Raw genomic sequence first — 132,690 nt, 5'->3', positions numbered from 1 at the left:
TGATATCGTCTTTCAACTCACTGAATTTGTTGGAGTTGTTTTCAGCCTCAGCAGGAAGCTGTTTTCAGGGAAATAATTACAATAAGCCACCACGCTACCTGCTCAGCACCAAACAGCAGACAGACAAGTTAGCAACCAGCCGCTGAATATAGCCAAAGAGTTGGTGGAGACCAAACACAGAGCTAAGAGAGTGACATTCTCCAGGTGGCTAGACGCTCAGGTCCAAATGGATGATCAAGTTGGATGCGCAAGATTTGTAACTAAGCAGCTGTTTGCTAAGGTTGTTTCTGCTGCCCCCAGGTGGCAAAAATGAGTCACTACAGGTTTAAAGGGTTCGTCATCGTTGAACACAGAGCAGAAAGCTGCTGCTGAACTGCTGTCTGTGGGTTGAACCTCTTGACTCAGCCATCAAATGAAAAAAACTGATCTTAAAGAATGTGTGATCACATGTGCAACAAGTTTCGTCTCATCGAGAACAGTGCAGCAGAAGTTTTCTTCATCCTCTCTAGCCAGAATCATTTGGCAGTTCCATTAAATTAAGTAGCTTGAAAAACATCAACACTCATTTTGACCCTGAAGTTACTGACTGTCATATTTTATCAGCTCCTCCTGTTCGCCCTCAGACTGTGCTGATATTTATTTTGCACAGGACTCGTTCTTACGGTAGAGCGGTGTCTGTGCTCCTCTTCTGCCCTCCAACATGTCACTCTGTCTCCAGCAGCTGTCTCTTCCTAATGGCCCGACCTTTCTGCTTCTCCACTCTCCTTCTAGCCCTGCCATCATTATCACAGCTCACTGTCACACCCTGTGCTGCGCACTCTGTGCCTTGGTGGGGTAATTGACATAATTGGACTGTATGACATTGGTGGACATGAGGGGGAAATGGAGTGAAATGGTGACTCGGCATAGAAAGATAATAATAATAATAATGATGATGGTTGATGTAATTGTCTGTCATGAGAATCCTGGTGAAGCTTTTACAGCAGTGTGATTGTGATACAATTGTGAGGATGATCTTGAGTGTTCAAAGCTGATTGTAGAGATAATGATGATGGAAGTTGTGGTGAATTAGTTTAATTTGGAGTAATGAACAATAAGTCTTTTGTAGGCTATCAATTTGTTGTATAAATTAAAGCAAATTGTAATTGTTACTGTGCATAGATTATGCACAGTAATAATATCCATTCTGATGCTAAAATTGACAGTAATTACAATAAAAGCAGTTTCTTTGGGTTGCTCATTGTTAAAGAAATAGTTTGAAATTATTCACTTTCATGTGAGAGTTAGCTGCTTATCAGACCTCTGTGGCCTGCTCCTCATCTCTGCTGGAGGCTTGCAGTTCACTGGTCGAGCAATGTAGAAGCCAGGTTTTGACAAGGAAGAAGAATGAGAGGAATAAAGAAGAATAAGATCTCTGGTTCCTTTTTTCAGCTGTCCATTGTGTGTTTTTAGGAGTGCAGTGCTAACCTGGTGGATTACTTTCAAGTGTTAACATTGGACTATTTGATTGAATGATGAAAGGGAAGGAAGAAATAATCAGATTTCCTAATTAATAAATACTCACTGAGCTTTCTCTGCTTTGGCAACTCACGCACACTTTGAAGCAGCATATTTGCGAGTTTTCCACAAGCATTTGATGCTGTCAGGAGTGAAATATGACGAACAATTTGTAAAACTTCCTGTTAAAAAAAAAGTCTTTTTAAAAAACACTAAAACTCCATTTTCACATCATGAGTTTCCTCACCACAACTGAAGACACATAGCCTCACCGCACATGTCTCCTTTTTGCTGCACTGGCAAACTGAACCATGATTTTAAAAAAAAAGATGATATGATACGAAGGAGGATGGGGAGGGTGACGCTGATAATTAAGATGATGAAGGGCAGGTGTGGGTCGTGCGCTGGACCTTCACAGCTTAAGTGCAAACACGGCCAGTTGCTAGGCAACAGTGTCCACCGGGGGTCCTTGTAAGGCCTGGAGCTGGGGTGAGACAAGGGGTCGACACAACTCTACCTTCAAACCCCACAGCATGCTAAAAATAGACAAAGGGTGTGTGTGTGTGTGTGTGTGTGTGTGTAAAAAGGACTGTGGAGAAAATGACAGACAAAAACAGAGATACATGGAATAAGTGACATCAAGTGTACGGAGAAGGATGGAGAAGATTTGGGGAGGGTGGCACAAGCCAATGGGTGAAGGCAAAGTCTGATGCATTAGCCGAGCGGTGCGTAAGTCTGCTGTAACACGAGCTTTTTTCTATCTGTCTTCTCTGAGAAAGCTTCATCCCCTTCTGCCTTACTTCCCTCATGCACACACTCACACACACCCATCTCCTTTTATAAAAATACCCAAGGACAATCCTCACTATAAATAGGAAGTGCTGTCAACTGGCTCTGGAGAAATGGGACCTTCTGTTCAGCTAACTATTTTTGCGGCCCTTTGTAGCTGTGACCCCTCACACTGTCAATTACATCCATTTTCCACACTATTAAAGACCAGAAAATCATCTAATTGTAAATGTTGTGTCAAAAACTCTCAAGGCCTAACCATGATATGACATGTTTTCCTTACTTTTAAGATGTATTGTAGCATTAAAATACGAAATCTCCTCACATGTAGTGTGTTTTATTTTTCCTAAAAGGCCACAGGCATTGTTTTCTTCTCCCACAGAGACTTGTTCCAGAGCAGCAGTGATGGACTCAGTGTTATATTATTTACTTGGCTCCTCTTTCAGCACTGGGCTCTTTTGGTTCCAGCTCTGGAGCGGTAATCGAGCTCCACACATACTGCAGGTGATTTATAGGCCCCGGGGTCGCCATCCAGTAGCCCTGTCCTCAGCTATTCTACCGACAGCTACAACCTGCCTGCATATACTGTACGCACACTGTGACACAAGGTGGTTGTTTCCTACTTTTTAGTTGGCATACACCTCGAGCCATTTGTCATCGGTTTATGAGATTTGTTAAAAGTGCTTATATATGACAGAATGAACATTAAACATGCACAATATTTGTCTTCATTCTTATTTGTTTTTGTGTTTTACATTTGTGCTCACAATTTTCAAAAAGGCTTCACACACATTTTCACGCACTGTGCAGTTCATCAGTTCATTCAGTTCAAGACAGGTTAGCTTAGACATGTTAGCATCTTATGTTATTTTCACTTTTTATCCTGTGTTTTTCGTTTTGAAGTGGGTAAAAAAAAAGTTAGCAAACATGGTATCTGTCTTAGTATACAGCCCCTTAAGCACTGCTTTGGTATGTGGAGAAATCCAAACACAGACCTGCCATGTGCGGTTGCTCAGCTACGATTGGACAATCACTGTTGGAGGGAGGGGTTTATTGAACTATCAGCTGTATCCCAAATAATGAAGGAGAAACAAAACGTGGTTACACAGGTGTGTGTGTGTGTGTGTGTGTGTGTGTGTGTGTGTGTGTATATATATATATATATATTATTTTGTATTGTCACTTTTGTAATTGATAATATTAATTGTAAAACAAATGAGACTCTAAATGTTGATTACTACTATTAATAGTTACTCATCTTCTCTACAGTGTGTGTGTGTGTGTGTGTGTGTGTGTGTGTGTGCGTGCGTGTGTGTACCCTAGGAACAGGGCTTGGTTTGGGACAGCACTTAAAGCTTAGCACCATTCCAACTAAACACCTGTCACACACACACACACACACACACACACACAGAGTTGCATGCTCTCACACTTGGATGCCCACACACACACACACCTGTCCGTTGCATACCATACACTCTGTCTGTCTGTTCCTCTGTCTGTCTGTCTGCCTGTCTGTCTCACACTCACAGTTGAACATACTGTGACATGCTCAGAGATGTTGTCTGCAAGGTCACATTTCTATATTCTCTCACATGGCCGCTGTTACACTTGTGTTTTTCTGATTACAGCCTGCATCCATGCTGTAAACACCTTCTCACAGACATTTGTTTAGGGCTGCAGTTGTGTGTGCCATAGAGTACATTTACTCAAGTTCTGCACTTATGTACAGATTTGAGGTACTTTACTTGAGAATTTCTAGTTTCTTCAACCTTACACTTTCTACACTTCAGAGGGAAATATAATATTTTTTACATTGCTACATTTGTCTGACAGCTAAATAAACTAAAAACCATTTGAATTTGTCTAAAAATGCAAAGCGCATTATGATGCACTGCTGTAGATTTAATAATGCAACAGTATATAAAGTACGTAAAATAAGATCAATCTTAAATGTCTACAGCAGTAAAATGCAACAGCAATATTATTTTCATACTTTAAGTAAATGTTGCTGATAAGGTCTTGAATGCAGGACTTTGAGTATTTTTTAATTGCGATATTAGTATTTTTGCTTAAGTAAAGAATCTGAATACTTCTTCCACTACTGACCACAGAAATATCAGCTGATAAATGCCACCAGTTAAAGTGCATTGAATCTGCAGCTGGAGCATCTTTCAGTACTCCTCAGTCTGTCACAGCTGGTCAATAAACACCAAGCAAAGAGGGTGCAAACACTGAGCTCTCTCGTCCTCCACAACCTCCACGTCTCTCTCTTCTCCATAGTGGACTCCCTGATCTTGCTCAACACTCATCCATCATCCCGTCATCACTGCTGTTCCTCCAGCCCTGTGCACCCAGTCATTCCCAGCCTGCCCGCTCTCAGGCCCGTATATGGCGGGGCCATCCGGCAGGGAGCCACAGGGTTAAATATACTCTGAAGCTCCAAGAATGCCAAACTCCTCCAACTAACCTGCCAGAGAGAGATGCACCACGGAGCAGAGGGGGTCTAACACATACAACAATGGGCTTATTGTCTCATTAGCATAAGCATTTTCTCCAGCAGTCCCACCTATGAGGTGCATCCAGGAATGTTAAAACTCTCCATTCACTGCAGCAGAGCAATGCTCAGAAATCTGAACACATAGTATGAAATAATAATACATTTTAAACATAATACACTGATCCAGTAAATCAAAATAAAAGCCAAAATGATTGTTGGATTGTCCATATTAAATCAACAGCAGCCACACAGCAAGAGGCACAGACAGAAGCACATTTCAATGAACTAGGCAAAGTCCTATCACAATAATCAAAAAGAAAGAAACACATGACACAGGGGTAATCAGAACAAACAAAGAAAGTCAGGCTTATATACCGCTGGTCTGATGAGCCTGATGTGAAGCAGGTGCACAGGTGATTAGGCAGGAGACCACGCCCAGCCTCAGACAGACAAGGGAACAGACAGACAGACAAATAACACAAAGGGAAAGCACAAGGGACAGACAGGTGAGCAGATCACAACAGTAACATAATGCCCAACACAGGCCGCTGCAACCCCAGAACAGTTAGAACCTAAATCAAAAAGAAGTCCCCATTTTTTATCATTTTGATTCTTTCCTACCTTATTTATTCATGTAACTTTTTCATTATAGCTTATTTTTTCTTTTTTTTTTTCAACACAAGGTTAAACATATTGGGTCCAAAAAGGAAGGAATAAGGAATAAGCTCACAGCCAAGAGGTCGCTTCCCCCTAAATTGCTAATCCCTTTGAATTTTCAGAAAAAGGTCATGACCTCAGTGTTCTCAGTGGCAGTTGCAGCCGTGTTAGTTGGAAATCTTGGCATCTTCATTACAATTTATAAAAAGGCCCTAAGTGTGAACAGCACTTGTGTGCACATCATAAAAACAAATTGGAGGTCCCATCCAAAGAATCTGTGGGACAGATTAGTTTGGACACTTCTTAAGAAGACATAAATCAAAGATACTTAAGCAGTGCAGCAGCTGGTACAAAGCCATTTATTGATGTCATAAGTCTCATTAAAGACTGGACAGGACTGTAAACAAAACCACATCTTGGAGGCACGGTGCAGAGTGTGTGTTTCTGTGAGTGTGTGTGTGTTTGCCCTGTGTCGTGTTGGCTCTGCTTCACTGCAAAGCCCAAGCAGATCTTCTGAGGAGGAAGTGGCTCTTTATCGGTTTCTAGTCTCTCCGTGGACCAGAGACAGGAGTTGGGGGGGTAGGGGGGTGCACCTCAGTCTGAGATTTGGTGACATAACAGAGCAACACGAGAGCCTGAAGTGTGTCCTCACTTGATGTTCTCAGGGACACACTTACTTAGGAGAGCGCCTGCCCTTGGTTTACTTCCAGGGACAGTTTTCGAGGCACGTGGCAGCAAAGTGATGAAGTGGGTGCAGGAGAGGACAGGAATCATGAGCTGGTGAAACAGAGAAGAGGGAGATTTCAGACAAGAGATGGTTGGGATGGCAGGAGGCGGGAGAATATTCACACATACGTATGAGCTGGATCACAATAATTTGCTATTGTTAAAGCTAAGTTTCGCAATGAGGTAATTATAGTTAGCAAAGGCCTTGAATGACCAAATGATTGGATTTGATCAGCAGAAAAAGCTGCGTCACAGGAATAGTTTGACATTTTGGGAGGAAAAATGACTGAAACCACTCTCATGTCTGTATATGAAGCCACAGCCTGCAGCCACTTAGCATAGCATAAAGACTAAACAGGAGAAAACAGCTAGCCCGACTCTGTGCAAGGTTTAAAAAAGTCTTCCTATGAGCACTTCTACCGCTCACTAATGAGCTCATTTGCTTGTGCAAAAACTGAAGCGTGAAAACAACAAGTTGTGGTTTTAAAGGCATTATGTGACTATTTCTTGGCTCTGAGCACCCAGTGGAGACTCTCGGGAGTTACTGCTCCTGGCCAAGAAACAGCCCAGCAAATAATCCCTGTGAAACAGAAAAATAGCTTTTACATATTAATCAATGAGCTGTGGATGTGCTGCTAGTCAGTTTCTTATGGAGGCAGTGAGGTTAGATCTTTCCCCATTTCCAGTCTTTGTGTTAAACTAAGCTGCTGTCTGTCGCTTCATATTTATCATACAGACATTCAAGTGGTGTCAATCTTCTCAGCAAGGAAGCAAATAAGTTTATTTCCCCAAAATGTTGAACTATTCCGTTAACTGCCTTTCATCAAAAGGAAACAGTTTTCTGTTTGCATGGTGAAACAGGAGAATAATCTGGTTATTGCAGAGCATGTTAGCACTCATCCCCACCTTGATGTAACCTTCAAGCCTCAGTGTAGCATCTAGGGGGGTCTTCGCCTGCAGGGTGTCACATTCTCAAACCTCCCTGAAAGAACACCGAAATTCTGCCAGTGTGTCATAACTGCCTGCCCACATGCCCACTGCACTATTTATACCAGAGGAGCACAACTGCTGCTATAGGTACAGTTACAGTGGGGCACTTCAAACCCCAGCTGCCCCGCCTCAGCTAATAATACAATGCAGTATAAGCACTACCTGCCTACACACAGATACACACACACACACACACATTTGGCTACTTCCTGTATCTATCATGGTGATGAGCAGCCACAGGCGACAGTCCTGCCGTGCCCACCCCCCTACACCAAGCCGCCTGCCAACAAGCGCTCGTTACATCACGGCTGAGCCTGTCCCCGTCCCAGCTCCAAATCATTATGCACATAATCATTTGAGGGGTAAGGAGAATGTGGTCTATAACTGCAGGGTGTTTGTGGCAGGTGCACAGAGTCCACTGTCAACACAAAGAGACAAACAAGGAAACAAAAAAAAGCAAGACGATAATTAAGTCACAGCCGTGAAGCTGAAGTCCTAGAAGTTTGAGTTTACACACTTTCATGAGGTAAAACTTGATGGCCAGCAGGTCCCCCACCCTCCAGAGACACAATTTTGAAAACATATTTCATGTCTTAAAATGGTAGGCCTATAGTCACTTACAATTAGCATTTAGGTTTCATGTTTTACTGTCTTCAACAGATTTAATGTGGCTTTTTTGACACTGATTAACAGGCAAAGACCCTTTCCTGTCAAAGTTACAGTCACAGGTGTATTAATGCCTCCAATCAAGAGCAAGTGCCCCTTAACTGCACACAGGTGATCTCCACTGAACTAATGATGTGACTTCTAAAGCCAACAGGCTGCTCCGGTGCTGATTTATGTGTATCTTATTAATGGAGGGGAAGGCTTATGAAAGTTTCCTGTATATTTGGAATTAATTCAGATCACTTTCTAACAAAGTTTACATGAAATCTACTTTGTTTTAATGTTGTTAGACAGTAAAACATGAAAACTTGAATTATTTCATGGTAGGCTGCTACATACAGTATTTCAAGGTATAAAATCTGTTTTCAAAATGATGTCTTAGGACCTGTGGTGGCCATCAAGGTTTAGCCACATTAAATCTACTTTGTAAAACAATAAAACATGAAAACTTCCGAGGGGGTGAATACTTCTTACAGGCACTGTTGTGCTTTTGTTTGCTTTAATGTTTTCTGTTGGTTTTGAGCGTGTTTCATCAGCAGGTAGATGACAGGTGTGATGAAGTTTTATGATCAAGCCTTTTACAATTTGTTTGTGTTGAACAGTCAATGAGCTGATTGGCAGAGTCCTAATTATCCACCGTTTTGGGGGAGCAGCGAGGGGCCTCGGCTTTACGCTTACGTGCAAAGAAAACATTCATTTGTATCTCCCATATTTGCTGTAATTTAAAATAATATGAATAGTGAGAGAGTTAAACTTTTTCAAGGACAAAGATGTGTCCGTTATGAAAACATATTTACATTTGTAGATCTTGATATGTTTTGGTGTGAGATTGACTGACTGCAGAGCACTGAGGGGTCGACAGTAGAGGACGTCCTGTTTTAGGAGTACTGTGTGCTCTCCCTTGTCCATGATATCCCGGGACTTAAATATCCTTAAGTCAACAGCCACAACAGGAAACATGACATGTTAACCCCCTGCGAGCAATAGCACCTTGAAAACATGAAGTCACAGGTACAACTGCCAAATCTGACCAGCTGGCTTGGCAGCTAACACCAAACAATCACTTCATCAAAGTCAGAGTAAGGTTAAGCAAAGCAAAGCTAATTATTTCAACCAATAAGCACCTGGATAAGCGCAATTCCATTAAGGTTAGGGAAGTAAAATTGTATAAATTGCATTTATATCAATTAGTGATTAAAGCCTCTCATTTTGTTGTAAGTTAGGTTTCAGGAAAATTATGTGTCATTGCAATATTGAGGTGAAGTGTCCTTTTGACGGCTCAAATGATTGAATGAATGTGTGATGCACACCTAATCATTCTTTCCAAGTAATGATCCCAAACCAGTGTTTCAAGAATTGCCTCTTCACTGTGCAAGAACACTAATACGTGTGTGTGTGTGTGTGTGTGTGTGTGTGTGTGTGTGTGTGTGTGTGTGCCTCTGCACGGGTGGTGCAGCATTATCACTGCTGTGTTTTATTAGCATTAGAGCACAGTGCTTAGGATGAGCCGCAGTAACCTGATCCCAAAGGGAGATTGAGCTAAATGTCAGTGAGCCACCTTGAGCTTTGCACTGCTACAGCCAGCCTACAACAGCGCCGCCGGGCAGAGGGGAAACACACAGAGGAGCAGCTTAAATGCAGACACTGGCCTGCAGGGAGACAGAGGCAAGAGGCAAATGTTGGGGAAGACAGAGGGTAGAAAAACCAAAGAAAAAGAGGTGATGAACCTGCAGGGAGTTAAGATGAGGAATGAGAAAAGGCCAGTGATGAAGGATGATACTCTGATGACAGTGGCTGGTCTGCTTCCCATTGTTTCTCGGCTTTTATGGCTATGACAGAGTCCACTTATCATACCACACTGACTGACTGGATAAGTGATGATATGAGTGAGATGCATATATGTTCAGGTTTTTTATTAAATGATAAAAAAAAAAAAAAACAGTGAAAACATCTAGAACTACACTAAGCATCAGTGCTCATTTCATTACATTATATATAGTATAATCTAAAACTTTAACATATGTTTACATAAACTACATTCTATTTGTTTCTTATCTGATTACAGGTCATTAAAATGGAAACATTTCTAATTGTACAGTATTTGGAGAGGGGTCAGTGACAAACCCACTGACAGACAATTATGCATTCCCTTCAGCTCTGCAGAGCATTTTAGTGTCTTTCAGCTTATTGTTGAACTATCCGTCCCCAAATTTTACCTTTTTGGTTTACTCTCACTGCTCTTAAAGAACCCTCTAAAAAGCCACTGCACACAACCTGCTCAGCACTAAACTGTGGTGGTTTGGGAAATTCAGTAATTTTCTTGTGTGCTGTGGAGAAGTGTGGGGCTTTCTTTCCTGTGTTTCTCCTGGTGGCTGGAAGCTGGCTCCAACACAGCTGGGACTCATCACAATCAAGCAACAGCATAAAGACTGTGGACTTCTCCTGCACCGATCTCCAGCGTCTCTGCCACCCACCCCGCCCAGCCAGTCCACAAACATCACCACCTAGTTTCACATGTGCCTCCACCACCATGTGCCCTCTACACAAGTACTCACACCACCTGAGCTCTGTGCACTCCAGTGTCTCTCTGAACAGCTCTTCACCTCAGTACCTCAAGCCTAACCTGCTATTCCCAGGACTTCCCAGCTACTATTTTCCCACATACCTGGAGTCTCCTGTCATTATCCATTCAAAAAAAAATTCCCATTTTACCCTTGCTCCCTGTTTGCATGTCTGCTATTGAGTCCAAATCCTGCCAAAATGTAACACTAAACAGCAGACACAGATCTGTTACTGCTGGTTTTAAATTAAAGCCGATTTGGAAGTGATAACAGGTTCCAGCAGGGTTCCCCTTTGTTTGCATTTGGCCCTGCAAACATACACATCCATTACAGACCATATGTTCTGTCATGTGACATGAGGACAGGACACAAGAGACCAGACAGCCATAATCGTTGCTCTTTTTTACTACATTATCAGCAATCTGCAGTTAACATGCTTTCCACAGCAATAAAAGGGGCTTAAGTGAACTGAACTCACATGCTGTTCATAGATCCTAAAAGCCTCTCTACCTCTCCCCCTCTATGATACTTCACCCAGCACCGCTCTTTTATTTCCTCCTCTCTCTCCTCCTAACCCTAACCCTTTGCTGCATGTATGTTTGTGTACTTATGAGGGCATTTCTCTCTGTATAACACCTTCAGGGCATTGCAAAAGCAGAATTCCTGTCGTCTTCCATGTGCTACAGAGGAGAAATAAAAGTTTTGGACCTCTCAGTTTTCTCTTGATGTATGCATGTGTTGCCACTGTCGGCTGTCCCGCCATTGCTTTATCCTAAAATCCATAAGTGGAAGAAGTATTCAGATCCTTTAACTGAGTAAAAGTACCAGCACAACAATTTAAAAACATGGAATAATGTACTTAAAATATCAAAAGTGAAAGCATTGTTTCTGCAGAAAACTGCTCTTGTGACTGATATACTGTGTGTGTGTGTGTGTGTGTGTGTGTGTGTGTGTGTGTATGTGTGTGTATAATGTAAAATGTTATGTTAATACTACTGAATCAATGCTGAAGCAGTGTGTTACTGGTGTAGTTGTTTTAACTATATACATTTTGAGTTTAATCCAGTGGGGGGGGGGGGGGTCACCCTTTACCACTTGTTGAGTGTCCACAGACATGTGCACACACATAAACAGAGAAGCACTCTGTCATGTGCTCATGAGTGTCCCCCAACTCTCATTCAGAAAGCCTTTATGTTGCCCCTCCTCAATGTCCTGATCATGCATGTTCTCTCATGCACATCTTATTTCCAGCTTGCCGGGCAGCAGACCCCTCTGCAGTTGTTGCCCTCTCTCACCCCCCCCACCCCCCCGCCTATTCTTTACCACAGGGCCATCCCTGCCCACCTATTTGTGACGTTCTCAGCCAATGAGGGGTGAGTGCATGGTGAGCAAGCACCAATGAGGCCACTTTTTCATCTGTATAAAACTTTTCAGGACAGTTTGCCGGGTTGCACTTTCTGTCAGTCCAGGGCTCCGAGAGGAGAGCAACAGCCCAGAGAGAGAGAAGGGGGTAGAGAGAGCAAGTGTGAACGCAGGGGGGTTGCCAGTTTTTAATCCCAATCCCACACTCCAAGAAAGTGGTGGGTGAACATGGCCTCAGGTGTTGTAACTTTCAGTATCGGGCCAACTGGGCCGCTCAGACTGATGTGAATGTTTCTGTGTTTTTCTATCCCTTTGTCCTGAAGCCTCTCCGTTTCAGCAAGGATGGAGAACGCACACACCAAAGAGTCAGGGGAGGTCCTGTCCTACTTTGGCGTGACTGAAGACACCGGCCTCTCACCTGAGCAGGTTAAGAAGAACTTGGACAAGTATGGCTTCAACGGTGAGGGCGAGAAAGAGAAAAAGATGGATGGATGGTTGGATGGATGGAGGAAGCGGTTGGATGGAGCATTGGAGAGTGGAAAGAAAGAGTAGTAATGAATGAAATGGTTGAGGAATCACTGGATGGAAAGGTCTAAGAGGAGGAACATTTGGATTTAGCTTGGAAGACAGAGTGTAAGGCATAGAGGTTGAAAAACAGTATACCTGAGAGGTGTAGCAAAGATAAAATGGCAGAAGCAAACACTGAGGGAAGAAGAAAGAGAAGGTGGAGGAGGAGAAGCAATGGGACGACTGACAGATGAACTGGCACTGTGTATGAGCTTTTCACGATGGTCTAATTAAGGGAAACTATCCGAATGACACAAAGGGGGAGTGATGTTTGTGCAGCAGGTGCTTTAGAGTTTCAGGTTTCTGGCAATCGCTACTGGCTTTAGTTTAGATTGAAGATTCTTAATTTATCTTTTATTTTGAAACTCAAGCATGACAGTTCATTCTTGACTTTGGAAGCAATTCAAGGTCAACATACTTATTTACTTCCAACTGCATCTCATGGCCTCAACTCCATCCATTAAAGAAGGCATGAAATGCAGCTGAAAGCTCCCGAAAAGGCTCGTAAGAGGACCTTGAGTTCAGATTTTTGAATTTTTTATTTTTTGCATTCTTTAGGCCATTTAAAGGACATTTGGTGTAAATAATATCTTCAACAGTGGGTCTGTTCTGCTGAGGTGACCTTATACCTACAGTAAATTGAAGTGAGCCATCATTAATGTTATTGATTACACTTGTGCTTTTTCCTCTGTGACATGTCAAAGAGCATTTGACTCATAGCAAAGTGTGAATTTAAAAGGCATCTCTGTGAGCAAGCTTTTCACTGTTTAAACTTTTACCCTCTTACCGCTGCATTAAATCATGGAGTATCTCAGCTGACAAATGAATGTTGACAGAGTAACAGCAAATGGGAATAGCAGAGTAATTGGGGTCAGCGTAAAGGTCAGTTACTAAAGTCACCATGTTTGTGTCATAAACTGGCAGAGAGTCAAGGAGGCCTGAACAAACCAGCTGCTACTTCACGTTCACAGTTCAGGGATGGATGTTAGATCATAGTTTCTGTAATGTGATGTCCAGTTTATTGTGGTTTGATCCCAAAACGTGTCAAACTGTTTCGTCCTCGTTGACTTTTTACACTGCAAACATTAAAAAATGCAGTAAATGTGACGTACAGCTTCACTTTATTAACATTGTTTGTCTCTCTTCGCCCACAGAGCTGCCAGCAGAGGAGGGTGAGTCCACTTTAAACACCTGCTTTTTAATTACTCATGATGAACTAACCCTGTTCAAGTGCATCTTTTCGCTTTGTCCCACCCGGACACACCTGTTCCTCTCACTTCCTGTGATGACAAGTCATTCATTTAATCCCTGTCATTGACTTCTCGTGCTGTACCAACCAGTGTTAAAACAGAGACCCAAACTGCTAATAATATGTTCACACTGCACACAACTTAAGAAAGCAGTCGATCCAAGGCCACTCAGTTTCTGTGGTTTGGGAGATGTTGGATGTGTGGCTTCAATAATTAGCATTAATATTTAGCATGCCTGTCTGCATCAATGGTCTTACAGCTATGTTAATTTGACTCAAAGACAAGCAGGACAATATGGCAACCAGTGTTGTGCACACAAAGTAAAACAACACCATATAGATAGTAGGGGGACATAGAACAAAATTACCAATCATTTATCCTTTACTTAATGTTTTTCACGACTTAACCCTTGTTGGCTAATCTATCTTGCATGCAAAAGCACATGAATTATCAAAATTATATAGACATTGCATGATATTTTAACCATTGACCAGGTAAATTTATAAACACATGAACATGTAAAGCAAGGAAGCACACAAATGACCACATACGCTTGAATAATGTGTGTGATTTTATGTATTTTCTTGAACAGGAAAGACTATCTGGGAGTTGGTGGTGGAACAGTTTGAGGACCTGTTGGTCAGAATCCTACTGCTGGCCGCCTGCATCTCTTTTGTGAGTTTGCTCACTTTTCCCTTCACATGAACCAGAGCATTTGTATCCACTGAGTCCTATTTTCCACAGTAAGATGCACAGTACAGAATGTACATGCAGGGACTCTGCAGAGGTTTTAGAACATCACGTATTTAAGGATCTTTGTCATGTCCACATTTGGAAGGTGCTACATATTTGTTCTTTTCCAACTTCACTAACATTTGGCCCATATAGAGTTCCAGTAACTGAATCCAAACAATAGAAATCCAGAAATCTTGTTGTTGAACTATTTATAATAGTTGTGCCTCTTTCATGAAATTACTTATTTATATTCGATTAAGCACTTGACATGCACTCTGTAAACTCCTCCTGTATTTTACTCAACATATCTTCCCCTCAAAAGGACTTTTCATAATCTGATTTAATTATTAGATTGCAGATTATATTATCATATAGAGAATAATTAGTAGAAATCCTGGGAACCCTCAAATCGATTTGTTGTGTTGCCTTTTGTTTTGACATTTTAGTACAATTAAAACCCTGCATTTAGCCTAATGACTAGAAGGTGGTATCAGCAATCAAAGCACTGCCATGACCTTGCTGCCACTTGTCCTTAACAGCCCCCACCAATCAAATGGTTGTGTTTAAGTTTAGGTCATAGTAAGGTTGATGTTTGGCTTGTCTGAATACTGGAGGAGCTGCTTGAGAGACAACAAAGTCATAAACTAGCTGCTCACAGTCACAAACAAGGTCACTTCTTGTCTCTGCTTCTACGCGAGGTCCGGTGAAGTGATAGGAGTAAAAGAAACAAGGCTGGCGATAACAAAAGTGCATGTTCAGGCACAATAAAGAACCCGAACCCGATGACGTGCAAACCCTGAGCTGCATCTTCCCTGACCCCTCCCCTGTTTTCTTTGTGACTACACACACCCTCACACATTCAGGCCAATGAACAGAGCGTGTACATCGCTGAGTTATTAAATTACATTTGGATCCATGTCCTCACTCTCATTTACACAAGGAATCCCTCTCTCTCCCTCCCTGCTGCTCTCTCCAAAACAGTTTTGTGGAGGAGAGCAGGCTGGACACATTGTCTTAATCCTCCATCTCTGCCCTCTGGCCTCCCTGCACAGCTGTCACTATGGCCTTAGAAGGCCTGACGGCTCTGTGTGTGTGTGTGTGTGTGTGTGTGTGTGTGTGTGTGTGTATTACTTACATTGTGGAGGTATAAATCAGTTTACGCAGTCACATTATGGGGACTCACCTTCTTTATGGGTACAAAATGCAAAACATAAATCATTACATTTTAAGGTGAAGGCCTGGGTAAATGTTAGGGTTCTGTAAATGGTGGTTATGGTTATGGTTAGGGTAAGCTTCCACGAAATAAATGTAAGTCTATGTAATGTCCTCAAAAGTGATGGAAAAATGACTGTGGGTGTGTGTGTGTTTGCACATACAGTATGCATAGCAGGAGCTTTATTTTAAGAAAGTCTCAAGCCAGGACGAGAAACTGTATCCTTGAACAAAGGTCAGGGATGGAAGGAACGAGGGATGGCTTGCAGCAGCAGGAGAGAGTGAAAGACACAGAGGAGGGTGGAGGTGGGGGGTGTGGGGGTTGGGGATTGGGTTGCACAATGGCATTGTTTCTTACAATGACAAACGAGAGCAATAGATTCAGAGTCGTATACGGTTTCTAAAAGAGAGAACACTAAATACTGCAAATACATGGTCAACCTATTCATACACACAGGAATGTCCTGCCACTGAAATGTGCTGACAGGCTCTGACGCTCATTCTGGAGATCGATTGTGTCTTTGAAGAGAAGCGGGGTGAAGACAGACTGGAGAGAGTGAGCTATAGAGCCTATTTTGGGGAAAGGGTGTGAAAAGATGCGAGATGAAAAGCAGGCAAATGAAAACCACGGCAGACGATGATGATGAGCGAAAAGTGAAACGCTGCAGGAGAAAGATGGAGCCTCCTCTCTCTCTCTCTCTCTCTCTCTCTCTCTCTCTCTCTCTCTCTCTCTCTCTCTCTGTGGTTAGCTCTGTGCTCCGCTGGCCTGCAGCTAATCTGTGTCAATGTCAACACGCAGCCTTTCCGAAACAGACCTGTGTTAGTAACTTGGGACCCCCGCTCACAGGGGTGCACACGTGTTTGACTATAGGTTCGGAAAAGAGTCACATGTAGAGATTTCACACATAGGATGACATAAGAGGCAGCAAAGTGAAATGTCATTCAATCCAGTGATGGCATCATAACAGTCATAAATAGCCGCTCACCAGGACCATTTCATGTTTATGTTTAACCCTGGACACCCTGAACAACAGGTGCACAACAGACTTGAAGACACTTGTACCAAGCAGAGAATCACAGGCTTAATGAGAGTAATAATGTGATACTTAACCTCCAAATGAAAGAATCAGTATCATTAGAACAGAACCATGAGAGGATCCATCATTAGAAATGAAGTAGCTACAATACGTCATGATCACATGGTGCTTCTATTAAAAAAACATGGGGTTCTTAGGATTCAGTGTTGGCACCATATTGAGGCTGCAGCTAGCAGTCTACTAGTTTTTGAACATTTGATGGATAGTGAAAACCGCCAGCAAAACCTGAAATTTAAAAAAAAAAAAAGTGGCATATCCTCAGATTTAAGAGGCATAAACATGGACGTTTGACATTTTTGCTCTCTGTCTCTCTCAGGTGCTGGCTATGTTTGAGGAAGGTGAGGAAACTGTCACTGCCTTTGTGGAGCCCTTCGTCATCCTTCTCATCCTCATTGCAAATGCTGTTGTTGGAGTGTGGCAGGTCAGTGATGCACACACACGCACAAACACACACACAGAAGAACAATTGCACTCACAAGGACACATACCTGCCCCCGAATGCTGTCTTTTACACACACCTAAATAGACTCTTATACTTAGTAACAGTCACACACAATAAATCACACTCAATGGCGGCCTGCTCAGGTCGCAGCCCGTGTCCTTTACAGAGAGCACACGCTCCTACCAGAGCTCAAAGTTCAAGGGAATCTAGAAACAGAGGCCTGACGTCAGCAGGAGGTGAAAAGGTGAAAGGTTAAGCCAACGGGTGTGAGTGAAGGGGAGAGGGGAGGGGTGCGATGGCGGACTGGGACCTGTCCTGCCTTGAAGGCTCAAACGGAGTCTGCTTTGTCACAATCCGCACTGTGCAATCCACAGTAAAAATACAGAGGGATGCTCGGGTTACCACAGGCCTGGGGTGTGGGTGTGTGTCTGTGCGTGTTAGGGCGGTTCATATCAACCCTGCGGCAGTCATTTGGAAACTATGCACAAGGATTCACACATGGGGGGTATGGGGGAGGATGGAGAGAGGGAGGGCGGCTGGCATAAGTTGGGCTTTACACTTTGAGGCGGTCGAGGGCAGCCTTGGAAGAAACCACAGACTGAGCTGAACATCGGCCCGTTTGACTTCCCTGATCAACCTGTTGTTGAAGCTTGAGACAGACACACAGACACCTCACACTGCAAACATGTGTGGTGGTCACTGAAGATTTGTGAAATTAGAACTTTGACTGCCTTTGTGCTCCTATTCTATGATATGTATGTACTTAATTTATGTAAAGATTGACTTCACACTCGATCCTGCTTCAACTGTTAATCGTTTTGACATGTTTATAGGCTGATTGGATGGTTAACCACACCTGTCATAACAGAAACTAATTGGCAGATACTGTACATGTAGAGACCCAACTGGGATCCAAATATTGTCTCTTTATAAACATTTGTGGTTTAAAGTTAGTGTGCAGCCGTCACTCTTTTCATTAATAACTCTTTCATTAAAAGCCTTTTGTTTTTCATTCATCTTCCTCTGGGCTCAGTTGGAAAAATGTGATGTCATATTTCCATGCACCAATCAGGATATGGCAACATTTGACTCAAAATCAGATGATGGTTGTTGAGTTGTTGGCTCATGCCAGCGCTGTCAAACTTAGCTGACCAAACATAAATCCTCACAGCCATGATATGGCACTTTAGCTGAGTTTTGAGTGTTTAACTGAAAATAAATATTATCTAAAGATTTGTTTTTCCTCAAACTTCAACTCTGATTGCAGCCTCTTCAGTCATGAGTATTTAATCTTTAAGAGACATACTTAAAAACCAAGAAATCATTTCAAACCAAGTTTCCAAGGACTTTAAACATTGTAGATAAAATAGAAAAAATAGAATAGCAAGAAATTGTTATACAATATTTGGCTTAAAATGTTATGTAGACTGTAGCAGATGCTCTCACTTTTAATATGAAATATCAGGAAGCAGACAAAACAACAGGGAAATCTGAAATACAGTACAATCAAATGCAACAATATGACAAGAGTTACCAACTCAAGTAATTTTTACCAGTTAAATCAACACCACCTGACTGATAAAAATGGAAAACGGAAACGGAAATGTATTGCAGGAATATTCCATCATGAGAGGGGCTCATTGCATGAGTGTAATAAATGGTTTCAATCAAAGTCTCCTTCAAAAGCAATCCAAGGAACACTGTGTGGTTTATTCACAAGCAATATGGAGTTTCATATTCTAATGCACAAGAGGGAATGATGACACACTGGCAGAGTTTGTCTACAGCTGGCATTATCAGGGAGGTCATGGCACCAAAATGACCATATTTTATGTTGTGTTCTGTGTGTATTTTTTGCCACAGGAGCGCAATGCAGAGAGTGCCATTGAGGCTTTGAAGGAGTATGAGCCTGAGATGGGGAAAGTTTACCGCGCGGACAGGAAGAGCGTGCAGAGAATCAAGGCCAGGGAGATCGTTCCTGGTGATGTGGTGGAGGTTTCCGGTAAGATTCCCAAAACTGAACTCTTTCTTTTAGTCCATCCAGCACCTGAAAACACTGTCAGACTATAATGTGGCTGCAGCAGTGATCGTCACAGAGTGTCTATACTTAGTGTAGGAGACATCATTGTGGTCAACTCCTTAAGAACATAACAGCTCAGCTCCCAGTTAAAAATATCAGAGCAGGTTAAAATAAGGACATCCTGTAATTTGTAGGATTTCTGAGTCTACAAGTATGCTAAGATTAGCCACACAGGGTTAAAGGTCGAAAATTAAATGTCTGTATGTGCTGTGTAATCACTGTGTAATATCGGAGAGGAGAGAGTGTCTGCCCTGTTCTTCACACTACACAACTTTAGCATGCACATTATTGTGCAATTATAAAATAAAGCACAATTCTAGAACACAGAAGTAGCATGTAAAAACTATGATCATAAATGCAACACACATACTTGGAAATGTTTAAAGGCTCCATTTTTAAGGGTCTTAGCGACTTTTCCTTTCAGGAGATGAGTAAGCAAAACAAGCAGCAGAGGACACTGAGAAATTAAATCAATTAATCATCAAGAAAATAACAAAAAGGTTCTGATGTTGCAAAAGATTGTGTGAAAGTCAATGTGTATAATGCATGGTATGGTGGATACTCACTAAAAAAATCAAGCTTCTCAGGGTCCTATAGCTTGGCTCATGCGCTCATATACTTCAAAAGAGTCACATGCACGTGTGTGTGAGAGAGCACATGGCTCCTGATGTCCTTGAGAGTGAACATGGGCCCTTTTAAGGCAGTGACAGAATAAAGGGGTGGAGGGGAACTGAAGGAACTTGCTGCAGGAACAAAAAAAAACAAGCTTGAGTATAAATACACTTAATATCGACGGTCTGACTCGCTCCTCTGTCTCTCCCTCTCCCTCTGTTTGCTGTACACCTGTTCTTTTCATTTCATGATCTCCCCAAGGTCTCCCTCTCCCTCTGTCTCTGACTGTGGTATCAGTTTTCAACAACAACACTGTCCATCCAGAGCACTAAAACCAGTCAATCAACCCTGCACCCCTACCCTCCATCCATTGTGCTGTAATGCTGCAGTCAGTTGATATAAAACTGTACTGCTACTACTCATGCAGATAAATCAATAATTTGAAGTCAACAGGCTGAATTAAACTGTATTGTAATTGCATTTCTGTGTGTGTGTTTCTGTGGACAATAGTCGGTGACAAAGTGCCAGCTGACATCAGGATCATCTCCATCAAATCCACAACGCTGCGCGTGGACCAGTCCATTCTTACTGGTAGGTGACAGGGGACAGACGGACAGGCAAAAAAAAAAAAAAAAAAATGCATATTTGAAGTCTGCTTCCGTCCCTGACCACCCCACTCAAAACCTTTCTCTCATAGGTGAGTCTGTCAGTGTGATCAAGCACACCGATGCTGTCCCAGACCCCAGAGCCGTCAACCAGGACAAGAAGAACATGTTGTTCTCTGTGAGTCTTTTTTCTGCATTCTGCTCAACCCTTTCTTCCAAAGGAACAATGACATCAATTACACCTGTGCTTTCCCTGCTGGGACATGCAAAAATGTTTGCAACAACTTTCTCACAACAATAACGCTAATATGCTAATATGTTTATAAGTAGATATTATGTAATGCATTACAAATCTTTAGAAGTTTTTTCATAGTACCCAAGGATACAGGCCAATTAACGTTACTGAACTAGCATTGTTAGCTGCAGCTATTCAAAAATATGTTGCGCTACGGTAAGTCAGGAGATCACTAAAATCTCAAAGATTCATTATCTTTGAACCATGAATTTCTGTTCAAAGTTTTGTGCCAATCGATTTCATAAAGATATTTCAGTCTGGTGCAGGCTGACCAGCTAACTTCCCAATGGTTTTCCCCTGTCTTAAAACTCAGGGCACCAATATCGCCGCTGGGAAAGCCACTGGTATTGCTGTCGCAACTGGTGTCTCCACTGAGATCGGTAAGATTCGTGACCAGATGGCTGCCACTGAGCAGGAGAAGACCCCTCTGCAGCAGAAACTGGACGAGTTTGGAGAGCAGCTGTCTAAGGTTGGTGAGAAAGAAAAGGCCTTCTGAAACTATACCATCACAGCAACAGTTTTCATCTATTTATTCATTTTGTAAAAATCACAAAATGTAATACTGTTTTAAATGAGTTAAGATAGACGATTTGTAAATAGTACAAACTACGACTAATGTCTCACACACCCCTCTGACTGCCTGTCCTCCAGGTCATCTCCCTCATTTGTGTGGCTGTGTGGATAATCAACATCGGCCATTTCAATGACCCCGTCCATGGAGGCTCCTGGATCCGCGGTGCTATCTACTATTTCAAGATTGCTGTGGCTCTGGCTGTGGCTGCCATCCCTGAAGGTAAACCCCTGGGATTAACTTCCATTTGGTTGCCCAAGAAGGTTATCATATCTGAGATTCATCTTGTGTGGCTCATCCATATGATACAGCAGCTACCAGTCCATTTAAAATTCAACTGTGGCTTATGCTTGAGCTTCACAATATCATACAGCACTGTACAGTTTTTTTAAAGGGAACACCACCAATTTTACTTTGTTTACAGAGTACTGTTCAAGTCTGTTTACAGATCATGGGTACTAGTACTACATCTAGTATGTTTATGTTTTGAATTCTCAAAGAAGAATACAAATCTTTCTTTATTTTGGCAGATGAGGCAAACATAACAGATTTTTTTTTTTTTTCCAAGCCTTTCAGAGTGCTTTCAGTTGAGCTGCGCTTCTGCGGGTCATTGTCTGGCCAGGGATCTCTGCCCAGTCTTTTGGTCATGACCCAACTGCATGAGCAGATGAAAGTTGGATAGACATTTGGTCAATAAATCAAGAGCATGCCTAGTTAGTCAGCTCTGTCTTTTTATCTAACTGCTTTGTCCTCAGTTGTGATTTGGACCCTAAAAATCATCAAACTCCTATAATTGAAACAGCCTCTTTTTTGCCGCCTGTTCTGGGACAGAAACTGTCTGGCATTTGGAGGTGCCCTCACAAAACAGTCAGCTACAAACTGTGCCAATACTCATCAGAGACCACAGTCCAATGATGTCGAAAGGACAACATCATCTGCAAACACAGATGCCATCATAATGTCACTAAACTGGACATGCTCCAGACTTTCTCCACACCATTGTCAGAGCTGATTTTTGCCAGGAGTCTGAACACAGATCTGATTGAATAGCTTGCAGCAGCCCCCTCCCACAGGAATGCCTTGGAGAACTCAGTAGTTTGGGTGTGCTCCAGCTGATGTGTTAGAGGCTGTCACCACTATTGTCAGCCTGCCCAGCAGCAGAGTCCCTAAAGTCCAGGTGGTTTTGAACAGACATGTCAGATTATTCGTCCTTTTCACCTGGGGCTCTTTGGCTTAAGAAGTTCCTCTTAATGTTTTCTTCACCTTTCAACTCATCCTTCCTGTTTTAAAGCAATGATTTTGTATTTCATTCAGTACCTCTCTGCTGAATATCTCCCTCCGTTCATCGCAGGTCTGCCAGCTGTCATCACCACCTGCCTGGCTCTGGGAACTCGCCGTATGGCCAAGAAGAACGCCATCGTCAGAAGCCTGCCCTCTGTGGAGACCCTGGGCTGCACCTCAGTCATCTGCTCCGACAAGACCGGTACCCTCACCACCAACCAGATGTGTGTAACTAAGGTAGGTTCATAGTCATCGGTATGAGGTAAATATACTCACATTCATTTTCAATTCAGAGAGTCTGCTTGTGACTGAAAAGAGCAGATCTAATGCAGAACTGCACTTTTTTTTTTGTCATGTTTTCATGCAGATGTTCATCATTGATAAAGTCGATGGTGACAGTGTCTCCCTTGGTCAGTTTGACATCTCTGGCTCAAAGTACACCCCTGAGGGTGAAGTGTAAGTGTCAAAAGAATTAAAAGTTGATGTTACAAGACTGTGCAGACACAGAAATACCGTAACCATTCTTGAACAACAATGCATTGACTAAATATTTTTGCCAATCATATTCTACCAGTACAAGGAACGGCATGTCTGTGAAGTGCGGACAGTACGACGGACTGGTTGAGCTGGCTACCATCTGCGCTCTGTGCAATGACTCTTCTCTGGACTACAATGAGGTCTGCAGAGCATTCAGGAAACATTTATGTTAGCATGTAACCCACCACCAACTTTTATATGTACTTTGTCTTTCATATTTCTCCATGATGCAGTCCAAGGGTATTTATGAGAAAGTGGGTGAGGCCACTGAAACCGCCCTGTGCTGTTTGGTGGAGAAGATGAACGTGTTCAACACTGAAGTGCGCGGCCTGTCCAAGGTGGAGAGGGCAAACACTTGCTGTGCTGTAAGTCCACAAAAGATTCAATATATGAAGTGTGTTATCATATACACAAATACATTTTAGTGTAACATAGAGGACAGCTGCATTATCTATAAATTGAAGTGTTACCTAAGATTTTACAGGTAAATTCATGGCAGCTATATCCACTTATGAATGACAAACTATAATCACTGTAATCTCTAATCAAAATTTCGTAAACAATGGCTCAAATGATTACTTGCATGTGACAGGGGTTGCTCACATACTTAGTTAGTTAGTAGCTGGTGAACATAGTGGTGCATTTAGCAGGTAAACAGTCAGATATCTCCCTCAGGAGTTGGTGGAGACCAAAAATAGAGCTAAAAGTGAGAAAAAAAGTTCCAAACATTAACTAGCAGATGTGCTAGACTCAACCTTGATTTTTTTCATTTTCTAACAGGTGATCAAGCAGCTGATGAAGAAGGAGTTCACCCTGGAGTTCTCCAGAGACAGAAAGTCCATGTCAGTTTACTGCTCTCCTGCCAAGTCCGCCAAAGCCCCTGTGGGAAGCAAGATGTTTGTCAAAGTGAGTGTGTGACCCAAGACATGTAGCACACAAAAACTCTACAAATCTTAACCTTACGATGATGCAAGATGAAAAGTTAAGGGATCCCCAAAGTTATTATGATTCATCCTGAGGGCACATGAATGTTTGAACTAAATGTCATGGCAATCCATTCAAGAATTGTTGAGATATTTCACTTGAAGCCACAAATGTGCCCTTCACAGTGGCACTACAGGAAAACTCAAAGGATCATCAAAATCATTCGTATACGTTGTTTGGGGTCCATGAATGTCTGCCCAAAATTTCATGCCAATTAGCTGTGGAGATATTTCAGTCTAGACTGGAGTTGTGGACCAGCTGACTAGCACAGCCGTCCCTACAGCCATTCCACTATTCCACTACCACTAAAATAAAATATTTAAATTTAGGGACTACGAAAGCCTCAGAACAAAAATTATGACATTATAATAAAACAGCCATGTCAGAGCGTCTAAATTCAAAAATTTGGTCTAAATGGAGTTCAAGTCAATCAAGTCACATATTATACGCATATACTGTATGTCGATGATGTTGTATGTTGTGTTAACAGGGTGCTCCAGAAGGTGTCATTGACCGCTGTGCATATGTTCGTGTGGGCACCAACCGTGTACCCCTGACTGGCCCAGTCAAAGACCACATCATGTCTGTCATCAAGGAGTGGGGCACTGGGCGCGACACCCTCCGTTGTTTGGCACTGGCCACCCGTGACACACCTCTGAGGAAGGAAGAAATGAACCTGGAGGACTCAACCAAGTTTGCAGACTATGAGGTGGGTGAGGACAGATAAAGAAACATTCAAGCAGATGTGATGTAGCACAACATTAAGTGTCTCCCTGGTCGCAGCATTTGAAGCTCTAAAGGACACCAACCTTTTTTGTTCTTACTTTTTCTCCAGACTGACTTGACCTTTGTGGGCTGTGTTGGCATGCTCGACCCTCCTCGTAAGGAAGTCATGAGTTCCATCGAGCTGTGCAGGGCAGCTGGCATCCGTGTCATCATGATCACTGGTCAGTACACAAATTATAATCTCAGTGTATAAGAAATCAGGCAAGACTCAACAGAAAGAATGAAATCTTAATTTTTCTCCCCCCAGGTGACAACAAAGGCACAGCGGTGGCCATCTGCCGTCGTATTGGCATCTTCTCTGAGGATGAGGATGTCACTGGCAAGGCCTTCACTGGGCGTGAGTTTGATGACCTCTCTCCATATGATCAGAAGAATGCTGTCCGAAAAGCGTGCTGCTTTGCCAGAGTAGAACCATCCCACAAGTCCAAGATTGTTGAGTTCCTGCAAGGTTTTGATGAGATTACTGCCATGGTGAGATGACAAAGAGCACTTTGTTGTGTTTCTTGACCTTTAAAATGCAATGAAACCATTTGCCTTGAAATGTAGGCAGGAAAATATGATAACTGATCTTTGATTGATGCATCATTCCTCTCCATTTTCCCTCGACCCTTCGCTAAGACTGGTGACGGAGTGAACGATGCCCCTGCCTTGAAGAAGGCGGAGATTGGCATCGCCATGGGCTCTGGCACTGCCGTTGCCAAGTCTGCCTCTGAGATGGTCCTGGCTGACGACAACTTCTCTTCCATTGTGTCCGCTGTTGAGGAGGGCAGAGCCATTTACAACAACATGAAGCAGTTCATCCGCTACCTCATCTCCTCCAATGTAGGCGAGGTCGTCTGGTGAGTACATGATACTTTTGTTGATCAGGTCTGATAATCACTATTTCTTGTGTGAGACCTGTTGGACAGTTTGACTTTTCATGGGATGACAAGCACAGGTGAAATGGCTCAGTTCCATCAAGCATCCCAATAAGATGTGAACACGTTTATATAATCATATTTAGACTGAGACACAAGTCTTTGCTGAAGACAAGAGAGACAAGAAGAGGGACTCTATCAAAATTAAGAAAGTATTTTGCTCACTCCTTTAGTATCTTCTTGACGGCCGCCCTGGGTTTGCCTGAGGCTCTGATCCCTGTACAGCTGCTGTGGGTCAACCTTGTGACTGACGGTCTGCCTGCCACCGCGCTGGGCTTCAACCCCCCTGACCTGGACATCATGGGCAAAGCCCCCCGCTCCCCCAAAGAGCCCCTCATCTCTGGCTGGCTCTTCTTCAGATATTTGGCCATTGGAGGTACAACACATTTATGTTCTCGCTCTCTCTCTTGTTGTCTTATCCAATGAAGCATTTGAGTGCAGGAACAGTGACATGAAATACTCTGTTAGACTGTTTCCTGTCTTTGTACAAAATGCCACGTTTCCATTTTTGTCTTGATTTGGTTTGATATTGCTGATACTCCAGGTAAATTCCTCATCCCCTGGTCGTTGAATGACCTTGTGTATTGTGGCAATTTCCTTCAGCCTATCAAAAATGACCTCCAACCGCCTTTGATAATGTTGTCATTTAAAGGACCAGTGCGTAGGATTTAGTGATATCTTGCAGTGAGGTTGCAGATTACATCCATTTGGACACATTCACCCCGCCTTTTCCAAGCATGTAGGAGAACCAGTGGCCACGAAGCTGGCCAAAAAACACAAAATGTCTTCTCTAGAGCCAGTGTTTGGTTTGTGTTTTCTGGACTACTGTAGAGACACGGTGGTGCAACATGGTGGACTAGAGGACCAATAATGAACAGAATTTCTGACTGCCTTATTCTGTCAATAGATCCCCCTAAGTCTTACACACTGGTCCTTTAAAAGAACACTTACACACCTAGATGAGTATTTGAACTCCTGTCACAGGTTCCTTCCTTGATAACTAGTTTCTCGCTTTGGATGCACTTTCTTATTCAACACTGTAATATCTCTTCTAGGTTATGTTGGTGCCGCAACTGTTGCAGCAGCTGCCTGGTGGTTCCTGTACAGTGATGATGGCCCAATGGTCACCTTCCACCAGCTGGTTAGTATCAAACATCAAACCCTGTGGTACCCTAACACACAGTCCATCCAGCTGCTGTTACTTCAACCTTTTCATGAAAAGTTATGACACCTCTTTACAAGCTCAGAGGCTGAAGAATCAATGTTTCTATCTTCCCTCTCAGTCACACTTCATGCAGTGCAGCGAGGACAACGAGGACTTTGCCGGGGTCCACTGCGAGGTGTTTGAGGCTGCTCCTCCAATGACCATGGCTCTGTCTGTGCTGGTCACCATCGAGATGTGCAACGCTCTGAACAGGTCTGACTACACCATCAACTCATACGGCATTGTGGGTACTTTCACCTGAGCACTAAATGGCAACACTGTTTTTGGAAAGAAGCTGATATTCTATCCAGTGGTGGAATTAAACAAAGAACATTTACTCAAGTAGTTTTTTAAGTCACAGATTCTTGAAAATCTCGATTTTACGCATTACTAATAGTATAGAGCTTACTACAGTAAGTAAGTAAAATACAACTTAAATCAGTAATAATAATGAAAATAATAGCATAACACTTACAGGGGCCATTTTTCTGCGCTGAGGACTTGACCCCTAAAGCACATTTTACTAATAATGCTTGTAGGTACATTAAATTAGGTGATATTTTCAATGCTGGTCATTTCGAATAATGAAGTACTTTAACACTGTAGTACTGCTACTTTTACTTTTAAAGGGTCTGAGTACGTCTTCCTCCACTAGCTTTTGGACAAAAATGCTTTCTGGACTTCGTATCACAAATAACCGTATATCACACGTGGGACATTATCCCTTAATATTCACCATGTGATTATCAGGGCTAACATTCTTCACAACCTTTTCCTACATTCACCTCAGCATACAGACACACTCTTTCATAGGCCGTCACACATTATCAGTCTGCATTAACGTACCCCTCCGCCTCCCCATCCAAACCCCACCTTCCTCCTCCTCCCTCCCCCCCAGCTTGTCTGAGAACCAGTCCCTGGTGCGCATGCCCCCCTGGAGCAACGGCTGGCTGGTGGGCGCCATGAGCCTCTCCATGTCCCTTCACTTCATGATCATCTACGTCGACCCCCTGCCCGTGAGTCTGGCCTCCTGCACTACAGCCCTCTTCTCCAAAGCAAACATCCATCTCCCTCTGCTCCTCCCTCACACACAGCTTACACACTGCCTCTCCAACCTCCATGTTCTCTCTCACATTCTCATTGCTTAAATACTGACTGATGACGCACCGCTCAGTTGCTCCAAGTTACTAACAGAGAGATAACTTTCCACAAGATAACTTTCCTCAATGTTTTCAGATCTTTCTTATGTCTTCACACAATTCTGGGTGAATACTTTCAATTTAGCATTTTAAAATAAATGTAAATGAGCAAGCTGAAGCAGTCTGAAACAAATTCACAGAAATGGTCATGAATTCAATCTGACGTTCACTGATCTCTAGTGGTCACAGTTGGAAACTACAACTCATTCTTCAGTGGGATTAATACAGACATGTTTACTATCATTACTATCATTATCCCACAGCTGTTTATTACTGCTGTGGGATAATGCATGTAGTTTGGCAGCTTTAACACGGTGCTCTCATCCACAGATGATCTTCAAGCTCACTCACTTGAATGTGGAGCAGTGGATTATGGTGCTGAAGCTCTCCTTCCCCGTTATCCTCATTGATGAGGTTCTCAAGTTTGTGGCTCGCACATATCTGGAGGGTAAGTTAAACACGTCGATTGTTTACCAAGTTCCTCCTTTATTCTGTCAGCATGATGTTCATAGAGCACACTATATCCAAAAAACAAATGTGATCATATGTTTACAGGTGGTCTGAGTTATAAACTGCACTCCTCCTCCTTTCAACCTGAACTTGTGCCACCAAATCTCCTTTTTCTTGATTTTATTTATAGAATAATTTACCTCCCATAAAATTAAGTGTCTTTTAATGTCTGTGATTTTAACCTCTCTTCCCTCTTTTCTTATTCCTGACACAGTTTTAATTCTCTGCCACCCTCTTTCCTCTAATCTCTGTTGACTCTGATGACACTGATCTAATTTTCCTCTCCTTGGATGCTCTTTTTCACCATTTCCTCCCTGACAATCCAGTCTAAACCTGTTCCTCCCTCCTCCATACCCCTGTAACACAACAAGGTATTCCCCTGACTCATGCAAAAGGTTTCAGTACTCTGCATCTTGCACATCTTGAAAGTTTCATGCTGGGTACTGTACATGTTCTTTTGGAGTCTTTTTGGACTAACACATCTGGATCCTGAGTGCAGCAGCTATCAGTCAGCTGGCTGTGCATCTGTCATGAACTACCATTAGAAATCTAATAACTGGTCTCAGCATGATACATACTGTTGCATAGTTGGTTACTTTAGCTTATTTCTCAAAGTAGTTTCTAGATGCTCCGATAGCAGAAATAGTCAAACACCGGTTAGTGCATTTGCTATGCTTTTACTGTAATCCATCTAATATTGTGCATTTTGCTGACAAGATTAAACATAATCGAATGTTTTTATAAATTACTTGTCAAACACATCATGTATGCTCAGCTGTGATTATGAAAAAGAAGCAGTCTAATGATTTCTTGACAGTTCTCACATAAAAACATGCTTCAAAAGTCTGATTTCGTCTCTTACATTTCTCACAATTTGTGGAGGTCTTCTACTGAGTTTAACTGGAACTAATACCACTATGTGTCACTGATGAGCTCACTAATTGACTAAAAATTTGAATGAGAAGATAACAAATCAAAATGAGTGTATTTCCCCAAAATTTAAACAAATGAACTAATCACTCTCAATGCATTCACATCACCTCAACTGACTGACATCCGTTTTCCTATCCAGGGAAAGTCTAGAGGCGAAGAGGACAGAGGCTGAAGCAGAGAGAGAGAGAGCTGAGACACAGAGGACGGCGAGAAAAGGCTGAGCGCTCCCACCGAAAGAGAGCAGCCAACAGCCCCTCGACGTGATCAAAACATCGAGTGGCATGAATACAAAAGAAAACACATCAGCCACCTGAAAATACACCAAAAAAAAGCTGCAAAATATTTTTTTCTGTGTATGTACTGAAGTTAATATATAGGTGAGAGTTATTAATTCTGTGTTGATTTTATTCTTAAAGAATAAAGATATGTATTTAAGAATATGTCAGATTTCACTGTCCAATTCGATTTTTGTACGTAACTTGCTCGTTATGGATGTTTAGCAGCGCTTCTTGACCTTCAGTGAAACGGTATGCAAGTATCTAATGTTGTCATGAACAGGCTCCTGCTCATACAGAAGCTCTTCTTTAACTACTCATAATGTAAATTTATGACTGCATTTTGGTTTTGGACAGTTTTTGCACAAGTGAGACAGCTATACATTTACTGTAAAATGTTAACTCTTTCCATTATTCAGCGTTTCTCAACCTTCTGTGGCCTGTGACTCCATATTTCAAGTTCTATTTGCTGCATGTATTTCCAAATAGGTTTAATGGAGATTATCAAATGATTAAGTACATGAAATCCTATTTTATCAAATTACATAGTGTAACAAATGTATCTTCTAAATTTCCCCTGACCGTTCAACATATTAAGAGTTCTCAGCCCATGGTTGAGCCCATCTTTACTTCTCAACATGTACTGACACAACACAAACGGACAAGATGTCACACATTCACATTTCTTCATTGACTTTTACTTCTTGCTTCTTTCCTCATCCACATTCACAAATTTGCTTTAAGTCTAAAAGCTAGAATGACTGTAGTAAGAACCAGATGAGTTAACAGTGCTAAAATAAAAAGACAACAAATTAATGCATATAATAAAATATCCCATCTGAAATGCAGTTATTTTAGTTGGGTTTCTACTTTGCATCACTTGATCACTGCAGTGTGATCCATTGCTTTGAGAGGTCCTTCTTCACGGAAAAAGCCTGCATAGGAAAATGATTGTGTAGTTCATACAGTGCAAAAAGTGTCGGATGTTGAGTGTTACTGGAGTCGTGTCAGTTTTATCGACAGAATGCATTTACCGATGTATTAGTACGGGAATAAATGTGTTAGTGGGTGTAAGAAAATAATGTACAGTGCCCCAAAGAGTTCATCAAAAATCACTTTGGTCACTAAGTAGCAGTTTCAGTCACTGACACCAAGCCATAGCACCAGCTGTGATAATCCCAGTGGTCTCGACAGTATTCAATGTGGCGATGGTTAGTTGGTCCTTATTGGTCCCTCTGGGGATGTCTTCTCTTGGTCTGTGCTCTTTGGTTCCAAAACGACGCGATGACTCACGAGGCGTCTGCAGGCGGGGAACTAGCTTCACTGACTCCTTCTTCCAGGATTTCCTTCACTTGTTCAAGACTTTCAGCCTGCCGGATTAACTCCAGCTTCACCTGAAGGGGGAGAGGCGGGTCAGGAAAGTAAAAATCCAAGCGGGGCACCTCAAACATTTTGAACTGTTTCTGCAAGTGCAACAAAAACGTTTGACCACTTTCATTCATTCAGGATTTCTAACCATCACTCCTGCACTAAAGCTAACTGTCCGGATCTTCTTACCTGCAGCGACTGGGAGAGCTGAACAAAGTCCCTCTGTACAGTCTGGCTGGTGTCCACCTGGGAGCGCAGACTGATCACTTGGCTACGCAGCTCCAAGCACTGTTGGTGCAGGGCCGCCTGACAGCCACAGAGAAAACAGTCGAATTAAATTAAAAGAAAACCAGCACCAACACAAGGTCCATCTTACTTGTTTCCAAAGCTTTCAAACACATCTCTTGGCCTTCCTGAGCGGATGGAGTTGCTGAGTTGTCATAGTCATCTTAAGGTGAGACTGTAACCCTTGTGTCTGTTCAAGGATGCAACGGAGCAACTCCATCCGGTGAGAAAGTAACTTTTTTATTTTCAATAAAATTAAAAATCAGGATTAGCATCTCTGAGAGCAGCCCACTGCAGACAGGATTCATCACCAGCACAAATAACAGCAGTTAAGTGAACAAGCATCAACAGTAACAACACCACATTTATTGCTGAAAGCAGGATTCACCTTATCATTGCTGAGGGTCTTGTTGGTGCTCTGCACATGAGACAGCGCCACCCGCAGGGCTTCCAGTTCAGTGCGGCAGGCCAGCAGTTCGGCCTGCAGCTGGTCCTTCTGAACCTGGATCCTCTCCGTCTCCATCTTCAGACTGGACAGCTGCACTGCACACACGATCACAAACAAGGCTGCTTAAAGTCTGGAGATTAGTGAACCGAAATTGCAGTTTGTTACATGTTCTCTTAGTTTTGGCCATCAGTTGTGTTGCTTATGATGACACCGTACACACAAAAGGGGATGCAATGAATGAAATGTAATCCTTCACCATTCACAAGATTGACTTAGCAGATGATCACTAAAACATTAATCGTTCACTCACCTTCTAAAACCTCTGACGACAGCAGTTGCGAGTGGAAGCAGGCAGGAGGAGATAAAGGGAGAACAGTGTCAGTGTCAAGACGGTCAGTGCTGAAAACCTGTCTGAAGTAACAGAATCCACAGACCGTTCTCCTCTGTCCGGTTGTCCAGCTGCTCCCTCAGGTTGACAATCTCAATGCGGAGCCGCTCCTCACAGTGCGCCCCCTGCAGGTTCGATTTCAACAGTCAGCACACACTAACACGACAAGCTGGAGGCACATAAAATAACTGCCTTTAACATTTTTGATGACCAGCAGATGATCAAAATGCTTCCAGAGCCACGAAAACAAAATCCAACCTTCATTCACACATGAAAGGTGACAAAAACATCTTAAGGTAAAGGAAATAACAGATGAGTAACTGTACCTGCAGCGTTGCTGGGAGTGATGAGCTGGACTCTGGTCCCTCATCCTCAACCTCTTCTCCTTTCAGTCTGGACAGCTCACTGCACATCTTCCTCTGGGAGAAGGATAATTCGGCCTGGACACACGAAGGCCAATTTGAACACCCACTCCACTGAATAATGTGTTAATATATTGAATGCCAGCCCACAAATACTCGATGGGTACTTATAGAGACTTGCCCTGAGAATCGAATTACCACTGTTGATTTAATCACTGTGTGAAGGCTGAGTGACTCATCATGCACTTGGGTTACAGATTTATGGCAAAAACACAATTGAAGAGCTGCCACTTCATTTCTGTTCATGGCATCTTTTAATTAATACAGCTGAAGTAAAACTAACCATAAGAAAATGTAAAAATTCAACATTTTGGGAGATATGCTTCTTCTCTTTCTTGCAAAGTTAGATGAAAAGATTGATACCACTCATATCTGTACAGGAAATATGTAGCTGGAGCCAGCAGCTGGTTAGCTTAGCTAGGCTAAGGCTCTGTATAATCGACATCATTATCACTCACCAGCCGACTCTGGACTGCATTCTGTGATTGGCTGAAAGATTTCTGCAAATCCTGGAGGAGGGCCTCTGAAGTCTGGACCTGAGACTGGAGCATTGATACCTGAACACACACCCATGCACACACACGTGTGTAAGTTTGCACACATCTATCCACTCTACACACACAGATGTACACTCACATTCAGTACTGCTCACCTGCTTGTGTGTGTGGTTGGTCTGTGTAGCCAGTTCCCTCTCCAGCTCCTCCTTCTCAGCCTCCAGCCGGCTCACCTCCCCTCGCAGCTCTGACACCTGCCCAACACATCACACCCTCATTACATCACAAAGTCATTAGTCTATGGGGAAGCTTTTGGTCAGACTGAAAAACTTTCATTTCAAATACACACCTGAGCATTGAGCGCATCCCAGTCGCCGTGCGTGACCAGCCGGTGTCCAGCCGGTGGCAGGTAGATGGCTTCAGGCACCAAAGTTCCTGTGGAGACCAGAGAGTCGGTGTCTTCCTGAGAGTGGAGTTTTCTGGGCAGCGAGGGCGTGTCTAAAGAGAAGGACGACAAGGAGGCCGAGTCGCAGTGCCGCAGTGAAAAATACCCTTCTGCTGTAAGTGGCACCCCTTCTCCCTCCGCCGCCGCCTCGAGCTCCGCTGGTTGGTTGTGTGTCGACGCCGTGCCCTCAGCCTCTGGCTGGCTGTTGCTGGTCTGTGATGGGGACTCATTACTGCTGACTTCTGCATCCATCCTGGCTTTCCTTCCACTGATCTAATAGGGAGATGAGAACAAATGCTGGGATGAAGCCCCGAACAGGTTTTGAAATGACGACACAAAATTAAAGACTGACCATGTTCTGTCCACTGGCCCTCCTCCACTCCACCGGCTGTGACTGGAGAACAGCTATCCTGGCCTCATACTGCGCTGCTGTCTCTGTAAACACAACAGGAGGATGAAATAATGATGAAACCATTTAACCAGTCCAAAGAACGCTTTGCCTCAATGGCTGAGGTTACAAAAGAAGCAGTGTATAAGCACAATACTTTTAAGAAGAGTAGCTGCAAATTACATGTGTTCATCGCTCATCAAACAGTGTTTCATCATAAAAACACAGCAAATGGAGAGGTTTCCCATCACAGTTTGATATCACTTGGGCATGCATCTACTGCAAGCAAGGTTAGAGGGCAATAATTTCATACTCAATACATTCACAGATGAAAAATATCAAACATGCTATGGTATCCAGTCAGTACTGACAGTTGAATTGCCGATTCTACTTTTTCCTCAGAGCTCTCGAAGGCCCAGCATCTCACCACATATCTGGCTGGATTGAAAGATAAAAGACAAGGTCTCTCAGGTCCTTTCAACAGGCATTGAAGCTGTTGAATGAAAATAAAAGCTTTCTAAGTTGCTTATAGCTGCATATCCTGCCAGACCTCTCGTCACAGCAGCCTTAAAACCCTTCTTTTCTTCAAACTGTGACACATGCACAAGGATCTTTCCCTGTATGAACTTGTGTGATTATATTCAGTGTATGCTTGTACTGTTTGTATATGAAGTGCAGGGAGTTTCTTTTGTGTTTGTTCAACAGTGAGATGTTAATCTCTGACTCTCACTGGCAGCTATTTGCATGTCCTTGGGGACTTTACTGAATATAGAGTGTTTGAATCTATGATGGAAAACATTACATGTGACACACAGTCAAAGTTGTCAAATTGTTTAGGCTCCGATTTCTTTCTCCTCAAAAAAGACCAAACATGAAATACTGTCTTACTGAGTGAAATTACATCCTGCACACACAAGGACACAGTGCTAACACACACATACACACACAGACCTCTAAGAGCCTCCTGCAGAGACTGGATCTCTTCATCACATTGTTTCTGCAGCTCTGCCAGTTCCTCCTGTTTGCTCAGCTCACAGATCGTCGCCACACCCTGCCAGTGCTCGACCTGAGCTCGGCACTCGGCCAGCTGGGCCCGCAGACTCGTGTCTGAAAATGATAAACAGCTTGCTGAGTTTTGCCTTCTTCATGTTGTTTTGAGTATGTTTGCATCAGTCTGGGTGAAATCTAGGGGTGAGTCATATGGCCCTGAAACAATATCACAATATTTCATGGTATTTCTGCAATAATGATAGTCTTGATGGTATGACCACATACAGAGTACAACTTGCCAAAGATTTAGCCGTGCCATGCTGAAGTTAAATGAGGGAAACCTACTAGTCAGTATGGTGTTTAATAATCTGGGGAAATTAACTCCCTGGATTCAATCTGAGGTTACAAGTCCTAGTGTCGTCCTAGACTCAGATCTAAGATTCAAGTCTCACATCAACAGGGTGACTAAAACTTCATTTTTCCTCTTAGAAACCGCTAAAGTACGCCCATTTCTGAACTACGCTGAAAAGCTGACTGCCTTTATTTCAAGCCAACTCGATTACTGTAACGCACTATTTACAGCTCATTCAAAACTCTGCAGCTCGGCTGTTAACCAGAACCAAGAGCAGAGAGCACTTTGGTCAGTTTTAGCTGCTCTTCTTGTAACATTCAGAATTGATTTTAAGGTCATCCTCCTTGTATGCAAATCCCCTAATGGACTAGGACAAAGCTACATCGCTAAATCCCTTGTTTATTATTCCCTCATACAGATATGAGGGAAGCAGCTCGCTGAATATTTTCTTCATTTCTTTTAAAATGTTGTATTTTACCTGATCTTGTGCATATTATGTAATCTATTCTAACCTATATTTTTCCATCCATGAGACGTTCTGAGGCGGCTGTGAAATGCCTCCTTCAGTGTCATAAAGACCTGTGGTGAATCAGTATCTGTATAGAAAGAAAATATTCTGCTGTGTCTGAGAACCACAGAAAGCACAGAGGTAGAGACACCAGACGAAGAGTTCGCTTAGAGCCTCATCCTCATAGACTTCTTCAGATTTTTATCCTTATTCTTCTCTATTTTTACCAAGATTTTAATGTTTTATTGTGTGGTTTTATGCATTGTCTTTTTTTACATTCATTTTTTATGTGTCTATGTCCACTCTGTCTTGCAATTCCTGTATGAAAGATGTAAAACAAATTAAGTTTATTATTATAATTGCTATCAGATAAGACATGTAAATACCTTACTGTAAGATAAGATCTGATGTCAGTGATCTATATGCTGAGTGCAGGATGCAACCCTGAAATCCTCTCATTGTTCAGCTTTGTAAGGATACAGCGCACGTTTGTGTCATCCCTGTTAGGTGTGCACACAGTGGGTTGATAAAGTTGTCTTTCAAAATCTTTTAAATACACGGTTAGCTGGGGGAAAAAAATCAGGAAAAAAAAACAAGGTGACAAGATCCTGAACCCCAAACACAGCATGAGGGTACACTTCATCTTGGACAACTTCACAGCGACACTTGTTGCATTTTCATGCCAAAGGACTGAAATTAGCTCCTCTGCTACAGAAGCTAGCTACAACAACTTGTCTCAAGAAGCAGCAGCTAACGTTAGTTAACGGTGAAATTGTTAAAACATATGACTTGGTACAAGAGTCATATCGGTGGTTTGAATAATAGCAGAAGTGACACAGAGGTGTTCCTGCTGAACCGGATTTAGACTCACTTTGTGTGGCCCCTCCTCGGTGGTCTATGGAGGTCTCCTGGTTAATTAGCTTAAGTGTTAGCTAGCAGCTAGCAGCCGTTCATGTGAGGGTCAGCGAAGCTAACAGGCCGAGTGACAGCTACCCGACCAGAGCTGCAGAGCTCGATATCAACAGGTTTCACTGACAGTCAAGACGAGCAAAAAGTTCCTGTTTACTAAAACTAAGCTTGTAAACATGTCAGTATCAACTCACAACCAATCCCCTTAGATGTGAGGCAGATTTCTCTTTAACGTCGCTCTTTTTTATTACCTGTGTCATCGCTGGTGGAGCTCATCCTGCCCTCACAGATCGACGACGAGACGAAACGTCTACAAGCAGTCCGAGAAAGCTGTCGGAGTCATTTTGTTCAAAGCATCAGGGCTTTGGTGTGGAAATGATCAGCGCACTGTCAACTTCAGGAAACAACTTTCCCCGGTTTGAGCCTGCGGAAATCACGTCAACCTGCTTCCTGTTCACAGATGCCCTTCCCTCTGTGCTCGAGTTTTGGCCTGAATTTCATTTGAGGCATTATTAAGGTGGTTAAATACCAAGAGCAGTAATCACAGACTGGCTTTTTGTGACTGCCACACCCTGGACGTTAAGTTTGCAGCCATGTCCACTGTGTGGTGGCCACTGGAGGTCACTGAACAACACTTTGAACCACATTCTTGACTGTCTGGTCCTTTGATTCTGCATGACAGCCTGCAATAATATCATATTTGATCATTTTTTACCTGATGGCAGCACTGAATAACAACCAGTTACATTGTTTTTGTCTCTGAAAGTGAGAAGGTCAGTGTGTACTAGTGTGCTCTCACACCTTGCTGAAGATCCTGCAGATGAGCAGGTCATTCAGTAGAGGACTCTTTATGTTGAAGGGTGTTGTGCTCAATGCATGGTTTTTAACAGGCTTGAATCATCTGTGCACAGCTTTTCCTTCTTGGAGGAGCTGTGTGCAGGAAGAGGTACCTGCTGGTCATAAAAACCTGGTTGTGCCATCATGGCACCATGTGCTTTCCACTCCCTGAACTGTCCAATCCCTCCTCCAACAAGTGCTCTCACCGCGCTGTAGTTGCAAGTGCCAAGTGCAAAATGAGCTCCGGCAATGCACTGGCCCTCTCATTTTGCAATATAATGCTCCCTCTGTGGCATGAAGGTCACTTTTCATGCTGCATGCTGATGTGATGTGAAGTCCTCTGCTGTCTTTCACAGAGAGAGGGTTTTATTAATATGTGTGCATGATGGACAGTCATGTCAAATTATTATCGTGCAGTCAACTACTTGAACTAAAATCAGAGTAAACTCTGAGTAAAAGAGCAATACTGGATTCTCAGATGTTACCCTTGAAACTAGGAGACTGTACTTTATTAGCAGCAGCTTTGCACCTGCTTCCTTTGCTTGTCAAAGGCATGACTATACAAGGTTTACAGCTTCCTGTGTTTGGTCTTTAATAAAAACTACACAGGACCTGAAATGACTGGAAGCCTATTAAAATGGTGACGCCACACAAGTTTTCTTTTTAGCTTCTGTAATTACAGCAGAATCATTCCATCTAAATGCTGTGGCCAAAACTGGATCTATTCATAGTATTGATTTGACTTTCTAGACCTCATATTCTTACATGCCTCTCTTCGATTTTCATCTAGAAATCTGATATGTTGGAACGCATGCATCACTCCTCCACCTGATCCATTTACAGTCAAACAGGGTGTGGAAGACCATAACTGAAGCAGAGAATACAAGTGGAGAAGAAATGTGGGCATATGTGAGTCGCATTCTTTAAATTTCATGTATAAAATAAAGACAAAAAAAGGAAGTAATTTGGAGAATTCAAAACAGAGGCGGAGCTTCCTGCCTTGATTTCCATCAAGAGTCAACGAATTTAGGAGTAAGAAGAAATGCACAATTGAAATTTGTGTAAATTTCTTGTTCCAGAGAAGGTCAAACTCAGACCTTCATCTCAAGAAAAAGCCTCATCACCTCCTTTAAGGAACAGTTTTTTATTGAAGTCAGTTGTAAAAACACGGTGACAATGTTACAGGAAAATACAGAAGGTTGAACAGGTCGGTGATAAAATGTTTGACTGCTGGCTCACAATCTTCATTTACTTCAGCCGTTGTGCGGATAATTGAATACTCTACATATTAGCTAACACGCAGACGTTCATGATATAATGTAACTTCATGATAAGTGTAATCAAAGTACCGTATAAAATGCTGGTGAAAGTCTTCAAAAACACTAACTCATACAAAGTGACTCATGTAAAACAGTGCTACACCCCGGTCCACCAAAATACAATTTCTCAGATAAATGAATATCATAAATAGTTTGCTATGTGTTAAATATCTTATAGTGGTACATGCCTGAATTCCTGTGAGTGGAGCGGAGGCACAGAGTGCGTGTAATTAATGCTCATAACAAATAAGTGATCAGTAACAAAAGCGCTTTTGCTATGAGATCAAACCCGACTTAAGTGCAGTTTTTAATGGAGGTAACGTCATCTCACAGGTAAACAGGCTTTACAGTATTCGAAGCACCAGAACGTGGATGGGTTCCTGTTCGAGTATGATGTGCTTGTAACTTTACATCCGCATACCTCGACAAGATACAGCATCGAGCCGTCAGGGTGACACGGCGGCTGGTGTGAAACCTGGCAAAGCTTTGATTTCATTGGGTTGGTGTGGGAATGCTGAATGTTTGTGTGCACCACGTGTTTCTTTACAAGTCCATGTCCTGATCGCTGACACTCTGGCGAAGGTATTCTTCATACAGCTTTTTCTAAAAGGAAAGAACAAGACTGTTCAACACATACTAATAACATTCCCTTTAATTGCCAGCATGATGTCAAAGTCAGATGTTCTCTCTCTCACACACACGCACACTACCTTTTTGGTCTTGACCACTTCCTGAACGTACTCCAGCTTCTCCTGCAGTTGCCTTTTCTGTTTGCCTGACAGAGTTGGCTGAGTCCTGTGGAGCATTCAAGGGAAACACCTTAAAGATTTCTTATTTACATAAGAGCTGAAGCTGGAAAAAATGCAAACGAGCCCCAAAATCACATGCAGCCGCTTAACATAGATTATGTTCTTGATTCCACAAGGGGAAATGAAAGTACCGCAGCTGCAGTAAAGACGAGGAGTGGAGGACAAAAAGCGGTGAAATATCACAGGTGAGGGGAAAATATACAGAAAAAGGAGCGATAGAAGGATTCTGTATTCAGATGTAGTGTATATACAGAGCTGTACTGCAGGGCTGCAGCTAACAATTGTTTTAAATATAAATCCACCTGCAAATTATTTTTGCAATTGACCAAAAACATTTGGTCTATAAGATGTCAGAAAACAGTTCAATGCCCGTCAGGATTTCCTGCAGCATAAGGTGATGTCATCAAATTACTTGTCTTGTGCGACTTATTATAACTTAAGACAAAGAAAAGCAGTAAGCCCTTACAACAGACAAGCTGGGAGTAAGTAATATTTGGCATTATTTGGTTAATGTGCTCTGATCTCACTGTCATACCTGAAGGAGAAGCGTGCGATGATGAGCAGGAGGAAGGAGAGAAGGACCAGGCCGCCACAGCCATACAACTGCTGCTCTGCAGAGAGGGTGTCCAATGCTCTCACTATGGGAGTCTGTGGATTACAAGAGCAGCTAAATTAGACTTGACTGCATTATGAGTAGACGATGCAACAATTACAACACACGAGCGGATGTTCACTTGAACGCTCACCAGGTAGAGGGAGAGCGTCTCTGTGGCCGGGCGGCCCAGGACCGTGTCCAGCAGCTCCTGGGACAGAGCGCCCAGCACCAGTAAGGCCATCAGCGCCATGGGGACGCTGAAGCCCAGCAGGGTCAGGAGGCAGCTCTTGCAGCGCGCCCGTCGGTTCTCAACACTGGTCTGCCTGTGAGAGCAGAGGGTCAAGGTTATTCTCTGAAGGCAGCGCTGAGTGATGCTGCCATGTGCGTCCCACTTATCTGAAATATCTGCACGTGACTGTGCCGACAGTCAGAATGAACACGAGTATTTTGACTTTTCAAAGTAACATTACCCTGCACTGTAGAGTATTATGTACAGAAACTAGGTGACATTACTTTCTTTGTATAATTAATAACATATACTTTATTTTTCACTATTGCAACAACAAAGCATGCTAATTTAAAAAACATCTGACAGATACCTGTCGTTAACGAGCGTATCAGTGATGGCCTCGCTGATGAGCTCACAGTCCTTCTCCAGGGAGTTCAGTGTATTCTGGACTGTCTGGTTGATAGTTTTCTCGATGGTACGACACACCTCCTCAATCTGGTTGACACAGCGACTTGGCTGAGGACAGGAAGAAATTCAATTATCTATAAAGAACAGGAGAAGGGAGCAGAGGTACGAGCCTAAAAAGTGTACCAACACCCACAACTCAAAGAAAGGGCGACTCTCACCTTATTTGGATTAGGAATGTAGATGGTGGGCATGTCAAAACCACACTTGTTGAGACCTGGTCGCTTGCAGAGCTCCTGGACAATCTGCATCATCACTCTCTGAGTCAACCAGTCACGAAAAAGACAAAGATGAAAGATGTCACTTCCTGCTTTGACAATGTAGTGATGCTATCACAAAGGACTATATCTTATGGAAGTGAATGTCCATTTACTTGTGTCCTGTATGCATAAATACTTGAAAACCTGCACCTCTAAAGACACTTTCACATGAGGAGGACATGTTCCATTTCAGGTTAGCATTCCGTCTGGGCGTAAGAGCTGCTGTTCATACCTGTCTGTCAGACTCTCCCCCGGCCTCGTCAGCCTTGCTCAGGTAAAAACGCAGTCGATCCCCGTGTTTCTCATTCAGGCTCTCCACGATGTTGAGGGTGCGCTTGCACAGAGCCTGACCCATGGGGTCAAAGAAGACCAGAATCAGGTCACAGAGATCACCTGGGAGTGACAGTGGGAAGGACCATCATTTTCCACACTGGACTGACCCCTCTGTTACAAAATGTCTATTGCATAATATATTCTAAAGTGCATGCTAACACTAGCTCTTTTCTTTTTTTTACTTGCTTCTTATTTAGACAGACTTTAGCATCATGATTACAAAACTTGAGCTGTCAACATTTTGCTTTGAGGCAATCGAAGTTCACTTGCAAAGGAAGCGATGTGTCAGAAATGGCAATGCAGATGTGAAAGCAAAGCCTGGATAATGAAACAAAATGTCTCTGAAGGGAGGTTATCAGTATTCAGTTCCTGTTGTTAAAAATAGTTCTACTTTCTATAATGTTTCAGGATAGCCTCCAAACTCCCTCTACCCGGCACAGTAGGGATGAATAATGGATGAAATAATTCTGTTTCAGTTTTGTTTACAAGCCACAGACCATTTCTATTTCAGCTCTTTTTCAGTTTAGCTTCAGCTCCAAATGAGTTTAAAAAAGGTCATTCTAAACAGCACACAGCATTTTGAAGCTTCCACAAATGTCACCGAAGCTGCTTTAAACAATCCCATTCAAAATAACTCAATGTCACAACAGCAGCTGCCACAGAAGCCTCAGGGACCCTTGATAGCTACAGTGTGACAACAGACAAGGTCAGTTAGTGGCAACCCACCCAGCCACAGGATGACTTCATCCACATCAAAAGGGTACTTCATATCGCCATCCACCAACCCTGGCGAATCCACAAATGTCACCAGGCTGAAGCGTTTCTGTCTCGACGTGCAGATCTCTGTGCTCAAGTACTCTGAAACACCTGGAAATCAATTCAAGGAGATCAGAGAATTGTGGTGAAAAACGGGTGGGACGGCAGATGTCGATACTGATATGTTAGATACCAATCACTTGAACATTGATGTAATTATGATGAAGCCACATGGCTGCCGCACTATGACTTAAGTTCCTCTGTTTGGCTTTCACAAAACTGCAGCATATCAAGCTGAATGCCTGTTTGAGTGGCGCATCTGAAAAATCCTTGTTCATCTTCAACAGGATCATTGATTGTGGGGCTCATGGTTGTATCAGTGTTTTCAAAGGACAAGAAGTGTGACACTGATCGACCTGTGTTGTTGCTGTTGTTGCTGCAAACTACGTTGAAGAAATTTTCAAATAGACAAACAACAAAGCAGCAAATCTCAGTTGAAATGCTGGGAATTTGCGAATGGATCAGTGTGGCAGCAGCCTGGGTGGAGACAATGCCTGTCATTGTGGTGACTCTTTAGAATGGAACAGGGAAGGATTGTGATTCAAGCTGAAATCTCACCTTTGAATTCTTGCAGAGGCTTGAAGTGTGGATACAGATGGAGAGTGGCATTTCCCTGAAGGAAATCAGAACCAGATCAGTCAGTTTTAAGGTTTGTGAAACAGGTATAAGGATCTTCAGAAGTACTGAAAAGACTAGTAGAGTAATAAGTCATTATCCTGAGGAATGACTTTAAAGGGAAAGTTGGCAATTGACACTGTGACTTAATGAAAACAATTTGAAATTACCTTTGTTATTTGTTCCTGGACCAAATCACCTATTTTACAATAAATGGCAACTTATTGTTTTTGTACTCACTGTGAGAGATTCTCTCTTGCGCCCACTTGTAACAAAGCTGAAGCCTTGGGTCTCGATAGCCACTCCAGTGCGCTGGATGTGCTCCTCCACATACCTGGCAAAAATAAAATAGGATAAAGGGAACTGATGAACAATTTAGTGATGCACCAAAGGGTGAGAAATATTTCTTCGTATAAGGCATCACTCTGTTTTCTAATGGCTGAGAAGTTTGATGGTGGCTAGACAGTCTTGCTTTCTGCAAAGTCCACTGGGACATTTTGTAAAAAATCTATTTACCAGTTGATGAAGGAGCTTTTCCCAGCGGAGTGGTTGCCCATCAGCAACACAGTGATCTTTTTCCTGGGCGGCAGCAACTTCACGCCAACAGATTCAGCGACTGAAATCAATCCTGGACAAAACAAAGAACAAGATCTAAATAATACATTACCACTGGTGCGCTGGTTTTAGGAAAATCAGGGATGTGGCTTTCAAACTGGGGCCATCATGGTGCTGCGGCTACACCTGTTGGACTCTGGTCAGACAGTCAAGAGCAAGACTGCTTGTGTGAGAAGAAGCTGGAGAAGAGCCATGAACATTTCAGTGGGAGTATTTTGTTAATTTTAGGAAAGCATAGATGGCTTGTTAAGAAAGTGATGTAGCATTTTATGGGAACCCAGAATTCCTAGCGACGCCCCTGCCAGACCTCTATCTTGTGAGCTAACTCCAACTCTATAAAAACTATATATTGGGAGCTACATTACAAAACCATCGTAATTCTGTAGCTGACGCATCATTAATTAATATTTTAGCATAGCCTTCTGAAGCTGTGTGTGGTTAATTTAACTAGCATTCATGCAGGCGAGCGCAATACCGGCCAAATCACAAATCCTTATCAATTAGCCGGCTAACGGTTAGCCCCCCGCATCAGGGCTAAAGCCACTTTACGTAAACTTCGTAACTAACGTTAAGTTAGCTAGGTAACGCTGATTCCGGGTCAGCGAATTGTTTGCTATCTTAACTTTGCTCCCAAATAGATGAATGTTGGAGCGACTTCCAAGGAGGGTTTGAATCAGCAAATTTTACGCCAGCCAACTCACCGCTGTCGGGCTCCGTGTACAGTTGATGACAATCTCGCAAGATGCGCTCATCGCAGGACACACCGCCACTAATCGAGTCTGCATTGGCGGCACTTCGGTTCTTGATTTTCCCAGACATTGTTGAACAGTGATGATATCAAACTTCTGAAGAGAATTGTTCAAGCATCTAAATTCTACGACTCTGTGAACTAGCAGTGAACAAAGCCCGTCTGCCTTGTTTGAATCGCCCCGGTCCGCTGAAACACGGGGTTGAAACGTCCCTCAGCCACGTCGTCAGCTACAAAAGCTTTTGTCGCAAAGGCTTTTGGGTAACGTAGTTCCTCCGTTGAACCAACGCAATGCCACATATGCACATAGCAGGCATTTTTCTTCAGTCATGCACTGACCCCAACAAAAGTCCACAAAGTGGGACAAAATGCTAATAATGTTTCTTTGTTTTTGTATAGAAGGATAGTTTGTAAGCTTAACAACAGAAGCTTATGCCTCACTGAAGGTAAAATATTTGAAGCAGAAAAGGAATGACGTGAAAAATGCATGTTTGAGTAACAGTGCTGATCACAGTGGGAGATGGGATGAGAGGATGAAAAATTTGGAAAAACACATAAAGACAAACAAGTTGGACACTTGGTAAAGTGTACTTTAACACTGACACCTACACTTCCAAAGGAGACCTTACAAATGTATGAATGAAGTGGAGAGGATGCAATATTTTCTTAAACAAGACTGTCTGCAGCACAAAAGCAGTTATGTCTGCAGAGAAGTTTAGGCAGCCATATACCCATACATCAAGAACGCACACACAAAAAGTGCTGTATCTGGAAATTAAATCCATATCACGGTTAGGTAATGGTAAACGCAACTAATAATAAGTGAGGACACCTTGACATCTTTTCTTTTTGATCTTGTCTGATGAACAAGACATATTCTCCTTAATATGCATATTCAAATACTGCATATAACTTCAATGTTCTCAACTTTACAATACTCTTTTGCACTTCCTCACCAGTCTTACCGAGTTGTCCTTACATATGGCACATATATCTGCAGTGATAATGCAGTACACACTTGTTGCTGTCTGAGTGAGGACAGCATCTATGAGGTTAAAGACCACTGAGGAAAGCATTACACTCAAATTAATCAATGATTTGCAATGTCTCCGGCAATTATAAGGAAGTGGCCTTTGGAAAGTGTCTGGGCCTGCACCCAGCTGGCGAAAAGAGCAGTCCAGTACACTGATTGAGTGTCCAACTCGTCTTTTTATGCCTTTTCATCCTCTCACCCAATCATCCCATCTTTGTCATGGGGATTGTTAATGTGATCCTTGTTAACAGTGAAATGTTTTCCTTTTCTCAATGGAAGTTGTTATAAAAATGATCAGATGTTAATATAGGTCTGTTGCAGGTAAGTTCAAATGTAGCTGCTGCACTTTGTCATGCATAAGGTTTTAAGGTTTGCACAAGCATTTAAAGATCACTGCCTCTAAAGATGTTGACGCTGAAGTTACCTGTACTGTAAGACAGTGCACAATGTACACTGATCACTTTCAAGATACACCTTTGTTTTAGGAGGAAAATTGCACAAATCAACTCAAGAATTCACATGTTTTGTTCATTGTTCATGTTTTTGCAATTTCAAGTGAGTCCAATGAATAAGAAGAAACACAACATCAGACACTTTAGTGTAGTTTTAGTAAGTAGACCCCTCTGGGTTCATTTTCATATTATAGAATATACAGACAATCCAATCAGAAAAGCCAAGGTATAATAAGGTATTAATAATGAAGATAATTCAAGTTATTTGATCACTTGGTTGTGCAGCATCCAAGCCATAACGCTCCCTCATCCTACCATATATTTATTTTGTAACTTGTACTGACCACAAGCCAAAAACCATATTAGGCAGAAATAAACAGAACGTGAAGGCAAAAGTTTTGAACAGCACACCTGGGGAAATCTGGATGGGAAATACTCTCCCATGTTGCAACAACAAATGCTGTCAGTGCTCTGATGATAAATGCTCCAGTAGAGCTGGTAAGTGTCTGGGGACGACTATGAATCTGCCGGAGCTGAATGTACATTTGCATAGGTGTGAAGATTTTTGGGATTATAATGTGCCGACTGTATTATAGTGAGGTTTGAACGTCCCCACACACGGCTGCTGGTATCGCACATTAATACAATTGAATATCATGTCATGCAGGCAAATGTTGTGGGCTGAGCAGCAATGAGTGCAAATAAAAAGGGTTTATAGGATTTGTGGCGCCTTCCAGACCTGTTGAGGGCCTAATTCAATGAAGTTCTTCTTGTAAAAGGTTCCTACTGGATAAACCCAATTACAGCAGCCTTCTTCTCCCTTTCCCGTAAGTGCCCAGTGGGCAAAGCATACAGAATATTCATATCACAGTTTATGAAATCTGTTAATTCAGCCAAAAGACTTTTTGTTAGTGCAAAATAAGAAAGACAAGATTATGCAGCTATTTCTCACGACATAAACTAATTTAATCCTAGCTATCTGTTGATGACACAAGTGTCCACATGTTAGTGATTGCATCACGAATCCTAACATAACAGACACTTAATGAATAATCCTCCATCCTTTGCTTCATCGCAAAGTATGCCCAGCAGTGAGATGAGCTGTGTTTCATAAAGGCAAGCTGTTGAGTGTGAAATGGCCTTTGCTTTCCGCCGTCTGTTACCACTTGAAAACATGTTCGCCCTCTAGCTTCAGCCTGTCTAAGTTCAGCTTGTTGCACTGCTGGGCTGTGTGGGAAGTTCCAGCACATCTTCATATTCCATTCACATGTAAAGATCAAAGCAAGTCTACACGTTTTCATTTTGATTGTCCCCCCATCACACTTAAATTAATGTAGTACGTGTTATGTTCATTGCAGCTCATTGTGCTTGTTCTTCCACGATCACGCTGGGTTAATGTGATCCTTGTTAACAGTGAATAAATTAGCATAATTTGTGCCAACAGAAATAATGTGGTGTGCCACTCAGCGGCATCTTGCATTTTACAGTCTCATACTAAGCTTCTTCTAGGCAGTGAGTCAAAAACTGTAGCCAAGTTTGCAAACTGTGACTTTCATTCATTTCATCCGTTCTACTATATTAACCTGAAACTTCATTGTCACACTGTTCTGTATAGTCAGGACACACCTTCTCATTCAATGGTTTGTCTTTCATAAAATTATGTGTAAGCATTATCAAAGCAAAACATGTTATATATTTCAGATTCTTCAAAACAGCCATTGTTCACCTTGAAGACGCTTTTACCATTATTTTAAACGGCTTCATGAGGTTGTCACCTGGAATGCCTTTCACTTAACAGGTTAGCCTTGTCAAAAGCTAATTAGTGGAATTTCCTTCCTTCTTGACTTTTTCAGACATCAAAACAGAGTTAACCGGCATGGCTACCACGGCGTTCTGCAGCGACATGCCATGTCATCTGGTCTGTGCTTTGTGGGACCATCGCTTGCTTTTCAACAGGACAATGAGTCAGAACGCACCTCCAAGCTATGTGAGGGCTATTTGACCAAGAAGGAGAATGATGGAATGCTGATTGAGATGACCTGACCTCCACAATCATCATACCTGAACTTGGCTGAGAGACTGCCAAAGCGTGCAAAACTGTCATCAAAGCAAAAGGAGGCTACTTTGAAGAATCTAAAATATGAAAAATATTTTGCTTTTTCTTACTCTTTTCTTGCTTACTGCATAATCCCACATGTGCTCTTTTGCAGTGTTGATGTCTTCAGTATTAATCTAAAATGTAGAAAACAGTAAAAATTAAGAAAAGCCATTGAATGAGAAGGTGTGTCCAAACTTTTGACTGTACATGATGTCAAACTAATGAGATGCATTTTACGCTTTCACTATTATACCTAAGATTATGTTTAAATTAGTGAGGGAGGATTCACATACTACAAGGTAAATGGACTGCATATAGGATAAATGTACATGTTGATGCCTAAACATACAGCACACAGAGAGCAATAAGTCTCTTAATGTTTCTGTCATTGGTATGTCAGAACAGAGTCTTTTGTCCTTGGTTACCAGTGGGCTTTCCTCTCTTTGGCAACCAGCTCCAGGAAATGGGAATGACTCGCGTAGAGCTGGAAGGACGAATCGAGATCAACCCACTTGACCTGTCCTGCGTCATCTCCAGCTTGCAGCGGCAGCTCACTCACACTGTTGCCTGCAGTAACAGCAAAGATATGTCATTGCGCTACAAAACACGCTCTTTACTATCCCCAGACAAACAAGGCAAGTTTTAAAAAGGAAAAAAAAACCCTTCTTCCTAATTACTGATACCCGAGTAGTCTCTCTTGGTCAGACCACAGCACTTTGTTAGCGCTGGAGGAAGGTCTGGCTCCAAAAATGATCGTTCTCATAGTGGAGGAAAACCGCTTCCTCCTGTTGGTATTTAATCCTTAATTTAATCACAATTGTCTCAGTGGGGTTGAATTGTTTTAGTGTAACATTTGCATGTGAGGAGGCGAGCCCTAGCATTAAAATGGCAAAATAAAAAGAAAAGGTAACAGCTACCAGCTTATCTATGTTTGTACCATTAACAACCAGGTTAGAGTTCGGGTAACTCGCCATTTTCAGCAATGGTCAGCGTGTAGGTTGCTAGCTCAAAGGTTGTTGTTATTTCCTGTAGCGACAGGGATTTTAAAAACGGTGACACACAGATAGAGGATACCCAGATAGCCACGGTCTACATCCTGTGAGTCAGACAAATACCTGAGTCATCATGAAAGTTGACAGCAACTGTCTCCATCCAAGCATTGTCAGTGTTTCTAGGATCATCCACATAGCCTTTGAAGACCTGAAGTAGGAAAAAAAAAATTGAATTTCCTCATAGAAGCACTTGTTTACTAAAATGTGACAGTAAACACGTGAGAGGGTGTTGATCGCTGACCTGAAACCCTGGCGATTTGAACAGTTTGTTGATGCGTTCATGGATGTTTGCTCTCTCTGACGGCAGGACTGCCAAAGAGTTCAACGCTTCCTCTGAGAACTCCCGCTGCAGCGTGAGAGAGACCTGCTCCCCTGCATCTACCATCCCCTACAAAGCAAGTGCATGCACTCAAACAAACAAGCAAGTCACAGGAACATCTTACAGGCACAAACCCTCAATTCCTGAGGTTTCTTGAACAGCTGTGAGCATATCATGATAGGCGTGATGAAAAGCACAGTAGAATGGCACAAAGTGTCAGAGACACACAGTGGAAACAACAGACATCATCAATAAAGTACGAAAAAGAAAGAAGTTCTGTATAAAAACATCACTCACCCCAGGAATGGCCCACTCCCCACAGTCTTTCCTCTTGATGGACACAAACTGTAGGATAGGCCGTTTGGAGACTGAGTGATGTATCTTTGCTCCTTTGGCATCTACTTTCCATCTGCCAGAGAACGACATTCATCAAGCCATCAGGCATTTATTAAAGAGTTTTACGGAATCATAACTAAACTGAGTAATGAACTATGGTTAACAACAACCTGAGTAATACCAGTGTGCAGAGTAAAGAAAAAGTTACCTGGTGACAATGGGATCTGCAGCGTGATTGGGTCCCCATCTTCCAAGCAAACCTCTACCAGTCAACCCTGTACGTCCACGTGGATTTCTAAATGAGTAAAAAGTGAATTTGCAAAGATTTGTTTTCCAAAATGGCCTTAAAGTCAAAATAAGCATAAGAAATACTCACTCAGTAAAGAGCACATAGAGCATTGTAGATCTTCCAATGATAGACTTAACTTTAAAGAACCAGTCCTCACAGCCCTGCACTGGGCAGTCATCCTAATGTGTTTGGACTACAGCTTTACTAAGTTATGTCTTTGACATTAACATTTAATGAAACCAGATGCTTTTAGCACCCAGGTGTACAAAGCCTACTATGCTATTTGCAACCAAAACTGGTTGACTAATGTAATTAAGTAATGTAAATAAATAAATAAAGTCAGCATTGACTTTAGGTTTCACACAGGACTCAAACCCCAGCCTCTTTGCTGGACTTTGCTCCCCTTCTACTATCTCACCTGGTGATAGGTGTAAATAGCAAAATAGTTGTGGGACTATTCTCATCTGGGTGCTAACAGACACCCTGTTTAATAAAATAACTCCATGTGATATGAAAACTAACCCAACTGACGGTGTCACCAACAAATGTTATTTAAGTGTTAAGAAAACCTTTGTAAGAACCATTTCTCTTGGTACTCAATCACTTACAGTGGCTTTCCCTTTTCCTGTTTGTAGCTGCCCTCAAAGCTTGTCCTATCCACAGTACCATCCACAGCGTTGAACTGTGGAGAGAAAGAGCTGCAAAACAAACAGAAGCCATCCAAACAGTCATGAACACACCTAAGCATGTATAACAGTCAGAATGTCTCACACATCAGGTATTTGTTTCTTACCCAATATCAGGATCTGCCCATACTGGCTTCTTTAATACCGATGGGTCGGTGTGGCTGACTGGATTATACTGCGGCCAGTTCTGACTCCACTCCACCTTGTCATCAGGCACGGGGAAGCGCTTGATTTTTGACCCTGGATACAGGGAGCATCTGGACTTGGCATGAGGTGCTGCTGAGGGTGGCATTGTATGAGCACTGGTCACGTAGAGGTTACAGATATTGGTACTGATGGGTCTGATGGTTTGACTGGTTCTGGAAAGATGGGACGATGAGCAGGAGATGGCAGACCTGCAGGAGAGGATATATGAGACATGTAAATCCAGTAAATACGCCTCGCTCTGCCTTCCCTGCTGCAGCATGGTCCCGACACACCCCACATGCACTCTGCGCCCTCCTGGCTCTTTAGCAAACTATATAAAAAGAAAACAGCACAAATCTTCTGTCACACACTGATGACATTTATATTCAGGAGGAAACCAGACACTTAACCGACATTTTGAAAGTGCATATTAATGTGGCATTAAACAAAAATATAAATTGACTAGAATTTTGGGCATAAGCCACGTCAAAATACAGAACATTGGTCATAAATACAGTTAGCTAATGGTTATGTCTACTGTAATATTGACGTCAATCGTATCGCCTGGCTCAGCTAGGAATGCCAGTGATCGACAGAAATACCTTTGCCTTTGACAGAAATACTGTAACACATACCTATGTGCACTTTGGCTTACGTTGTTAATCTTAAAGCAGAAACTGTAAAATTATGTAATAGCTTCTGGCTACATCTTTACAACTAACGTTACTGTCCATACCTGACTCCGGGGGTGCAGACGGTGTACGGCAGTCCGAAGAGAGTGAGCGCTAGATGAATCCGGCCGATCCAGTCCCGTCGCAGAAGGAGACGTACCATACCCTAAGACAATAAATCAATAGTACAAGTATTTCAACATGCAGCACAAAGTAACCAGGAAGTAGACCGCCCGGCGCGGTGACGTCGGCAAAGGGGTGTGGTCACAACCGTGGCACTGTTTCCATAGTGATAATATTTCAACATTAATTGATGAAACTGCCTCGCCTACAACGGATGAAATTAAAGTTCAGTAACAACAGTTGTAACAAATGACAAATATGTCAATTTTGAAATTAGTATATTGTATATTTTTGTATCTATAACTTATTACAAACTTTAAAAAGCGCCATTTTGTAACACTTTTTGTTTCGTTTCTTATATCTTATTTTTCATTATGTGAATCGTGATACACAGTAAAGTCCTTATACCTGTAAACAAAAAAGCCTCACCTGTGGGCATAATACTATAAAAGGACGTTAGTAGGTGTTATTAAGTGTACAAGCCACACATAACACAACACTCGAGGTTCAGGGAAAGATAACCAACAAAAAACAAAATCCATAAAATGACTATTTGATCTTCAAGTCTGTTATTCTTGTCACTACAAGCAGCATGCAACATATTTCGGCACGCCCACTCGCCGTTGCTGCATGTTTTTTTTTTTTTTTTTTTTCAGGTTGCGTTTGTTTCGCTTTCACAATGCAGCTGAGTTGGCGGTGCCTCGAGACAACTGGCGTGACTCCGCCCAAACAAGTCACCCCAGCAATCATATCTAACGCACCTGTGTTACCGTAGTTTGGCACGCGCATTTACGCTCGGTGCTGAGATCAAATCCGTGCTCGCGCACGAAATCCATTTACTCCTCAGTAGTAGAGAGGGCCTCGATCGAGTTGCCTTTCTCCGTCAACCAAACAGTCCGTTAAAGCCTCGGGAAAACGTTAAACCGTGCTGAGAGCGGCGGCGGTCCTTCGGTGAAACTCACTGACAGAGCAGGAGCGGTTTGGAGAGGAAGAATGGCGGATTCAAGCAGCACTGCAGCGGTCGGGGCCGCAGGCTCCGACAGCGCTGCTGCTGCCGGGGCGGCTGGCACGGTTGCGCATGATGGAGCGCCCGCATCGGGGGCCAAGCCGGGGTGCGAGTCCGTGAAGGGCCAGCTGTTTGACGTGGGCCCCCGCTACACGAACCTGTCTTACATCGGGGAGGGGGCTTATGGAATGGTTTGGTGAGTTGTGCTTGCCGTCCCTATTGGGCCATCGTAGTATCTAAATCAAAGTGCTAGCTAACGTCAGCTGTTTGTTTGCAAATACTGTCAGCCAGATAACCTCAGCTGCTATGTTCAACAAGCGTTGTCCAGTAAATGTGAGTGCTTTCATGATGTATGTGTTTAATACAGCGACCCAACACTCAGACATTTTTTTTAACCTCGGAACAGCCCATGTTGTGGTTAGCAGGTTAGCTGACTAGCTACAGGCGTGGCTATGAGCTTTGCAGGAAACAAGATTGGGAGTGATTGCGCAGGACGTAGTTGCTGTTCGATGAGAGCGCTTTTGCAGATTGCATTTGACCGCAAATTTGAGTTAGTTATCGCTGTGCCGTTTTCTACGTGCGGCATCAGTGTCTCAGCCAAATTCTTCTCTGCTTGAAGGCTGACTGCTAAACATTCAGCCTGCAGCAGAGCTGCTGCAGAGGATGCGAATGGGATTTGTCGGTTGTCCCGAGGCCTCTCCTCGTGTTATCGCTGTATGTGATCTACAGCTTTGTGTGGACACGTTAAGCAACCCTGTTGCACTTGACATCGATGCCTCGTCATCGCAATCGAGGCAGAACTGTGAACCCAATTAGATGTGACAGCATTGCGTGTCAGTGCAAAGTGAATGGTGGCATGAGAACTGGGCCCACACATCCAGTCCAGCAGGACGCGCCGTGTAGAGCCCTGTCATTTCCAAACAGGAGGGTGACAGCACCGTGCTTATTTGTTTGTGCCATGGCGGTCATGTGATCCCACTGTTGCAGCATTTGGTGTTTGTAAATAAACATTGTTAACACCCACTGGCTGGTTCAGTCACATGATTTACACCAGCGTCAAAGCTGTCTGTTCATTTTCATTCAGGCGCACAGATATTTTGTGATAAATGTGATTTTTTTTTTATTTTTTTTTAAACAGTGCTTACATCCAGTGCTGTTTCTTCATGTCACTGTATTTCAGCCACAGAAAAAGGTTCACAGGTGTGTGAACATGCCCAGTTTGTGCAGTGTGTTGTGCAATAAGAGAACACGCTTTCACTCATAGGAACGATGTGATGTTACTGTTGAGGGTGGCTGTGTAAAAATCTGTCTTGGACAGTTTCTTTTTTTCCAGTAAAGGGCGTTGGGTAATCACTTATGGATTTGCTGGGGGTTTTTTGTGCGTTTTTTTTTTTTTTTTTTTTTTTTTTTTGTAATTCACACCCCAAACCCAACAGGGGGATTGCCAGTAAATGCAAGCGGTCCAGGAACAGAAACCATTTACAGCTGCTCTCAGCACTGCCTGCTCTCCACCTACTCTACACCTACACCACACTCACACTGCACCTACAGTCAGGCCTACACCTACAGTGCTTCACGACACATCACTGTGAAAAGAAGTGTCACATGTGCATCTTGGCAGTCTGCAACGCCCTTTTTGGAGCTTAGCATCAGCCCAGTTTCTGATACCGTCATTGCGTGTGAATTGTGCAGTGTGTAATATGAGACCTGTTTTGTGCTTCTTTCCACATCCACCCTGTGCAGCTCTGCTCTGGACAATATGACGAGCCAGCGCGTAGCTATCAAGAAAATCAGCCCTTTTGAGCACCAGACGTACTGCCAGCGCACACTGAGAGAAATCAAGATCCTGCTGCGTTTCCACCATGAGAATATCATCGGCATCAACGATATTCTCAGGGCACGGCACATTGACAACATGAGGGATGTGTATCCTTTAATGCTTTATTAGTTAGTACTTTTTGTCTAAAGTATAGTTTCCTCACAAATCTTCTCAAGTTCTCTAAAAATACAAAATACAATACAGTTGGGACAGTTAATAATAAGACATACAAACTGTGAGACAGTTATGTTGCTCTTGACGTTTTTTGGCCAGACAAGCTAAACTAAAAGGCTAAATATGTAGTCTAAATATAAATCCAAACAATTCAGATGTTTTGAGGCGCTGGGTGCTACTGATAGCTATTCTAATTCTATAGTTTGTACACTCAGATTTTTTATGTTTGATAGTGTTGGAACCTAAGTTCATGCAACAGACATTTAAAGTAGTTAAGGTATGTTACTGAATTCTTGAGTTAAGAGTAGGTACTCTGTATAGATACAAATGCAAGCAATTACTCAGGCAAAGTGCTTATCTAACACCTGTTTATCTATTTTGGCTAGTTTATGTTCAACTTGTCTGCTCTTATAAGTTACAGTACCACATAATTCAGGTCAGACCTTTCAGACAGCCTGCAGAGTAACTAGCAGAGCAATGTAGGCACTGCCGGTCAATGAGTTGCTGCTTTCTCTGTGAAAAGCTGCTTTGTCCACTGAAAGGAAATGTGTGATGTCCTTGTATTTTTTGTGTCATGTATTCTTGTTTTGATCACTTTAGTTGCTCCACTATGTTGTATTGTGTTGTTGGTGACTTGTGATGAATCCCGATGAGGGCAGATGTAATCAAATAGAGGCACCAACACGGGTTAGTGGTTCCATTCTGTATGAAGCTCAGGTAGTAGGCGCACTGCATGCTAGGGTCTCCTATTTGAGCAAGACTAAGAGCACAAACATGACCTAAGCAAGGATGCAGACACTTAGAGCCATGCAAGATCAGTTTCATGCATTGTTGCATTCTAGAGTGTGTCACCTAAAAAAATCTTAAAGGTGCAGTGCGTAAGAATCGGCCACGTGTTGAAGCTTGCTCCAAACAAATACTGCTGCTCACTATACTCTTCGCCATAGCTATCTTTGGCTGCAGCTAGTAGCAGCCATTGGCTAGTTAGCTCAGAGCAGCTATTGGCCCTGCTAGCAGACTGGAGTCTGCCAACCCTTACCGAGCACTCCGAGCACCAGGGTATTGTTGGCATTCACACCACAGGCGGCGGAACAGAGCTCAGCAGTCTCCCAGTGGGCATGGCCAGATTGGAAACGTGACAAACTTGTTGATTGTGTACATCTTCCAGCTGAATCAATGTGGGGCCTGTATTATCGGACACAAAGTGGTGTTACAAGACGGGCCGGGCCAGGTCTAGCTGGCTAGCATGCTAACTTCAGTAGATAGCTCTGCAACACAGTACATACACGTTTGATGTAACATCAGAACTGTTACTACTTCATGTTCTGTTTGGTCCAATCTCATCTCATCTTCAACCGCTGTTTGTTGTTCTGTTTGGTGGTACTACATATTTTCAATGTTTTAAGCTAAAATTCTGGCCATATCTCTCATTATACCTTTTTTAATGCAACACATGCATGAGTTGCAGTCCAGTCATTGCGGCTGGGGGGGCGTAAAACAAGAGAAAGCTGACCTGTTCCGTTTTTCCGTTTTAGGTTCCCTTCTGCTCAGAACAGTCACGGCTGACTTGTTTGTTGTAGCTCTAGCTGAACATGTCCGTACACTGGATTAGTTATGGAGGACGCTTTTATCACCTTCTCAATAAGACAGGCAAGCAAGTGCAAACATAAATACTGTCACAATAGAAACGTTCTGATTAGTTCTAAACCGCCCTCTTGAGGACTGACATTTGTTATCTAAGAACGCTTAGTTCACCGGGGTCAGGTGCTTGGGCCTGCTGGGCCTGGTGTTGTCATTTGCGGTCACATACTGTACTTGTGTTGACCAAGTTTGGGACCTCAGAGTCGTGCAGTCATGCTGGCAGCTCAGTGAGACCATACTTTAAGCACAATGGTGCGTTGAGCTAAGTGCTACTGCTGATGTTTGGTGGTTATAATGTTTACCACGTTCACCATCTTAGCTGACAGCTAATGGGAATGTCATAAGTTTTGTAAGATTGTAACCAAAGCGTAGGAGAAATTGAAGTTTTGGCTTGATAGGAGGAAAAATGAGCACAAGTTATTACAAGTCATCCTGACGTGGACATAAATGTCATGGTCACTCTTATTTTATGGCAATTCATCCAGTAGTTTGGAAGGCATTTTGCATCATGCACTTATATATTAATACACAAGATGAAAGTGTAGAGAACATGATGAAAAAAAGTCATTGTACCCAGAAGGTGAAGGTTTAAACAAAGGTAGATATAATATGAAGTATGGCTCAGCAGTTTTTGATTGACTTTATTCATAAAGTTAAATGCTGAATAATTTAGGACAATGTTGAAATTGCTCTCAGAGCGGCCCTTATGTTTCTCCTGTTGTCAGTGGATACTTGTCGTTGTCCTCTTTGACTCGTGCGTCCCTCCAGCTACATCGTGCAGACTCTGATGGAGACGGATCTGTACAAGCTGCTGAAGAGCCAGAAGCTGAGCAACGACCACATCTGCTATTTCCTCTACCAGATCCTGCGAGGCCTCAAGTACATTCACTCGGCCAATGTGTTGCACCGTGACCTCAAGCCCTCCAACTTGCTCATCAACACCACCTGTGACCTCAAGGTCAACACACACACAGACACACACACACACACACACACACGCTTTTCCAGCTTTGATATTTTAGGTGATGGTGGATTTTACACATCTGAATGCTTTGCACAGTATATTCAAGCGTTTGTTGAAATCCTGCTTTTATTGTGGATTTAATTCACTGCAGGTATTAAACATTGCCTGTAATTCAAAGTTAGTACATGGTAGCTGGTTCATTTTTTTCAGTGACAAAAGTTAAAAAGATTTTAGTCAGTAAAGTCAAATGTTTATTTTCAGTAACCATTTTGCACAAGAACCGTAGTGTTGATTTAAACACTGGTACCAGCAGCAACTTACACCATCTCTCAACAAGATTGAAAAGGAATCTGAGGAATGTAGGATGCGGCTGATGAATTGACCCAAGCCCTTCCTTGTTTACCATATAGATCCGCCAGTTATTTCTCTTGATGATCCAGATTTTCAGCCTTGAATTATTGTTATGCCCGTAAGAGTTTCATGACAACACAGAGGAGCCTGGTTGCCTGTGTGTCTCATATGGAATTGACTTCACTATTTTTAATCTAAGTTAAAGACACTTCAGGATAACTGCTCACTGCAAAGTAAACACTGAATGAAATTTTGCTTTAGCAGATGCTTCTTATTAAATGATTCACAGTTGGGTTTGGATGCTAGAAACTGTTCCCTGAAGGCATTTCCCTTTCCTGATTCCCTTTCCTATTGTTCTCAAGTGTTTGTTTCCTATGTTAGCAGATAGCTAGCCAAACTTGAAGGGGCCAGAAGTGAAATACTGCTGAACTACAATTGAATTTATTAATGAGCATCTAAACAATTGAACTGAATATCAGTGAAGTACACAACATACAAGTGATGACATGAAGTACAACTATAATAAAATCTACAATAGACTGATGTTTGTGACCTCTGACCCTATGTGTCATCCTCAGATCTGTGACTTTGGCCTGGCACGGATAGCCGACCCAGAGCACGACCACACAGGCTTCTTGACCGAATACGTGGCTACGCGTTGGTACAGGGCTCCAGAAATCATGCTCAACTCAAAGGTAGGTGTATGAGGAACGGAGCTGCACTCTGCGTCGGACTGGATGGCTTCTTGGTTTGTTGACTGTGCGTACTACATGTGTGTTTGTGTCTCAGGGCTACTCTAAGTCCATTGACATCTGGTCTGTGGGCTGCATCCTGGCTGAGATGTTGTCCAACAGGCCCATCTTTCCTGGGAAACACTACTTGGACCAGCTCAACCACATACTGGGTAAGACCAAGTTTTCACTCATTTCTCCAAAATGTTAATGCTGTGACTTTGGCTGAAGCACCTGTTACTTTCATCAGTCATTTTGAGGTGAAAATGGTTGGACCTTCTTTGATGGCATTTATGGAGGATTTTCACCACACTAACAGCACCATCTGCCCCATAGATCATCAGCATATGGCTGGCCGTCAGCCACATTGTAAGATGTCTCTCACTCTCCTCTGTGTGCAGGTGTCCTTGGCTCTCCATCTCAAGAAGATCTGAACTGCATTATCAACATGAAGGCAAGGAACTACCTGCAGGCCCTGCCTGACAAACCCAAGGTCCCCTGGGAAAAGCTCTACTGCAAGGCTGACTCAAAAGGTATGGAACTCATTTATTTCTATAGACAAGTGTAGATTTGCATTACAGTTTATGTGCACTCCCAATGCTGTTGTTACGTCTATGTCAAATAAGATAAACGTAACTTTGAAATATCCAGCAATATAGTGAATTAAAGAAGTGGAAATAGGACAATATTTGGTTGTTTCAATATCCGTTCAAATAAACATTTTGACAGTGAAATAAAATAAGCTGTATTTCATGTCACATGCACAACCTGGTGACTGAACTAACGAAAGCTTTTGATTAATCTAACACAGCTCTGGACCTGCTGGGCCGCATGTTGACCTTTAACCCCATCAAGCGCATCAGTGTGGAAGAGGCCCTTGCTCATCCTTACCTGGAGCAGTACTACGATCCCTCAGACGAGGTAGGTGCAGATGGAGCCACTGTATCATGCTGATTTGTGAATTATTCTACTTCTACAGTGAAGTTGTAAGAGATGAAAAGCTGTGAAGTATTGGCCTGGAGGAATGTGCTCAGTGAAGAAAGTTTTTAAAAGCTAGAGACTCAAGTTGTAAGAATGGCAGCCTTTGTAATATCAGTTTATCAATAATAAAACTGTACAGAGAAATTTGCACAAACTGAAGAACGACAACAGCAGGCCTCAAATGAGCCAAGTTTTGAGATTTGCACAAATGTTGGAGGCAGAAGGGCTTATTCACTCAAACATGTTCGTCATTGTTTTCGACTGAGAGCCAGGACTTCACTGTGTGCTGGGAATCCTCTTAGCTGTGTTTGGAATGCAATCAGTATTAAGTTTTGTTCCATGCTTCGGCTTGAGAGATGTTAAAGAATGTAATCGCTAATCACGTCACATCTTATGTCAGCAGAGAAGGAATCCAACTACTACGCTGCACTGTGCTGTAGAAATCAGTGTGTTTGAGCACAGCTTTCTCAAGGCGGTGCAGCAGTGTTTGTGGAAATACTGCTTTAACTGAATCGCTCCTCCATTTTTACTCTTGTTGTATCCTGATCACAGTGTACTGCACTGCTGTGGTTACATAAATCCACTTGGCAGCAGCAGTCTTAAAGCCTTCAAACCACTACTTCCAGATCATAAGCCGCTGCTGCCTCTTATAAGTTTAATAACTCTGCAGCAAGTTGCAACTGTGTTACACAATGCACTTCTCACTTTTACCAGCAGACTTTATTTTAAAGCTAAATGTGAGCTTGTTGGTTAAGGTTTGTACAATGTGTCTGTGTGTAGCCAGTAGCAGAGGAGCCCTTCACTTTCTCCATGGAGCTGGATGACCTTCCCAAGGAGAAGCTGAAGGAACTGATCTTTGAGGAAACAGCTCGTTTCCAGGAAACCTACCAGGGCTCCTGAGACATGAAGGTACGTGAAAAGGCCAGCGACCTCACACCAAACACACAGTCATGGCGACACAGGGTTCTGCGGTCGCAAATATATATACTATATATACTATATATATTCAGTATTCAGCACATGCAGCCACAGACCAAGCTAGTTTTCTTGGGTTAAAGTCTCAGCAGCTTTATCTGAGCAATTAGCAACATGTTCAGTATCAGTTCATGTCAGAAAGCTGCATTGAAAGCTGGTTCACCCCATGCCTGATTTTTTTTTTTTTTTTTTTTTTTTATTACACAAGAGCTCTGAATGGACTTTGTGGTGGTTTGAGACCATTAGAGGCCAGTGGAGCAAATGCCATTTATGCATTCACTCAAACACTGCAGTTTCCACCAGCCAGTTGAAAGACGATAGTAACTGTACGTATGTGGCTCCTGGGGTCAGGAGAAATATGAAGAAATTGGTGGTTGGTGAGTGTTGTGATTAGACGAAAGCAGCCAGAAATGGGCTTAATGGGTTATCTAAAAATGACAGTCACACTTGCTGCAGGTTCATCACAAACTGTTCATTTAGATCGAGACTGGCCTGATTTGACACGGCTCGAGCTGTGTGCATGTTCTCACGGACAGTCTACTGGACAGAGTGGAGGAAGGACCTTTAATTAAGACGACAAATGGTCAACTCCAGAGCGATGATGTCAAGTAAACAGCCTTGATGTCCTGCTGCTATCAGTGTGCATAAAATTTGACTTTTGAGAACATGATGTGCTCTCAAAGCAAAGTTCTGCCAGCCACTTTTCCACCTTGGTATAGTACCCTTTAGATCCATCCCTGACCCATACCTACATGTAGCTAAACCCGTGATCTGTTTCACATTTCCACCACAGACGGTGCTCTTAAATGACAAGACCTTTCTTGGTCTCAAGAGGCTGCAGCATTTATTAACTGTAGCCTATACTGTAAATTTACTGCCAGATTGACGACCTCCTGCTCACCTTTTCCTCTGCTCTGCTCGCATTCACCGTCACATTACGTACTGAGCTGTGCTGCTCTTTGAACAACAAGAACACGATAGAGGACACAGAATGTTTCATATTCTTTTCTCTCAGTGTCTTGTTGTTTATTACAGCAAGGATATGAGCTTTGTTTGAGGAGAGAAAAGACTGCAGGCAGCAAGACAAAAGGCTGCTGGAGAAAAAAACTCAGAGCGCAGACAATGAGACGACTGTGATTGGTCCAAGTCTCCCAGATCAATCAACAGACTGCAGTGTTTGTTGCTCCACCTTTACGTACTGTGTTAGTGTGCTCGGTACCTCAACAGAGGGCTGACAAAAACAGGATGGAGTGGAGCGGTTCTGTTGGTGTTCTGTTGGTGTAATGAACTGACGTGAACCGGGTGGCTTGGTGGAATTGTGGCTGTAAATGCATACAGGTGTTTATTTCATCAAAAAGCCCAGATTTCAGTCTCTACACATTGACCATCTCACTCACCACCTTATTATTTATTTGGAGATCAAAACAAAGGTGAAAGTTATTACCTGAGCTGTCTATTGTTTGTATGCTTCTTAGTAGAAATTTCTCTGGATGTTGTTTTCTGCAGTTCTTCAATTGAATATGTGACTCTAATGGCCGTTTCTGCTACATCCTCGTATCTTAGCGAGCGGTGAGTGAGTCAGATCCTGTCCTACGGGAGGTAACAGCCCTAAGTGCATTTCTTTTTCTTTTCTTTTTTTAGCCCTAAAGAGTGGCACAGCCACACAGAGGCTTGGACCAAGAAGACCCCAAACGACATGCTAAAACAAAAGAAAAATGCATCTTCAAGCAACCAACAAAAAGAGAAAACAAGAAATATGAACATTTAACTGCTTATCTTTCCATTTCTACTGCAAGAGAGCTAAGTCTAACTTTGATTTCTGTGGTTGGGTGGGGTGGTAGGGTCTGGCGTACTCATACTGTTTCAGTTTTGTCCATGTTGGACTCTCCCTCCTCTCACCTGTTTGACGTCCTGCCTCATCCTGTCCCGTCTACAGTAACTCTCATGTCCTGATCAAACCCTTTCTTTCTCCTCTCCTGCACCTGTCGCTGATCTGTCTGTCTGAGCTCTCCTCTCTCTGTCGCTCCCTCTCATATAAACACATACTACTGTATTAACCAACACCGTAACTCTCTTGTCTTGATCCATGTAAATTCCAACCGGGAAAAATTGAGGGCTAAAAGAACGGGGGATGCTAATCAGGTGTGTGTATGTATATACAAAAATATAAAAGCTTTTGTTTTTTTTTTCTTTTTAAGTGTGCTTGTCGCAGTTCTTGTTTGTACACCGTTGTTCGAGTGTTTTCGGATCAGTTCAAAGTCGTATTTGTATGTTTTGGGGTTTATATGTGGTAGTCATTTTTTGAAAACTTGATTTCAAGACAAACATACAATGTTTTAGTGGCATGTTGGCAGGTTTATAGATTTCTTTGTTGTCGCTCTCCCCACCCCCTCCTAAAAACAAACTGTGTATGATGTTCATATGAATGCATGCATTCCTGAAATTAACCAAAGTGGCAGAGAGATGTGAGAAACTTGGCTGGGGAGCAACGAAGGAATATCTGTCGTAGTTTTGAATAGTACCTTAAACATGTTTCTTTAAACATAACTCATACCAAGAGCAGACAAAGGCGAACACTCTCTTCATTTATGGAAAGTTGGTCATATTTAGGAGGTGCTACACGATTAGAACAAAGCGAAATGGCATAAGATATAGTTTGTATTGCTTGCTCATTCAGATATTGCAGCAGTGACAGCTAAGCCCCATTTTCCAGGAAGTTCAGAGTACTTCATGGCGTCATGTCAAAGCTGTTTTGTTTTTTTGCCCAACAGCGCCCAAATTAGCAGCACACTTGAGAGTCGGAGACTTGAATCATCAGAAATGTAACAATCAGGAGCTACCTGAAGTTTTATAGTAGAAGATTCTGCCAGAATGCTGATGTGAGACGCTAGTGTAACATTACTGTGTTGTCCACACTTGGCCCTAGAACATCCCTTTTTCTTTGAAATACAACCAACATCAAATAGCTGATCCAGTGTCAGTATCACATTCCTATATTAAATCACATTTCAGTTACGAACACACAGCAGCTGGCTGGCGAGCTGCTCATCTCACAGCATCACTGAAGCTCTCAGCTGTCATGCCTCAGCACATCTTCAATCCTATATTTCCAGAGCCATGTTTACGGAGCACAGTATTCTGGAAAATGGGGCCTGGTTGATGTCAACCTTTCCATCCTACCATGCTATTTTTGTTCTGCATTTCTATCTGCTACCATTTGACCCAGGACGACTGTATGCCGTCAGACGTGTACGCAGGCTGGAGCCTAGCTGTCAGCGAAGGCTCAAACCTAAAATTTCTGTATGAAATTTACTGAAATTTAAGTGAGCACACATGAATGCAGCATACAGAAGAGCAAATTGCACTTTCCAACAAAGCCTTTTCAGATTAGGATTGTTTTGAGCGTTAAAAATGGCCTGAGTTTTCTGGAGTCTGTCGCTGCAGCTTAGTGTTCACCACTTGCAAACTGTTACAAGAACAGCTCCTTTTTGTTACAACTACTGAGAAAACTGCATGTGTTGGCTGAGAAATGCTGCGTTCGTGTCATTGATATGGACAATAGACTTGTGAGTGTTCTTTGGCTGATGTGAGGCGTCCATGTTTGTTTTGCTCTCAGGCACTTCTGTTTTAGTCAGTGCCAAGTCGGACATATCAGAGCTTTCAGAGACGTCGTGGCTTGAGAGTGGACGTGAAAATCATAACTCCGATATGACTTGAATGCAGCATAATCAACAACAAAATGGTCAAACTCAGGAATGTCAGAGTGCTGCACAGCTATTCCTGCTCAGTGCACAGCCAAGCAGCCGTCACCCCTTCATGGTTGTACAGCATATATCCCAGCTCCTGCGCTCCTGTCGGCTTCTCGTGTTTCTTCGAGTGTGTGCATGTGTGTTATTACCTGTGTGCATTGTTCCTGTCAGCTGTGAGTGTCTGCTCCCTCCTATGTGACTGTACTAACAGCTGCTTGTTGGAGCACCACCTGCAGGTCCAGCTCAGTCACCAGCTCAGCCTGCACCAGTTTTTGCCTGTTGCACTGGGACCAGTAGAGGAGCCCCCAGTATGGACCAACACATGCACTGGATCCCCTCTGTGTCAGGGCAGGCCCGTGATGCTTATAGACTCCAGATCTGGAGCGCTCACTGGCCTCGCCCACTCGTCGGCAGAGTCATTGGTTTGTTTTTTTTGTCTCGGGCTCGAGCCGCGTCATAGGCTGTTTTCTCAGAAGCCATAGCCAGCACTCTGGGATCGGTGTGAGGCTTTTTGGTGCATGTGGTGATTTTCATCCTTTTGTTCAACCCCCTGACTCTGACCACGCTTTACTTAAAGGGCTGCCTCCCCCCTTCTCCTCCCCCTCCTCCCCACCGTGTCTGCTTCTCTTCGGTGGGACTGACTTTGCTGCCACTTCTCCTCCTCCTCCTCCTCCTCCTCCTCCTCCCCTCCTCAGAAAACCATTGCCTGGATCATAGATCGTGGATGGCCACACAAGCAGGGACCTGACTGCAATCATCACTCAATCAGCACGCCTGCACTTTTGTCTCTCCAGCCACACTCTCTCCCCTTCAAGGTTGTTGTTTTGGTTCACTCCCCGTCTTGCATCCTCCTCGTTCAGCTTTAAGTTTCACTTGCTGTGTGTGTCTGTGTGTGTCTGTGTGTGTCTGTGTGTGTCTGTCTGTCTGTCTGTCTTAAGACTCATGGATGGTCTGCAGTAATTTGTGTTTGTGTATCTGCTCCTCAGTAACATAAAGCCAAGACTCCTTTAGTCCTGTGTGTGTGTGTGTGTGTGTGTGTGTGTGTGTGTGTGTCTGTCTGTCTGTGTGTGTTTTGAAAGTGTGTCGTGTTTCCTCTCCCTGCAGTTACCTGTGCTTTTACATCTGTGAGACTTTTTTTTTTTTTCTTACACCAAAACAGTTGCACAGATATTTTCTATGTCCAGGCCGTGCTTGCTTTTTTTTTTTTTTTTTTTTTTTTCTCTCTCTTCAACCTGCCACCAGACCAAACATCTCACTGGGTAACCATGGGAACAAACCAAGAGGACCACATTTTGCAATCCTCCTGACATGCTCACACACACACTTCCTCTCTCTTTCTGAGGAGTGTATCTGTGTGTTTGTGAAAAGTTGCACTTAAACACACCATACACATTCACAGAGTATCAACGAGTCTAAAGGCCTGTCGCTCACAAGGCCTGTTTCCAGATATTGTTGTTTTTAAATGGCTGTTCTTATTATTGCTATTGTTGTTATATTGGTGAGTTGTTGTATTTTCTTTCTTTCTTTCTTTCTTTCTTTCTTTTTTACATAAAAGGGAGTTAAAGTTGTATCATTTTTTTTAAATATTAGGATGTTTTTATTTGTATTTTTTTCTTCGTTATTTCTCTTATGGGCGTGATTATTATTGGCAGTGTTTTCAATCTTTCTCAAACCTTTCTTTTGTTTTTTTTCTTTGATTTCCCCTCCAAGATCTTATAAGGAATTATTTTAAAAGAAGATTTAAGTAGATTGTCAAAGAGATATGAGTTATTGAGGGTTATAGTCTGTATATTCATGGGTATTATGAATTAAACGATTAACAAAGAAACAGAATTATATACATATAATTAAATAAAATTTCCTGATACTGTTGCAGCTGTTTGTTGTGGTCTTTTATTTTTCAGCTTCTTTTGCCTTCTGTCACTCAACTCCAGGGTCCGGTTTCACAAAGACAGACTTTGACTACGGCTTAGATCTAAATAATAGACACACACGAGAGTAAGAAAGTGGTAGATAGTTGGATTGGGAAGATCACAACCATTGCATGAAGTAAATTTTCCTTGTTGAAAAGCAAATCAAACAACAAGAATACACAAAATGGCATCAAAACAACCACAAAGTGATACAAAACTGCTATAAAATGATGCAAAACTAATGTAAAATGACATAAGACCGCTCACAAAGTGATGCAAAATAACCAGAAAAATAACAACTAGAGACAAACCCAGTCTGGGTGTGTTGCTCCAGTGACGGAGGGTGTGCATGGCCTTTCATGTGTGTGTCCAGGAGCCCGATGTCTCATAATCCAGCCGTGCCTCGGGCATCTATTCACTGACATTATCTCATATTAGAACATTTTAAATGTCACTCAATCATGTTGTTATTAATAATGTAAAGTGTATTACTGGTAAGAGTCTGAAACCCTTCAAACATTGAAAAGTTTCTGAACCTGCTCTGTTCACTCATCCTTCATGAAAAGACACTTCAGTGGCGTGAAAGTGGAACAGTGCAGCAGGTCAGAGTGTGTGTGCAGTGCGGAGCTGTCCATGCTGTCAGGACTCGCAGTGACTCGCCGGTCAGCGAAGCCTCCAAATGAAATCGACTGACGATGTCATCATGGACACCGGTCAGCAGGTGTCACTGTTTGTTACCATGGAAATGCTGGATGGTGTGTGTCATTGATTGTTACCATGGAAACATGGCTCTTAGTTCTCAGCCAGTCTGGTGATTGGCTGGTTAACTTTTTAGACTTCAAATAAGTCTGTTGTCTGTCTAAGCTGCATTAGACTAATCTCAAAGCAAAACTGACTAACACTACACCTGAGTCTGAAATACATCCGTGAAACTGCCCCAGAAGTAAACTTTAAGCACGTGAGTTACAGGAATGCACGTCGTGAACTTGCTTTTCCTGCTGTACAGCTTTCCCATCTTCTTCCATGACATGTCTGAGCACGGCTGCCCCCTCCATCCCTGATATTCCCACAGTCTTTGGCCACAATTGGAATGATAGCAGGAGAACAGAAACGTGGGCGCACAGGGAACATGGTCTGGGTGACAGAGGAACAGGATTTGCTCATACTTTGTACGTCAAAGGAGACACCTGCCGAGAAAATGCTGGAAAGTCACGTCATTCTGCTGTGAATAGATTGCTCTATTCGGGTGGAAACCGGGCTTGTTGTAACATTTCAGAGGCGGCTCGGGCCGTCACGCCGATTGTTTGTTGCATTCCAGCTCTGCTGTTGAAGCTGAACAATACAGTTATGCACTCTGCTGACTATGTACTGCATATATAGTGAGCATGCATGTTTCTAGACATGTGATGTTATAGCCTTGTGGGTCAAAGGTGAGTTTACATATCTATACACACCACATCCCCTTTGTCAAATACACACAGGCTGAGAATCCTGCTGCTTTGCCAGTGATGCCTTTGTCTTTCTACTGCCCAGCTACCAGCTACAAAATATGCCACAATAAATCTGGAAAGGACATCTACTTATTTTCTTCATGTTGCAGCGGCTGTGAATTAATATATGATCCTATGATTTAGTGTCAGATATGTTCTGTATCACTGAATACCGACGGCCAACCTCACACTCCAAACAATGAAGCAGAATAAAAGAAATCCTAGAAAGGTGTTGGCAAACATGCAGTGCTCAGGTATGACACAAATGTATACAAAGCCACCGTGATCCCAGCTGAACAAAGCAGTCAAAAGAGAGTGAAATAGTATTGCCACAGGAAAGGGAGAGGCAAGAGAGAGAGAGGGAGAGAGAGAGAGAGAGAGAGAGGGAGCAGTGAGGTGAGCTGTAGGTTATGAGCTAGTGCTTCATTAACTGATTTTTAGAGCTCTGAAGGTTTCAGGTGCGTTCGCTAAGAGTGAGTAAGAGGGAGGCTCTTTTTGGTCTTACCAGTCAGTCGAGTTTGTTCTTATCTTCCAAGGAACGCAGAGAGCAGACTGACTTCAGTCAAGCTTTTGGATTTGTTCACTTGTCCTTAGAAGCACAAAGGGGGATTGTTGTAGATCTTTCTTACGAGTGTAATTATCACTTCTTGAACAAGGGCACCCTTTGTTTAGTTTGATCATTGTTTTTGTGTGCGACCTTGCATAGACTCAGGAGCTCACAGGACATACTTGCAGGGAAGGATGAGCAGTTTTCTGTACTTCATCCTCCCAGCTCTGGGTGGGTACACTCTCACCTCGGTGTACCTGCTGAAGAATCCGCTCATCCTGCACAGGAGGAAACGCACAGCCTTTTACTGCACACACATCTCACACAGAGGAGGTAAGGGTGCAACCGGTGTTCCACCTGGAGGGAGAGGTACCATGATGTCCTGATCAGTCCAAGCAGCACAGGGCGTGGAGTAGGCTAACTGACTGTGAAGTAGCCAAGGAAGTGGAAGGATGTTTGTATTTTTGTTTCACTTTCCCCCATTTTAAAAGCTCATTTCATCCACTAGTTGCACAATGTTGGTGAGAGGATCCACACAAAAGCTTTCCTATAGTGTGTCTCATGTGCACAAATGTTTGATTAGAAGGTGAGGGTGTAATAATTCTCTCCAGCAGAATCTCACTTCATTTTTTGGCGTATGTTTTCTCAATAATATGTTAACCTGCAGCACATAGATCAAATGAAAATGTGAGATTTCAACAAATAGCACAAGGAGCATGTTGAAAAGAGAATCCGATGTGATTGCTAACCTCATGGTGTGAGTCTATGGCTACTGAAACCTTCAGTAGGACCTTCCAGTATGTTGTTTGATCCGTGGATTTATTATCCACTGTTTCCTCCTGACCTGCAGTGGAGACAGCGATGCAATATTCTCAGACAGGGCTTAGCCAGTTTGTCCAAATGTAGTCCCGTGAGCTATTTTTCTGTATTTTTGGGTCCCTCTTGCTCCTCTGCTGCCGTCATCGACCCTCTGTTTGTTACCAGGATGTGGAGAGAGGATAGAAAGCACGATGGGGGCGTTCACACAGTGAGTACAAAACTCAAGAGGTGATCTGCTGCTCTCAGAACAGCTGTGAGAGAAACAGATCACTGCTTAGAGTTATCAGTCTCTCAAAGTCTGTCAGCTTCAGATGTGGATGTGTTGCACATTTTCTCTTTCACAATAACCGGAACTATTTGAAAATGATGAAAAAAATTAGCTCAATTTTTGCATTCAGGATTTATGATGGATTATATAAACAGAATTTAAGTTCACTTTATAAGAATATGCTAAAGAAAATATGACATAAGATCGTCTCAGAACAGTAAGCCAACAAGTCAGCGACATCTGTGGTGATTTTGGTGAAACTGACAGGAACTATGGCCTCAGAACTAATAAAATAGGTGAAAATTGATAAACAGCAAAGATTTACTCAGATGTCCTTCAAATCAAACCATGTCCCCAACCTTTGAGATTTCATAATGGTCAAGGGTCAAATGGGAATTGTTTACAAAAGCGTAATTGCCAAAAACTAATGGGAGTCAATGATGCAGTGAGCTCTTCACATCCTCTTCCACCATTAAGAAGAGACGTTCTTAATGGTGGATATCGATATGTTTACTGACAGTCAAATAGAGCGGTCGTTTCCTTTGCCAGCCTCATTTAAAACAGCCAGCGTTGCACAGGCGCTGATGTTTTCAGAGTCTGTGAGCAACTGAGCACCACTGAACTTACATTTAGCATCTGTGCACTTGCAAGCTTTGGATGCTGTCTGATGAGCTGTCCCTGTGAGATTTTAGGCTTAACAACAGCATATTTGGAAATCTAAGCTACTTTAGTCAGTGGAGGTTGAGAAAACCAAACATTTGATGTACCCATGCAGTTCTCACTCTTCACATCCTTTTAGCGTTAGATGTTTTAGTCTCTTGTACTAAAAGAGATTAGTTCATGTTGTCTTACACAATTTTTTTTTATCTCTGTACCCCCGTCTGTCTCCAGTGCAGTGGAGCAGGGCACTGAGATGCTGGAGCTGGACTGTCACTTGACGCAAGACGGACATGTGGTGGTGTCACATGATGAGAATCTGCTGAGGCAGACCGGCCAGGACGTCACCATCTCCTCACTCAAGCTACAGGTGGTTAGGACAAAGGTCACAAGGTCATGCTGAGACTGTAGCTCCAGCCAATGGACCACACACAGTGTCAAAGTGGTGGTTTACTTGTTTTTTGTTTTTTGTTTTTCAGACAACCATGCTTAGAAATAGTTGATAAATGATACATGCCTCCATACATCTACTTTTGTAGGATTTGCCTCTGTATAAGGACAGACTGGAGGTCACATTTTATGCAGGTGAGTTTCTCCTCTCATTCTCCAATTCTCAATTATTAATGAAAAGATGAAGTTAATGCATAGCTTTTCACCCTTCTTCTCCAGGTCGCTACAGCAGCGGTGAGGACAGGAAGTTCGCTCTGCTGGAGGACCTCTTCAGGAAGTTCCCTAAAATGCCTGTCAGCATTGAGATCAAAGAGAATAATCGCCAGCTGATAGAAAAGGTAAAGTTCACACAGAAAAACAATTGACAGCTCTTACCTGAGCAGTTTCAATAGTCTCCCAGTGGTGTGAAAGAATCTCCAAGATATGAAATAATGTTCATATTTGTCTGTAGTTTTCAATATGGTGGATATGTTGGATCCCCATGCTGTGCTCACTCTGAAATCACTAACCATTAAACCGTGACACAATATGTGCTGACATTTCAGAGAGATATGTAGCACTGCCCTAAACAAACAGGTATGAACTCACTAAGTAATAAAACAAGCTTACTCAGAATTATAACATAAAAGTCACATGACCTTTATTTATTTATTTGTTTGTTTATTTATTTTCACCTGGGCAGCAGACATTATGATTTCTTGGCTTTGTCTGGCTTTAAATGTCTACATGAAAAACTAACCAATCAGACAGTCTGAGCCACAGCTCAGCTTTGCTTTGTGTGATGCTTAGCAGCTATCCAGCTAAATGTCAAGATTATCCCCGATGATGAGATTTGAATTACAGCCACTGGTTGTCTTTGCAGCTTTTCTTTTACTCCAAAGTTGAGGCGTTTCCAATATTTAGTTCTCTTTATGTGTCACGATGTATCTGCTGCCCTTTTCATGCACTCTGAAACAGCGATGCCTTTAATATTCCTGTTTGTAACACTGCTGGTGTGCACTTTATAGCACTTGCACGGGTCTGTCTTGTTTCGTATTAAGTGTACTTACTTTCTGATTTGGATTCACCTTCATGTCTCATCATTTCACCTGCGACCCTCCGTTTTCTGTGTGTAGGTGTCAGACTTGGTGAAACACTACAACAGGGAGGAGATCACTGTCTGGGCCACGGTGAACTCCAGGATCATGAAGGAATGTCACACAATGGTATATAAACCACCTGGGGGAGACAGAGTTACTTGTGCATCATTTTACTATCAATTATTCATAAACAGTGTGACATTATAGTGACTGCTTAATCAGCATGGGTGAAATTAAAGTGTAAACTGTGTCAGAAAAAGTGTCCGTCTGTCTCTCCGCTTCCTCGTAGAACAGCTCCATGCCATACAGCTTCACTGTGAGCCGAGGTGTGCTGCTTCTGCTTCTCTTCTACAGCGGCCTGCTGCCCTTCGTTCCACTGGGAGAGAGCCTGCTGCAGTTCTACCTGCCGCGCATCATCAACAGGTGCGGCTGCAGGCGCGTGTGTCTGTGCATGTTTGAGTCCACGTGTGTGTCATGCATGTGCCATTATACAGGGAGATGTTCTTCGTCTCCGCTCAGACTATTTCATAACTGTCTTCATTTCTATACCCAGTGTGCTGTGTGTGTCTGACAAATCTTACAGATTTTCTGTTTTTTTATTGTTTCTGTCTTTGTGTGTTGAAGGACATTCATCCCTAAGAAACGCATCCTGAGGAACAGGCTGATCATCTATTTGTTACAAAAGTGAGTGAACTTGCTGTATGTAGAAATCTGAAATGGTCATGAGAGAGAAAAAAAAAAACTGAAAGCATTTCTGAGAACACTACACCCAGAACACATGGAGTGGTGCTTTTACGCAGAGTTATAACATTCTGGAGTACAATGACTTTATATAGTTTATATACAGCAAGGTCAAATTCATTTTTACTCCTGTTTGTATGAATACTGAAACTTTCCTGGATTCATCTCTGTTGTCATTTCAGAGTAACAATGAGGAACAGTCTTTTTAAACACCTCGCAGCCCGTGGAATTCAGGTATGACAATGTTGGCAGAATCAGTTTATTGCCAAGTAAACTTTCACAAGGCCATTGCCTCGGCATTTTATTGTATACCAATTATCATGATATGATGCAGTAAAAGTCAAGTGCTGCAAAGTCCAAAGTCCCCCCAAAAAAATAAACAAATAAAAAAAATTGATATTTAGAATAATAATATGAAAAACACTTTTTAAAAATTGTAATTAGTGGCAGCCCTGCGCTTGTTTCCCTTCAACCAGAAGGCTTCATTGCCTCATTTGCGAGCCTGTCGCCACATATTACGCAGAGCGGGCTTGGAATCACCTGAAGCGATAAAGCCGTATTTTAAATAGGACTGCTGATATTGTCTCTTAAATGCAGCTTTCTTTTTCTTGGAAGTTGTAGGCTCTTCTTCTTCTGTCCCATCATTTAGCCTTTTCCCCTCTCCGAAGAAGCTCTCCGAAAACGTTTGTTTTCTTACTCAATTTTGCTAGTTTGTGGGTTTCCTTTTTTTTTTTAAACTACCTTATCACGTGACCGAGACGAGCAGTTTGACATAGAGGCACAGGCGGATGCACCTGATTTTCACAATAAAACTTCTTTCGGACTGATAATCAACGAAATATTTTTTGTTCAGTCTCTCTGTGCGGCCTGGTGGTTGGGGACCGCTGCTCTAACGCACTGTTTACTGCACTGACTTCCTGTAACTGTTATCATTATCTGTGTGTGTGTGTGTGTGTGTGTGTGTGTGTGTGTGTGTGTGTGTGTGTGTGTGCGCGCGGCCCCGTACCAAATGGCCCACGAACTGGGCGGTCCCCAACCATTGGGTTTAATGCACATTGCACACTAGTGTCTCAACTGAGACAAACAGTAACACTGACACAGCCTCTTTGAGTGTCTTGAATGCATCGCCTCTGTCCTGATGCGAGCAGTCTCTGCTGGGATGAGATCACCCCCATCGCCAGACCATGAGTGGTCACTGAGTAGTTTGAGCACAGGAACAACCCAAAGCTCTCAATTCACACGCTCACACGTCACACCTTGTGTTAAAATTACTAGGATAACGCCCACCAAGTCGCGCCGCTATTTTTTTTGTAACAGTGGAAAAGGTAGAGGAATTAGTGATGTGTCGGTCGGAGCCGGCTCCTGCCTGGGAGCTGAGCAGGAGCCGCTTTTTTTTTTCTTTTTTTTTTCTCAGTTCAAAACTTGAGAGCCCTGACAACCGAAGTCATATGCCACAGCCCTGTCAGCTGCTGAGGGCATCATGGCATTTGAACACTTGTGAGTAATTCTGAGGTTGTGACTAAGAAAAGCTCTGCTCCTCATTATCCATGTAAAAACAGAGGGACTAGATTTCCCCTGCTTCTGGAAAAAGTGGACCTATGTCAGTATTAGAAATGGACAAAGTGTAAAACAAGTGCATAAATCCACTGTAGATAAGATAAGATAAGATAAGATAAGATAAGATGTTCCTTTATTAGTCGCACAGTGGGGAAATTTCCAGTATTACAACAGCAAAGTGGATCGCAAAAAATAGAGGGCATCGGTAAAAAAAAGACATTAAATTGCAAACAAGCAATATAAACAATATAAACAAGGACTATTGAAAAATATGAACAATATGAACAATTTAAACAAGAGAGGGTTAGGGTTAGGGTATAAGTACAATTTACTGTAGAATTCAGTAATGTACTATCATAAAGCTGCTGTCATGGCAGTGATATCATATATTGTTGCAACATATAAACACAGTGTAGTCTGAACAGACTTCAAGGTGCTTCAGGGTTTCACTTTGTGCTGATGTCTGCTCTAGTTTGACTCTTACGTGTGAGACAACTGCAACCCTCCAAATTTAGGACAGCAGAGTTTGACTTCCATTGATGGTCAGGTCACATACTGTAGCTCAAGGCTGCAGGAAGGATAACAGGGAAACAGGATGCCACCAGATTCTTTCACTTGTTGTGTTTGCTTCTTAAAGGTGGAGTGAGTCATTCTGGAGAAAGATTGTCCATATTTCCATCTCTTCTTCTTCACAATGCAATTACATGTTAGCTTCCCCTTCCCCTCGTCCGGTGCACAAGCACAAACATCACCTGATTTCCACAAAGTGCACAGGTTGTTATTCCTCACAGTGATATTTCTTACAGCAGGTTTGGGGTCAATAGTTTCTTGAGAGGTGTGTACACACAGAAATCCAGAGAGATTTATTTGGGATTTGGGAGGGGCAGTGATGCATAGAAGGAACTGGCAACACCAATCACAGATATAAAGTCAAAAATGAATCGTATTTAACCCCATTTGAATACAGTGAGACCTCAGTCTAATATATAATATCATCTGTAATGGCTTTCTTCAGTTGAAAATCAGGTTTATAAGTAGTTCTGTTAAAATGAAAACATGAAAAGGTCTGTATGAAGGTGATAAAGTGATGGATGTGTTTTGAGGTGTTAAAGGGGGCCCAAACAAATCATTACAGTGGACTAATAAATCTGTAATTGCAGGTGCACTTGTTTGTGTGCAATAAGGATGAAGACATAAAGGCTGCATTTGAAGTGGGGGCCACAGGGGTGATGACTGACTACCCGACTCTTCTGTCAAGCTACCTCTGCCGAAACCAAAGTCAGGATTGACCTCAAATGCATCCACACATGATGACAATGAGGATGAATGAATGAGGTGAATGAGGATTGTGTGCAAAAAAAGAGAAGACTGTGAAAAAGAAGTGAACACAAGAAGTGTTGGACAGTTGTTGTTCTATGGGGAAAATAACTCTAATCTCAATCATTGGTCACTCTTGATACAATCATCTGCAACCAGCTCGCTTCTATGGCCTTCAGCCATAGACTGTCAGCACAGCCCTGCACTTTGAGAAATTATCATTGATTTTTGAGCAGCAACAGATCGAACAGTGCCAAAGCGATTTTCTTGTATTTTCCTGGAATTAGTCCATAAAGGTGAAATAAAGAAAGCAACACAGAAAAGTTAACATGTAACACACAGAGGTTAAGATTTGAATTTGGCCCAGATTTTTAGCTGTTTGTGTTTGTGGGGGAACTCCATAGTGACGTTTCATGTCGGTATGTGTTCCTGTGCGTGTGTGGAAGTGTGTTGTGTGTGTTGAGTATTCATGTTTGTAGAAGTGTTGAGCAGAGGAATGTGCAGGTGTGAGGAAGAGAAGGAGGACAGAGGAGAACAAGTAAATAAATGAATATTTAAAAAGAAGAAGAAACAAGGATATGAACAGAGAAAAAATGTTGGTGATGTGCGTTGTCTGAATGGTTTTGATGGATCCACTTGAGAAGTTGGTTTGCTAAGAAATAATGGAGGAAGTGTGGCGCTTCTAAGCCTCCTTTGATTTTGTTGATTTGATTCTGGGTGTCTTTTTTTTCCATTAATATTGGGCAATGATAGAGTTTGATGATTTAAACCAGGAATGGTTGAACTGGAATCACTGAGAATAGAACTGATGCTGATAAGTTGTTTATTGTAAGTTGTTTTGTGTTGTTTTTTTCATTTTGAGCAGTTTACATTTAACTGCCGTGACAGCCTGGGGGAAACGTGAATCCCCATGTACAACCCCGATCCCAAAAAAAGTTGGGATGCTGTGCAAAATGAAAATAAGAATAAGAATTCAATCATTTGCAAACAAACTGTTGATTGACAACAGTTTTACAAAGTGTTTCTGAGTCCATGAAGTTTCATCCTTTATACAGTCATGTGTTCACAAAGTGGTGAACCTCTCTCCATCCTTGCTTGTGAATCACTGAGCCTTTCCAGGATGCCCCTTTCATACCCAATCATGATACTATCACCTGTTACCAATGAACCTGTTTACCTGTGGAATGTTTGCTGTTTTTGGAGCATTCCACAGCTTTTCCAGTCTTTAGTTGCTCCTGTGCCAAAGTTTTTGAAATGTGTTGCTGCATCAAATTCACAATAAGCAGATATTTACACAAATCAATGAAGCTGATAAGGTCACACATTAAATATTTTGTCTTTGTACTGTTTTCAATTGAGTATATGTCAAAGTATTAGCAAGTTATCACATTGTGTTGTATTTTTTGGAATGGGGGTTGTATGTGATGTGACCACTGCAGTGGGACAGGGTATGTGTGCTGCCAGGTGTTGATCTCTAACTGGAAGTTTTGATGATTCTCTGAAGCCAAATTTTTCTAATTTTGCAAATAGAAATTTCCACATGACCTCATGAAATGCTTTTGCTGCATAGAGGGACATGAGTAATGTATTAAACTGAACACTTTATATGTATTACTGGATGAGTGTGTACCTTTAATAAACCTGGTTGGATGTGGGTGGATTATGGGAGCAATCACCTTTTCTAGTCTGTGAGCCAGAGCTTTAATCATGATTTGTATGTCTGTGTTGATTATTGAAATGGGATGGTAGCTGTCTGGCAGAGTGGGGTGTTTGTTAAGTTTCAAAAGAAGTCAGATTATAGCAGCATTTGTCTTTGCTGGTAGTTCAGTTTTATTTCAGTTGTCAGTCTGTGGAGAAGTGGTGCTGGGAGGGTGTAGTGTTTGTAGTTGGAGTAAATATTTAACCAGCTGCACCACATCACCTGACATCACATTTCTCATGATAAGGCAGCAAGCATGGCTTTGTTTTGATTAGGTGTGTTATTATTTTCCATTATGTGATTGGTTTGAGAAAGTGCTGGACTTAAGAAAATAAATTCTCTGGGATGATTCACTTTTATATTCCTTCATATGTCTTTTTGTGGTATTAAGCTGAAAAGTATGAATGAGTGAAATGAAAACATATTCTTGTGATACTATAAATATATCCTGGTGCGTAGTGTTATTAATGTAGTGTTTAGGCTATGTGATTCATTTGTGTGTAATACAGTCACTCATCTACTACACATGCAAGTTAAAATAGAAGGTTTTACATGTGCAGTGAGCCTCACCTGTGTCCCAGGCTACGTTCAAAGTCCAGCCACACTGCTGTGATAATGATCAACCAGTATGCTGGTGTAACAATGGCTGTATTTTTCTGACCTGCTTGGCAATGCCTTGCCGTGTGACAAATGAGTTAGTGGGACATAAGTGGATCAGTGCACACTGAGGTCTTTAAGAAAGTAGAGCAAACGTTTGAATAAGTAACCCAGCAGATAAATGTTCCTCTGATCATACAGCCTCAGATGTGAATATTTACTATTTGTCTTCATTTTCTATGATTGTAAACTACACATCTTCAAACCAAGACATAAGAGGACATCACCTTGAGCTTGGGGAACTTTTTCATTATATTCTGTCATTTTATAGACCAAATGATTAACCGAGGCAATAATTAACAGATGAATCAATATGAGCGGAAATAATTAGTTTCAACCCTGCTTTTCAAACATTTAGACCATGATATAGCCGGATAAATTAAATTGAACCGTTATCAATGAAATGTGAACTGCTGTGGTGGTTTTTTGGGGGGATTTTGGTTGATAAGCTTTAGCAGAATCCGTTTCAGTAAAGTATCTCCTGATGAATGGTGCTGTGCTGAAGGAATCTGGACCTCCTGGGCCGAAGAAACCACAACAACCACATCATCTCCACATCCTTCCTGCATCCTCCTTCAGGGATATTAAAGATTTACCTAATCCTGTCACGTAGCCGCTGATGATTGTCCCCTACAGAGTGTGCGTGTGATTAGTGTGCAGCCAATCTGACGGACTTTCATCCCAAATCCATAAACACAAACTACAGGACGAGAGTCGTGATAACCTGCTAACAGCATTTATCGGTCTGTGTACCAACAATCAAACCGATAGCCATAAAGGGCTCGTGTGAAGCGAATTTGATTGGTTGACCCACATTCTAAACGTCACCCGCAGGCTCCTATTGGTCGACAGGGATTTGTTTTGCACTCTTCAGACTTCCTCCTCTGCGTGTTTTCATAAACAAACCACATTTTTCTCCCGCCAGGGCCGCCGCACGGTCATCCTGTCTGCCAGCCAGCATAGTCGGGTGTCGTATCCTGTTTTAACAAAATTTGTGGGGGGACTTTGACAGCCGTTTCACATTTGAAAGAGAGACGCGGGTAAACGGACTCCGCTGCAACAACCGAAGGCTGTCTGTGTTCGTCCTCATTGTCCGAGCCGCCAGCGCGTGGTCGACTGTTGGACCGAGCGGACCCACCGACCACAGACCCGCTTTGATCGGATGCTTTTCAGCTGTCAGTCGCATTGGCCCGCTGTGTAGACTGTGAAGAGTTTCATTAGTATCAGGTGAGTCGACAGACAGTGGAAAATATCCTGCAATGCGCATCTGAGCTGCTGTTAGCTTCTGTATGTTGTGACGGTGAAGCTAGCCAGCTAGCTAACGCGCAAGCTAGGTCAGAGCTGGTGGGCAGTTTCTCTCGTAGCTGACAGATGTAACTGTTATCAGGCCGTTTCAGGCCATGTGGGTCGTTATTTAGTGACTGTCAGACAGTCACCAGTGTTAGTGGCGCATAAATGGCGCAGCACACGTTGCAGGGACTTGAATTTGGGTTAACTGATTGTATCTAATGAAGCGAGGATTGTTTGTGCAAACTATCATGGACCAGGAAGCAAGCTGGCAAACTGTCCGAACCTGCTTGCCAGCATTAGTTGAGACCAATTTTGTTAATTTATAACAATGCATGCTTTGTCTAATGTGCCTTGACTATACGTCAGTCTTTGCACAATAGGAAGTTTCTTGATTACAGCACACTGTGTAGTAGGGCTGCAATTTAGTCAATTTCCAGGATAACTAAATCTGCCCAACTGTGGAGTCCATTTCTGCCAAAAAAAAGAAAGATAAAATGTTGAAATAATCATGGTCGATCATAATGCTATGACACTTGGTCAAGTTTGTAAGATACCAAGCCTAAATTATGAGATATTAAGTCAAAGTACTGCTTTACTAAGTCGAATTTATGAAGTAGGAAGTACCAGTTTGTAGTTTTGACTTACTGTGGTTTCTAACTCTTCATCCAGTTTCAATGAACTTGATCAATAAAGTGTTAACTTAAGCTAAAGTGTCCTGATGGCAGAGTTTTATCTAATGATGTCTTGCCTTCTCTTGATATTCACTTCACATAATTATATGTAACTAAATAACAAACAAAGCCAGCAAAGGATTTATAAAGCTATAAACAGCTAATGATTGTCTGAAAGGGTACATTTATAAAATTAGTTTGTTAACCAACTGATTGTTCCAGTGTCACAGTTTCTTAAAATTTAGGTCAGGCTTGTTGGGGGGAAAGGCACTGCAGGGTTTTGCTGTTATTATCAAATATATTAAAAGTTAATGGAAAACCTGTCTGTCAAATGTCCTCCACTTCCTCACTGCTACAGGTAAATGTAATTAAAGTGATAATCCTAAATTCACACATATGATTGACCGGTGGGTCTTGGGAATCACTAACGTGTGCACGGCAACATACGACAATCCTGCATCCCCCTACCCTCTTCGTCCTCAGACATGGTGAAGCTGACAAAGGCCAAGACTTTCCAGGCTTACCTGGACTCCTGCCACCGTCGCTACAGCTGTGTGCACTGCCGCGCCCACCTGGCCAACCATGACGATCTTATCTCCAAGGTGAGTATGCTGCCACTCTTTGTTGTTAATAATAATTTCAGGTGGCACCAATTCATAGCTCTCACATAGTAGTGCAAGTGGCTACACTGGAAACCCTAACCCTAACCCTGGACTTACATAAAACAAATAAATGATCTCCCAAAGTTGGGAGACATTTTGGAAATATTTTGTAAAGCTGGAAAAATACTAATTAATATCATGTTGTGATTTTTTTTTTTTTTAATGCTCTGATTTCATGTCTCCTAGTCTTTCCAAGGAAGTCAGGGCCGAGCCTACCTCTTCAACTCTGTGTGAGTACTTTACTTTTAAATATTACTACATGTTGGCACATTGAATGTACAGAAGTGGATATTATGATCTTAGGTGTTTTTTTCTTCATAATCACTGTATAGGCAGTTAAACAGTGAATTTAGCGAAGGTTACAATTGATTTATTTTCATCACAGTTTTAAAAAGACTCTCCTTAAATGACCCTTTGCTCCACATTATCAATTTTTATTCAGTTATTTTCAGATAAGATTATTGGCCTCTTCAGTGGGTCTCAGAAATAAAAAAAAAAGTTGGAGAATCTTTGCTTTTCTTTGTTTTGCCTACATATGATTTCTAAAATAAGTCTAGTTCTCTCTGAAAACAAATTCCCAGTATCACACGTATTTGCACAAACCACACTGTCAACAGATAATTTGATTTGCTCTCGAGTAGACCTTGAAGTTGGGTGAGATCACGTTGGTCACACTCCTGCTGGGTTAGTGGGTCAGAAATACACAGGCTCTCTGTGAGCCCATTAAATAACACATAATCTAAGTCCATCAGCATTTCTTCAGTTTAAACCTTGATCTGTGAAGGTGGAATTCTGTTCTGAATGGTTTCATCGAAAGCTGTCTGCCTTATGACTGCGCATGGCCTCTTTTCCCCTCAAAAGAAGTTATGACGATACAGGAAAGTAGTTCCTTTAGGATCACAGCAGTCTCAGGGTAAGGATGGGAATCCCTGTGAATCAGAAAGGAGCTGCTGTTTGACAACACTTCCTTTGTTTTCAGGGTGAACGTCGGCTGTGGCCCTGCAGAGGAGAGGCTGCTGCTCACAGGACTTCACGCAGTAGCCGACATCTACTGTGAAAACTGTCACACCACACTGGGCTGGAAATATGTAAGTGTGTCCACTTAACGTGGTTCCTACCATGCACACTTATGGTGTAGGGTTTACAGTTCAGCATCAGATTTAAACAATTGATAACACCCTGGTAACAGTAACAGTATGGCCCGTGATTCAACCGTGTCCTGCTTTATTTGTGTTCCCAAACTGTGTTTACATTCTTTCACCAGTTTTGTGCCATTGGAGAATCTTTCATATCTTTTTATTAAACTAATCCAGAGTAGTAAATTACCTTGGTACACGCAGAACTTTGTCTTCACTTTAATCTACTTTCGATTAACTCTTACGCCCCTCCTTTCTGCAGGAACAAGCCTTTGAGCTGAGTCAGAAGTATAAGGAGGGGAAGTTTATCATCGAGCTGTCCCACATGATAAAGGACAACGGCTGGGACTGAGAGGGAAGTCTTCATCTTTCTTCATGACTTTTTCAAAAGTTGCATCCCCTTGACTTCAAAGGGTTCCAGTGTAGCTTCCTCATCCCGCGTAAGAGCCATCGCTGTGCCACACTTTCACTTCGTACGGCTTCGTCAAGAATAGCATGTGATGCCTTATCTTTTTCTGTTCTTCATGTTTTTCCAGCGACCACAACAACACATTTGCTGATATTGCTATCCCATTTGCTAGTTGTGCTGGGACATGGACTGAATGAGTGCAGGGTTTGTGTGTGAACGACTGGGAGACGTAGTCACACAGGCACGTGTGCGTGATGGATTTTAAAGCGTGTGTTTGAGTGATGAAACCCTTATCAGCAACCGCTAAACACACTGTGTGTGGGCAAGGCCACACCAAGTCAAATTATCTGACCTTCTTTCACATTGGATGCAGGTATTTGGATTTTCCTTCTGAGTTTAGGTGCACATTTAGACATATCTATCCCAAATTGAGGAAAGAATTTAGGCCTGTTTAACCCATAGATCATTTCTGAGTGATGCAAGCATATGGGAATGCTTATAGCAGTGGGAGGGCTTGTTTTTTTTATCAGTGAAATTCGTGTTTTTTATGGTAAGATCAGTAACACTTGTTCATATTTTGCCAAAGGCAGTCAGGATGTTGAATTAGTAATGTTAAAGCCCGCAAAAGTCTCCTGCAAGAATCCCTAAATCTGGAGTATGAATGTGTTCTGCTTGTAGGTGTACATTTTAGTGTGTGTGTGTGTGTGTGTGTGTGTGTGTGTGTGTGTGTGTGTGTGTGTGCGTGCGTGCGTGCGCGTGCATGTGTGCGTGTGCATGTGTGCGTGCGTGCATGTGTGCTCAGCAAGTGCTGAGATGTCTTAAGATGGATGGTGTTGAGAAACATTAGTCTGGGGTTCACATCTAGAGTTTTCACTGCACAGCCGGATGTCTTCACTTTTCCTTCATGCTGATGAGATCTATCCTACATGTGTTTGTGTATAACCTAACACTGAGCTGCCCTTCCACATACATTTACTCAGTCGTGTTAGAGCAAGGTGTGATTAGGATTATGTAGCATATTTATGGTGATTTTTAATGTCTGCTTCTTTCATTAAAAGTGTATTATTTTAACCTAATCTTTCATTAAAATGCAGTGTCTGTAACCTCTGTAGTTCTGTTTTCTTTTGCTTGTGATATGTTACTCTACATATGTTAACTTGTCTCAGATTCCCACAACATTCTTTTCTTGAATTATTTCCGTAATTTAGAAGAAATACAGAAATATTTTGTATCTTTGTTGTACAAAGACACCATTCAGATCTGATCTCCACCGCTTAACTGATCATCCTCTACACCACTTTCTGACTTTCAGCATCATTTTAACATCATTTTTACGGAGCATACCTGCTGATGCATATGGTGTAATGGTGTAACGATCTGTTCCCAAGTTCACAGTTTTAAGTATGTAATTTATTGAAGCATGTCAGCAGAGCTTTCATTTACAAGGAGGAAGAAATCAAACAGGATGCCCTGACTGACTGACTGACCTGAAATCAGCCAGCAGATGGTGATGTGGGTACTGTTAGATTGTATGTATGCAACACTGCAATACATTTTAACTTCATATGTACTATATATCAACTTGGAACGCTTGCCAAAAGCTAAACATGATAACACTCATGAAGGTAGGATTCAGTGCAGGGCTGTTTTATCAGACTGCATTAGTTTTAACTAGATGTAGATGTATATACTACATATGAACTTGCTAGTTACCCTGCTGGTTAACTACACTGCTGCAAACAGTTGAAGATGTGTCATTCTGTTTAGAAAAATTAAATTCAGAATAAAGCACTAATGGTCTGACTCCAAGAGGCTTCTACTTTTAGAAAACAGTTGAAATAAAACACTACATAAACAATATATGCAGTCATACAAGACACAAGAAGAGTTCTGCGAGTGAAAGAAAGTACTGTAATAGTGATACTGCAATAATATTTCACAACATCTAGCACTGAGTGGCCTTGGCTCTGTACAGTGAATTGCATAGCAGTACTAATGCATGTGTGTGTCTGGTGTTTGATTAATTAGTGGTTTATATAATTTATCTTCTAACATATGTTCCTTTTAGTGTAAAGAAATTATTATTACACTTGAGAACAGGTCACATGAGTGAACTCTGACCAGAAAGTGGAGAGGCTGCTGGCAGTCATGTGTGCAGTTCATATTTTCAGCTCTCCGCTCTGCTTTCACTTCTCATGCCTGAAAAATGCACCTGTTGCATAAGATTGTATTGTAAGTACATTCTCATGACAGAATTGAACTCGTTAAAGGGATTATGGTGTGACAAAGAGAAACTTTACACAAGTAACACTGTGGGATACACATTTTAATGTTTTCATATTTAATCCCCCATAATATGTTGCATCATATAGAAGGTCTACTTCACTGCATGGTACATGTCACCAAGTACTGTCAGTGTTTTCTTCCCCACTGTACTGAATATAAATGCTTGAGAAATGTCTGGAGGAGTGGATATGATCCAATCAAGTGACATTAAAACTCCCTGTTATGCAAGTTACAGCAATACAGCTCATCAGGACAAATCCCTCTTATTAAAGCTGATGCTGAGTGTAATTAGTATTATTGTCATGGAATAAATCTGCTCTAGCTGTCAAATCTACAAAACAAATTAATGTAAATAAGAAAAGATAAATAAAAAAGGGACACATTTTAGGAGACTAAATTGTGTAAAGGGTCAAAAATGATCTGGTAAAAATGTGAGACAAAATCTGACCAAAAGAAGCAAACAAATATTTCATTCATCTATGATGAATTATGAGGTGAAAATGTCCTTTATGCATTAGAAACACCCATTTCCATTTTACAGTGTCATCTTAAAAAAGGAAACTCACTGAATCAGGACAGTGTTAGTTTGTCTGAATGCAAAGGGAAGTCAAATGTTTGAAATTAACCTCTCCCTGTTATTTCATTTTGACCTCATACACCAGGCACATACTGCTGTATGACTGGGAGGATACATGCATGTTGGATATGGACACAGTGTTACTGAGCTTTCTGAACGCCTTTAGATTACTCTGTTAACTTGTAGTACCTATAAATTAGAGTAAATACAGTGTTAATTGTTGATTTTACTATCAATTTGACACCTAATAATTAATACCAGCGAGTAGTGAGTGCTGCCGTTTCAACTGCAGTCACTTGCAGCAGAACATACCACAGCACACACACTGTCCGAGATACTCATATCATACAGTGGGTATTACAAGCTGCTTTAATACATAATCGCTGTGAAAATTTCTATCAAATAGGGATAATTTCTACAAGGTATTCTACGGAACAATAAACAACAAGGACGAGATATTTCAAGCCCGTTTATGTCATGCACCCCTATGTCCACACAAATGGACCGTTCCGAGATGGTTGGTCACGTGACTTTTTCCGTTTCGCCATTTTCCTCTTCTACACCGGTGCTCTTGCTGGCAGCTACGTTGTCGCCCCCTCGCAGTGTTTTGACCTGTCCAAAGCTGACGGTGGGAAAGGGGAAACCCCAAAAAGAAGATAGTCTTCCTCGTAGCTGTATCGCCCCGAGAAAAGTGCGAGAATGTCTTCTGAGGAGAGCCCCGAGTACTCGCCTTTCTTCGCTGTGATGGGAGCCTCTGCGGCCATGGTCTTCAGCGGTAACTACACCAGCTCCTTCATCTGACATTTCAGCTTTCGGCGTCATTGTTACGCTAACGGCGAATTAGCTTAGCCAGATGTTGAATGCTTGTGGCGATATTAGAGACGACAACACGGGGCTGTCTTAAAAGAGACGGTGTCGGTGTTAGCTGAGTCGGTCACGGCTCATACACACCTGCCAGGGATGCGAGGCAGAGGCGGGGGGAGGTTTGCGCCGACATCAAGCTGTTGACCACCAGCTCTTCACATTGCTAACATTATAGCTAGCCACCCCCTGTATGAGACAGGTTTTATTATGTTATATCACATCAAATCATAGCTGTAACGCCGTGTCCTGGTGACTGCTGGTTGGTGACGCAGACCCTCACTGAGGTGGCAGCTGCCCCGTCAGGCCATCTCTTATCTGTCATAATGAAGTCATTTTACAGTAGGAGGGTCCAGATCTTCATGAATTATAAGATAAATACGATTCTTGCTGAAATAGGATCCATGGCATGTTTCCCATTGGTTGAAATGAACCGTATCACAGGAAGGCCAGAGTCAAGGCCCGAATATCAGTGTGGGAAATTAAAGGGAGAATCCATCCATTCATTCATGTACTGCCACCTATCATGTGTAGCATGCGCTCGAGGATGGAGGCAGGATACACCCAGTCTGTCTAAGAAGAGATGACATTACACCTCCATACAGAATATACAAGGTCCCTTTGCAAGGGTCAAGTCAATAGAATGATGCCTATTCCTGCAGACACAGAAAACTGTCTCCATGAAGTGTCTCCATGATTTTATGATGAAATCAAGTGTCACTTTGTGGAATTTGTTTATGGAGTGAGTGCCAGAGTTGAAATTTATGTTTGAGATAGTAAAGCCGAGTACGCATTGACAAAACTTCCAATACTGAAACAAGGCTGCCGTACAGAGTACTGATCCTTTTTTTTCTAAATTTAACATCTGTATAGCACACTGCACCACCTGGCATGCCTGAATGAATTGAAGTGATAGCAGGAACACTACATTTTATAATAACATTGACAAAAGAAAACTGTATTTAATGTGGATCGGTCACATCCTGGCCTACAACTGGATCAGTGCATCTGTAACTAATCTAAATGAGTTTTTTTTTTTTTATGTAGGTCAGAAGACGTCTTTATACCTTTGTGTTGAAGTGTTGTTAAGTGCTGTTATGTAGCAGATGTATACCAAAATGTTGAGGCTATCCTGCACAAACTTAGGTCTGCCTGAACTGTTTGATCCATTCAGGTAGTGTAAAGACAACATTGCAGGCTGAAAAAAAATCTATCAGGTTCTTTTCCTTGATGGTTAGAAATATTACTTCATCTCCATCGTGTATCACAAATCACAGCACTGCCTGAATACGTGGCATTAGCATCTAATCTCGCAGCAGTGGCAGGCTGATACTAATATGGATCTTGGAGAGTTAAAAAAGATCCAGACACTAATTTATTGGCCGGTATTTGTTTTTAAACAGAAACAGCTTGGTTATTAAGTACGTTTTGAAAAATAAACTTTTCTAAATTACCTCAGAAATATTTGAATATAGACAGAATATCATTTGTGTTCTGCAGTTTCTGTTGCTTATCGGCCAATGTATTGATCAGGCTCTGTTATAAATTATTTCCTTTCCAGCAGGGCAATTTTGGCTTTACAGCTTTGAATCAGAAAAATATTATGTCTCACTCTCCTTCCTCATTGGTGCTGTTATAGAGTCATAATAGTTGTTTGTTCACAGTGGAGTCGGTCCAGGATTTCTTGAGTTGACAGTTGCATGACAGACAAACCGTGATGTTAGGTTCCAGAAAGGAAATCGGAAAGCTGATACTTAATAAATACTCAGGGCAACTCAATCAGGCATCTCGTAGCTGACATCTGTGTAAGGCTGAAGACCCACAGGACAGAAATGTGATGTTCACCTCCATTCCTTGTCTATGGGATGCAAATGTACTGCCTTTCAAGGTACAGTGGCAACGTATGCACTGCGGAGTTGACACATGATGCACTGAAAATGGGAAGATTCAGACATTATGTTATACTTCATGCAAATACGAACTGCATCAAATATCAGTGGATAAGAAAATCATTATTGACTTTTTAGGGATTCCTCTTTTGTATGGCCACAGCACTTAAAATTGTTGGACAAAACATTGTGTCGCTTATTTAAAAAATACGCACCAACAATAGCTTGTAGTCTTAGAACATAGCCCGCACAAGTGTCATCACACCCACAGCCGCAAGTGAGAAGCAAGGGTTGGTGTTGTATGATTTATTTATTCGTTTGTTTCCCACAGGCCTTCATTGTAAGCAGGTAGCATCCTGAATTCAGACTTGCTCAGTGCTTGTTACCATCAAAGCCATATATGACAATCAGTTACTGACCTGTGCAGATTGATGCTGTACAGGTAACAAAGAATAGCACGGATCATTGTGGGTTATCTGTATTTCTTTTGAGTCTCTGCAGGTGATGAACCCCCACACATGATGTAGACTGCTTGGTAAAAAAAGGGTAGATGTCAGACAAGTGATTAACTGGCAGACATACAACTGACTATCTGATGAAACATGAGGTGACAGTGGGGCTCAAGGGGAAACCTCCCATTTTCTGTCACATCATGAAAATAGTCCTCTAGTAAAGTATTGAAGTTGCTGGGTGATGTGGGGTAGCAAGGCTCCAGAGTCCAACCATTTACCACTTTCTGAAATGATTTTCACACACGGTTTGTGAAGAACCTTAAAAATGTTATTGGTGATGTATCACTTAAATTTCTCCGTTATTGCTGGGTGTAAGAGAACTGGCAGTCGAACGTGATTTGCTGTTTCATGTTGTCTGTCGCCTGCACGTCAGATCTCTGAACCGTGTCTCAGATCCAGCATGTTAGCACAGAGAATCGAAATTGATCATCCGGATTAATCGCTGTCACGCAGCTCCATCTGAATCTGTATCTTGTCTGGTTAGAGTCATTTGTCAGGAATTTGTTAGTGAAGAGGTAACACTGACTGAACTGAACAGATGAATGAACAGGATCTCTCTTCTCTCTCACTCAGCATTAGGAGCAGCGTATGGGACAGCGAAGAGCGGCACAGGCATCGCTGCCATGTCTGTGATGCGGCCAGAGCTCATCATGAAGTCCATCATCCCTGTGGTCATGGCTGGTATCATTGCCATCTACGGGCTGGTGGTGGCTGTACTGATAGCAAACAACATCTCTGAGAGAGTCACCCTTTACAAGTAAGATGGACCTCTGTTAAAGTTTTTAAAGTTCCCTGATTTTTGTACTCAGGCTAACTGCACCAGCATGCACATAACTGTCAACCTCTCTGTTTTGATATGTTTTGCCATGATATATGTTTTTGCATCTTGTTTGATTTCTTGAAAGTTGCTCTTTCCAGCTCTTTGCAAGAGTTTTAATATATGAGTTTGATGAAGACAATGAGATCCAACCATACAGATTATGTGGGCAGGAGGACCAAAGTAATTCTCAAAGGTTTTGAAAGTTGCAAGTCAGAGTTATGTCTTAACCATCAGATGGGCCGCATCATTAATAGAAAAACTATTACTTATTGTAAATTTAAAAGCAATCCTGTTTGCTTTTAACAAAATTTCATAGCTTTACAGTGTTTGTAATGTTTCTTTCTGAATTCTTTAAATTTAGTTCATCCACCACATGATTAGGCACTGACATTTTGTCTGATAACAAAATGTGTTTGAATGTACTGACTGACAATTTGGCCATCTTTCGGACGTCAAATACTTCTCCTCTGTAGATTTGATAGGCGACTTTGTTTCAAATATTCATAGTGTAATATTGCCTATATGTGACGAAATCGATACTCTTTGTTTCCCTTCAACAGGAGCTTCCTGCATCTCGGTGCTGGTCTGAGCGTGGGCCTGAGTGGTCTGGCGGCCGGGTTCGCCATTGGCATCGTGGGAGATGCCGGTGTGAGAGGCACCGCCCAGCAGCCCCGGCTTTTCGTGGGCATGATCCTGATCTTGATCTTCGCCGAGGTGCTGGGGCTTTATGGCCTCATCGTGGCCCTCATCCTATCTACAAAATAAGTGTCTGCATCAAACATCATCTCATTCATTCCACATCAAAGCAGCAAGAACAAATAGGAGATTTTCACCTACTTCCATTACACCCCGTGGGTCTGACAGGATGGGATGGCAACAGAAACATGTTGGCGGTCGAATTGACAGCTGTGTCCTCAGTAGATGTGATCTATCCATATTGTTTAAAGCCATCCGGTTGTGTCAGGTGTTGTGTGTACAGAACGGGCATGAAGATGTATTGGTTGTTGTGGGATGATGTGTGGACAGTCTGCTTGATTTGTTGTCTGATCTTAACCTGTACAGTGATCCAGAGTCCCTCCACCCCCTGTAAATGTAGTAACCAGTCTGTGCTGTGAGTATCAACGTTTATCCCTCTGCCCATTCCCCTCCTTCGATTTTTGTTTTTTGTTGGTGGTTTTGATCATTCTCTGTTTTGAGACTGCTGAAGAATTGTGCACATTAGTGTTTTATTTTTTCATGTTCTTTTCTGGGACCATTTTTGAATCACAGTGGTGAGGAACTGACAAGACATTTTTTTTTTCACTATTTATGGAAAGTTATGAAAATGACTTTGACTTAATGAAATTGTCTAAATGGAATACTGTTTATTGAATACCCTATATACATCAAAATATATAAATTATCTGTGTATAGTTAGATTAATTGCACTGTGGGTAATTGTTCTAAGTGCTTGGAATTCCTCTGGATGTAGTGTGATTATTAATGGAGGATGTCCTCATGTTGACATGGAGTTGACAGTGTGTGTATGAGTGTGAGAGTGAGTGAGCGAGCGAGCATGTGTGCGTGTGTGTGTGTGTGTAAATGACCCGAGTGCGTAACGTGTGCAAGTGGATTTATGTTTAATATGACATTCTCAAACACTAGTATTGTTTACCTGTAGTGCTGCTGTCTTGATTTTTTTGTTTGTTTTTTCTGTTTAAGGTGAGAGCTCACTGTTCAGCCATGCCTGTCAGATTTCCGAATAAAACTCAACCTCCTCCAGAACATCATTGTTGAGTCTTTTTTTTTTTTGTCTCATATTAATGGGATGACTAAATTAACACCACCAACAACATTCAGTCTTTCATTCTCAAACATTTGGCTGCACATGGAAATCAGGTATTAAATGGTTCATTCTGTTGGTGAATTAAATGTAAAGCATTTAGGACCTCCTAAATTTGCAAAGTAAACTAATGACCCAGATACTTAGGTCAATCAAGTGCTGCAGAAACCTCATCTTTAGTGAGCTCCATCACAGAATCTGAAATGTCTTTGAGGACAAAATCCAGGTGAATTTCACTGATAATCTGCACCTGAAAAAAGACTTTTGAGAAATAGAAATTTGTGATTCCTTGACTCCTCGAAGGCTCATTGACTGCTAATTCCAATAGTGGATAAACTCCAGGAGGACAACACTGACCCATTGCACAGTGTTCACCTAGTAATGTACCAAAGTGAAATGTAATTGGGAACAATATCATAAAATATCACAGTTTTTACTCCACTACATTAATATATAGTTTCTTGTTACTGTTCAGACTGGGATTTTACATAAAGAACATATCAAAAGTTAATAAAATATGATGATGCATTGTTATATAGATTAATCTATCCAACAACAGTACAAGATGTAGATATGAAGCTTTTAAAGTTACAGTAGCTCTGCCTTTTAACGAACTGAAACATTGATAAGGCTTATATGTTAATTCATCAATTATAACAATCATCAAGTAGAAAAATAGGAAACTGACAGTGAATTTTTTTTTCTTACTTTGAGGGATTGGTTCAAACAAAAAACGAAAAGGTAACTTCATACCATGGAGACAGTAATTTTGGAAGATATCCACTTTGATATCCAGTTTGTCTAACACTGAGTGCTGAAGATTCATATTAGCTTTACATAAGCATTTGAACACATTTTTGCACAAAACAAGCACTGTGGATTTTGTCCCCCATAACTTACAACGAAAGTGCTTTCAGAGGAGATCTTTTAGTCAGCAGTGTGAACAGGACAAGTGATTAAACCTGAACAAGTGAACCAAAACCTGTTCTTGATTGTACTGAGGCTACCTCTCTGCTCTCCCTGTACATATTATCTGTGCCAGAGAAGCCTGTAGTTGTTTTTTGTAGGAGAAACAGGCTGGTTCCCCTCTTTCTGAAGCTACCAAGGGGAAAATTGGAAAAATGACTGAAGCCACAAGGGGAAACGGGGCATGAGTCCCCTTTTTCCCCTGACTCCAGTGTTGGAGGTGGAAAAGGAGGTAGAGGCTGTCTTGTCCTCTGAGGAAAATGACTTATCCTGTGATAAATGGCAGGAAGAACCTCGAGAGAACGGTCAGCCTGCTGTTTTGAAGAGGTTTGTTGGCAGGATCTGCATGTTACCCTCCCTGAGAGGGACATCGTGCAAGGAAAACTTGTCACGGGCCACATTTAGAGCCAGGGGCAACTCATATGTACTCAGAGACCTACGGTTACTATGTAACCATGTTCCAACGTTCAGATAAGTACCTGACTATTGTTTACAGACATACTTGAAAAATTGTGAACCTATCCTTTAAATACATTTATTTGCAATCATTTATGTAACATTTTGAATGCTGGACATTTACTTGCGTTTGAGTATTTTTCTATTTTGTGGTATTACTACTTAAATAAATGATTTTACCCTAAATGCGTCAACCGTTTAATCGTTTGTATGACAACACAACTCTCTGAAATGGGGCAAATGTTCTTAAGAAGTACTCCTACTGCTGATACATTGTTTTGCTGATACCCTTTAAAAATCTTGAATGCAGAGCTTCTACGTGTGATGGCGTTATGTTGTGACATTGCACAGGTACTTTTATTTCAGGAAAACATCGAGCTGAAGTACTTGGGGCAATACGCCCTCACTCTTCCGCGGCTGTACTGACCAGGAGTCTAATGTGAGCTGAAAACTTCCTGTGAAACACAGTTTGCAGCTCAGAGCCTGCCTGGCTGTTATTGTTTACGGTCAGACTAATGTAAAGTAGGTCATGGAAAACGGGAAGCGTAGCTATCTACTCGTTCAGTTGTCGTGAATTAACTATCCAGCAGTAGATGTCTTCAAGGAACGACGTCTCTGTGGTGTCGTCAGTGATTTTCCGTGAATGCTGGTTGTGAACAACAGGCAGGTAACGTTAACGCTATGCTTTAATCCAGTGCTGGTAGCAGCGCGCTGCTAACGGAAGCTAAGTTAGCTAGTTTATGCTAGGTCTGAATCTGCATCACTAGCCAAGTTATTCCGCCTCCGGTCACCCTTTTTTATTACATGGCTGATAAGCCACGAACACACGACAGTCAAGGGCATCTACGAGTGTATAAAGCTATATACACTTGTATAACCAGCAGCCTGACCAGAATTGTGACGCCTCTGATCTTTTTGTTTTTTTGCCTGCTAACATGTTAATGCATGCGTCGTTCAGCAGGCTGAAGACTATGTTGCTAGCGTTAGCTGGTCCTGTTAGCTAAGCTAGGTGGCTAACTGAAGCGAAGAAGGAAAACAATAATTCTGTTTTAATTTTATACTTGGTAATAATTTTACTGATGGTGACAATGATCTGTGGACCGGGGACGTTAAGGTAAATTAAGTAGATAGATGATGTTTGTGTAGTTATTATCCTACAGAGAGACGATGTCAATGTGGGATGCTGCGCCTAGCGTTGCCCTACAAAGTATCTCGGTGAGCTAGATTGCATTTGGTAAGATTGCCTATAAAGTAAGATGAATCTGATGAGTGCCGTGGAGAAAGGAAATGTGTAGCAAATGTTGCTTGTGTAAAAAGACATCAGTACAATATGAAAAAAATCACAAAATGTTGTCATACAGCTTATGCAGGTGTGAGTCTTAGTCTTTTTAACAAGAGTCAGAGGACATGCACTTCTACAAACAGCAGTCTCAAAAGCTATCCAGGTTAACTGCCTCGTAAGTCTTTATGCCTGTCCCTCAAGAAAATAATGCAGTCATTTTGTATTTCAGCAGCTGGACTGATGCTGTTCCTCCAGCATCTGGATTAAAACCTGATCTGACTGGCTGGCTCTTCTACTGGTGAGACTCTGTTGCTGCCATGTCTAGGCGAAGCAGGAACAGTCGTGCATGGCGATACGTTTGGGGTGGGATACGGCGGGATGCTGATGCCCGGGCACTTGTGTTGGCCTCTGAAAGTGAAGAATGGAGCTATGATCGCCTAGAGGTAAGCATACAAGGGCTGCTGTCTTCCCAAGGACTTAAAGCTCCAAACAGATACAGAGTGTCATTAGGCATCCAAGTTTTTGCTGGTGTCATATGATGCCAGTTGTTTACACTCCAGGCATGAGATTGGATGTGTCACCATTAGCAGGGAAAATGTGCCCCAAGGAAGCCGTGTCAAACTTACAGCCTCTATTTTGCCTTTGGCCATTATCAACAATGTGTGTTTGTTGATGATTATGTCTGCTGCTTGAAGCAAAAGTTTGGGTTGTTTACATGCTTTGCATGAGAACTAATAATTTTGTCCCACCGACAGAAAAGCAACATATCAAGATCTGGAGATGGATGAATTTTCCAAGGCAGTGGCTTTGTAGCAGCCTAACATCAGAACCAGTGCTGTGTTGTTACATAAACAATACTGCTTACACTTGCATTTGATCTTTCTGTCTACATTGTTGTTCTCTAGTACAGTGACTCAGACTCTGAGGCGGACTTTTCAGCAGTGATGGTGCCTCCAGTCCCCAGTGCAGTGCCAGTCACTGGAGAGTCCTACTGCGGCTGTGATTCCCAGGCTGAGACCAACTACAACCCTCGTCTGCGTGGCTTTCACCAAGTGAAAGACTGTCACTGTGGAGAGGATGACCAAGGTACAAGACAACTGCTGGATTTTAAGGGCTAACTAATATAGAATGCATCCATTTTATAATTGACCTGTTGATTAAGTGATGTCACTTCAGTTACACCACTGTAGCCAATCATGTTATCTTTTATTGAGCTCTGTGATTCGCTCACATACAGATTATACAAATAATGTTTTTCTGTACTAATTGATGCAAGGTAAAATGTCAGCTTCTTGCATCATTTGCCATGATTAAATGAACTACTTTTGATGTTTCAGAATTTGACTGGGTCTGGGATGCCAACAGCCGGTCAACAGCAACATTACTGAGCTGCGACAATCGCAAAGTGAACTTCCATTCTGAGTACAGCTGTGGTACTGCAGCAATCCGTGGCTCCAAGGAGCTGGCTGAAGGGCAGCACTTTTGGGAAATCAAGATGACGTCCCCAGTTTATGGAACAGACATGGTAAACCTCTACCCTCTTGTACTTCTGGTTAGTCTTTGCCTTGATGGATAGAAGAAGAAAAACTTATTCAGCTTTATACAGTATGTATTACGTCGTACAGAATCACGTATCGTCAGGTCCTTTCCATTATCAGGTGAGTCAACATCAACAAGGTCAGACACCCTGTGAAGGACAGTGAGGCCCTCTCAGACCAACTATCCATGTCAATGCATAAATTAAACATTCCTTTATATCCATAAATTACTCCCACATATTCTAATAGTGACCTGCTCTTATTACTGTATGTAAACACATTTTTCTAAAGAAATCCAAAGGTAGAGCAAAAGTTTTGTCTAAGGCAAAAGTTTAATTCATGAACAAAAGTTTGTGTACAAGCTCCTTTGTCTCTGAATGATTCTTTACCTCTATACAGATGGTTGGCATTGGTACTTCTGAGGTCAATCTAGACAAATACAGACACACGTTCTGCAGCCTGCTGGGAAAAGATACAGACAGCTGGGGGCTTTCTTACACTGGTAAGGTTAACACAACATGCTAAGATGTAGCAATAAGTGCTCACGGTGGTTATTGTGGAAATTAAACATCAGGGGTTTGTCTTCCTTTTGGCAGGCTTGTTGCATCATAAAGGAGACAAGATGAACTTCTCCTCCCGTTTCGGACAGGGGTCCATCATTGGAGTCCATCTGGACACGTGGCACGGCACACTCACTTTCTTCAAGAATCGCAAGTGTATAGGTTAGTACTAGTGAGCACAGCAATTTCGTGTTACATATTGGCTGACATATACACCAGTACCAATAATATCAGCTGACATATTAACCTGGTTGATTTATCAGTCTAGCTCTGCTGTATACCTCACTGTCAACATTGTTCATATGTAATGGTTGGCCAAGAATACAGAAGAACTCAACACTGAGCATGCGGCCTGCGGTGACTCAATGAGTGTGACATTTTATGACACTGACCAAGAAACTGAATTTGTTGAATGTGTCACATCTGACTGACACCGATCTGGCTTATTGGATCAGTGCTCCTCAATGATTAGTGTACAAAATTGTGCAAATTTACAAATCTTATCAATTGCATCTGAAGCGTCCCTATGATGTGTTTTAAAGGCAAAATTGAGAATCTTAATGGTGGGGTGAGTCATTCTGGAGCAGAAAGAAGATATTACACATGACCATAAAAACTTTCTAATCTCCTTTCTCCATCTAGGTGTTGCTGCCACAGAGCTACAGAATAAGAGGTTTTATCCAATGGCGTGCTCCACTGCAGCGAAGAGCAGCATGAAGGTGATCAGGTCCTGCTCTGCGCCCACCTCCCTGCTCTACCTTTGCTGTGCTCGCCTTCGCCAGCTGCTGCCGGACTGTATAGACACGCTGGACGTGCTGCCACTGCCACCAGGCCTTCGTCAGCTGCTCCACAACAAACTGGGTTGGGTTCTCAGTCTCAATAATGGCACCACAGAAGAAACCCCAGATGGACCTGAGCGCCCCTCACGCTTGCCTGTCCCCCCCTTGGCTGGACCGTCCTCCTCTGAGAGTGACTCAGAGGGATGCACATCTGACCCTGAAGCCTGTCAGAGGAAGAGATGCCGCTGGACATGACTGGACATCTCAAATCCTACCTCCTCTTAAACACTGGTAGACATTACTGTCCTATGGCATCTAATCTAGTGTTTCCTACCTGCCTCAAGCTTTCCTCAACATCAGTGTTGTCCAGTAGTGAAGGATCAGAGTGGTATGTAGGTGGAAAACTGTGATGGCGGAATTACTGCCTGCACGTTTTTACTGTGATCTCCTCTCATGCCATTCAGATGTCTTCATGCTCATCACACATTCAGTATCCAAACCAGCTTCAGTAATAAGTGAAGAATGTGATGTCGTTTTGTTAGCTAGCGTAACCTGTTGCCAATGCGTGTATGGGGATTAGTGAAATGGTGCAGGGGTGGACTGTACAGTGTAACACTGAAGTCACGTGTGGCCAAATTTTGGTGGTCATCATGGTATATTTGCAAAAAGGGGGTTTCAGAAATGGGAGACTGTATATTTTCTGTGTTTTCATCCTGTATGCAAATAATGTATATCGTTCACAACCGAAATGCTGTCAGTGCATTATCACAGTAATCTTTTAAGTGTTTCACTGGCATCCGCAATTTTCTGTTGGGTTGACAAAGTGAGAATCAGTGGGACACTATTTCCCATGGGTTGAACAGACAGGAGGTGACACGCAGGACCTCGTATTCTTTATTTCTTACCCACCGGTTACAGCTATGAAGCAAAAACTGTCAAAAATGTTTAGAACTTGAAATGTTAGGAGGTGGAATGATCCTGAATGTACTTTGCAGCTGTTAGTCCCCCAAAAATGAAAAGATTCCTTTTTGTCTCCAAACAACTCCTGCACCTATGGGTCCTCATTAGATACTTCTTGTTTCTTGAGAAACTTCCGAGGAAAAGTTGCAAGTCAAATATTTGTTACATTTACAGCAACATCCATCCGTCACCAGCTTTTGAAAATCTCCTGTTGAAACCTGATAAACTGAACTAACGAGTTTCTCTTTTCTAAAAGACGAGAGTAGTATATGTTGTTATTTAGTGTAGCTCTTTTAAATCTGATCATGAGACACGTAGGTCACTCAGAAGAGACTGCCACACATGTCAAGTTAACTTTTCATCACTGTTACACCTTATTGTTTCTTTTAGAGCTTTTTAAAAATGTAGTTTCTTTGATTGACAAAATATGAAATTATAAGCAGTTTTAATGTTAAACTTCTTCGTACTTTATGCAAGAGTATTCCATCATTTCCTTTACCAACTCCTCTGGACTGTAATTCATTAAGGTCGTACTCTACTCTAAATCCTTTTGGTATCAAACGCTAAGCCCCTGTAGGCCGAAAAGTTGGCTGCAAAAAATTATTTGTTCCCCATTTAAGTGTTCACAGCAGAAAATGAGTTTCAGTATGGTTATAGAAACTTCTCACACTGCTCCTGTAGCAGCTTAGCGTGTTTCTAACAATAGTAATTTTTTGAATATGGCTAAAAACACAGTGAATGTTACGCTACTGTGATCACAATTGTGACTGAAACTATAGTTAGCCACATTTTTTTGAATATACTGAGCATATGAAAGGACAGTAGAGAAGTGGGTTATGCTGCAGGTGTGGTATGTAATGTTTCTATGGTTGTTGTGATACGCAGTCACTTTTCAAGCCAACATGGGCTGAGTGATTTAGAGATCAGTTTAAGAATTAATTGATCAGTAATGACTGAAGAGGGAACGTTTCCCCTGGGTCAGATACGGAAATAATTCTTACATTTAGTTTCCTTAGAGTATCAAACCACAACAATATACAGATTAACACCATGTTTGACCCAGGTATTGAGGCGACACAGCACGTCAACTGCTGCCTCAGTCACTGTTGTTTGATCATGTTCTCTCCTCAAGGTCTTGGTTTAAGTAGACATTCATGAAGACTTAAGGTACTATGCAATACAAGCATCTTGTGTAAGAATGGTTTTCAGGTGGAAGGGATGTTTAGGAATGTCATGATGGAGGCACAGACACACAGACAGTGGTGAAGGTACCAGAGGACCATGCTCATGAGTCATGAGTGGTGTGATGTTAGACACGTAATTCTGTCCAGTTCTGTAATGATTTATCAGATGTATCTGTATAGATCTTGTAATGTGATCACAAAGAGGTTAGTTGTAGTCCAGCAGATCAATTTCACGTCTTTTTTTCACAGTATCTGTCTTCACATTGATGCATCCAAGCACTTTTTCTTACTGTTCTACTGTAAATAGGAAAAATCTAAGTGTTTCTTCTATAACATGTCATATTAATAATACTGTATGTGAAGGCCTTTACTCATCTTTTTCTGTATAACTTATCAGCATGATTTTCAGCTGAAAATAAAATGAATGCTAAATATGCACAAAGGACTTGATGTTAATTACCAAGCAAACTGGTAGCAAGGAAAATTCAATTTCAAGATGTCAAATTCTTACGGTCAGTTAAAATGCTTAAAGTTAGGATTGCTTTTTTGCTTTTCATTTTACATAAAATGTCACAAATTCACTAATACAATTTAAAAAAGACTTGTAATTTGACCATTTCCGGAGTGAAATAAACAACTGAGTTACAAAAAACATTCTTTCATCTGTTATGTGGTCAAAATGAAGCAAAACATGGAAACAGTTCGGTTCTACAATAGCCTCAAGTCTGTGCTAAAAATCACACCTGTAATCCATGTCAGTTTTATATAATATTACTAGTAAATAAATCATCATGTTACTCGCACTGTGGAGAATGCTTTGAAACAACATTTTGACCTTCAAATTTACAGAAAATATGGTTGACAATAAATTAGTTAAATAAAAACACCAACATTGATTAAAGTTATGATACAACTGTGGAGACTACATTAAACACAATAGCACACTGCTTTAGTTTAACGGGTATTTAAAAGTTGTTTTTAAAATCCTTATAGGTTATTAAATATCCATTCTTATCTAATTATTGTTAATTCATTATTAATGTGACCTGTCTTCTATTTAATTTTCCTCAAGCGGAACAAGAAATGCACTGCCGTGTTCACAGGGAACTCTTTGCGGTCGGACCAAGTGAGCGGAAGTTGTGTTCCTTGCCTAGGGAGGTCAAGTGGAATTTGACGTGCTCACATCAGGGACACAGGTATTTTTAATTCAAAGTATTTTCAGAGTATAAACATTGTCGATAGTTCATTTAAAGTTCATTGAAATCTTTCAGTCGTTGTCAGTGTACGAAAAGATTTTCTAACGTTTTTTTTAGCGTCCAGTGTGAGCTAACACTACGGGTAGCTTTGTTGATTCAGGGCTGTTACATGTTTGAGCTCTCCATGGACAATCCATGCTGACTGGTTTACATGAAGAAGTTTTTTTTGTAACCAACAGGTCCAATGGGTCCTTCAGTTTCAGATGTACATAAATCACTTAAATCTCTTGCAGGATAAACACCGACCAGTGTGTGTCAGTGAGGATTGTCGAGTAGCTCCTGTACATCACAGTCATGGTCAAGAAGAAACCACTTCGCCTCATCGCAGAAATGGCTCGGAAGATCCGTGCGTACCGTGAGCAGAAGTCCCGGCCACGAGAGTCCCAGAAGTACGCATTGGACTATGAGACGATGAAGCGACCGAACACAGGGAAGATGCTGCCTGTGCTGGCCTGGCAGGATGTCCGCAGGGAGAGTCGCCTCTTCTCCCTGCTGGCAGGCATGAGGATGTTCGGAGTAGGTCGCCTCTTCACCCGCAAGTCCTGGCTGGAGGACCACACAGAGCCCAGCTACTGGCAGATCACCAAAGTCAAGGTGGACTACACATCTGAGGTGAGAGCGTCCCACTGAGCGTCAAGTCTGCACATTATCAGTGAAGTGTAGGATTGATTGAAATGAACAGTTTGGTTTGTCCTGGGGGCCGAGAGGATTGCTGTAGCCAAATGACACCTGATTTTTGTGTTTTCTAGAATATGGATCATGGCAAAGTATGGGGGATCCTCACCTCCAAAGGTAAGATTGAATCCTGTTTATTCGATTTGAAAGCAAGGCTTGGCAATATATTAACTTATATTTATCTGTGACTGCAGTATGTATCTGTAACTACTATTGAGGTCACCAACACTGTGCTGTATTTTCAGACTTACTACAATTAATTAGACTACTTTGAGGCCAACAACAGTATATTATTTTATCCACCATTAATTGAAAATATAATGGATATTTCTGAACACTTAACAAAATAAATGAAACATGAAAAACTCAACTAAAACATTTTAGCGTATATAACATGAAATAGTAAACAGTAAGTTAGAATTATTCTTGAAATAAACTGCATGTAGTGACTTTGTTGCATTTTTGCTTGGCAGGAAAACAAAGTGAGGTTAAGGAGGTGGACAAGGTCATGTACCACGACTGGCGCCTGATTCCCAAACACATGGAGGAGCAGTTCAAGAGCTTTAAGCCGCTCCCTGAGCCACCTGTGCGCTACGTCGCGTACCCTCCCCTGCTCCGCGCCATGTTGCTGGCCCAGCACAAGAAAACATATGGCAGGGTACAGACCAAGGAGCCGGCCTTGCCGTTAAAGAGGGACATCATGTTCAACAAAGACTATTTCCGTATGCAGGAACAGGAGAGGAAGAGGACAGAGGGGACAGCGGTGTGATGGGTGTGGTTCTGAAACTGAAAATCTCGGACATTTTGGACCAAATCAGTGTTAACAGAAGTCATAAGTTCTTCTGTCCAAGTACGCTGGAAGCCCTCACCTCAGTGTCACACTAACTCCTGGACTCAAATTAGTTCTCTGCCATTTTCATCTGAAGCAGGCCTCTCTGTATGTAATATGTGTCTGTGTGATGAGTTAAATATTAAATTTGAGATAAAACATGGCTGCTATCAATGTTTGTTTTTTATTCTTTTGTGAGTGTGTTATAGAATCTTTCCCAGACAACTTCACTGAGGTAATTACAGCCTTCCAGCAAAGTAAAGAGAATGCACAGTAAACACTTAATGTATATATGACTTGGGACTGATAGTTTAACACCTTAAAATCACCTTTTTAGTACCAGCAGAGGAAAAATAGGGGCAGCAGATTTGACCATCTACCATTTGGGCAAAGACAAAGTTTAGTTTGGTATTAAAAGCCCTACATGCCCATGCTGGGACACTATGGAAAGTAATGAAAACTCTACAAAAACTAAAATCTGTTTTGATGACTTTGCCAAAATTAGAGTGATGCCAAGAAAAGTGGCTGTTATGCTCCTTTAGAAGCAAATTGTCGACTCTGACTTAGTGGTATGTCACTGTTGGTGAATGTTGGTGCTGCTGTCTTGGCATATGGCACTTAAGGACATTATTATACTTATACCGGTATACCTATACTACTTCCACATTAAATGTGGGACGTTATTATGTGCCCCACAGCGGAGGTATATGGCAGTCTGCATCGTCATAGCATGGTTAGTGTCATATGCAAGTCTGACGGCATCGACATACCTGAAGTCAAAGCGGCGAAAGGCTACGAAATTAGACGTAAACATGATAACATACCTATTTAGGAAGACGTGCTAACTTGTAAATTGTTAGAAATGATAATAAATAAATAAATAAATAAATAAATTTTGGGACTTGGGGTGCTATACTGCGAGCTAGTAAACGTTTGAACTCTTCTCTTACACTGGCACGTTTTGTCTTTCTCCGTGGGAATGGGCTTCCGTAGATTTTGCGTAACTTTGCTCCTCGTGAGCCTCGGAACACCACGTGCCCGCGCTTTTGGGGATCGTTCCTAAGCAACGTGCGTACGTACGTGCGTGATTACGTCCTCCCTCTCTCTTCCAGTTTGTTCCGTCCACCGGCGACAATGATCTGCCTGTTTCTGTCCATATTTGCTCACATCTTTCAGTCAGGTTGGTGTTTATGTCTGCTTGTACTTCGTGTATCGATAACAGCCGTCACTTTGACTTTCATTCTGGATAATATGCTCACAGTTTCCGCCATGTGTGAGCAGGAGACGCGGACTCGCCAGACACAGTCCTCGGCTAGCTACAAGAGGATACGTTAACTGGTGAATAAGTGGTGTCATGAAGCCTCCAGTAACTTTGACTGAGCTTTTGTAACTAATTTTATATTAAACAGTAGCCACGCAGAGTCGCTCGGCTTTCAAGTGTGACTGTTAATACCCAGACTGTCTGCGTTTTACTAACAGTACACTTACAGCAGCTAGTCCATGCGTCCTCACTGTAAAATAAGTTGATTCATCATGCTATTAATAGCTGGGGGGTCAGTGAGCTGCCATTGGTGCCTTCAGGATTCATGTGGAGCCTGTGAGCACTGATAGGCTGCTGCAGGAGGAGAGCCGCTATGGGGCCGAAAAAAAGGTCACAGCGAGATCTGCCTAAACTTGAGAATTTGGTGGTGAAACAAGCACGGATTGAAAAATCTGGTGAGACGCAATGTAGGCAGAAATAATCGATACTGAGCCGGTTGTGGCCGAGAGGTTTGTTGCAGAAACAGTTGTCAAAGTGCAGGGTTCAGGCGTATTTCCTGCTGGGTGGTGGTGGGGGGACTACATTTGTTTTTACCTTAGCTGTGGCCTGTGAAACGTAAAATCTAATATTTCAGATCATGTCATTTTTGTAGAGTTCAGATCTCTGTGCGCTGCTGCATGGGTTTTTATGTGTGTGTCTACAGGGTGCAGAGACTCTCTACAAGCAAAATTAACTGTGTATAACACAGATCAGACCGAAAAGCACCACGCAGAACTCAACTGTATCGTCTCTTTCCCCAGTCATCTGTTCACTACTACACACTTTTCTTTGCCACTATCAGCTTAACACATGATGCTGCCTCCTCCACTCTGTATCAAAGTGCATGCAAGTGGCTCAGAGCTGTGTGGTGGCCATTGCTCTTCATTTTAAGCACTTGTTGGGTTTACCTTAATTTTGACACATGTTTTTCCTGCTTCTAGGTTGGACTGGTGTGAATGAGCGCACCTTCATTGCTGTGAAACCAGATGGAGTGCAGCGGAGGCTGGTGGGGGAAATTGTGGGTCGCTTTGAGAAGAGAGGGTTCAAACTAGTGGCCCTCAAACTTATGCAGGTATTTGAGGTGTTTTGCCTTTTGTGCTCCCTTGATACCCATATCTCCAAAATAGTTTGTGGTCCGAATAAACAGTCATGGCTAATACAATGAATGAATGATATGTTTTTTTAAAATATTTTCATTGAATGTCTATCTTGTGATCCTCAGGCATCTGAGGATCTTCTCAGGGAACACTACTTTGACCTGAGGAGTAAGCCTTTCTTCAGAGGACTGATCAGCCACATGAGCTCTGGACCAATCGTAGCAATGGTGAGGTTCTTCCACATAAATCCACATACATCATACATGACTACCGGATAGTAAAGACTTTCAGAAAGTCAGAGGGCTTTTAGTTTCCCTAATAACTGGCATAATAAGTTATAGTTTGCAGTCCTACTAGAGCAGGAAGTCATCTGATATTGAGTGGAGACCATAGGTTGACCGATGTGGGTTTTTCAATGGCCAATGCAGATATTTAGAGAGCAGAGTGGCTGATGGCCAATATATAATGCCGACATGACAGTAAGAAAAAATGTGACTTAAATATGTTGTTTGTCAGCAGAGATATTTGACACATCACAGACTGTCATGAAACTAGAGGTGTAGTGATCGGTGTAACACAAAGGAGTAACTCTCCCATAATATTGCTCAGCATGTTGCAGTCATGTACGTCTCTGCATTTGTTCAGGTGTGGGAGGGGTTGGACGTGGTCAAGACTGCACGAAAGATGATGGGTGAGACGAACCCTGCAGACTCCCTGCCTGGAACCATCCGAGGAGATTACTGTGTGGATGTGGGCAGGTAAGATCACCTGATGGTTCGGTTCTCCTCCTCCTGAATGTCCTCAGTTTCAGTGTGTGTCCTGAACATGACTGCGTGTGCTGCAGGAATGTGATCCATGGCAGCGACTCGGTGGAGAGCGCCCAGAAGGAAATCTCACTGTGGTTTCGTCAGAGCGAGCTTCAGTGCTGGGAGGGCAGCAGCAGCCACTGGATCTACAACTGACCGCCTACATGTCCTGTGTGCACACCGTCCTGTAGGTAAAACGGAGTTCTTTTCTGTTAGTGTCATTACAAGACGGATCACATCGTAACCTTAGAAGACTTTTTTTTTTTTTTTTTCAGCTTTAGTAGCTTTTAGCCACTCGGGAGAGGAAGTGTCATTGCTGCTTTTTTCAAAAAAATTATTTTTTATATGGCTTTACAAAGCAGACCTACACTAAATGAGCTATAATTTGATCAGCAACTCAACAGTGTCTGCTTTTGTTAAGGTTTTCATTGTAGTTTTTGTTGTTCAGTCCAGCTCATGTTTACAGTTTTTAAGCAATAAGATGGGAATGTGGAGCAATAAAAAGGTTGCGATTCATGATTTTCATCAGGGAATGACAAGTACAAACAGCTGCAGTTAAATTCACCCTAAAGGTTCATTTCTGTTTAAAGTACAGAAAACATGTGCTGTGCAAATTATTTGAGTTTGTACTAATCATGAAATGACATAAATTGTTTACCAGCTCACTTTGTTTTGGATGCAGTTCTGGCTAAAATTTGCACATAACACAATATCTTCTTTCATCACTTGGAATAAGGCTCCTTGAAATTATGCTGAAAAATCAGCCATATGTCCATGTGTCTCCTGTAATAGTCCTTGTAATGAAAACCCAGCCACATGGGAGCAATTAACAAATGCCACCAACATAATTATTGCCTTTTTACACATAGATGATTTTCAGTTTCCAGTACCTACATTTAAATTCTTTAATGGTGTGAAAAGAATGTCACATCACATGGGATTACTTGAATGTAAAGGGTAGAAGTTTTAAAGCACGATGCTCAACTAAGGCTTTCGAGTAGGACCCAGCTCTGATTCTGGTTTTGTAATGTCATGATGTCCGGCTCTGTTTCCAAATGGGAGAGAAACTGCACTTTATTCAATGTGCTCATATCTTCTTTTGCTCTATGAAAGGGTCATTTTTCCAGTTGCTGCTTTTGTCATATTCAGGCTTTTCTGAAGTACCATGATGCTGTATGAACTTACATCGGAACTGTCAAAAACAATAAATCTGACCATGTTTTTTTTTAAATGTCTAGTCTGCTGTGATGTGTCTGTTTTGTAAAGTAACACATCCACACACCAACTGTTTTTTCAGCACACAAATATGTTTAATATTTAATCCACACAGAGATCAATGCATGAATTTCCATACTGAACAAAGAGGATGGGCATCAGTGTGTCTGGAGATTTACAATAACCCCTGTACAAATAATGACAACACGTCACTGTTCACCTGCGAACTGTCTGATCAACAGCCAGTCAGACGAGAGAAATGGGTCTCAGACTGAACCCTCGACACATAACGCTCAACCCCGTTCTACTGGTGTAAAACACGACTCCAGCATGACTCTTCTGGCTGATGCACCACGTATTTCTTATCATTTGGGGTCAGTTACCGCACATTAAGTCATGAGGTTTTTTTTTTAATTCGGGGTAGAAAGTGAGCAAACGTCAGTAATCGAGACACTTCAAACAGACGTGACTGCAAGGTTGAATGCGAAATATTTTAAGTAACAGCCAAAAAAACCCAGACTTCTGTGCTGAATTCAACATATTTTTGACTTTCCATTTGTTCCATGTCGTCGTACCTTCACTTACCATTAAAAGTTTAACAAACCCAAACTTGTTTGCCAGCCACTACATTCTTAAAGCCAAAACAAGACTCCTGTATGGTGTCTCATTGCATTTGTCTTCACTCACAAACACAGTCAAAGATGGATCCACACACACCTGACATCTGCATCCATTAACTCCATTTAAATAGGGTCCACATGGCCTAAATGGTTATGGATTGCTGATTGGCTGTTGGGAAAATCAGACAGATTTCTGGTGGAAATGCAAGTCAGTGTTGTCATTCACACTGCTGTTTCTTTTTTTTTGTTTTGTTTTTTTGGTACAATTGATAAATGTTGGGCCTCTGGGATTCACTTTAAGATGAGATGGAGGTTTCACAGATGACAAACTAAGTGGAGGAAGAGGAGGAGTAACTCTGGGGCAGATGCAGGACAATTGAGGTAAATATAGGAGGAGATACAGTGTGCTTACAGGGTGAATATAAGATCGGTACAGAGGAGGGAGGTAGTTATGAGGCTGGGGTACAAGGCTCATGAAGATAGTTACAATGCCCTGGGTGGGACAGAAACAGGATGGCAGGCAGATTACTAGATCAGAGGAGGTACTTACAAGGCATTAAAGTTACAAGGCGGCGGGGGCAGGAGGGGATATCAGTTACAAGGGACGATATACGGCTTGGAGGGTCGTTTTAGAGCCAAGGGGGAACTTTTACATGACCGGAGATAATTACAAGGTTTGGGTGGCTGGAAGCTTTCGGGGGGAGGAGGAGATTTCTTTAAGGAGATGAGTGGGTGAGGTGTTAAAGCAGATCCAGGTGTCACTCAGGTATGTACGACACCTGCCAGACTATGATGTGGCTTCGCTCAGCTTTGCACAAAGCAGGTTTCATCTGCGAAGCTCCAGCCGTGTCTCCTTCCTCTGTCTCATCGTCCTCTCCATCTCCTGAGGAAAACACACAGAATTTAAGAGTTGGAATTCCACGATGAACACACACTAAACTTTATTCTGCTGAGAATATGTTAGGCATTGCACACGCACATGGACGACACTTATTTGGATGTTACAGAGCTGACATTAAATTTCAATGCCCTCCAGTGGTCACAGTGGGGAAGTGCAGCACTGGAAGACAGCGAACACTCACGTTTCTAAACACTCTCTTGCTAACACTTCCAGTGAATACTTTCAAAATAAACTGATCACACTGCTGCAAAACACCTGTGACTGTTGCTGATGATTTTTACAATAATCACATTCATAATGAGTTGTACATATCAATAATTACACAAGTAGCAATACTGTGCCTTGACCATCAATTTAATCTAGGGTTGCAGATCCTCATTGTGACCACTGGACGGCAGTGATGACAACTATCAGACCAATTATGAATCATAACTCAGGAAATAAATAACTATGAACAAGGTGTGATTGCTCACCTATACGGAAGTCGATGTAGCCCTCTCCTCCACTCAGCACCAACACGTTATGAACACTCTGGGCCTCCGTCTCTTGGGGCGCCGTTGAGCCCTGCCCCTCTGATGGACTGTCCAGCACACTGCCGTTCAGGGTGGCCAGAACATTGCCTGTCACACACACGCACACACACACACACAAATGAAAAAAAGGTTACAAGACTCGGAATCGTGGTCCGTTACAGACGGTCAGTCACATCAGCAGACAGACGGCCTTTGTGCCTACCGGGGACAGAGACGAAGAACTTGACAGCATCACGGTGTCCATGGAAACAGAGCTGGGCCTGTGCCATGGAGCAGTAGGGGATGAAGCTGCCGGTGCTCTTCTCAGAGCCGTCGTCACCGTATACGTGGATTACTCCACTGGATGATGTAGGAGACACCTTATTGGCTGAGGGATGAGAAACCCAGAGGTGACAAACTGACCAACCAAGAATGTTCCCTAGCATGTGGTATATGTGGTAGCATGACGCAGGCAAAATGAATCAATCAATCTTTACAGGAAAAACAGCCAGACAATCAACATATATCCGCAGATCAACTGAAAATGAGAAGTGTTTTTAAGAATATTTCAAAAAGTTTGAAATGGCTAAAACACACCCCTTGCATGCAATGGACCTGGTACACACAACAAATCTTTTAGTCTTGATGCAATATGTCGTGATGATAAAGAGCATGCAACGCAACAAATGAGTAAAAGCCCTGCTCTGACGGAGAGTAAAAAGTAAAATCATTGCACACAGAATACTTTGGTGACCTCCAGCTAAATGTCCACAGATAAAAGAGGACTACTTAAAGTGCCTGAGACAGTATGTGTGAAACAGGAAGCTTTAGTCTGAGGATGCGACATCGTTCCAGGGGAAGTCAAGGTTTGACTGGGCGAGAAAAGGGAGATCACAACAGCAGGAGGGAGGGAGCACTCCCACTTACCCCTCACACCAAGGAGCTGTCCCCGGTGAAGGACCACCGCTACCAGAGGAGGAGGAGGAGGAAGAGGAGGAGGAGGGTGGGAGGAGAGCAGAGGAGAAAGAGGACAGTAACAGTAACAGTTATGACCAAGATTGTCTGTGAAAGAGGTGAAACCACTGAGGGGAGGCAGGAGAACAGAAAGTGGAAAGAAAGGTGGGGAGTTTGTGGGGAGAAGAGGGAGTAAGCTGAAGGAGAACACAGATAAACGGTATGTGAGGCTGAAACTGATCCTCCTGATTGGTCAGTTCAGGCTGCGATTCGATTATGGTGCTGTTGTTGTTAGTTTCTGCAGTACGTCAAAGTCATGGACTTAAGCTGAATTTCAGATCACCTTAAAAAAATCTAAATAGTGTAAAATCTGCATTTTCTTTGAATTCAGCAATCCAGGAATAAAACGTCCTGCTACACCTCACGGTTCAGGGGTTTGAAAACAAAAATGTCACGTGACCATAGACTCACTCTCTGTCAGTGGGATGGAGATGATCACACCGTTTCCAGTTCCTACCCAGAGACGATTCCCACCGATCAGAAGTGCTGTGATTCGCACAAAAGAGAAGCCCAGCTTGCCAGTACCTGTGAATTACAACCAGATTGTAATTGTACATTGCAGCCCACTTTGTCTCTGAGAATGAGAGCCTCTCTAAAACAAGCCAACATGCTCTCACCCAGCATCTTGCTGACGTACGGCTCGATGTCCACATCCTGGAGGTGCTGGTGTGTATGCGCGTGGTAGAGACGCAGGGTCGAGTCAAGCCGGATCGACACCCACACACCGTCGCCGATCCACGCTAGCTGCCGCACCTGACTCTCCCTACGAGGGTGGGCATCGAAGGACTTCTGCAGAGAAGTAAATCAGCTCATTGTTGCAGTTTTATTAGACCTAAAGCTCCATGAAAGCTGATTGTTAGATGATGTGACAGTGGATTCGTGACTCACCTCGATCTGCATGCTCTTGGGCTGGATGACGTGGATCTTGTTCTTGTAGCCGCACCAAACCTTGTCATGGACCACAGCCATGCAGCGGATGGAGTGATGAGGCCGACCGAGGTCCATTAGGTGGTAGTTTGACAAATCCCACTGACCATCTGATGACAAAACCGCACACACACACACACACACACACACACACACACACACACACCACACAGAATGCAAAGTTATAACGAATTAATCTCGTCTAAACATTCTGTTTTGTTGAGATATTTTTCCCTGTTTTAAATACCTTGTTTTTTTTGGCAGATAATTTTGCTTATTTTAAGTAATATTTGCTCCATTTTATTGCTTTTTTTCTTGTTTTTGTGAGCAGAGTCTAGTTTTTGCAGTGTAAAAATCAAAGCGAATTTTTTTAGTTTCTGGAACCAACAAGAGGCTTCGTGTATGGGAGCTCTGTTAAAACAAATATTTTAAACTACACACACCCTCTGATCTGTGGAATATGGCGAGGGTCCCGTCAGCGAGGGCAACCAGCACACGACCTTTCACATGCCTGCAAGTAGGGAGCAGACACAAGACTGCTGGAGAAACACATATTCATAAAAAAAGACTTCCTCCTGAAAAAAACATTTGCCTAAAACAGAGTTTATTTGAGAGTTTATCTGTCAGCACCACTTACACCAGACTGAGCACAGAGTCTTTAAGTTTGATGGAGTGGAGACACTTCTTCCAGTTTCCAACTGCTGAGTGGACGTAGAGCCTTGAGGGAGAACAGAGGCAAGATACTCCAGAGCAAAACCAAACTGCATACAGAGTTCAAAAGAAGCACCGTCATTATATTTATACAAGCCCGATTCCAAAAAAGCAGGGACACAGCAACACAGAGACAAAAACACAATGCGATCATTCACAAACAAACTGTGTTGCTGCTTCTAATTCAGAGTAAGCAGATATAAAAGTCAATGAAGGTGATGGGGTCAAACATTAAACATATTGTCTTTTTTACTGTTTTCAGCCGAGCATTTGATTAGCAAATGACCACATTCTGTTTTATTCATGTCCTACACAGAGTCCCAGCTTTTTTTGGAATTGGGAAGACACAGCACTCTTTGGGGGAATCTTCCCATCCAGAGTGTGACTGAGCTTTTCTTAAAAATATGAGCTCATATGTGACTCACAGAGTGGAGTAAAGAAATGATTGTACTGTGTGTTTTTGTGGGGCTCCAGCAGAACTTACCAGCCATTCTGGGCCCCAAGCCACATAGTGGGGGCCACGCTGGTGTAGTTTTTGGCCTCTTCTCCGTCCTCTGACTCTGGAGGGTGAGAAGTCTCCTCTTTGGACTGACCCGCGCTCCTGTGTGGACAGACGACAGAGTCATTTATTCCCGACATTCCTCATGACTGTCTTTTAAAGACAGACTTTGAGCTCCTACCTGTCGGAGGCGTCTGCTGGGCGAGGCTGGGGATCGGTGAAGACGTGCTCGGTAAATGGTCTGGGGGGTCCCACCTCTGTGTGGCTGGCCGTTGGCTCGGGAACCTCAGTGGCCTCCGTGGCCTCCTCAGCCGACTGGGCGGGGTGAATCTTCCCATTCATGGGGGGAGCAGTGGGGGCTAAAGCACGACCAGTATTGCAATAAATAGACAGACTGGTGGGCTTAACACCTCTCTATGATACTAAAAAAAAGATGGAGGGAGTGTTTAGGATGTCTCACCTTGTCCTTTGTCCATTATGGGCGTGTCAGTGCGTGAGGAGCAGTTGCTACGGGCAACGCTGCAGTTGGTAGCACAGCCCACAAGAGTGATACCGGCCAGCATGCCCTCCACGCTGCCGGCGTCATCGCCTCCACCTGCTCCTCCATCACCTGGATCCAACACGATCTCTCCTGCTGGATAGTCGCTCTCACTGGCAGCTGGATACAAACACACACACACACACACACACACACACACACACACATTAACACATGTAAACACATATTTCTGAATTATTAGCAAACATCTGAAGACGTTAAACTTTAGCAAATAAGAAACAGCTGTTTGAGTTCTCGCTTTGTATTATTCAGAGATTTTCCTCTGGAGAACACTGATCACGAGTATGAGGTTAGAGAAGAAGAAGTCTCACCTGGCACGCTGGAGATGCAGAGCACGTGGGCGTTGCAGACGTTGAACTGGTCGACCAGCGAGCCCGGCTGGTTGGCGTCGATGATGACCACCTTGCTGGCAGAGTGGGTGCTGGTGAGGATCCACACTCGACTGCTCATGGTGTCTGTTTCCTGGAGCTCCTTGGACTGAGGGAGCAGAGGAGGGAGAGAGCAGATGATGGGTTTTAACACAGCCGCAACTGACTGAGAAAGGACATGCATGGATCATGTGTGTGTCCTGTTCGGTAGTTTAATGCTCCGTTCTTTTAACTTATCCAAGCTGTCATGATTGTGTGTCTTGAACTCGGTCTACCTTCCTCTTCTCTGGGGAGCTGTGGCTGCTCTTCTTGCCAGCTCCGTCCTCCTCAGCGTGCAGGGGGTCGCTGCTCCCTGACAGTGCTTTCGCTGGTACTGACTCCTGGGTGCTGGCCCTCCATCCAGTCAGGTCCACTCCAGCTGCACACCACAACTACAATGATGTGTACACACACACGCCTGTGAGTGACTGACTGCCACAGTGCCCCTTTAAAAATGTTGTTATTGTACAAAGACCATGTTCTAAACCAGTGGTTCCCAACCTGTTCCCAAATATTGAATAATAATTTGCATCAAACTGCATGTGCATCATCCTGCACAGTGAAGATCAAACATTCAAGTCAAGCGAACGCACTACTGAGCAGAGGTGGACTTAAACCGCAGAGCTACAGTGGTTCATATCACAGAAAACCGTCATCCCCTGAACTCCTCACCTTCCTGTTGGGGTCCTTCTCCACCAGAGGACGACAATACACCGGGACAGGCACGTTCTTCATGCGGTTGTCCTCTTTCTCGTTAGTGGTCTAGAAGCACAGGCGAGAACAGATCAGGAGAGGAGCGGAGAAGCGAATTTTTGGCTGGTTCCATCAAAACATCTCCAATGGTAACATTGTCCACTAATGAAAAACAAGAACATTGAGTGTTCATTTATGTACCGTATGCATGTACAGTACATACGCAGCAGGCGTTAAAGGAAAACTCCACTGGAATCATCACTGTGTGATGTTAACGATTTCCTATTTTTTTCCCAGGATGCCACACTGGACAATGGACTGTCTCTGCCTCTTCTAAAATAGATGTATCTCTGCTGATGGCTGCAGGACATATTAGTGCAAAACTATGCTTTTAGAGAGAATCCATTCTTCGATTGTGGCACCGAGATGTGATCTATGTTTCAGATTGTTCTGCTATTGAACTCCATTGTATCCACACGGGAAATATCCTGATGCAAAGTCATGTTGCCGCCAGAAATACACATGCCCTTATGCTATTAATGTTGTATTTATGTGTATTTTAGAGTGAATTTTTCCTTTAAGGCGAACTCTGACATCGAAGCAGGAGTAAGTGATGACGGCATCAATGTTGAGGTTGAGGCAGGTTGAGACAGACAGAGGTTAAAGGTTAAAAGGTTGCAACAACATTGGCAGTGGGAGAGGAGATCAGATGGAATCAACTCCACAAAGACAGGAGTTTCTCAGAGATGCAGTCAATAAGGGGTGTGTGTGTGTGTGCGTGTGTGTATGTGTGTGTGTGTGTGCGTGTGTGTGTGTGTGTCCTGTGTGTGGTAACATTTTGTCTTTTGTCATATCATGCCTCAAAATGAAAATTTTCATGCACTTCCAGAGTTGCATCTCATGGCAAAGTTACTCATATCATAGAGGTAGTCTTTATTTAAAAAAGCTTGTTGTATTAAAACGTCTTGACAGAGTGCAGAATACAATGTCTTGATTATCTGGATGGGTGCTTAGTGTTTTGTCTCTTGGTTTTTCTGGTATTAGCCATCCGCTGCTATCTAGGGGTCTGGGCTTTAGGGGGGAGGTTAAAGGGAGGGGAAGCCGTAAAGGCGCATGCTGGCGCTCTGTCGGTCTCACTTGCCTGTTGTCTCTTCAGCGGGTTGTCCTGAGCGCTGTCCGTCTGACCACCAGTCTGTGGGAGACCAGAGTTAGAGCCACCTGCCTACCAACACACTCTGCCTCTCTGGCCTTTCCCGCTGCACAGGGTCTGCCAGCCAATTCAAAACACACTTCTGTGCTATGAAGTCATGCTATGATGGAAAAGACTGAAAGCTACTCCTCTATTTTTCTTATTGTCAATAAATCCCATAAAACAACCAAAACCAACCATGAAATGATCCTGCTCACAAGGTTAGTAGATAGCATCTGTGACTCCAGAGCCTGATAATCATATTCCTGTGCCACAGTGCTCCATTGTTGTCCAAAAAAAAAAAATAAAAAAAATAAACACATGTTCCTCCATGTCTGTGAACATGGGCACTGTACTTTATTTTCAGTCAGTCAGCTCACCAAAGCACCAAATGTGTATTTAATCTGCATCTGAAAATAGTTACCAGCAAATGCTCCGTTTATTATTTGTTTGCTACAGTGACCGGCTGTTTAAGGAGATTACTGAGCCTTTTTTAAGAATTAAACCACATTTTGCAAAGGAGACAATTGGCTTGGGCCTGATTAAGTGATACAAACAGGGTACTTGTAAAACATCAAGTGAGAGACTAACACAGTGCTGGTTTTGGTCCTTTCATGAGGTTTGTTGACAGCTATCAGCAGCATGGCCCTTTGTGACAATTATGAAATGTTCCTTTTAATCTGGACATTACAGAGTAGAAAAGACCGAGCAGGTACAGTCAGAACAATCTTCACGTGCCACGATGTACCAGCTAACAAAAACAGCAGCCGGCATTAATCAATAGTCTGACCCCTGATCAGCTTCAGCTGTTAGACCTATAATTTAAATGTGGACCATGGGCAAAAATCCACAAATCAACATGAACAACAGGAGAAAAATGTTACAAACATCGTGAGTCTTTGTAAAATGGCTTGTTACTTGTTGGGATAACGTTTAATCCCCTTCACTTTCACACGTGAATCAACGAGAATCAACCTGGAAACAGTTTTTACAACATCAAACGAGAGTCAGTAAGATTTTCAGGTGTCGTGAGCACACCACCCTTTGTAAGCCTGTGAAAAAGCCAGCATGAGAATTATTATTTTATGTGTGAAAAAAAAGTTTGTTGTCACTTCACTGCCTGTTTGCATGTGTCACTTCAGTGTCACGCACAATGTGGGAGATTTGAGTGTCACACACACCTTTTTGATTTAAATCTGTAGTTTTGTGTGACCTCACAGTTTATTTTCTTTAGACATTCTCCATTATTTTCTATAACTACACATCTTTTCTACCCATTTACACACTCACAGCTGTGAGGTTATTCTCCCCTACTGCAATGAGTTTTCTGTGTTTTTGTTGTGTATGTGGAGGCTCAGAGGGGTTTCTGACCATGCAGTGAGCTTGTGTGTGTACCTGTTTGAAGCGAGAAGGCACGCTCCAGCCACAGGCCTGCATGATGCCGTCATCGCGGCGCATGTGCTCGCGGACCTGCCGGTACTGTTCACGCCGCTGCTCTCGGCGGGCTAACAGTGCCGAGTCACTGAGGAGAGACGCAACACCGTTACTGGCCAGTCTGGAAGCAACGGGGAGGGAGGACGGGGAAGAGAGAGAGAGCGAAGCGTTAGCAGCCTGGCCAGCCAGCAGCAAGAGATGGAGAGGAGAGACGAGAAGATGAAGAGGTGAGGAGAGGAAGGAAATAAAGCAACAGTTAAAGGCACAAGTTAAACACAGCTTTAATCTAGCTCAAGCCAAGCAATGCCTTTGTTCCCATTGAAGTGAAAATTATGGAAGGATTTTAAATATCTTTAGTGTTTGTGCTCAAAGATGGAAAAGAGAAGAAAGATGAGATTGTATGCATATTGCATATTCTGCATAACCTCCCAATGACTTACTGATATTAAGCAAGGAAGCTGTTGTATATGAATTCCAATCATAATAACCCAACCTTTAATAATCCTAACGCCCAGAATAAGCCATTAATAAGTACTTTATAATGACTAATAAAGAGGAAATATTGCACTAATACTAGTTACAACCCAAGATTTAGTTAGGATAACATTCAGAATATTTCCTTTAATCATCATGAAGAGATTTGTCTGAATGGAACATGAAGGCATTAATCCCAAACGCTGATCAACAGAGAGCCTGCTGGAGGCCTCCTACTCTGCAAGCTGCCACAAGCGAGCGAGCAACCACGGCACCAAAGCAGGAAGCAGGTAAAGGTGGAGGTTTCGAGGTTTTGTGAAGGGGTCTAAACGGCAGCAGCTCACTCTTCAGGGAAGAACTCCAGCGTGCGATTGGAGGTGGAGATCTGACACATGGTGTGGCTGCGTCGCTGAGAGAAACCGGCCGGCGAGGGAGACTTGTAGTGGATGTTGACGCTGTAGTACGGCCGCTTGACAGGCGGAGGGCTGGATGATGAGCTGAAGAGACGTGCAAAGCTGAAAAAGAGGAGAAGAGGTTTGACTTTTTGTGGCCTTGCTTTATCAAATGATTCATTAAGGGTTTGTTTTTAATTGTACTGTGGTGAAGGAGTTTAATGAAAGTAGATTCTCACAACTGCCAGATGGTGGACTTCTTCTTCTCTTGGATTGGAGGACTCTCCCGGGACGCCCTGAGAGGAAGGAGAGGAGTGAGTCAAAGGAAAAGAAAAAAGTTTAGAGCATTTTCTTGAAATCTCAGGCATTTTTGGCTCATCCAACTTCTTCTCTGCTTTAAAGCTGCATCTTTCCTTTCGTCTACCTGATCATTTCAGTCCACCGGACGGCCTCCTGCAGCTCCATCAGCCGCTCTTTGTACTGATTCCTCTCCATCAGCACTCGGGCCATCTCCACTCGGGTGAACCGCCGCCGTTGCGTCATCGTCATGTCACCGTCCTGCATGGGTGATGAAAACTGGGAGAGAGCAAAGTGCCATTCCTTTGATTAAACAAAGGTCTGAAAACACACATTTACAAACAGATGTGAAGCACACTGATAGTAGTTCAGATGGCGGCAGAAGCAGTTTCACTCACATCATCACCTCCTTCATCCTTGGAGTCCCGAGACGCACCAAGAGCCTCTGCTCTTAACCTGCACCCCCCCCCCCCCAAAAAAAACAGCATTATTAGTTGTATGTAAAAAATACATGAAGAAAGCAGAATGACATCCTGTGTGTTGGTCTTTGAACTCGGTGGGAAGTCTCTATCAGCTAGTTTGATCCTCTCCTCTTTCCATCCATCCCAAATTTACGACCATCCACTTCTCCTCTGACTTAAAACTGTCTTCATAACCCTCAAGTGTATCTAGTGTAACTTCAGATTTACTGGCTGTTGTAAAAATGCTCTTGGGCCTCTGGAAATGTATCCTGGTGAGTTTTACAGTTTCCAACTGAACACTCTACAGCAGCAGAAGCTGATCCCACATCAGCTTTAACTGCAGGTAAAAAGCATCCAGCGTGAGCAGCACTGACATATGATCACACCATGAAACCTGTTGCTCAGATGCAACACAGACTGGTTTCTAAGAGTTTAAGAGGCACCTTTGAACTGCGGGAAAACATGGCTGAATTAGAGACAGTGTGCTCCTTTACAGGGAAGTTTCACAGTGGAGGAGCACACTCAGCAGCACGCAGAGTTCTTAGCTGACTCAGCTAAGATTACTGAAGGATCAATACAGGAAATAACAGGATCTTGAAGTGGCCAAGGTGCTGTCTACGACAGAAAACCTCAGATCTGTTTTCAGACACTTTGTCCTCTGGTTCTCATAGTCACACATGTCACCAGTAAAGGTTTTTCAGGACGATCCTGTTACTCTCCCTCTGTGTCCGTTGTCAGGATGTATTCATTTGTTCGGGTCACTCAGTTTTGGATTACAGGTCAACACATTAAGCCATTATGTTGAAGCATAAAAGTTACTGTGCGTATTGTCTTCTAACAGCAGCGCAGTTGTATTTGGCCTGTTTATACTCACCTCTTGAGTTCCTCTTCCAGCTCCTTGACTCTGGCATCCACCTTGTTCTTGGACTGCCTCACAGCCTCCAGCTCCTCCCTCAGCACCTCCTGCTCCCCCGACAGCTCGTCCACTTTGGCAATAAGGTCATTTTTCACAATGTTGAGAGCATTTCTGTCGAGCAAAGAGCAGAAAGAGCAGGAGGTAAGACGTCAAAACCGCCCCCAGGAAACTGCACGGTGGGCTTTCATGTTGGCACACGCACGCTCACACACACACGCACACACACATTACTCTTTTGTATGTCTCTTACTTGGTCTCGAGGAGCTGTTTGTTCTCTGTCAGCAGGTTCTCCACCTCCTTGCCCATCCCTGAAACAACGCGTCTGTTACTTACCACACACTATACACAGCATCCATCATTAAATACACCATTTGATTGATAAGTTTCTGTGGCAACTCTCAGACCATGGTCAAGGTAAGTGTGGAAGAAATCATGGAAAACCTCCACAAAAGGCAGCGGTTTAATAATTGCAATGAAAATGAATGGACAGATTATTGATTTGAGCATAAATCAGTTTGAAAAGGAAGGCCTGTTGTTAAATATCGGGCGAGGGGTCCTGGAGCATCTTTAGCTGCTTTTAGTAGGTTGTCAGCTGGTGAGAACATGTCAAACTATCCTGTCAATATTAATATCAGTCAACATCCAGCTCCATGACTGCACATAGATTCAGAGTTCAGTTCCCTTAAGAGCGACAGTGTTAATGTCATGCTCAGTCTGTTCACCTTGTTATTAAATCTCGATCATCTTAATTGTTACCACGCGTGAACTGAAATTTTTCCATGCAAGCAGCAAGCACTGTGCAGCATAAGCCGAGCGCACACGGGAAAAGCAAACACATAGAAAGTTTGACATGAGAGCATGTCAAAACCAAACAAAGCAACAAAGAAAAAAAAGCCAAGAGGCTCTTATACACCAGGTGTCAGTAACAAAAGAGTGGTGATAGCTTGTGTTTTCCGCAGAGAAAATAGTCCTTGGTGGAGCTGAGATATGTGATCTGACTGCAGAGGCAGAAACTAACTCGTGTCTGCTTGAAGCAGCTCAGACTGACAGTTTTAACTGCAGAGCTCTAAATTACAAACTGACAGCAGCCGCCTAAAATCTATTTCTTCATGGAAATCACTCTTATCTTGGACTTTGAAGGTGGTGAGTAAAGCAGCTTAAAAAAATGGGAAGAAAAAACACTTTTGAAGCCAACTTGTCTCCTGTTGAATGGTGTTCACCACACAGCCTGTTATCTTATCCAAGAGACGCACTTTCACTATTAATCTGTTGTTCTGCATGGTCTCTACATCAAATTATCCTCCAGTAGTGTTTTGCTAACAAACAAATGGATTTTTTTAATTTTAATGTTCTATAAATGTGGAGCTCTTGGCTGAAAAAAAATTAAATTGGGTATGTGAGATGCAAAGGTAAATATAAAGCCACAGGAAAAAAAAAACAGACACCACGAAGGAACCGGCAGAATGTGAGAGCTAGAGGCCAGGGAATGACATAACAAGCAAATGTGACCATGAGCGTAGGCAAGGCACGCCTTACCGAAGAAATCATCACGGACTGGAGGCAAAAGAAGAAGAATGGAGAGGGAGAAAGGCCACAGATCAGAGAGGAAGAAAGAGAGAGGGACAGGAAGGTAAGAGGGGAGAGAGAGGAAGCTGATAAGCATTAATTAATTTGGATTTGAGGAAGAGCAGCAGGGAGAAAGAACTAGAAGACAAAAGCTGCTACCCTGTCTGATTTAGTCAAAGGGCCATCGGATTGATTTTAAAGTCCCAGTGAAACAGACTTTTCAAGAGCACTCTGCTTCTGTCAAATGATGTATTTCCTATCTGAACATGAAGCTGCGAGGGTCATTCTCAACCAATGGGATGTGCTGTCAGTGCAGGGGGGAGGGACTTCTTTTCTATATTGTCTAATACAATTGGCTGAAAACTTAGGGATTATTAATAATTTCACTGTGACTTTAAACGAATGAGAAAAAATTGCCTCACTGCACCTGTAGGGATATTGGGCACCATCAAAAATTCCAGATTTCCAAACAATAAATGAATCTTTGTGTGTTAATAATTGAAACTATAGTAATGTGCCTATTTCTGATTTGTGCACACTGACTGATATTTACTCTTAGCTGTGGAGTTTGGAGAGTAGAGAGGAGTCGAGAGGGTAAAGAAAAACCAACGCATGCTCAGATACACACCTGAGAACTCGCCTATGGGTGTCATCAGCAGAAGCACATAAAAGGGGAAAAAAAAGGAAACGGGTGAGAGGTTAACAGATGGACAAGAAGACGGGCAAAATCTCCCTTTCTGTTTGTGGGAAAACAAATCAAAACCCAAAAACAACCCAGCTGTATTGGCCCAAAATGGAGACTGACGAAGTACAAACATGAAATAAAGTGCAATGAATCCTTTAAAAATAAGATCTTTTCGACCTTTGAAATGGGCTGCATCAAACATGCCTCTGCCCCATAAAAAAAAAGACAGAACAAACTAAGTAATAAATAAGAAATCATAAAAGTAACACTGCATGAATGTGCAGCTGGAGTTGAGGGTGCAGCCAGTGAGCGATTGTACGTTTTTTCAGGAAGTGATGCAGGGATGAGCTGCTGGCATGGAGTATATTCCAGCCTCAGCCATGCACGGTAAAAAAAAAAAGAAAAAAGAAAAAGAAAATCAGAGTCAATGCAGTGGCACAGTCGCACAGCCTCACATGGAGCTCCTGCCCTGCGGTGACGCAAAGCAAAAACAAATGCTGGCTTTGTGCAACGCACACATGCATCCGCCCTTACTTTGGATCTACACTTAAAGCTGGAGTGCGGGACTTTTACATATAAGTGACTGTTTGGTGCATTCAAGCAGCTGCCAAACAAGTTCTTACAATGCTGATTATCACCGCCAGGTAAGTCTCTCTTTATTAAACACGGGTGTCTCTTCATCTCTCTCCCTCGCATCTTGATGAAGAGAGATGGAGAGACACCCGTGTTTCCTCCCTCTAAGCTCCTCCAAAGGACTCCTCTCTCCTTGAGGTGCATTTAAGGGATTGGAAGATCCTCCATGATGGTGGAGGGGAAACGATTTCTGTGTCACAGGAGGAGAGAGGATGTGAGGAAGTTAGCATAATGAAGAGCACCCTAGGAGTGTGACGGAGCTTATGGCGTCATGAACGCGTCAACAGTGTTTGTGTAATTACTCTCAGTGCCACAAGGGGGAGACAAAAGTTCCGCACTGCAGGTTTAATCTGATATTACTCAGTAATATCACACACTGGCAGTAGAAGTAGGAGTCACAAGCTTCACTTTCACCAGCTCAAAGTGAGCACTGATCAGCTCAAGAGGAGGTGAAAGAGTTTTCAAGCACTTCCTCTGAAATACTTACCACTGAACTAAAGGAGGAGGAGGAGGAGGAGGAGGAGGAGGAGGATACCACTGAGCTGCAACCAGCAAGTGACTTCAACTTTGCTTCAACTTTACTGCCAAGCTTCAGGGCTCCAAGATAAGTATTTAAACTACAATGAATCTACGACCGCAGCAGCAGCCAAAGTCCTGTTCATACCTAGCAGCTCGGCGCCTGCATCTACATCTCCAATGATGTCCGACTTGGCGTCTTTGATCTCGTGGTAGAGAGAGTCGGTGTTGATGCCGAAGGCTTCGTTCACGATGCCCTGTGAGGGGCTGAAACAGACATCAGATCTCATCAGACAACGGCAATGGAAATATCTCACTCTCAGTCAATCACTTGCACTCCCCTTGAATTAGGACATTTCAGTTCAGACTGTCTCCAGGTCGATTCATACAGGTCAACAACACCAAATCATACATATGTAAAGACAGCCGGGGGAGAAAACAGTAATGAGAAGGCGTCAGTAGTATCTCTCAGTCTCTAACTGCAAACAAACAATGAGAGTGAAACCTCTTTTAATTAATGTTAGTCAAAATATAATACTTTGTTATGACAGTCCTGCACATGTGTAGAACATGCTGTCCATCAAAAGTCTGGCCACTTCAACCTTGGTCATTTTTCAGCTGAAAGATTCAAGGACTGCAGGCTGCAAACATGTTTATTTCTGATGTAAATGTAAACATTTTATTTTATTTAGTAATAAAGTTTATCCTTTTAATATGGGGGTCTATGGGCACTGACTGACTTTTGGAGCCAGCCTCAATTGGCCATTTGAGGAACTGCAATTTTTGGCACAATGCTGATCATTTCTGAAGTCAGTAAAACTTCGGAAATACAGGACTGTGACTGTCAACATGTGCTGTACATGGAAACCAGCAGAATCTTTGTACCTGTTTCCTCCTCCATACACACGGGGGTCCACACACATGTCAAGCTCAGGGGTGGAATCGATGATCTCCTGAAACTCGGACCACTCGTCGCTGCTTCCCATGCCTGGAAAAACATGACCGAGATGCAACAGAATTTCATTTCAGCTGCAACTTCAGACACCTATAAACGTTTCAGAGATATTTTTTGTTGGACTTTGCACCATTTGGCTGAGAGTGATCATCTCAGACATTCCAGGTGTAGACAGGTGGTGACTTCCTCTTACCGATGCTGACATTCCTGGTTTCCTGTGAAACCTGCACCTCCATATTCCGGCTGAGCCTCTTGGCATTTTTCCTGCGGTTCCCGGCCCGCATCACATCGAAGTCTGAGTGCGGGAGGAAGCCCTCGTTGATGGGGGTGACAGTGGCGGAGGGAACGGAGGAGGTGGGTGTGTTGGACTTGCTTCCCGTGCTGCTGGGTGTGGCGGCCACTGAGTCGGACTCTGATCCATCCTCCTTAATGTGCAGAGGCCGTGTGAGACGAGGACATGGGAGAGAGAGACAAACAGCATTATATTAGCATTATGTAGTGAGGCAGGGTCAGGTGCTATTTTCTTACCTAAAACACCTGCAGGACTCTTTTTATTTCTGCTGGCAAAATGATACCTTATAGATTCAAATATCAGTAATTATCATAGCTTTCTTAAAAGCAGCTCCATGTTTTGTGGTACATTACTTCTTCTGTGCTTCATGGACGGATTTAAAGCACAGACTGTATTTCTGGCTATTACGCAAGTCATGGATTCCCCACTAGCACTCTTAATGTTAAGTGTGTGAGGTCAAATTTTGGGCAATTTTGTCAAAAAATGTTTAATGTTCAGTGACTTCTTGAAACAATATCTGCTCTCAGGATGTTGTCATAGCTAAATACCAGAAGGTCCTCTCTTTGTTCTTACCTTTGCTGTTAAAGAGACAGATACAGTATATATGCCATCACACTGTATGAATAGCACACTTTTGGAACCACAGGCTTAGACTTAATGTGTAAGTATAAACTGAAACATGAGGACGCATGGCAGAAGCTCCATGATCACACAGTAAAATGATCACAGTCATAAAGAAAACTCCATGGAAAAATAAATGGACCCCTGCTTGCTTGAGTCAACATATACACCTCACAAATCTGACTTTAAAGGGCAGATTTCCAAGAGATGTAACAAAAGTAAGTTTCCTCAAAAAGAGACACAAGCAGGCGTGAGGGGGGAGGTGGTCCGTGTGGGTGTGGCTAGTGGGACGGGCAGCAGTAAGCCTGCCCCTCCCCCTTCCACTCCCCAGGCTGTTGTGGTCGTGGAGGAAGACAGCGGCGCTGCCTGTCCCACCTGATAGGCGGAGCAGAAGGTAGACTGGCCGAGCTCGCTGACCTGCCAGATGTCTCTCCCGGGCATCATCCTAGCCCCCCCGAGACCCCCACGTACCATGCCCTCGCCGCTGGGGTACAGGCTCAATGACGGTGGGCGCTCCACTTTGCTGTTGGCAGAGGAGACACAGAGAGGGGTGGAGACTAGCATGAGGCCAAGATCGATCACTTGTTTATTATATTCAATCTCTCTTTCTTCTCCAGGGCTGGAGCCTGACCTGGCATGCGTTTGATGCAAGGCACAAAACAACTTGGACAACATTTCAGCACGATGTTGAAACACAGTTCAACATTTTGGAAAATGCTTTCAGTCACTTTCTGGCTCAGAGTTAGATGAGAGGATTGACACCACTCTCATGTCTGCGCAGTAAATATGAAGCTACAACCAGCAGCCAGCTAGCTATCCGAGCATTAAGTTCAGGACATAACACTCCTTAAAACTGTGAACTGTTGCATTCATTAATGTGCTCACTGGTAAGCTTCAGAGGTTCACGTACGTGGATTTTCTTATCTTCAAACAAAGCCACTGTTACACTGTTTCCACTCTTCATGCTAAGATAATCGGCTGCAGCTTCATATTTATGACAGTAGTATTGATCTTCTCATCTAGCTCTTGGCAAGAATGTGAATAAGCGTAGTTTAACTGTGGACTGTGGAGGATGGCTGACCACCCAGAAGAAAGACACACAATCATATGAAACCCCACATAGAAACAGCACACGCTTGCAATCAAACCCACACCTGATCATTTTGAAAATGAGTACAATGGAATTAGAGCACGACAGGGATTGAGATTTTAGGGGAAAGGTTGATTTTATGGCCCGCAATGAGAGGCAACAAGGGCTCTGACGGCATGCAGTCCAGTCGAGCAGGCCACACACATTTTCCTCACGAGCTTTTCCTAATTTACTGGCGAGATGCAAGTCATTCAAAATACAGAGCCATCACCACAGGAAACTACAGGTGAAAACTAAACAGATGCATTACATAGATTATCACGACTACGGGATCAAATATAAGTTTAAACATATAAATGGGCTGTACAGGAATTACTTCCTTGTATGGCTAATTAACTGTTGAGTTTTTTGGTTGTGTGACGTCTGAACAGCTGAAAACTGAAACTAGCTGCACAGGCTGCAGATCCATGTATCCGCATTTACTTACATCAGCTTCTCTACAAAACATCAGACATGCACAAATCTAATTCCTACTGCTTGTACAATGTTGTTCCACAGAAAAGTACAAGAACTGCAGAGGACCCCCATTTAATCTTTGCTTAATATTAATGCATTTCCATATAATTGCTTCCTCTTGGAACATTACTGCTTCACTCTTGGAAGACAGATAAACAAGACAAGCAGAGCAGGCAGACAGAGACTGACAACTCATGAGGGAGAAAAAGGAGGAGGCAGACGGGGAAAACCTCCGAACGATTCCTCATCTCATCCATCTCAATGTCATTGATACATTCACGCTCAGAAATTGTTGTCACAAGCACCAATAACTAATAAAGCAAACGCATAAAGGAACATGAGGAGGGGCATCAGCAAATCTGAAGTCTCATTTCAAGTGAAAGCAGGCCGGTTTAGATGGGGGAGCTGGGGGGGGGGGTTGTGAGGGCAGTCGTGGGACCGTGTTGCATTTACCTTTTCCTCCATGTGTGGCGTTGACTGTGCAAACAGCAGCACAGAGAGCAAGCCAGCAAGACAGCAAGACAGACAGACACCGATTAGAGATAGACAGTAGACAGGAACATGCCATGACACATGAAAACACACACACACACACAAACACACACACACACACACACACACACACACACACACACACACACTTTTTCACCTTTAAAAGTTGACTACAGGTTAAAGTATTTTTTACACTTCTTCATTTAAAACTGCCTCTGATAATCAGCAGTTTGTTAAGGAGGAATGCAGCATGGAAGCCAAATCAGCGTTTATAATGCAACCATCCTTTTGAACAGTTGAAGATTTGTAGGATTAGGATGCCTTCGAATAAACAGTGTAGCTGAATAGACATTTAAGACACTGTGTGTGTAGTGAACATGTTGCAGGAGGCGACTAATCTGCAGTTCAGCTACAGAAGCGGCACCAGATGTCCCACTCCTCGTTGTGTTTCACGCTCATATATCTTCAGGACTCATGGGTTGTGCCAGTTGCTGAGCATTGCAAGCTGGCAAATAAACTCCAAACTTTCTTTTTTTCTAATTATTTCCCACAAGGCTCATAATAACTGCCAGGTTTCTTTGTACGCTTCCTCTCCTCTCTGTCAGAGGGAAGTAGCAACTGTTCATCATGGCTACTGACAAACCAGCGTCATCACAACGAGCGCGCTGACGCATGAAAAAGCCCGATACATTCAAGACAAAACATGAAACATCAGCAACAAGACGATGGGTGAAAGTTACAATTCAAATCCGCACAAAGACATAGGCGCCGCCTTTAAACACGCTAAAACGACTCACGTTCGTCCACAGCCGGGGCCCTCTGATTGGCTGTTGCTCCCTGCCTGCTGCATTTTGGACCGCTCTATGTGCTCGACATACGTCTGGATCATCTGTGACCCACAAGGGCAAGAAAAGAGAAACGATGGTGAGCAAAGGGTGTGTGTGTGTGTGTGTGTGTGTGTGTGTGTGTGTGTGTGTGTGTAAAAGAATTGCACTGATTTAATTACATCTATCATCTACTAAATGTTGGATAACTGTTAGCGAGGGCTTTCACATTTTGATGTTGATTTTTATTATCAATGAACATAAACTGTACATATTTTCATATGTACATATGTAAATAGGGCCACTTTTATATATTTTGCTTTATTTAGTTGCCATTTTATTGTCCTGTAATAATCTAATCTAAATAGTTTAATATCTGTTCATACATTTCCATTTGTGCACACACACAGTGCACAGAGGGGGCTGAAACGGCATTTCATTGTGCAATCCTGTATTTCATCCTGACAATAAAGCTGAACCAGGGACTGATCTTACCTCAGTGTGCCGCTGGTGCAGAGCGTTGTACTCTTTCTTCATGTCCGATTCTCTCTCCTCCAATCGAGTGACTGCGAGACAGAGACAGAGAGAGAGTTTAACAGCAAAAAGTCCAGGAGGGACTCATAGTTGTGAGTGTGGAGGGAAAAAGTAATGGATTTAAATAGCAGTAATCCATTCTGGTTGACCGGTTCACTTTATAATTTGTCACCAATTGGGGGCTTGGACAGTGAAACAGAATTTGATAACAGTTGCATGGGGCTTCGGCAAACCTAAGGTCATTTCTGTGAGGCAAAATACTGACAAGCAAGATGGAACATTTAGCTATTTTGGTCTAAACTTGACTGTAAATCCTGACAAAACAAGAAAAAAGCTTTGAGGGTAGGAGGCAAGAAAATAAAACTACACAGCCAATCAAACATGTCAGCCAGTGTTCCTAAGGTTCTGACAAGTGGAGAAAAGCCAATGAGGGTTTCAGTTGAAAAGCGTCCGAATCTAAAAATACAACCATCCTCTCTACTTCCCTTTCCATTACAACTACAATGGAGACGCTTTCTTGGGCTTTCTTTTATTTGTGTATCTGAAGAAAAACAGCTTGAAGAGCTGCAGAGATATTAACTGAAATTTATCAAATAACTTTTAATTTCCAATTTCCAGAGTCTGAGAGTCAGAACAGAGGTGCCGCTCGTACAGTATGTTGAGTTTTCTAATTAGGACACTGGTCCACTCACTCTGGTCAGAATAGTTCTTTGTCTTGAGCTCCAGCTGTTTCCCCTGCAGCTCCAGAAACTCCACCTGCACCTGCAGGTCCTTCTTCTCAGCTTCCAACGCATCCTCGAACTCAATGAATTTCTGAGGGAAGACGTGAGGAAATATCAGGCCTTTACACAGCTGGAAATACATCACCAACAGTACTAAAAGAGACAAATGATAGAATATTGTACCTGTTGTGTATGGATTGGATTTGTGGAGTTCATATGGAAAAAACGCTGCATGCTAACATTATACTGAAAGTGGCCAACACACAGCGGTGTCCTGTAATTATGATACAGTTCACAGCAGCAATCACCTCTCAGTGACTCACTAACTGTGCAGTCTGTGCTGCATGAATCAAAAACAGTCTTTAGGTGAGAAACATGTTATATCTAAAGCCTTCATCTCTTACAGAGCGGTTGGAGTTTGTCAACAGCTGGATGAAATACCTCAATTGGTCCCACAGTGTGCACACAAACTCAGTCAGAGAGGAAGCTGAACAGGCAAACACACAGCTGCCTACTTCCCCTTCACATCGCCTGTTTGGATATTTTTTTATAAAGCTGTTCACAATGACGTCCTTTTTTTCAGTCCAGCAAGTCCACAAAGTCTTAATACTGTAATCCTCCAACTGCAGGGAGACCAAAGTGCCAGGACTATGCAGCAGATCTGCACCACACAAAGGCAGCTGCTACAACACGATGACCCTCGACATGATACTGATAAACAACACTGTGGGTCTACAATCCCTGCTTGTTTGTCACAATGCAAAGTGGATAGTACTTCCAGCCACTGACAAGAGATGTTACTCTTTGGTTTCATTAGTAAGGCAACTTAATGACAAAAAATGACTCCATAAAAGGTGAATTTGTGTTTTATTATGAACTGCCAAGCTGAATAAATAGCTACTGTTTTGCTTCAATATAACGAGTGAAAACCAAGTTTACATATCAGATAAAGAATCTGACTATACACACAATTATAGTTTCCATCTCTCATAACGTTTAATATTCATATCTGAGGGACAGCATGGTGTGTTTGCTCATGCTAAAAATGCATTGCTTTACACATGAAGCCTTACAAAAAGAGTCACTTTTTTAACTGGGCGTCTGTTTTAAATCAAAAACATAATGTGCTAAAACCAGGGACCACCATTATGCAGTACAGTAGTTCTACCTTCAGAGCTGCAGACCACAGCTTCACAAAATAACATCCTTCGCCCTGTCCCCTCAGACCAGGAACGTGTCCTACAGCGACGCCCTTCAACTGCACTCCTCTATCCACCACCTCTGCCTGCATCTGACACCTAACCTCTCCAATCAGCAGAGGATTTCAGTTGAGGAGGTACAACCAACTTCAGCAAAATCAAAATCAAGAGAGGAGGAAATAAGAGCATGGTCTGGTAAAGCAGCGATGATCAATCTTTTACTGTCATCACACTGTGAGAAGCGTGAAACACAGCGAAGAAACAAAGCACGGTTAGTGATACAAAGTGATGGATCATTCCAGCCACAGCCTCTGACAGAAAACAACAAAGATGCTGCAAGATGGCTGAATTTGTTAACCTCACTTTAAGAGCTGTAATCCTGGATGTCTTGGTGAGAGCTACATGAGCAGACAGGGAGTTGTGGCTTTGTTTACCATTAGCTTGAGCCTAATAACCTTGTAATCTGAGCTGTTTTTTTTTTCTCGTTGCTCCCTGCGTCTTGCAGAGAGGCTGTGTTATTGTTTTCCTCTGGCTGTGAGATTCTCTCTCTCACGTCGCCTTTCCTTCTTATTAGCCTCTGTGCGATCTGGCCTGTGCGTTTACTCGCTCGTACCGCAGCTTTCTATACTCCAGTCTAGGTCTTTCTCTCTGCTTTTGTTGTTCTGTCTTTGCTCCTCATAAGCACAAATCAGGTTACAGTGCCAGGCTCCCTCAGTGTGCTCTGTGTACTATTGATTTCTCCCCCTTCCCATCCCCCATTGAACCCCACCGATAGTCAGACAAAACTGTCTCTCTATTTATGTGCTCCATTCAAATTTGTTTTCAACATAAATTGCTCACTGGATACAGAAAATAAAGATTATCTGCACTTTTGATATTGCAAGTTTGTTTGAGGTGATGAAGTCGGAGTACAAATCAAATTTAAAATCTGGATTTCCTCTGGTCTGGTGAGCCAAACTGTGTCATTAGCCAAAAGAAGAGTAACAGGGTCAGACAAATAAATGAGTTGCAGTTTTTAACTGGGATGAAGCCTTTAAAGCTTTAAGTTTTATCATTGAGAGTTGTGGTATGTTGAGGTACATCGGTTATGGATATGCAACCAAGAGTGCAGAGTAAATTCAACCCTAAGGTGCATTTAAAGGGAAATACAATCATTATGATCTGGTCTTCACTAACAAGTTACCATAAAAGACTCTGAGTTTGAGTTTTGGTATCAATTTTAACAAAGACAACTGCAAAATGTGACTGGACCTGTTGCCATCTTTCAATCAAAAGCATGGTCTCAGTGCCTCCTGCAACCTGCAGCATTGCCACATTTTTACAATGAAGGATTTGGTTTTCTGTTATGGCATTGAAGAAGTGTAAATATGCTGAAAGGGAAGTTTTATGAACCAATTAACAGCCTGCAGTGAAAACAAACTAGATAACCGACACAGGGAGAAAACACAGTGGGGGGAGCAGATGATGAACCAGACCAAAAGCTGAGCTAAGCTGATACTAGCAGGGCTGCCAGTGATATGCTGAGGCCTCTTTGGACGGGAGGAGGATTAAAGTTGCTTTATGATGCCTGCTGGATCCCACGGCTGCTGTGACACCAGTCAGAGAAAGACAGTGGGGTGAAAAAAAAAGATTTGCTGGAGGTGGAGTTTGGCCGGTAATGCGATAGCTCCATATTGATGTCCACTTTTGTTGTTTGTGTCCCTGTTCTCACTGCGTTTTCCAGTGTAAACGCCCATTGAGAGTAGTGCTTCCACCCTTCATCTGTCAGAGCTTTGCTGACTGTCCCTTTATCACCATGTAATGTCAGTAAGCTATCAAGCCTGCGTTTGCATATTGTGTCCTTATGTATTTGCATGTGAGAACATCAGCTGTGCTGAGCGCCATCTAAGGTTTAATAAAACAGCTCTAAAAATGAAGTTTATATCCGTTATTTATTGCAAAAATAGAAGTTTGTCTTGTGTTCTTGTCACTGTTGTTAGTTGTAGCATACAGTGGTGGAAGCAGTGTTAGGGGTAGTAGTTGTAGTAATAGCGGTGGTGGCAGTATGATTAGTTCTGACAGAAACACCTGTAATAGTATAAACCAAGACAGGTTTACTTGTATTGCAGCAGTATAAGCAGTTTTAGTAGTAAAGACAAATGCTTCATGCTGTCATCGATACATAGAAATGTTGCTGTAACAGTTGTAACTAATTTAAGCAGAACCTTATACATTTAACCTTTGAGTACTGTTTGTTATGAGGTAGTACAACCATTTCCTGAAGAAACATTCCCTTGTTTGTGATATAGTGACAGATATTGACCCCAGCATCTTGGATTAGCTGGTATGGTATCAATTCAAATGTCCTAAAAATCCTCATTTAGATTACAACATCTAATGTTCTTTCAATTGTTTGGTATTTTATGAAGAATTTACATTTTGCAGGACTTTATGCTTCAAATTTGGCACCGATGTCTTAACTGATTACATGTTACATGACACCTGCTGAGTGAAGACAAACAATTATCATTTTCCCAGGAGTAATGTATTTCTACCAAAGCAAGAACAGAGTTTGGATAAGGGCGGCTCTGCTGTAAACACTTGATTTACTCAGTTTTATTATTGGGTTACAGACTATTTTGAACAGCTTGACAGATAACACTGTTGCCAATGTGTCAGCGGTATCTGCGGTCCACTGAGACTGAAAATAAGCTCAGCAGTGTCTTGTCACAGGCCTTAACATGAGTCACATGTCTGATGAAGCCTCTCAGCTCAGACCGTGACTATGAAGGAAGCGGCGTGAGGCTGGATGTGATGATGCGAGGCCCAGCAGAGCCGGTGCTTCACTCACCTCCTCCGCCTGCTTCCTCAGCGCTTTCTCCCGCTCGTACTGGGTGATGAGCTGCTCGTTGTCCTCTTTCAGCAGCTCCAGCTCCACTTCGTGCTCCTGGTTCTCGGTCAGCACCGCGTCCAGGTTCTCCAGGACGTTCACCACCAGCGGCATCAGCTCCTTCACCACCTCCTCGTCGTAACTGCGGATCAGCCGCTCGAACTCCCGGTAGATGCTGTTGGCCAAGCCCGACACCCGCTCCGACATCACGGAGCCGGAGCCGTAGTCGTCCTGGTAGACCACCTCGTCTATCTGCAGCTCCATCATCTTGGCAGCTGGAGCCGGCTTCTGTTTTCCAGATGAGGAGGCTGCGCTCAAACAGTTTTTCAGGCCTGTAAGGCGAGACTGTCACAAGGTTTGGATCCGCTCAGCGCAGAAAAAAAGGGGACATTCAATTCAATCACAGTCTTTGCTCAGATAAAGAAAACTTATGCCATTTTGCAGCAGCTTCGATTCACGCAATTAAAACTGGCTGTTGCTGTGTGTAACGGCGCATAACCTTGAGCTGGGTACTGAAAATACTGGCTCCAGTGTTTTGATGTAAAGAGGGCCCCCTCCTCTCCCACCGCCAGCCCGTTGTATTGCCTCCAGGCGCGGCCCAGCTAGTGCTCTCCTTCCGCGGAGAGCATCAGATCCGGGGAGCAGTGGGTGTGCAGTGCGCCGGCCTGTGGATCGGCCCTCGTTGAATCCATGCCGAGGAACGAAATGCCTTCGTCGATGATATTGCACCTGCCTCTCAGCAGCCGCAGCCATGGACCCCAGCCATTGCTGGCAGGGGAAATAAATAAATTAATAAATAGGTAAATAAATAATCTAACGCTCCCGGTTCCCGCTGACGCCCGATCCGCCACTATAATATCGTTTCTTCCATGTTTTGCTCCCCCTTGCAGCGGGCCGCCGATGCTGCTGGCCAGGCTCGGGCGTTGATGGTGATGTCCCCCTATGGGAGAGGCTCTCCCTGCTGTTCAGATGGAGGAGCCAGCTGACCGACCCCGCTGACGTCACAGCGTCTGCAACGAGCGAGCGGCCTGAGTGCGTCAAGTCAGACAGAGCATACCGGAAGTCAGCTTTACGATTTCACGATAAAGCTACACAAGATGATGAATTACGAAAACTTAGCTTTTCAATCATGTCAAAATGACACATTCAAGGTCTCCTTAAAGTCTAGTCAGTAAGTCAGGATGAACAAGACACTACCTCAAACACAGAACTTCATCACTAACTCAATAGCACCAATCCAACAGACAGCTCAGTGGCCAAATGCCAAAGAACACGGGTTCAGGTTGTTGTAACACAGACCTGAAACACTGAGAGAGACAGCGCTCTTCCAAAAAAAGAGGCCAGAGGAAGTCAGAGAACCTAACAATGGGTTTTTAATTTTTTTTAAATGATAGCTTTCAGGATTTTCTAACAGTTTTACACATTAAAAAGCACTGCTTATCCTGTGAGAAAAAGTTGTACGATGTCTTCAGTGGCTCTGGAAAGAGCTTTCTAAAGTTCATCACGTTTATCTCGAATGTTTAAACATTAGGATATCTCAGCCTCTTGTTTGTCACTACTTTCACAATGAGCTCAGTTATGATATCTGTTAATCTTATAGACAATAGAGAAGTATGTTAACACGAGAAACAAGGTCAAACTCATTATGATGTCTTGTTGGTTTACTTGATGTACATGAAACACCAATGAACACAAGTCGCACATAGATCTTCATACACAGTGACTCAGATTCTGGCTTCACTATCATCATATTCCTAGATGACTAACTTTAGGTTTAGCATTTTATCTACTCTACATGTACAGTTCCACATTTTAACTTAAATTTCACATTATATTTCTTCATTAATTTGTTGTATTATCTTTCCTCCTTAAACAGAGATCCAAACACCACATTCCCATAAACAGTACTGACGAATGCCGTCAGTGTCCCCTATGGTAGCCACATTTTCTTTTGTACTTTGATTTGTACAGTCACATACATACATAATTACCATACCGGTAATTTTATTTTGGAAATGTGAACC

General features: G+C 42.6%; 12 protein-coding genes across 34 annotated transcripts; 8 read left to right on the top strand and 4 right to left on the bottom strand.

Moving 5' to 3' along the window:
• Nucleotides 1-11,855: 11,855 nt before the first annotated feature.
• On the top strand, nucleotides 11,856-29,977 carry atp2a1 (ATPase sarcoplasmic/endoplasmic reticulum Ca2+ transporting 1). Of its 2 annotated transcripts, XM_076752498.1 has the most exons (26): nucleotides 11,856-11,966; nucleotides 12,072-12,208; nucleotides 13,470-13,487; nucleotides 14,158-14,240; nucleotides 16,926-17,030; nucleotides 18,915-19,053; nucleotides 20,254-20,334; nucleotides 20,441-20,526; nucleotides 20,957-21,112; nucleotides 21,295-21,436; nucleotides 22,566-22,732; nucleotides 22,863-22,951; nucleotides 23,070-23,172; nucleotides 23,266-23,397; nucleotides 23,813-23,938; nucleotides 24,507-24,725; nucleotides 24,852-24,963; nucleotides 25,050-25,273; nucleotides 25,421-25,641; nucleotides 25,893-26,095; nucleotides 26,775-26,860; nucleotides 27,003-27,136; nucleotides 27,822-27,939; nucleotides 28,453-28,570; nucleotides 28,959-29,003; nucleotides 29,705-29,977. In XM_076752498.1, the coding sequence occupies exons 2-25, from the start codon at nucleotides 12,091-12,093 to the stop codon at nucleotides 28,961-28,963; spliced, it is 2,985 nt and encodes a 994-aa protein (XP_076608613.1). In that variant the 5' UTR covers nucleotides 11,856-11,966; nucleotides 12,072-12,090; the 3' UTR covers nucleotides 28,964-29,003; nucleotides 29,705-29,977. The 2 variants fall into 2 exon arrangements, with proteins under 2 accessions (XP_076608613.1, XP_076608612.1); XM_076752497.1 differs by lacking the exon at nucleotides 28,959-29,003.
• Nucleotides 29,978-30,316: 339 nt separating this feature from the next.
• On the bottom strand, nucleotides 30,317-37,175 carry rabep2 (rabaptin, RAB GTPase binding effector protein 2). Its single transcript, XM_076752499.1, has 12 exons — nucleotides 37,089-37,175; nucleotides 35,030-35,185; nucleotides 34,043-34,125; nucleotides 33,595-33,963; nucleotides 33,404-33,499; nucleotides 33,210-33,308; nucleotides 32,656-32,769; nucleotides 32,376-32,454; nucleotides 32,252-32,263; nucleotides 31,882-32,036; nucleotides 31,398-31,514; nucleotides 30,317-31,234 (listed from the first exon to the last, which is right to left on the bottom strand). Exons 1-12 carry the CDS (start codon nucleotides 37,111-37,113, stop codon nucleotides 31,130-31,132), a joined length of 1,410 nt encoding a protein of 469 aa, XP_076608614.1. The 5' UTR covers nucleotides 37,114-37,175; the 3' UTR covers nucleotides 30,317-31,129.
• A 1,630-nt stretch (nucleotides 37,176-38,805) lies between these two features.
• LOC143333553 (uncharacterized) lies at nucleotides 38,806-44,692 on the bottom strand. Its single transcript, XM_076751627.1, has 12 exons — nucleotides 44,432-44,692; nucleotides 43,632-43,743; nucleotides 43,356-43,449; nucleotides 43,059-43,113; nucleotides 42,411-42,551; nucleotides 41,584-41,744; nucleotides 41,253-41,351; nucleotides 40,997-41,142; nucleotides 40,549-40,720; nucleotides 40,338-40,450; nucleotides 39,704-39,788; nucleotides 38,806-39,596 (listed from the first exon to the last, which is right to left on the bottom strand). Exons 1-12 carry the CDS (start codon nucleotides 44,547-44,549, stop codon nucleotides 39,537-39,539), a joined length of 1,356 nt encoding a protein of 451 aa, XP_076607742.1. The 5' UTR covers nucleotides 44,550-44,692; the 3' UTR covers nucleotides 38,806-39,536.
• A 1,344-nt stretch (nucleotides 44,693-46,036) lies between these two features.
• Nucleotides 46,037-51,846, bottom strand: nudt9 (nudix (nucleoside diphosphate linked moiety X)-type motif 9). The gene is made up of 8 exons (XM_076753442.1): nucleotides 51,666-51,846; nucleotides 50,851-51,138; nucleotides 50,666-50,755; nucleotides 49,977-50,063; nucleotides 49,730-49,841; nucleotides 49,355-49,501; nucleotides 49,177-49,261; nucleotides 46,037-48,628 (listed from the first exon to the last, which is right to left on the bottom strand). Exons 1-8 carry the CDS (start codon nucleotides 51,761-51,763, stop codon nucleotides 48,483-48,485), a joined length of 1,053 nt encoding a protein of 350 aa, XP_076609557.1. The 5' UTR covers nucleotides 51,764-51,846; the 3' UTR covers nucleotides 46,037-48,482.
• Nucleotides 51,847-52,526: 680 nt separating this feature from the next.
• On the top strand, nucleotides 52,527-65,989 carry mapk3 (mitogen-activated protein kinase 3). The gene is made up of 9 exons (XM_076751667.1): nucleotides 52,527-52,925; nucleotides 54,473-54,655; nucleotides 57,132-57,321; nucleotides 58,257-58,373; nucleotides 58,468-58,582; nucleotides 58,811-58,942; nucleotides 59,221-59,330; nucleotides 60,171-60,299; nucleotides 62,007-65,989. The coding sequence occupies exons 1-8, from the start codon at nucleotides 52,717-52,719 to the stop codon at nucleotides 60,288-60,290; spliced, it is 1,176 nt and encodes a 391-aa protein (XP_076607782.1). The 5' UTR covers nucleotides 52,527-52,716; the 3' UTR covers nucleotides 60,291-60,299; nucleotides 62,007-65,989.
• Nucleotides 65,990-67,974: 1,985 nt separating this feature from the next.
• Nucleotides 67,975-75,521, top strand: gdpd3a (glycerophosphodiester phosphodiesterase domain containing 3a). Its single transcript, XM_076753089.1, has 11 exons — nucleotides 67,975-67,990; nucleotides 68,224-68,397; nucleotides 69,049-69,091; nucleotides 70,043-70,178; nucleotides 70,348-70,393; nucleotides 70,478-70,596; nucleotides 71,374-71,463; nucleotides 71,627-71,760; nucleotides 71,962-72,021; nucleotides 72,261-72,312; nucleotides 74,796-75,521. The coding sequence occupies exons 2-11, from the start codon at nucleotides 68,259-68,261 to the stop codon at nucleotides 74,922-74,924; spliced, it is 948 nt and encodes a 315-aa protein (XP_076609204.1). The 5' UTR covers nucleotides 67,975-67,990; nucleotides 68,224-68,258; the 3' UTR covers nucleotides 74,925-75,521.
• A 2,441-nt stretch (nucleotides 75,522-77,962) lies between these two features.
• On the top strand, nucleotides 77,963-82,579 carry ypel3 (yippee-like 3). Its single transcript, XM_076753290.1, has 5 exons — nucleotides 77,963-78,535; nucleotides 79,753-79,871; nucleotides 80,118-80,161; nucleotides 80,911-81,019; nucleotides 81,330-82,579. Exons 2-5 carry the CDS (start codon nucleotides 79,755-79,757, stop codon nucleotides 81,417-81,419), a joined length of 360 nt encoding a protein of 119 aa, XP_076609405.1. The 5' UTR covers nucleotides 77,963-78,535; nucleotides 79,753-79,754; the 3' UTR covers nucleotides 81,420-82,579.
• A 2,291-nt stretch (nucleotides 82,580-84,870) lies between these two features.
• atp6v0ca (ATPase H+ transporting V0 subunit ca) lies at nucleotides 84,871-90,185 on the top strand. The gene is made up of 3 exons (XM_076752239.1): nucleotides 84,871-85,114; nucleotides 88,175-88,358; nucleotides 88,982-90,185. Exons 1-3 carry the CDS (start codon nucleotides 85,039-85,041, stop codon nucleotides 89,184-89,186), a joined length of 465 nt encoding a protein of 154 aa, XP_076608354.1. The 5' UTR covers nucleotides 84,871-85,038; the 3' UTR covers nucleotides 89,187-90,185.
• Nucleotides 90,186-92,059: 1,874 nt separating this feature from the next.
• Nucleotides 92,060-98,615, top strand: spsb3a (splA/ryanodine receptor domain and SOCS box containing 3a). Of its 4 annotated transcripts, none has more exons than XM_076753072.1 (7): nucleotides 92,060-92,332; nucleotides 93,177-93,390; nucleotides 93,853-94,033; nucleotides 94,285-94,472; nucleotides 94,885-94,987; nucleotides 95,082-95,207; nucleotides 95,688-98,615. In XM_076753072.1, exons 2-7 carry the CDS (start codon nucleotides 93,265-93,267, stop codon nucleotides 96,077-96,079), a joined length of 1,116 nt encoding a protein of 371 aa, XP_076609187.1. In that variant the 5' UTR covers nucleotides 92,060-92,332; nucleotides 93,177-93,264; the 3' UTR covers nucleotides 96,080-98,615. The 4 variants fall into 4 exon arrangements, with proteins under 4 accessions (XP_076609187.1, XP_076609189.1, XP_076609190.1 ...); XM_076753074.1 differs by having other exon boundaries at nucleotides 92,144-92,332; nucleotides 93,180-93,390; XM_076753075.1 differs by having other exon boundaries at nucleotides 92,192-92,328.
• Nucleotides 98,616-99,088: 473 nt separating this feature from the next.
• On the top strand, nucleotides 99,089-100,891 carry mrps34 (mitochondrial ribosomal protein S34). The gene is made up of 4 exons (XM_076752720.1): nucleotides 99,089-99,164; nucleotides 99,458-99,836; nucleotides 99,974-100,016; nucleotides 100,373-100,891. The coding sequence occupies exons 2-4, from the start codon at nucleotides 99,519-99,521 to the stop codon at nucleotides 100,666-100,668; spliced, it is 657 nt and encodes a 218-aa protein (XP_076608835.1). The 5' UTR covers nucleotides 99,089-99,164; nucleotides 99,458-99,518; the 3' UTR covers nucleotides 100,669-100,891.
• A 918-nt stretch (nucleotides 100,892-101,809) lies between these two features.
• Nucleotides 101,810-105,167, top strand: nme3 (NME/NM23 nucleoside diphosphate kinase 3). 2 transcript variants are annotated; one of them, XM_076752874.1, is made up of 5 exons: nucleotides 101,810-101,908; nucleotides 102,970-103,100; nucleotides 103,251-103,352; nucleotides 103,771-103,883; nucleotides 103,970-105,167. In XM_076752874.1, exons 1-5 carry the CDS (start codon nucleotides 101,863-101,865, stop codon nucleotides 104,085-104,087), a joined length of 510 nt encoding a protein of 169 aa, XP_076608989.1. In that variant the 5' UTR covers nucleotides 101,810-101,862; the 3' UTR covers nucleotides 104,088-105,167. The 2 variants fall into 2 exon arrangements, with proteins under 2 accessions (XP_076608989.1, XP_076608990.1); XM_076752875.1 differs by lacking the exon at nucleotides 101,810-101,908 and adding an exon at nucleotides 102,334-102,444.
• A 50-nt stretch (nucleotides 105,168-105,217) lies between these two features.
• On the bottom strand, nucleotides 105,218-131,680 carry mapk8ip3 (mitogen-activated protein kinase 8 interacting protein 3). 18 transcript variants are annotated; one of them, XM_076752854.1, is made up of 34 exons: nucleotides 130,628-131,680; nucleotides 126,569-126,689; nucleotides 125,838-125,908; nucleotides 125,316-125,407; nucleotides 124,480-124,503; nucleotides 122,796-122,946; nucleotides 121,701-121,932; nucleotides 121,438-121,540; nucleotides 120,701-120,819; nucleotides 119,347-119,358; nucleotides 118,689-118,706; nucleotides 117,403-117,460; nucleotides 117,111-117,263; nucleotides 116,174-116,231; nucleotides 115,903-116,054; nucleotides 115,718-115,774; nucleotides 115,431-115,601; nucleotides 114,574-114,733; nucleotides 113,131-113,181; nucleotides 111,969-112,058; nucleotides 111,533-111,688; nucleotides 111,201-111,366; nucleotides 110,791-110,988; nucleotides 110,512-110,689; nucleotides 110,316-110,432; nucleotides 109,758-109,838; nucleotides 109,564-109,631; nucleotides 109,082-109,230; nucleotides 108,811-108,982; nucleotides 108,605-108,718; nucleotides 108,107-108,145; nucleotides 107,403-107,567; nucleotides 107,141-107,287; nucleotides 105,218-106,649 (listed from the first exon to the last, which is right to left on the bottom strand). In XM_076752854.1, the coding sequence occupies exons 1-34, from the start codon at nucleotides 130,931-130,933 to the stop codon at nucleotides 106,525-106,527; spliced, it is 4,074 nt and encodes a 1,357-aa protein (XP_076608969.1). In that variant the 5' UTR covers nucleotides 130,934-131,680; the 3' UTR covers nucleotides 105,218-106,524. The 18 variants fall into 18 exon arrangements, with proteins under 18 accessions (XP_076608969.1, XP_076608973.1, XP_076608976.1 ...); XM_076752858.1 differs by having other exon boundaries at nucleotides 114,574-114,700; XM_076752861.1 differs by having other exon boundaries at nucleotides 122,838-122,946.
• Between the last annotated feature and the right edge of the window lie 1,010 nt (nucleotides 131,681-132,690).

Source organism: Chaetodon auriga, chromosome 16, assembly GCF_051107435.1.
Source record: "Chaetodon auriga isolate fChaAug3 chromosome 16, fChaAug3.hap1, whole genome shotgun sequence".
NCBI lineage: Eukaryota > Metazoa > Chordata > Actinopteri > Chaetodontiformes > Chaetodontidae > Chaetodon > Chaetodon auriga.
The sequence above is the reverse complement of the archived record's forward strand: the minus strand, read 5'-3'. Positions and strand labels throughout refer to the sequence as shown.

Coding starts and splice junctions, on each gene's coding strand:
- atp2a1 (XM_076752497.1), top strand. CDS start 12,091: ATGGAGAACGCACACACCAAAGAGTCAGGGGAGGTCCTGTCCTACTTT. Junction 14,241..16,925: donor TGGCCGCCTGCATCTCTTTT/GTGAGTTTGCTC, acceptor TGTCTCTCTCAG/GTGCTGGCTATGTTTGAGGA. Junction 25,274..25,420: donor TTGATGAGATTACTGCCATG/GTGAGATGACAA, acceptor CCCTTCGCTAAG/ACTGGTGACGGAGTGAACGA.
- rabep2 (XM_076752499.1), bottom strand. CDS start 37,113: ATGAGCTCCACCAGCGATGACACAG. Junction 34,126..35,029: donor TCTGCAGGAGGCTCTTAGAG/GTCTGTGTGTGT, acceptor TTGTGTTTACAG/AGACAGCAGCGCAGTATGAG. Junction 33,500..33,594: donor GGGATGCGCTCAATGCTCAG/GTGTGTATTTGA, acceptor TGTGTTGGGCAG/GTGTCAGAGCTGCGAGGGGA.
- LOC143333553 (XM_076751627.1), bottom strand. CDS start 44,549: ATGTCTGGGAAAATCAAGAACCGAAGTGCCGCCAATGCAGACTCGATT. Junction 41,352..41,583: donor GGGGAGAGTCTGACAGACAG/GTATGAACAGCA, acceptor TGGTTGACTCAG/AGAGTGATGATGCAGATTGT. Junction 41,143..41,252: donor ACATTCCTAATCCAAATAAG/GTGAGAGTCGCC, acceptor TCCTGTCCTCAG/CCAAGTCGCTGTGTCAACCA.
- nudt9 (XM_076753442.1), bottom strand. CDS start 51,763: ATGGTACGTCTCCTTCTGCGACGGGACTGGATCGGCCGGATTCATCTA. Junction 51,139..51,665: donor GTCTGCACCCCCGGAGTCAG/GTATGGACAGTA, acceptor CCTCTCCTGCAG/GTCTGCCATCTCCTGCTCAT. Junction 49,262..49,354: donor TCAAATCGCCAGGGTTTCAG/GTCAGCGATCAA, acceptor TTCCTACTTCAG/GTCTTCAAAGGCTATGTGGA.
- mapk3 (XM_076751667.1), top strand. CDS start 52,717: ATGGCGGATTCAAGCAGCACTGCAGCGGTCGGGGCCGCAGGCTCCGAC. Junction 58,943..59,220: donor CTGCAAGGCTGACTCAAAAG/GTATGGAACTCA, acceptor AATCTAACACAG/CTCTGGACCTGCTGGGCCGC. Junction 59,331..60,170: donor ACTACGATCCCTCAGACGAG/GTAGGTGCAGAT, acceptor GTCTGTGTGTAG/CCAGTAGCAGAGGAGCCCTT.
- gdpd3a (XM_076753089.1), top strand. CDS start 68,259: ATGAGCAGTTTTCTGTACTTCATCCTCCCAGCTCTGGGTGGGTACACT. Junction 69,092..70,042: donor ACGATGGGGGCGTTCACACA/GTGAGTACAAAA, acceptor GTCTGTCTCCAG/TGCAGTGGAGCAGGGCACTG. Junction 71,761..71,961: donor CTGCCGCGCATCATCAACAG/GTGCGGCTGCAG, acceptor TGTGTGTTGAAG/GACATTCATCCCTAAGAAAC.
- ypel3 (XM_076753290.1), top strand. CDS start 79,755: ATGGTGAAGCTGACAAAGGCCAAGACTTTCCAGGCTTACCTGGACTCC. Junction 79,872..80,117: donor ATGACGATCTTATCTCCAAG/GTGAGTATGCTG, acceptor CATGTCTCCTAG/TCTTTCCAAGGAAGTCAGGG. Junction 80,162..80,910: donor GCCTACCTCTTCAACTCTGT/GTGAGTACTTTA, acceptor CTTTGTTTTCAG/GGTGAACGTCGGCTGTGGCC.
- atp6v0ca (XM_076752239.1), top strand. CDS start 85,039: ATGTCTTCTGAGGAGAGCCCCGAGTACTCGCCTTTCTTCGCTGTGATG. Junction 85,115..88,174: donor TGCGGCCATGGTCTTCAGCG/GTAACTACACCA, acceptor TCTCTCACTCAG/CATTAGGAGCAGCGTATGGG. Junction 88,359..88,981: donor GAGAGAGTCACCCTTTACAA/GTAAGATGGACC, acceptor TCCCTTCAACAG/GAGCTTCCTGCATCTCGGTG.
- spsb3a (XM_076753072.1), top strand. CDS start 93,265: ATGTCTAGGCGAAGCAGGAACAGTCGTGCATGGCGATACGTTTGGGGT. Junction 94,034..94,284: donor CTGTGGAGAGGATGACCAAG/GTACAAGACAAC, acceptor TTGATGTTTCAG/AATTTGACTGGGTCTGGGAT. Junction 95,208..95,687: donor CAAGAATCGCAAGTGTATAG/GTTAGTACTAGT, acceptor TTCTCCATCTAG/GTGTTGCTGCCACAGAGCTA.
- mrps34 (XM_076752720.1), top strand. CDS start 99,519: ATGGTCAAGAAGAAACCACTTCGCCTCATCGCAGAAATGGCTCGGAAG. Junction 99,837..99,973: donor AGGTGGACTACACATCTGAG/GTGAGAGCGTCC, acceptor TGTGTTTTCTAG/AATATGGATCATGGCAAAGT. Junction 100,017..100,372: donor GGGGATCCTCACCTCCAAAG/GTAAGATTGAAT, acceptor TTTGCTTGGCAG/GAAAACAAAGTGAGGTTAAG.
- nme3 (XM_076752875.1), top strand. CDS start 102,363: ATGGGGCCGAAAAAAAGGTCACAGCGAGATCTGCCTAAACTTGAGAAT. Junction 102,445..102,969: donor AGCACGGATTGAAAAATCTG/GTGAGACGCAAT, acceptor TCCTGCTTCTAG/GTTGGACTGGTGTGAATGAG. Junction 103,101..103,250: donor TGGCCCTCAAACTTATGCAG/GTATTTGAGGTG, acceptor TGTGATCCTCAG/GCATCTGAGGATCTTCTCAG.
- mapk8ip3 (XM_076752854.1), bottom strand. CDS start 130,933: ATGATGGAGCTGCAGATAGACGAGGTGGTCTACCAGGACGACTACGGC. Junction 122,947..124,479: donor CGCCACACATGGAGGAAAAG/GTAAATGCAACA, acceptor CTCCTCTGCCAA/CAGCAAAGTGGAGCGCCCAC. Junction 121,933..122,795: donor CCTTCTGCTCCGCCTATCAG/GTGGGACAGGCA, acceptor CTGCACATTAAG/GAGGATGGATCAGAGTCCGA.